The 120744-nt window shown below is 46.7% G+C and overlaps 7 protein-coding genes, 1 long non-coding RNA gene and 1 other non-coding gene across 11 annotated transcripts; 5 read left to right on the top strand and 4 right to left on the bottom strand.

Moving 5' to 3' along the window:
* Positions 1 to 11474: 11474 nt before the first annotated feature.
* On the bottom strand, positions 11475 to 13286 carry LOC111256702. The gene is made up of 2 exons (XR_002676926.1): positions 12841 to 13286; positions 11475 to 12768 (listed from the first exon to the last, which is right to left on the bottom strand). It is a non-coding gene; the product is annotated as an uncharacterized LOC111256702 (long non-coding RNA).
* Positions 13287 to 15585: 2299 nt separating this feature from the next.
* Positions 15586 to 16980, bottom strand: LOC101769918 (GDSL esterase/lipase At5g45910). Its single transcript, XM_004952824.3, has one exon. The coding sequence runs from the start codon at positions 16957 to 16959 to the stop codon at positions 15733 to 15735; it is 1227 nt and encodes a 408-aa protein (XP_004952881.1). The 5' UTR covers positions 16960 to 16980; the 3' UTR covers positions 15586 to 15732.
* A 26830-nt stretch (positions 16981 to 43810) lies between these two features.
* Positions 43811 to 45205, bottom strand: LOC101769512 (GDSL esterase/lipase At5g45910-like). The gene has a single exon (XM_004952823.3). It carries the CDS (start codon positions 45182 to 45184, stop codon positions 43958 to 43960), a length of 1227 nt encoding a protein of 408 aa, XP_004952880.1. The 5' UTR covers positions 45185 to 45205; the 3' UTR covers positions 43811 to 43957.
* A 274-nt stretch (positions 45206 to 45479) lies between these two features.
* Positions 45480 to 50490, top strand: LOC101768166 (transcription termination factor MTEF1, chloroplastic). 3 transcript variants are annotated; one of them, XM_022826411.1, is made up of 4 exons: positions 45480 to 46796; positions 48399 to 48753; positions 48858 to 49758; positions 49894 to 50490. In XM_022826411.1, exon 1 carries the CDS (start codon positions 45587 to 45589, stop codon positions 46418 to 46420), a length of 834 nt encoding a protein of 277 aa, XP_022682146.1. In that variant the 5' UTR covers positions 45480 to 45586; the 3' UTR covers positions 46421 to 46796; positions 48399 to 48753; positions 48858 to 49758; positions 49894 to 50490. The 3 variants fall into 3 exon arrangements, with proteins under 3 accessions (XP_022682146.1, XP_012704321.1, XP_022682144.1); XM_012848867.2 differs by having other exon boundaries at positions 48858 to 49816; XM_022826409.1 differs by having other exon boundaries at positions 48342 to 48753; positions 48858 to 49816.
* LOC101769109 (beta-1,3-galactosyltransferase GALT1) lies at positions 47162 to 50227 on the bottom strand. Its single transcript, XM_004952822.4, has 7 exons — positions 49501 to 50227; positions 49211 to 49425; positions 48855 to 49133; positions 48634 to 48762; positions 48370 to 48549; positions 48055 to 48162; positions 47162 to 47607 (listed from the first exon to the last, which is right to left on the bottom strand). The coding sequence occupies exons 1-7, from the start codon at positions 50225 to 50227 to the stop codon at positions 47395 to 47397; spliced, it is 1851 nt and encodes a 616-aa protein (XP_004952879.1). The 3' UTR covers positions 47162 to 47394.
* A 22650-nt stretch (positions 50491 to 73140) lies between the features above and the next one.
* Positions 73141 to 73614, top strand: LOC106804248. Its single transcript, XM_014804978.1, has one exon. The coding sequence runs from the start codon at positions 73141 to 73143 to the stop codon at positions 73612 to 73614; it is 474 nt and encodes a 157-aa protein (XP_014660464.1).
* A 9886-nt stretch (positions 73615 to 83500) lies between these two features.
* LOC101767233 lies at positions 83501 to 87259 on the top strand. Its single transcript, XM_004952819.3, has 8 exons — positions 83501 to 83649; positions 83911 to 84161; positions 84842 to 84913; positions 85365 to 85429; positions 85577 to 85736; positions 86038 to 86118; positions 86204 to 86293; positions 86732 to 87259. Exons 2-8 carry the CDS (start codon positions 83973 to 83975, stop codon positions 86852 to 86854), a joined length of 780 nt encoding a protein of 259 aa, XP_004952876.1. The 5' UTR covers positions 83501 to 83649; positions 83911 to 83972; the 3' UTR covers positions 86855 to 87259.
* Positions 87260 to 88040: 781 nt separating this feature from the next.
* TRNAL-CAG lies at positions 88041 to 88121 on the top strand. The gene has a single exon. It is a non-coding gene; the product is annotated as a tRNA-Leu (tRNA).
* Positions 88122 to 101303: 13182 nt separating this feature from the next.
* Positions 101304 to 103174, top strand: LOC101759520 (leucine-rich repeat receptor-like serine/threonine/tyrosine-protein kinase SOBIR1). Its single transcript, XM_004954965.2, has one exon. The coding sequence runs from the start codon at positions 101442 to 101444 to the stop codon at positions 102957 to 102959; it is 1518 nt and encodes a 505-aa protein (XP_004955022.2). The 5' UTR covers positions 101304 to 101441; the 3' UTR covers positions 102960 to 103174.
* Positions 103175 to 120744: the final 17570 nt, after the last annotated feature.

Genomic DNA, 120744 nt, shown 5'->3' with positions numbered 1-120744 from the left:
TGGTCATGCCCGATCTCTCCAGCTATCACCATTAGGCCAGCCGGCTCCCCTCTAAGCGTCAACTGAACTGAGATATTTGCTATTCTTATTTGAAAATTAGAAGGTGCGCTTGGTTTTGGCTGTCGCCACAGAATTCACACAAAATGAAGATAGTCACCGTCTTCAAATTCAGGAAAAACTAGGTAAAACAGTTCTAACTAGTTATATGAGGCATTGGAGATTCAACGACCAAAGGGGAAAAGGGAAGGCATTAGGCTTTCCTCCTCCTAGATTTCGAATTTGGTTATGTTCATATTTGAAAAAAAGTAAAAAAAAGTGAGACATGATCTTTTTTAAAAGTGAGACATGATTTTGGAAAAAAGGAAAAAAAGTGAGACATGATTTGAAAAAGGTGGGAGGATAGTGTCAACTATATACTCCGTGAATGCAAAAACGAGGCTAGAGCCTGGCTCGTCAGTGAATGGGCGTTTCCCACGAGGCTATGGGCTGTATCACGTGGTGCAGCCGAGCGCGCGGTGCGGAAAAACAGATCGACTGATGGTTGGGCGCAGGTAACCAATCATGGGTTGCATCCGGGTGCACCTAGTCTGGCTATCTGGTGCACGTGAGCAAATAAAAGTTGGTTGCATCATGGCCATCACATGCTTACATGCGGTGGTGCGAGCCAGGCTACGGTGATACGAAACCAATCACACCCTGAATGCGTGTGGACGTACACGACATCTTATCTTTAGAAGTTACGTGACATCGTTGTATCATTTCCAAATTTCAACTTCAAAGCTCCTCTTCGTTTACTATTCTGAAATGTGAGTGGTGCTATACGCTTGTTGACAAAAATCAGACGTTTTGCTGGTCGGTGTGCGAAGCCGATTTCTTTGTCCACAGCCACACGATCGAATGAGACATAAGTATATATGCCCGTTCTTTCTTCCTCCTACCACATCTTTGGTCATGCCCCTCTCGATCTCTCCAGCTATCACCGTTAGGCCAGTTGGCTTCCCCTCTACGCGTCAACGGAGATATTTGCTACTCCCTCTGTCCTAAATTACTATTCGTTTTGACTTTTCTAGATACATCACTTCTACGCGTCAGCGGAGATATTTGCTACTCCCTCTGTCCTAAATTACTATTCGTTTTGACTTTTCTAGATACATCACTTTTTGCTATGTATCTAGATATAAGTGTATGTATATGTGTGTATATGTATGTGTGTGTAGGGTGGGCCTACACTGCTGGGGAAAGCGCCTTCAATACCGGGTCCAAACCCCCCTTAGTACCGGTTGTGCAACCGGTATTGCTAAGTCCGTACTAAAGGGGTCCTTTAGTACCGGTTCAAATAACTAATATTAAAGGAGGTCCTAAATTGGCTGCCATGTCGCGCGTGGCCAAGGCCAATTTAGTACTGGTTGGTCTCCCCAACCGGTACTAAATTCTTTTTTCTTTTCTTTCTCCCATACCATTTTCTTTTCTGTTTCTTTATTCTATATTAGTATTTCGTATTTGTTTCCTTTACGTATACTAGTTCTAATATACAATATACATAAAGTTGTATTTGATCTCTAATTTTACATTTGAAATAATATTATACATAGACATATTGTGCATACACATATATGAATAATATTACATTACATCAACTCTCCAAGTTCAACATTTTGGATCAACTATTCTGAACCCGAGTCTTGACGGTGATGCAGATTTAATCCATCATTATAGAACTCTCCCGCTGGATTTACTACCTCATCCAGAAAAAAATCCACTGAGTTGTTCTTGAATTGCCCTGATTTTTTCTGTTCCGAGGAGTTCTTCCTTCATGTGCATAATCTGTGTCATTAGCAAAGGCTATTATATTAGATCAATGGATCTGCACAATTAGAATTAATTTATTGTTAAGAAATTTGTATATGTACTCTGATTATGAAATATTTGTTGTGTTCAAGGAAGTGACACGAGATGTGCAAATTCAATTCATACCGGGAATTCAGAGTGGATATGAAGTTGCTCCTTGAATTCACTTGAGTGATGTTGACGGAAGCGAGCCCATGCTCTGTTAAGCATGTCTATGAGGTCAGTGTATTGATTTCTTGGTCTCCTCAGAGAGTCCAGGATATAGACCATGCTTCAATCAACCACAATAATAAGGAGTATCCAGTGGAAGCTGTACACATATGCATAGTGAAAAGCTATTTACTCTTATTTTTAACTGCTAGTTCGAAAAATAAAAGAGATAGGAAACACACTCACTTGAATTTGTACGGCATACTTTTGTAGGAATCAATGTGCTCATGAAAGGCAAACTCCCATGGAATTACTCCTTTGCCTCGGCAACATCCAGCGTGTTCTGGATTACCTAGTGTCATAGTCAGCTCATCCTTCTCTCGATCAGGCACGAAAGATCCTTCGACCGTAGCCTTTATTAACTCAACAAGCCTCGTAGCCGCTTCTCTTAATTCTTAGCCGAACACAAATGATCCATCTTCGGGATTGAGCGTGCCAACATGAGTATAATACCAATGCTTTGCTCACTCCGGCCATTCGAGAGTCGTCGGTACTATTCTCTTAGCAATTATGTCAACTTTCATCCTCTGCCATTTGATGATCCCCTTCTTGTAACCTCCTGGCCCAAGATGATGACAGTATTGCTTCCGATGAGCATTGTTGGTGTTGGTTTTAGTTGCCTTATCGCTCTTTTGCGACTGCTTGATCTGCACAAATAAATCACAGTGATCTCTTAACTTCGGGTGCTTCGTGAAATTTGGTGTAAGGCCTTTCTTTACGTAGTCTTTGTTATGGTTCTTCTTGTATGTCTGAAAAGCAATTGCACCCTTCCGAAAACCCCAATCTTTTACTTTTTCTTTATCTACACCTTCGAACGTGGAGTTTTCTTTTATCTGCTCCCATAACATTTCCTTCTCTCACTCGGGGACTGTACTTATGGGGACCGTGCTTGTGGGGACCACACTCTCATTGATTTTAGGGCTTTTCTAATTCTGAAAGCTTATGGGGATGTTATCCCTAACAAGAAACCCCACTCGATTCACCAATTTGGTCTTAGTATTGTATGGAGCAGTTGGTTCACCCTCTTCATTAAGTTACATGATGATGATATAGCCCTCTAACTTCTTCTTCGGGCCTCGTTTCTGTTTAGGCCTGCTCGATCCAGATGGCTGAAAAAATGAAAGAACTATTAATTCCAATAATCTTGATAAGTAGAGAATTCAAATCATGTATAATAATTGCTATACCTCGCCTCATTGTCCATCATTGCCTCCCTAGCAGTTGGTTGCTCCTCATTGCCATCACCAAACATGTTGAGGTAGATGTCAGCTTGGCTGTGATCGACCTCTTCATTTGGTGGATCGTTCGTGCGATCTTGAGCAATCAAGTCCATTAGGTATTCCTCGTCCAATCAGGCCTGCATGTCCTCTGATCGTGCCATTGTAACTAAAATAATATAAAAAGAATTATTCTAAGAATGACTATAAGTTGTACAAATTGTCAAACAATAAATGACTAACAAAATGAGACACTTATACAATTTCTTACAATAAATGACTACACCAATATTTACTGTGAATTACTGGTAAATGAAAAATAAGAGAATTAACCACTTATACAATTTTTTTCAATAAATGACTACAATAATATTTACTGTGAATTGCTAGTAAATGACACAAAAAAAGAATTAAACACTTATACAGTTTGTTACAATAAATGACTACAACCATATTTATTGTGAATTGCTAGTAAATGACAACAACAAAAGAGTTAAACACTTATACAATTTGTTACAATAAATGACTGCAACAATTATTATTTACTGTGAATTACTAGTAAATGACAAAAAAGAATAACTAAATAAAACTTATACATTTTGTAATAATAATTGACTACGAAATGAATGACTAATATTTATACATTTTGTAACACTATAAAAATTAACACGATTTCAAAAATAATTTGGTAATTTCTAAAAGTATCAAAGTAATTCTCTAGTATTTCTAGACATTTCTAACAATTAACATGATTTTCTAACATGGTATGTTGTACAAATAGGATTTCTAGCTAATTCAAGAATTTTTCTATATTTTCTAGCTAATTCAACATGCTAATTCAACATTTCTAGAAATAAAAAAGAGAAAACAAAAAATATAACATCAGCAGGCCGCGGGCTTACGTCAGCGAAGAAGACGGAGCCCACGGCCGGCCGGTTGCGCTTTGTGGAGGACGGGTCGGGGGCGGCACCGGTGGTGTCGGGGCGGCGGAGTGGGGGAGGCGCCGGCGGCCGGGTCGGGGGCGGCGCCGGTGTCGAGGAGGCCAGCCGGCAGCGCGTCGATGGGGAGGAAGCTGGCGTGGAGTGGAGGAGGCGGTACTGGCACGGTGGAGGAGGGGCGGCGGCGGTGGAGGAGGGGCGACGGAGTGGGGGAGGTGCCGGCGGCCGGGTCGGGGGTGTCGCTGGTGTCGGGTGGGAGGTCGGCGGTGGCAGAGTGGAGGTGGCACCGGTATGGTGGAGGAGGCCGGGGTGGTGGCAGTCGAGGAGGGGTTGGCGCCGATCGAGGAGGGGTGGCACCGGCATGGAGGATGGGCGGCACTGGCGTAGGGGTTGGGCGCTGGCGACGGTGGCGACGAGGGCGATGGGGGGGCATGCGGCATGGAGGAGGGGCGGCGGCGGAGGATCCAGTGAGGAAGGGGACAATGATCGCGGCTAAGTGTTGGGGAGGAAGGGGATGGGGTTTTTATCCCCCTTAGTACCGAACCTCACCCCCACCCGGTACTAATGCCCTTTAGTAACAGGTCGTGGTTACCACCACTACTAAAGGCCACCCCACCCGATACTAAAGGTGGTCGCCGTGCGTGAAACGAAAACGCATCCCTTCCACTGTTTCAGTTCCCGCCAAGACAAATATTTTATTTCCTTTCTTTTAAAATTGCTATTATATTTATTTATTGCATAGTAAATCAAATAACGTTCATAAAATTACAAAAAGAAGTTTGTTATCTTGATGTTGATTAGATCTACATAATAAAAATATTAGATGCAATTAAATATCAAACATAGTAAAATTAGTAATATTAAGTTAGTAATAGGTTGTAAATTATCATAATACTTATGTTAACTTAAAAATTAAAAAAATATTTAGACCATGCAAAAATCTAAAAAAATAGTGCCTGTAGTGTTATTAACGTGTTTACTATAGCTAAGTCATGTACTTCTTTAATTGTATCTAAATTTATTCTTTAATATTTAATGGTGCTAAAAAATGAAAATAATTAATATTTTAACCATGCAAAAATTAGTTCTTGTTTAATAACTCCATAGAATATTATTACATTACTTTGTCATTGACCACAAAACTTTATGAGTTGACCACAATACATTACATATCATTACAATGCGTTGTTACATTAATTTGTCACTTCACCACAAAACACAGCATAATGGTTTTAATACATTACACGTCATCATCTAATGGAACGTTAATAACCTTCCTCTTGACGAACGTCCCTTGGTTGTGATCGCGGCGTATGTATGGAGCGTCCTCTTTGGCTAATAGGATGCTTGGGTCAACCTCGACCGAAGATGTAGGAAGATCATCAAACTGATCATAATCTTCTGAAATGTCAGTTTTGTCCTCAACTCCAATGAATTTTTTTCCCTAGAAGAACTTTGTGGCGCTCATCTGACTTATTAGCACCCTTCTGTTTTGGTTTGCTTGACATGTCCTTCATATAGAAAACTTGAATCACATCATTGGCTAGGACGAATAGGGTTTTCAAAAGTCCATAGTCGAGTTCCCATATTTCCTCAATGACACTATAATATCTGTCTTTTTTTCCATTGTTGTCTATTGCATCTATACAGACACCACTATTTTGGTTTGTGCTCTTTTGGTCATGTAAAATGTGTACCCATTTATTTCGTATCCTTGGAATGTCGATACTGAGATATAGACCCTATACTAGTTGCTCTTCAATCATGTCATCACTCATCAGTTGTCGCCGTAATCAAGAGGCGAAAGTATCAATGTCATGATGTGTAATCCATGCATCAGTCTTCCCCTGGTTTGAGGACCGTACAATGGTCTTGTGCTCCTCCAAGTATGGAGCCACCAGGGATGATTGTTGCAGGACCATGAAGTGTGCTTTACGAGATGTACTCTCATCGATGTCCATCTGAGCTTTCCTCCCTAGTGTGCCCTTTCCCTTGAGTCTCCCCTCAAGACGTGATATAGGGACTCCAATCGAATTCAGGTCGTCAATAAAGTCAACACAAAACTCAGTGACCTCCTGTGTTCCATATCCCTTTGCGATGCTTCCTTCTGGATGGGCATGATTACGAACATACTTTTTTAGAACTGCCATGAACCTCTCGAAAGGGAATATATTATATTGAAATACATGACCGAGAATAAAAATCTTTTCAACAAGGTGGACTAGAAGGTGGTTCATGATATTAAAGAAGGAAGATGGAAAGACCATCTCAAAGTTGATAAGGCATTGCACCACGTCATTCTGCAGCTTTAGTAGATTGTTTGGATGGATTGCCTTTTGAGAAATCATGTTGAGGAATGCACATAGCTTCACAATTGCCATTCTCACATTCTTTGATAGAATACCCCTCAGTGCAATAGGCAGCAATTATGTCATTAGGACGTGGCAGTCATGGGCCTTTAGATTTATAAATTTCTTCTCTTTAATATTTATTATTCCATGTATATTAGAGGAGTAGCCTGATGGGACCTTGATACTATTCAAGCAGCTTTCCTTCTCATTATTGCTGAGAGTGTAACTGGTAGGATGGAAGTAAGGACCATCATCTCTCTTTTCTGGATGTAGGCCATCTCGTTATTTCATACGTTTTAGGTCCCGACGTGTTTTAATTAAATCTTTTACCTTTCCACATGTACCCAGGAAGCCAAGCACGTTCATCCAAAGATTTTTCATTAGGTGCATCATATCGATTGCACTATGGACCTCAAGGACTTCCTAATAAGGTAGCTCCCAAAATATAGACTTTTTCTTCCACATGGGTGCATGTCCATCCTCGTCGTTCAGAACAGGTTGGTTACAAGAGTCCTTACCAAAGACTACCCTTACATCCTTTATCATAGAAAATACACGTTTACCATTACGGTGAACGGGTTTAGTACATTTTTCTTCCTCCCCTTCAAAATATTTCCCTTTCTTTCTTAATGGGTGCTTAGCAGGAAGAAATTAACGATGTCCCGTATACATGACCTTCCTACAGTGTTTCAAATACATGCTGCAAGTATCATCTAAACAATGCGTGCATGCTCGATATCCCTTGTTTATCTGTCCGGATAGATTACCAAGCGTCGGCTAATCATTGATGGTCATGAACAACAATACTTATAGATTAAAACTCTCTTTTTTGTTCTCATCCCACACACGTACACCTTTTTCCTTCCATAACAGTAAAAGTTCATCAACCAACGGTCTTAGGTAAACATCAATATCGTTGTCAGGTTGTTTTGGGCCTTGGATAATTACTAGCATCATAATGAACTTCCGCTTCATGCACATCCAGGGCGGAAGGTTGAACATACATAAGGTCACAAGCCAAATGCTATGACTACTACTGAACTCACCGAATGGATTGAATCCATTTGTACTTAAACCAAACCGTATGCTCCTTGCATCCTTTTCAAACTCGAAAAATTCTCTGTCAACTGTTCTCCACTGGAACCCATCAGTGGGGTGTCTGATCATTTCATCTTTCTTACGTTCATCTTTGTGCCAACGCATCAACTTTGCATGCGCCTTATTTCTGAACAATCGCTTCAAGCGCGGTACCACAGGGAAATACCAAAGTACCTTCGTAGGAACTTTCTTCTTGCTAGCCTGCCCCACAACATCACCCGAGTCATCTTGCCTGATCTTATAACACAGCGCTTCGCACATAGGACAAGCCTTCAATTTCTCGTATTCCTCACCACGATAGAGGATACAGTCATTAGGATATGCATGTAGCTCTTGTATCTCCAAACCCAGAGGGCAAACAACCTTTTTAGCTTCGTACGTTGAGGATGGCAATTTGTTCCCCTTGGGAAGCATGTTCTTTGTGATTTTCATTAACTCATCAAAATCCTTGCTAGAAACTCCATTTTTTTCTTTCCATTGCAGCATTTCCAATGTGGTGCCCAACTTTTTGTGCCCCTGTTTACAATCTGGGTATAATAATTTTTATGATCATCTAACATACGCTCTAACTTCTTTGATTCCTTCACATTCTCGCAGTCTTCCTTTGCATCTCACAACACCTGACCTAGATCATCGGTAAGACCTTCTTCTGCAACCATCTATTCTTCAGCCTCGCCCATTGCAGCATCCACAAAGGCACCTCCTTGAGTCCAGTCAGGAATGTAGTTATCATTTTCTTCATCATCATCATCATCATCATCATCCATTATAACTCCTCTTTCCTCGTGCTTGTTCCAAACGAAATAGTTAGCATGAATCCAAAACTGTATATGTGGGCGTGAATAGTCTTTCTGGATGAGTAATCCTTCTTTTTTTTTGCAAATTCAGCATGGATAATAAATGAAACTGGACGGTGGCTTGTTGGATTATACCAAATCGAGAAAACCACGCAATCCATTAATGTACTCCATAGAGCGTTTGTCCACTCCGTACATCCATTGCTGATCTATCTACAAAGTATTACCGAACCAAAGATATTCTGATCATCCATAGAATTATACATGAAATATAACAAATATGATACAAATTTCATAAAACTCAAATATTTCTGAAAGTTTAGATAGAAATACACAAAATTTAAATTTCAGAGCCAAACAACATGATACATTATGACAAACTCAAATGTCGCTGAATGTTTAGATAGAAATACACAAATTTAAAGTTCAGACCCAAACAACATGATACACTATGACAAACTCAAATGTTGCTAAAAATTTAAATAGAAATTTACAAATTTAAATTTCAGACCTAAATAACATGATACACTACGAGAAACCAGTAACTGAGTACTATCTAGGAGGACTTTAAACATCCTTGGGCGGCGAAGATGAAGGTTTAGCTGACCCAACCTCATCCTATGGTTTATTTATGCCTCCTGCGACGGTAGTACTCAGTGGACCTAAAACCCCGGGGATTAGCAGTGGAGCATAACGATCAACAAAAGGAGGTTCTTGACCCGCTGCAACAGCATCTTCATGACATCTTTCCAAATAATGAAGCATTGCTCTCTCCTACATGCTCATTTTCTTCGGCTTACCATGAGGACCAACTATGGTTTTCCCCTTACCACGAGAGAAACGATGATCGTCCCTACCATCGCTACTACCTCCAGTAGCAGTAGCCATATCTATGTACCACAATTTATTTTACCCATGTTTGCAAATGACTAAACTATGAACAAATTATATTTTTTCCCCACAATTTATTTAGCTCAAATATAACATATAAATGAAAATTTTCTCCATTATAGCTTTTTTCTAAAAATGACTAATTACATACCTCTATTTCATCTTATTATCTCTATGTACCACAATTTATCTCGCTTATATTTGCAAATGACTAAAATATGAACAAATTATATTTGTAAAGGACTAAACTATAGAATGATTCCTCTAACCTCATATCAATTTCTTTGACTAATACAAAACAGCATCAAAAAAATGTAGCTTATTCTAAAAATTACATATATGAGCTCTAAATAACACATGCATATAAATGAAAAATTTCTCGGTTGTACCTTATTCTAAAAATCACAAATTATTCTAGCTCTAAAGTATAAAAAACTTAGTATACTAACCATGTATCAAGGGAGGATGAAGTTTCTAACTGGAGCACCTCCCTATTTCGCCATGAATAGATGAAGCCCGAGCTGGAGGAAATGGCTCAGGCAGGAGGAAGAAGGCACATGATTTCACCCACCGATAGTGATGGGTGATCTTTAGTATTATTTGGAGCCCCCAATCGGTACTAAAGAGAGTCACGGGAGGCTCCTGAGGAACTAGCTGTTAGATCCGGTACTAATACTTACATTAGTACCGGGTCAAAAACCAACCGGTACTAAGCCTCAGGACGAATGTTAGTTTTACAGCGGTGCTATTTGGCACGCTACGCGCTGAACATTATTTAGCGCGCCGGCGGCGCTCGTCACCGGAGGCCGGCAGGTGGCTGCAACCGTAAAAACACGGTGGATTGGTTCCTGCAACCGTAAAATCGAATCCCAGGCTGCTGATACGCTGATTTTAATAGTCAGCTCATCAATCCCTACAACTGTAATCCACCGATCCACGAGTGAATTGATTTTACTGGCCATTGTCGTAATACGCTGATTTAGTCTTCAAAAGAGTATTTTTGCGTCGGCTTGTACTAGTAATACTAGATGGAGAAGAAATGCATTGTACTGTACGAGTAATTATAAGCTTAGAGGAGTAATATGAAGTCTTCAAAAGAGTATTTTCTGAAGAACATAGCTCTGCATCGTCTTAGAGGAGTAAGGAATAATTTTGCATATTAGAGTAGTACTTTTCAATGAGAGGAGTGATTTATTTTAAAAGAAGTAATTGTTAGTACTAATCCTACGAGAGTGATTTTAAATGTTACGAGTTTTTTTAATTTGACTAATTACTTCTTTACTTGGAAGAAAATACTCCTTGCTCACATGGCTTATTACTTCAGCGAGAGAGATTTCAGGGCGTGTAGGACTGCATGCATGTAAAATGAAAGATTTCAGGGAGCTGTTAATAACACTTGCATGCATGCAGCAAGAGAGAGGGAGAGAGAGATCCTAGGAAGCATGCTACGCACGCATGAATGACAGGAATTCAAATTTCAAACTGCGTGCATATGCTAGATATGAATTCTAAGAATGTCCGCATTGACGATACGAGTGATCTAAGGTAGCATGGAAGATTCTTTTTTTCTTCTCACAAATTGCATGCAGCCAGGAAACACGTAGCACATATTAATGCAGAGACACCCAGATATTAGACTTAGGATTCCATAGAAAACTTCAGGTTAGCCGTGTTTGTGAGAATATTACTTCTGGGGTATTAAAAAATTATTTCTCAATGCCGCATGCCAACTAGAAATATTGTTATTGCTTCAGCCATGAGAAATATTACTCATTTGACTATAAGTTATTAGTTGCGAAAACATTACTGCTCATTTGTGATTTGCAATTTCACGGCAGGATCCTGCATACTAGTAGTTGTGGTCGCTGCGTATACGCGTGTTCATTTTTCTTTTACTTCATGGACTTTTATGCATACGGGTTCAAAGTTTAGTACATCTTTGTGATGGTTTGGCATCTTTATTGTTCAAAAAAGTAATTTGAAAACATAAAGAAGTAATTTCCACAATGACTTTAAAGAAGTAATTTTAAAAATTTAGAGCAGTGTTTTTGTAAAGACTTGATATGGTAATAATCTTTAAACTTCACAATTGTGCATCAAACAAGAAGTAATATCCGTTATATGTAACCGTAAATATGACAGATTCATTAGAAGGCCACCAAAACAAGAAGCAATTATTTGGTATACAAAAATTTTGTTGACTATATTTTGCAAGTTTAGTAAACTTGTACTGCAAACATGAAGATCACCAATGGGAAGCATCATCTAGCTAAATCGTGCTTGCGTTCCATCAAACAGAAGCCTATGGTATGTTCTTTTCTGAATGCTAGGTGGCCACGGTTGGTGGTGGGAATGAACGACGATGCCGGCCTCCAACTAATCCCTTTGATTGGTGCAAAGCACCATAACCATCCACTATATGATGCCGCCATACAGCACCACCATGCCCGCAGCACCACCACCTGAAATAAGTATACAACAAGCACAAGTGCACATGGAACATATTGCACATAGAAGCAAACTCTAATTGGAACGGAATTGAAAACAAATATCTGAATGTCTTTGGGAGTATATACTCATCGCTAAGCAGTATTATACTCCTCTTTTCTGAATTGTAGTATATTTACTGAATTTTATGAATAACACTATGGCACTATGTACTGCTCAATGAAAATTCATTATGATACAAGAAATAACCCACTAACAGATTTGTATACAATGGCATCATATATTGATTTGTATGGCATGAGCCGATCAGCACGCCGGATGCCAGAATTAAGTAGCTTGCTACAATTTTTTTTTAAAAAAAATCAGATCCCTTACCCATATCCTGCTAAAGATCAAACCCTGGAAATAATTCCAGTACAATTAGAATATGCCTATACTTTAACATGCATCTCAAAGGGATGTATTAGTACATCAAAATTACTAAATTCTAATTGGTTTCAGTTAAATTCCATTTGAATATGACAGATAATTTCAGAGTCATGTGGACTTGCCTTGGCCGATGGCAGGCCGGCAGCATGAAGTAGAGAACTAGGCACCTATCACTGGCCAGCACAACGAGGCACAGCATGTGCCTTGCTCGTCTACTTGGTGCAGATTCATGTCGGTTGACATGCATATCTGAAAACAAATCGCAAGAGAACATAACCGTAAATCTGTGGAAGGAACAGACCGAGCACAACTAGAAAGAAAAGGCACGCATCAGATGAACACACATCTAATAAAGAAAATACATATATTAGAAGTAATTTCTTGCCTGGCTAGATGTTTCTTTAGGGGAATTTCATCGAACAGGTTGCCTACACGCCGCTGGTGAGACATGCGCCACTAGACTGCACAGGTATATGTGCGCGAGGGGAGAGACATCAGTAAGGAGGACGGGCTCCAGCCGCTCTCCGCAGATCAGAAATATCTATTGATTGGATCAAAATAATTTAGCACAGCTCCGGAAGTCACCACTCAGTGCTGGAGGGTTAGGCTTCACCTTCGGCCGAAGCGGAAAAAGCGACGGGGAAGGGGCCGTGTTAGTGGTGAAGGGGGCGCGTCGCGCGCTGCCGCCTCCATGGCTTCGCAGCAGCAGCATCGCCGTGTCCGTGTGGGGGATCAGGGCACTTGCCGCTCCCCACCAAAACCTTCAAATCCAGAGCTCGTCGTTGATTTCGATAGGAGAGGACGAGCTGCGCAGGCGCTTCCTCTTGAGGGGGGGCGTCGCCGTCACCTGGTGGATCCGGATCCGCCGCCGCCAGTTGACCACAATCGCCCGCTCGGATCCGCCGCCGTGGAGCGCCCCACCCCGTGCCGTGCTTGGGGAAGAGGTGCCTCGGGGTGCGGGCCGCCATGAATGCCTATGGCCGTGCCGCCATCGCCGGGATACGGAAACGTGGGTGTGAAGGTGCCATTTGATTTTACACATCGGTAGACCGGGAAGGAGTTTTTATTGCGCGAGTTTTTACGGTTATCTCTACCTAATATTAAACTGCCTTCACTCCTCGATCCTCGGGATATCTAGGTACCGACATGAACACAGCTGCCACGTGCATTGCGATCTACAGAAGAAGACTGTCGTCTATCTATCCGAAATGAATCCACATGCTCTCCCGAGCTACTCCGACTCCAGAGACCAGGCGCCATACGTCAAGCAACAACGAAACCCCACAAACGTTTAAACCCTAGATCCCGTAGCTGCACCATCCCAACCTAGATCTCCTCTCCATCACCCCAAAAATGAGTTGCCCACATCCTTCTCTCCCATCTGGTGTTGTCCGCACAGCCAGCGGCGACCGAATATTGGATTCCGGTTCCGACGAAAATTCAGCGACGAGCCATGACGGAATGGGCGGTGGCATTTACGCAGAGACAGCGTTAGCCTTGCTCCACCAATACAGCAATGGGCTGGCCCCGTGCCAGCAGCAAAGCAGCAAGCAGGCAGCTGGACCCGACCGGATGTGCTTGGTGGGCTGCCGGGCCATGCATGCGTTGACAATTCGTAGCCGGCTGCTAGGCCATGCATGCGTTGACAATTCGTAGTAGGTCTCAGCAGCACGCCTGACGCTTTTGGCATCGCTGGTGTTAGTAGCAAGTTTTTATAACAATGGTAGATGGGTTTATATTATATAAAAAATATATAGATATGCCTAAAGCTTATATAACAGTGGTACCTAGCTGCACGTGCGACAATTGATGACTTGTGCGTCTAGAGAACAAAATAGCTTCATACAAACCAGCAAAGCTGTTCTAAGCCATGAAAGCCATTTTTTGTTCATAGCTGTTAGCAAGTGGTCCGCGTAACTTGAAACAAATTAATGATCCGCTAATATTTAAAGAACACTTCTTTTATTCGGTTATAATGGTCTTCATGAGGCCGGAACCATAAAGAATTAATAATTATTCCCAAATTACAATATTCTAAAATAAAAAATAATACGGGCAATTACCTTTTAGTTATTCAAAATGTTCAAAAATATACATATTGGGATACACTTCTACAAAATAAAATTTAACGCTGCACATACAAATTTACATTGTGATAATATATTCATCTTTTTTTGACTAAATACACATAAAATATTCTTTACGGTCGCGGGGATTTTAGGTGGCTTGCCAGACGGGTGGCGCTCCGCCGGTGCGTTGAATACTCCGCGGTTCAGATTTGAAAAAAGGGAAAAAGTGAGACATGCCTTTTTATTTTATACGCTCTACAAAAAAGAATGCAAACAAGGCAGCCTTTGCAAACGGAAAAGGTGAAAGGGCAGTGTCAACTGCATCCTTTGTGGGGTGCTAGAAAATGTAGATCATGTGTTTTTTCAGTGTGACATTGCTAAATTCATATGGACATGCTTCAAGGAAGCACTTTTTTGGGACCAAATACCTCAAAATATGCAGGATTTTTTTGAGGGTTGGATCCCTCTGGGGTGCAGCAACTATACCTTTAAGCCTTTTATCTTTGGCTCTTTGCTATAATAGCTTGGGTGCTTTGGACCACAAGAAGCAGAATGGTGATCGAAAAGAAATTACCTAAGTCAACTAATGAAGTTGTTGTTTAAACTCTCCTCTCACTTGCAGAAATGGGGTGTGCTCTTGAGGGCGTCTGACAGGGAATTGCTTAAGTCAACTAATGCCGTGTTTTCAGTAACGTGGGCGAAGATGAGGACTTGGATGAAGGAGTTCCAGAAATGGCAAGATGACCGGAGGCACGAGGATGGTTTCTCGTAGTTTCCCGCAAGTCTTTTATTTTCCTGGGTGTTTAGTTCTGCTGCCTCGCTGGCTTTGGCTTGTCTAAAACTGGCTCTGTTCTGTTTGTTTTCGAACTGTGTAAGCCGGCAACCTCGGCAGCGTGCGTATGGTCTTTGTATCTAAGCAGCCAGGGATTATCCATTATCGGAGGAAAAATTGAAATGAGAAAATTCAAACAAAATAAAAGAAATAAATAAGCAGTAGGCTACCTTGGACCACTCAAGGCCTTTTGGACCGAGCAGCTGACAAAATTGCTAATGTAGCTGGAACGGTGGTGCAACGGCGCGGCAATGGAGAGAAGGGCTCCAAGTTATGGAACAAAGTTTTGTAATATGATTATATGAAGTTGATTTCATTGCAATTGATTTTAATCGTAAGATTTTGTAGCGTATAAATTTACTGGCGACCAAAATATGCCCTGCAACAGCACATATGGAGGAAAGGAGATGCACTCGTGTAACCAGTGAAGCAAATGTGAGAAATTACATGCTTCTTGAGCTGGCGAGTCAACTGAATATACACAGGTTGCTTTTAACTTTATTATTTACAACAGAAAACAAAGGTGGAAGACTAACTAAGTGAAAAGTATACAAAATTCGAAACACCAACAACAGTGGATCTAACGAAGGACTCCTGCCGATCTTCAGGAACGCTGGAACTCTACAGGCGCCGGGGATGCGAATCCCTTGTGGTAGAGCAAGTCGGTCATGACCCTGTACGCATGCTGCGTCAGGTGCACCCCGTCCCAGCTGATGCGCTCGTCGGGCCTCGCGCACACCGACGCGCCCGGCGCGCCGCACATCCGGTCCATGTCGACGTTGTACTTGCCGCCGCCGGCGCCGCAGCACGCCTTGGTCACCGCCCCCTCGTCGAACCCCGTCTTGCCGGCGTCCCGCAGCATCCGCACGTACGCGTAGAAGTAGTCGGCGTAGGCGATCGTCGCTGCCGGGTAGGACCTGCGCAGCTCCCGGATGCCCTGCTGCAGCAGCACGTTGTGCATCTGGGAGAAGAGGTTGAGCGCCGCGAGGCAGCCGTTGGCGTCGTAGGCCGCCGGGTCCGTCTCGTTCGCCGCGGACATGTAGCTCGGCACGCACCCCAGCGGGAAGTTGCCCGGGATCACCACCCGCGTCGCGCCCATGTCGAGGAGCTCCCTGGCCGCGCCCGTCACGGACCGCACCACGTCCGGGACCAGCGCCAGCGCCTCGACCACGCCGGTCGCGACGCGGCCGAAGTTGTAGAGGTTGTGCGCGCCGCCGGCCGCTGGCTTGTTCGCCGCGAAGGCGTAGTTGTAGTCGTTGCCGCCGATCTCACCGACCATGACCAGCGAGCGGGCCAGCCTCTCGCGGACCTCCTGCGGGGACCGGGTGGTGGCGCTCATGAGGTCCTTGAACCGCTGCAGCTGGACGGCGAGGGAGCTGTTGGTGTGGGGTACGGAGACCCCTCTCGTCGCGAGCGCCGCCGCGTCGAGGGCCGTGGCGCCGGCGACGGCGAAGTTGGCGCCGTGCGTGAAGTCGTCGGCGCCCTTGTCGAGGTATGGGTTGAGCAGCGGCAGGCCAAGGTCCTTGGCGAGGAAGTCTATCATGAGGTACCCGTCGGAGCACCGCCCCGTGGCGCCGCCGATGGCGGAGCCGTAAGGGAGGCTCGTGGTGTGCTGCAGCACGCCGGTGGCGCCGCCTTCGCGGAGAAGGTTCCCGGTGTCCGACAGGGAGTCGCCGAAGTTGTAGATGGCCGTGATGCCGTCCACCGCCGCCTTCGCACTCGCCGCCGACTTGGCTGTAGTGTGTTGCGGCGCTGGCCTTGCGTGGCACGGGCCGGCGACGAGGAGGAGCGCCACTAACACGGAGAGCAGGATGCGAGCCACAGTCGTCATGTCTGGAAGTCTGGAACACAGCGTTCGTTTTGGCCTGTGGAGAAGTTGGAGGCCACCAGGCGCCTTTTATTGAGCGCGCCGGGAGCCGCTTCGCGAGCAGCTCGGAGTCGGACATGGCGAAACGCGAGGGAAGAGCATGTCCGAGTCGGAGTGTCGGAGACCGACGGCAAGCGGAGTTGACCACGCAGGCCGAGTCAGCCTCCTGCCACGTCTCCCCCTGCACGAATCATCCAGCCTTCAAATTTCCAGATCACTCAATCAGGACCGTCCATCGCACGAATGGACGGCTCTCGGGCCACAGAGTTTGTTCCTCCTCTCGCAGTGGTACAACGAATAGACTGTTTCGTAGCCAGGACACGTGGCGGATTACTATTGCCGAGCAGTTTATTTCCCGTTCATGCGGACTGGAGGGAGCGAGCCGATGGATGCGAGATGAGCGCTAGCCAGCGAGCCACCCGGTAACTGAAATACGGCTTGTGCGGGAGCTAGCCAGCTAGCCGATGGACTCGGTTAAAAAAAAAAGAGAAACGCCAATCGAACGTATCGGCAAACAGATCCGATTTTCCTTTCCACTCAGAGGTGCCGCGCCGCCGCCACCTCCCGCTGGGCACTGCTGCCCAAGCCGCCGGCGCTCCACCTCCACCGCCGGCGGGGGGTTTACCGTGCGGTTCCCATGTGGAATCGAGCCAGCATCGCCGAGCCGCTGTGTACTGAAGCCGTGCGCGGTGATTGATTACAGTATTTATTGTAGTTATTGCAGCGACATGAATCGAGCGCTACATTACCGGAGCAAATGGCGAGCGTTGCATGAGAGACATCAAAAGAGAGAATTGATTGGCTGCGACTCCCTTTCCTGCGCCAGGTTGCTCCATGGTGCTGCACATTCGGACGCCATGGCTGACGTAACTCCATCTGCTACAAGGGATGTGCTCCTTGGTGTGCAGAACGAACAATCGCCGGAATCGAGACCGGTGAGATGTTCGGCTCCGCCAACAATGCTGATAACTCAGGGCAATGCATCAACGATCGTTCCAACCATGTTGCAATGCCAAGCGTCGGTGATGACTCCTCTCCAACATGTGCCACCGGGGACCATGGCAACGCCCGATCCGGAGAGGACGTACTTTCATGTGAGTATGGGCAGATCATAGCTAAATTGTTAAATTAAATGATCCATGATCCGTGTTGGTCAGGTTCTCGATAGGTTCACATTGTTGGACATGATCAGAACAACTTTCTCTAATAGAAGTGAATTAACAATTGCTTAGCAATTATCGATCGATTTACCAAAATATTAAAGGTGACTACTAAAACCGAATGCGTACAGATCAATAAACCGAATGGGTAAAATGTCATCTTATGATCTGGTTGTTACAGTGTTTACAGAGTATATGAAATTGCATCAATAAAATTACCTTCCGAGTTGAGTGTTACATGCTTACAGAGTACAAAAAATTACCTCAGTAAAATGTCATCGTCCTATCTGAGATCATGCTTACATATCAGCAAGTTGAAATTGTGTGTTCTGCTCTGGTTTACACATTTTGTTGATTTTGCCTATATTGTTCAGCTTTATTGATCTTTACTGTGATTTCTCTGAATCTGTTGTAACTTCAGTTGCGCAGTGACAGGCCCAGTTTCATGGATAGTTTGACGTCAATTCTCTTGTCTGTTCAGCGATACGTTCAGTTTTAGAAATATGTGTTTCCTTTACCAGGATCCCTTGTTGCTAGACACAATTGTGCCAAACGAGGAACTACGTTTTGACAGCACAGATGAAGCCAAAGAATTTTACAAATTCTATGCGGGCAAAGCAGGGTTTGATGTGCGTATAAGACTGTACTGGAGATGTCATGCAACAAACAAGGACATTGGGATTACTACAACCCTGTTGAGGAGAGGGTACGTGAGAAAATGTCAATGAGGTGTGAATGCAAGGCTTTTATGAAGATTAAATGGAACCAGAAGAAGGACTATTGGTTCTTTGAGAGGATAATATTGGAGCACAATCATCCATTACATCCCTCACCGACTGTAACACAGTTCTTGAGGATACAAAAGGATAAGGACCCTTTAGTCATGGGTATTGTTGATCAGATGCATAGGTGTGACGCTTCTCACAACACTACAGTAAATCTGCTGGCAGAATTATATGGTGGTCGGCAAAACTTCACGTTCACTGAAATGGATTGAGAAATAGGTAATGTCTTCAGATGTACTATTGTTGATGTTATGGTTGAATACATGGAAATAGTTATAATTTAGTTGATGTATGTGTTCATGGTTGCAGGAAAGCTGCAACTGCCAGGGAGAAGAGGGAAAATGATATACCAAAGTTGCTTGAGTTCTTCAGGGAGATGAAGGTCCAGAATAAGTATTTCTACTACGAGCTGCAGGTAGACAGTGGAAATGTGATCAAGAATGTGTTCTGGAGTCATGCAAGCCAGCGTGCGGAATATAGAGATTTTGGAGATGTGGTTACATTTGACACCACATACAAGACAAACATGTATAGCATGCCTTTAGCCACGTTTGTTGGGTGAAACCATCAACTGCAGAACGTCGTCTTTGGGCAAGCACTGTTGTAGGATGAGCAAGCTAACACATTTGAGTGGTTGTTTGGGGCATTCAAAAACTATATGTCCGGAAGTCGGGACCCAAGGTGTATACTTACAGGTGAGGAATGTTTATACATGTATGTCTTGAGTGATAGATCACTTAAATTATTTTGGTAACCTTGTCACCTTTACCACATCAAGATAGTTCAATGGCAGCAGCGATCAAAAAGGTGTTCAATCAAACACAGCACAGGTTGTGTCGTTGGCACATGCTAAGGAAGTATAAAGTAGAGCTGAAAAAACTGTACTAGATTTATGATGGTCTGAAGATAAAGCTCCTCACCGTAATCAATCACTCACTTACGCCTACAGAGTTTGAGTCTGCATGGAATGAGTTGGTGGATGAGTACGGCATATGGGAGGATGATACTATTTAGGGACTTTGGGAGAGTAGGAAATTGTGGGTTGCTGCTTATTTGAAGCCCTTTTCCTGTGGCAGGATGACCTCTACACAGAGAAGTGAAAGCGTAAATAAGATGATCAAGGGGAGTGGCTTCATAGGACATATAATATGCATGAGTAAATTTGCACGCAGGATGCTGGACTTCATTCAACACACAAATCACACCGTGGGTGGGGAAACCTATTGGTCTCAGGTATTAATGACAGTGGATTGTTGTTTATGAAGAAGTTTTAAGATATCATTTACTGGGGCTTACTGTTTTATGTGGTTGACCATTAAACAGGCTGGTAACTTGCGGTTATCGTTGCAGCCCTTCAATGGCCATATTAGCAGAGTGTACACACGAGCCGTATACAAAAAATACAGCGAAACTTATATTTATTGTACTGCTTTCCGTATTGATCCTTATCCTAACGAGGTTTATGTTTACCTGGTGATGCACACGGATCAATCATGCCAATATGCTTGGTTTCAACATTCATTTAGAGTGGAGGCAGATGTACGATCTGGTAGATATACATGCGAGTGCAAGACATGGGAGCATACATTGGTGATCATGTATACCTCCGAGTCTCCTTGGCCAAAGGAGTGCAAGGGTTTGGGGTAATGGGGAAATTGGCTCCCCGTTACATTGACCCTTATGAGATTGTGGAAATATGCGGACCCGTTACTTACCGGATCCAACTACCCAAACAGCTCTCAGCTATTCACGACGTCTTCCATATCTCTCAACTGAAGAAATATGTCCGAGTCCCGACAGAAATGTTGGAGCAAGAGCAACTTGAAATCGAACCCGAGTTATCCTATGCGGAATATCCTGCCAAAGTCCTCGATCGTAAGGAGAGGTACACCTGACGGCAAGTTATAAAGATGTACAAGATTCAGTGGAGTAACCACATGGAAGACGAAGCGACATGGGAAACAGAGGAATACCTGAATAAGCACTTCCGAGGTTTTCTTTTCATCCAAGGAGGTAAGACCCACAAACCCCACTAGTTGTCCTTACACTCGAATCTTGGGGCGAGATTCTTTTTAAGGGGGGTAGGCTGTAACAACCTGGGTGCTTAAATGGTGTTTTAATCGTAAGAGAAAGTCCTTTGTGCTTAAAGAAGAGCTTTGGCAACTTTTAGGCAAATTCTAAGCTTTGGGGCTCTCTATTTAGAGGTTTCCAATGTCATCTTGAGCTGAGCCCTATACCAAAGTTTTTGAGCTTTGGGACCTTAACAACTTTGCTTTAAGGAGCAAGTTTGAAATCCGCCGTGAAAGCCTTCAAATCCAGGTCAACGTTCCCTAGTTTGGTCAACTCAACCTCCTTTAACCATTCCAACTAAGTCGGGAGATCAGCCCATCCTGGCGCCTTAGGGCGGGTTTATCTTTTGAAAGTTAAACAGAACATCAGGAAGTCCTTTTGTAAAAGTTGGAGAACAAAGTTCCTACAACAACCTTGCTAATTGGACCTTGGTCCAATTCACCTCCGAAGCTTCCCAAATCTGCAGCTCAAATCAGCTCAGAACCCTGAATGCCGTTTTTCCCTAAGTCCCAGAAACCGGCGTTCCTCCAAACTTTGGAGCTTTGAATATCCACATCCACTGCGTTTTTGAACTCGATCAAATTATAAGAGTTGGACCTTGGTCTGTGTACTACAACTCTTGTAAAGGGAGTCAATGTGGCTCAGTTTGAAAATCGGGAGATCCAGAGGCTGGAAGATGGGCTCGGCAAAGGATCTCGTGGATTCGTCGGCCAGACAGTGCCAAAGCGTGCGTGCGCCGCACTCCAGAGCGCTGCCGCCACGTGGCGTGCCCTCGCTGGCGAGCGCTGCCTCGCCCAGTCGCCGGCCATGACAAGATGGGTCGACGCGCCTCGCTCCCCAGTCGCGCACGACGATGACCCGCGGTCCTCCACTCTGTCGCGTCTCATCTCGCCCGAGGCCTCGCCGGCCGCGCCAGGCGCACTGCCCGCAGCTCCGCCGTTGCCCCGGCCACTCTGCGACCAAAGACCGGCCGCTGCCGCGCCGGTACCGCCTCGCCTCCCGTGCGCATCTGCCCCACCAGGATCCCCGGCCGCGCGCCCCAACACCTTTCGGCCCTCCTGTCACACCTCAGTTGCACTGCCTGCGCGCGCCCCCCACGACGCTACCGTCTCCGCCAACCGCCGCGCAGGCAGTGACAGCTCTTTCCCCCACCTCGCTAGTAGCGTGCCCCGACAGAGCCGCTAGTCCCGTGCATGCTCGCGTCACACCACTCGCCCTGTCACCTCGCCTGCAGCACCCTCGCCTGCAGTGCCCTTCCCTCCCTCCTGTCCGCCAATGCCGCCGTCGCCATCGATAGCCGCGACAGCAAGCGCTCGCCCTTCTCCGGCTCACCGGCGCATGCCTTCGCCCAGTAACCAGCGTGACGCGACCCCACGCTCACGCAGACCTAGCAGATCTGCGTGCCCAGCAAACCCACTTTGCCCCCAGCCCCAAATCCTTGCTGCCCAACCAGAGCAAGATTGCGTCCGAGCTCGCCAATGGAGGCGCCGACCAATCGCCGCTGCGACAGAGCACTTCTTTCTTCCTCGATCTTACTCTCTCACCCGCTCAAGCTTGTTTCCTTCCTCCGAGCACTTCCGCGCATCTATAAAAGGGTACCGAAGCCTCTTACCGGAGTTCCCTTCGCCGCCACCACCTTGCCGCACTACCTGCTCTGTTCTTCTCCATCGCACTCGCCGCCGCACACTCCTCTGCTTCACGCTCAAGCGCCGCCGCCTGAACTCTCAATGGAGCTCCCCCTTCCGCCCAACACCGCACCTTGCCGACCCCATCAACCACTTCGCCATCCTTTCGCGCAGCTCTAGAGCTTGCTTGTTGTCCACTAGAAGCACCACCGCCGCCGAAACGCTACCAGTTCCCGCGACGCCGACCCGAGCCGCCGTCGTTCCCCGTTCCGCCTCGGCTTGTTTCTTCTCGACCTTGAAACCTCGTCAGTAGGACCGGAGGTGAGCTGCCGACCCCTTTCCAGCTCTTCCCGACCCTGAATCATCCACGGAAGCGACCGGATCCTGTCCGCCTCGCCCGACTCGCCCGACCCTGTCCGCCTCGCCCGAGTGTTGTCCGCCTCGCCCGAGGGCTCGGTTGTGTCTTTTTCTTTTGACCGAGGGTATCTGTGTAAAATTCCGAGGACTTCTCTGTGTTAAATCTGAGGATCCTGGTGCAGTTATTCTTTAAGTCTAAGGGTCAGATCATAAGTTTTTCCCGATCCGACTCTTTTAACTTGTTCTAAATCAACAGAAACTTGGAAGTACATAGTAAAATCGAGGAAAAATCAGAAAAATGTGAAATCACTTGGGTTGGAATCCTCATTTCGAGTAGAATCCAATAAAGTGGGTTTCGCACCTTTCCTGTAGTTTTGCTACAGTTTTTGGTTTAAATCTTTGCATGTTGTTGAATCACCGTCTAAGTGTCTTACCCTTGCATTGCATTTCGTGTAGAGCTGAACCTCGCCGACGGCACCTACGAGCTTCACCCGGCGCCGGAAGACGAAGCCGTAGCTGAGCCGTCGCCTGCAGGAGTCGAGCCCGTGCACACCGAGGACCAGTTTGCTACCGCCCCGCTTGAAGGCAAGCCTCGGAGCATAACCCAGTTTTTCTAAACTTGTGCATGCCTTCTGTTGTTATGTGTGTGCATTTACGTTCCAGGAGTTGATTGAAACCGTAGATGCAAGACTTAGTTTCCCTTTGATCTGAACACTAGTATGATAGGCCGAGTAGCTGCTTTGCTTAAATAGGACTCTGTAAAAGTCAAGTGATTTCCTATCACTCGCGAGTTATAGGAATTTCTTGCTTCTTTTTGCTACAACTATAAGGACGATGGACGGGGCCGGGCTCTGTGAACTATTTTGGTGGTCGGTGGATTGCCCTGCCTGTCTACATGAAATTGGATTAAGGTCAAAAAGTGATGGTGTTCGTGATCAAGTGTTTGAAAGTACTAATCTCATACCTAGTATCGGATGGGGAAGCCTAGTACCTGATTGAACCGGCATGTGGCTTATACCCCTGCTATCCTTGGAACGTAGTTCCCATGGTGCAAGTATGGTCACAGTATGGTAGAGACCAGGATTGTGGAGCATTGCATGCCAAAGGCGGTTTGGACCTAACACGCGCCTGGAAATTGATGGGGACGGCTGACAAGTGAAGCGACCCTTCGTGGTTCGTGGATGTCGTGAGATTAGGTTCACCATGCATGGCTAAGAAATTCGAATCGATTCGTCTGCCTCTCACAGTTTGGGACTACTTGATCGCTATGCTACACTGAGTAAGAATGGAAGATGATGGTAATCTAAATTTGTTACTTGTTTAATTGCTTGGAAACCATTGCTTGTTTCATATAGCTGCTAACTTAGATTGGTAAATGAACGTAGAACTTGTGGCTAAAATATTGAAAGTAAGGATCTACTATAGTCGCTTTTGGCAAAACAAACCCCTCAGCTAAAAAACCTTGCATGTCTAGAAGTTGGTGGATTAGAACCACCCGTCGGTTAAGTCTTGTTGAGTATAGTTGCTCAGCCTTGCTTGTGGCACATCTTTCATGTGATGTTGAAGCCCCTGAGTTTGCTGCTAGTGGCACTTGGCCTCCCCAGCTTCCTCCTGGGTGGACGGTCGAGTGGGAGCCCTCCTCGGACGGCGAGGACGGGACTCATTGATGTCATGATCAGCCTCATCGTGCAACTTTTTTGTATTTTGGCCCTTTTCGCAAAAAAATCTCACAAATAGGCCCCTGGCGAAACCAATTCCGAAAATGGACCCTTAGCTTGGCGCCATGGCTGGCGCCAAGGTATCCTGGCGCCAAGGTCCCCCCACCGCGCCTCCGACGTGGCGCTGGCCCGCTAACGTGGCGGCGAGGCTTGGCGCCAAGATCTACGGCGCCAAGCCTCGGCGCCAAGATCTATGGCGCCAAGGCTTGGTGCCACCGTCGCTGGCGCCAAGGCTTGGCGCCACCGTCGCTGGCGCCAAGCCTTGGCGCCATAAATCTTCGCGCCCAGGCTTGGCGCCAGCCTCCCTGGCGCCAAGCCTTTTACCATAACGGCGCTCCTTCCTTTTGCGCAGTTTGATTTTGCATCTCCCATGCTCAACAACTCGCGCCGGCCCGCTCCCTAGTCCGCCGCCGCCGCCGTAGGCGCCCTCGCCGCCCTTCGGCCGCCCCGCCCGGCTCGCCCGACCGACGCCCCGCCGCGGCCCGCCCGACGTGCCCCGCCCGGGGATCCGCGCGCCGCCCCGCCCGGCTTCCCGGCGCCCCGCCGCGCGCCGCCCCGGCCCGCCCCGCCCGGCGCTAGGAGGCAGCCCGCCGCCCGCCGCCCCGGCCGCCCCGCCCGGAGGCCCGCCGCGCGCCGCCCAGAGCCACCCGGCCCGAGCCGCGCCTCACCGACCTGCCGATGCCCCCCGGCCGGGCTCCAGCGCCCGCCGTGGCCTGAGGCCGGCCGCCCCCTGTCCTGTGCCCGCTCCCGGCCGATCGAAGGTAATTAGTTGTAGTATAATGTAGATAGATAGGTTTAGATAAAATAGTAATATTCATAAATTAGAATAGTTAGGTAAAATTTAGATAGATAGGTAGAATTGTTAGATAAAATAGGTAGATAGATAAGTTGACAGATAGATAGAATTGTTAGATATGAAAACTAATAGCATAGTAAACTAGTTATTACGATATTTAGTTAAGTAGTTGTATAGTTAAGTACGTATGTACATATTAGGTGACATAGTTAGTTAGTATATGTGACATAGTTAGTTAGTTGTATTTAGTAGTTAGTAGTCAATTGATATTATCTGATTTCATACTAGGCTTAGAATGTTTAATTTATTATGGACTAAATGAATTGTGCGTCGTTATATTGATATACTAGATGGAGAACGTAGTGAGCATATATCACGGAGGCACCGTGGAAAGGGATGAATATGGATGTGTTAAGGCCCTGTTTGGCACGGCTCCACTCCTAAACTCCAGCAACTCCATCAAAAAATTCAGCCAAACACCCCAACTCCAAAACTTCATGGAGTTGCCAACTCCATGGAGCTGTAGTGCAAATGGAGGTGGAGTTTTGGAGCACCTCTTTTGCTGCTCCAGAAACCTCTCTTTTGAACCTTCTCGTGGAGTTGGTGGGTAATTACCCACCAATGCCACTGGTTACACAAAAAAACGTTTCATTCTATTCTCCCTTCTATTCTCCCGAGCCCCACTCGCCACCAGAGCCCTGCCCGTCACCGCCCGTCGCCGCCCGTCGCCGCGCCCGTCGCCCGTCGCCGCCCGCCGCCGCGCCCGTCGCCTGTCGCCCGCCGCCGCGCCCGTCGCCCGTCGCCGTCGCCCGCCGCCTGTCGCCCGCCGCCGCCCGTCGCCGCGCCCGCCGCCGCCCGCCGCCTGTCGCCCGCCGCCGCCCGCTGCCGCGCCCGTCGCCCGTCGCCGCCTGCCACCGCCCACCGCCCATCGCCCGTCGCCACCCGCCGCCCGTCGCCTGTCGTCGCCCGCCACCACCCACCCAGCCGCCTGTCGTCGCCCGTCGCCGCGCGCCGCCCGTCGTCGCCCGTCGCCGCCTGTCGTCGCCCGTCGCCGCCTGTCGTCGCCCGTCGCCACCCGCCGCCATCCGCCGCCCCGTCGCTACCCACCCTGCCGCCCGTGGAGGGTCTCCTGTGTGCGGCACAGTGCAGTGGAAAAAGGGGAAGAAGAAGATGGGATAGAGAGGATGACAAGTGGGGCCTTAATTGGGGGGCAACAATGGCAATCCACACTGAAATCGATCTTTTTTGGAGCTGAGAGCACCCATCTAGCCAAGCACCTCATTTTTGTTCTGGAGTTTTGGAGCGGAGCTGGCTCCATGTGGAGTTTCGAAGTGGATCAGCTCCACCCGGAGTTGGAGCCATGCCAAACAGGGCCTAAGTTTGTTGGCATGCAGTGCGAGGTTGTCATATTTGATGAGAAACCCTCGTTTAGTGAGTTGCTTGCAAGGGCCCGGGAGGAGTTACATTGTCACGAAGATGATGAAATCACAGTCGAGGGCATACTTCACCTAGGTTCCCCTCTCAACATTCAAAGGAAGATGGTCCCAATTCGGTGTGCAGGCCAGTGGGAAAAATATGTGAGGACGGTTATGAATGGTCATTCCCCAAGTGTTGAAGTGGTTGTTCGTCGGGTGGGAGTTGATCCAAATCCTCGTCGGTTTTCCCGACCAATGGGTCAACGGGCACACTTCGATCCTCCCGTCCCAAAACCTGTTATGGACGTGGATGTTGCACCTACTATTCCCGATGCTGAATCTGCCCCTAATGAAGTAGTTGGACATGGTTGTCGGATTGTTGATGATGTGGCGGACTCTCCTAATGAGTTCCTTTTCACTCAGAATGATCCGAGTAAGTGTCTTACCGGTTTCTATTGTTGAGAGATAATCCATTCGTTCCATCAACTTATTCTTTACTTATATTTGTACTTGATGGCGCAGGAGATATTCCAGAAAATGTGGATGTGCCTCTAGTTGATGCGCAAGTGCAATATGGAGATGGATTGTGTGGCTCTAATAGTGTTGAAATTTTGAATGATGAAGATGCATACGAGATGGGAGTGGATCTTGATTCTGATGATGATCGTCCTGTTGGAGAGATGACAGAGAGTGATATTGAGATGTTCAGGCGTATCTTCCCTGGACGTCGTGATCCGATAGTTCACGAGTTTAGTGACCTGACTCTTTCCGATCAGGCGTTTGCAGAAGGACGTGATGATGAGCTCCTAGAAGCTCCTGAAGCTGGTCCTAGTATGGTTATTGAGGAGGGTAGGGTATTTAAGGACCTTCCCACATTGAAGAGATGGTTGCAAGCTTTTGCGGTGATACGGAAGAGACCGTACAAAGTGTTGCATTCATATGCGGAGTGCCGTTACACAGTTGTGTGTGACAAGGAACGGTGCCCATGGAGGGTTTGTGCAAGAAATCAAAATATCACCGGGAAGTGGAAGATCACAAAATTTGTCGGTCCACACAATTGTGCTGACCATGAGCTTACAGTGAGACATCCGCAGCTAACATCTACCCTCATTGTGAAGCGGTTGATGGGAATATTGAAGGAACAACCCAACATGAAAGTGAGGACAATTATCAGAACTGTTGAGGAGATTTATGGAGGTTATGTGATAACTTATGGTAAAGCTTGGAGGGCTAAGCAGCGAGCATGGAGGATGATTTATGGGGATTGGGAGTCTGGGTACGAGCAGCTGCCAGTGCTTTTTAATGCAATTAAAGCGGTGAATCCAGGCATGCATTATGAGTACATCCCAAAGCCAAATGCTTGAAAGGATGGGAGGCAAATATTCGGGCGTGCGTTCTGGTGCTTCCCTCAGTCTGTGGAAGCCTTTAGGCACTGTCGTCCTGTTTTCTCTATTGATGGTACGTTTTTGATTGGCAAATACAGGGGCACACTTCTTATAGCCATATCTTGTGACGCGAACAATATGTTGGTTCCTTTGACATTTGCATTGGTTGAGAAGGAGAACAATGACAGTTGGGGATGGTTCTTAAGACTAGTCCGAATACATGTGGTTGGTCCTGGTAGGGAGGTTGGCGTCATATCTGATAGGCATCAGGGCATACTTCATGCTGTGCAAGAGCAGATAGAGGGTTATGCACCTTTGCATCATCGTTGGTGCACTCGGCACCTTGCGGAGAATCTTCTTCGGAAGGATGGTGTGAAGGATAATTTTGATCTGTTTCAAGTTGCAGCACGTCAGCTTGAGGACTATTACTTTCAGCGCAAATTGGAGCAGGTAAGGATCGCAACAAATGCAGAAGGTAGACAATGGCTCGCTGGTTTGATGAGAGATTTAGATAAGTGGACTAGAGCTCACGACGCCGGTGGTTGGAGGTACGAGTTTCAGTGCAGTAACATGTCCGAGTCATTCAATAAGTTGTTATTGGGGATACGTGGTATGCCTGTGAACGCAATCGTTGAATTCACCTTCTACAGGCTTGTTGCGTGGTTCAATGAAAGACACGCAAAAGCAGAAGCGTTGCAGATTGCTGGGGAGAGATGGGCTGAAAAACCAAAGAGACATCCATCATTGCAAATGAAAGGGCTTCCACACATGAGGTGCAATGTTTTGATCTCGGCTCAGGGACTTATCAGGTCGAGCATAAGGGCGGTACAACGTCCGACGGCGAGATCCGAGAGTCGAGGATACATGTGGTAGTCCTCCGAGATTTCAAGTGCACTTGTGGTAGGCCAAGGCAGTACCACTTCGTATGTTCTCATTTGGTGGCAGCAGCTAGGCATCGCAATTTTGATATCGAGAGCATGATACCTCATGAGTTCAGCGTAGACACCCTTGTGCAGACATGGAGCCCCCGCTTCGTGCCTTTCCGAGATCCTAGAGAGTGGCCTCCATATGATGGGCCAAAATATGTTGCGGATCCTGCATACCGTTGGAACAAACGTGGAACAAGGAAGCGGACGAGGCATAACATGACTATGGACCAGTTATCCGGGAGAACGAGGCGTGGTAGAGCAACACCATTTCTTGCTGATCCAGAACAGACCGAGTGCGGCAAGTGCAGTAGATTGGGTCATAATTCACGCACTTGCCGTTGGCAGATTAGTGAGGTGCGACTAGTAGCTTTTTTTGTTACTTCATATGTGTTTTATTCATACAGGTTTTGTTTCTACATCTCTAACTTCATGATTTATTGTTTACTAATCTTATTTGTTTTTGCCTTTTTTGTAGGATGGCGCACTTCCACCTTCTAGACCCGGCGTACGACCAGACCCACCGAGGTCGTCTCATAGCGGCAGGGTAGGTAATAATCTACAATTCATGATTCAAGCTTTGCAAGCATCCACATCTTGTGTCCCGAGATTATGTCTGACTCGGTTTGTTTGCATGCAGGTCCTTCCACTCCTTCGTTCTAGAGCTCATGATGGGTTTTTGGCGCTGCAGTACGACGACCGCTACACTCCTTTGCTAGAGATGGCTGGCCTAGATGTCATCTCGTATCAGGTTTGTCGTGGGATGCCCAAGTTCAACTCAGCGGCTATAACTACGTTGGTTGACAGGTACTATTACCTTCGTTCATATTCATTTTATTATGTCTTTACATGTTAACAAATAATAATCCGGCAAAATGTAGGTGGCGGCCTGAGACTCACAGCTTTCACCTGCCATTCGGAGAGATGACAGTGACCCTACACGACTGTCAGAAGATGTTGGGTCTGTCGATTTGGGGCCAGGCAGTCACTGGACCGTGCGTCTCAGAGGGTTGGAGAGCACGAGTCGCAGCCTTCCTTGGGCGAGAGGTTGAGGAGCAGGGGACTCGCACATCTGGAGTGCTAATCTCGTGGCTGCAGGAACACTTCAGCCAGTGCCCCCAGGACGCGGATATTGAGACAGTTGGGCACTACTGCAGGGTGTGGATACTACACCTGTTTGCCTGCATTCTTTTCCCAGACGCTACAGGTGACACTGCGTCTTGGATGTGGATCCACTGCCTCACGGACTGGCACCAGGCGGGTCTTTACAGCTGGGGATCAGCTGTGCTGTGCTTTCTATACCGGCAGCTGTGCGAGGCGTGCCGTCGGACTACAGGCTCCCCGTCAGTTGGTGGCTGTGTCTACCTATTGCAATTATGGATGTGGTCCCGTCTTCCTGTTGGTCGTCCCGAGATTATGCCGCGTCGACCGTGGTTCCCAGGTGAGACGCCGAGACGGCAGCCAACATGGGCATATATTTGGGATCAGGTTAAGGTTAGCCATACGAGGTTGGACCGCGCGTACCTGGATTACATCAACGAGATAGACGCGCTCACGGCTCATAGTGTAAGTGGATTTTTTTTTAACATGCTTTGTAATCTTTTAGTATAACAACTAACGTTTTTGATTGACATTTTGCAGGTAAATTGGCAGCCTTACGACGGAGACGACCCACTTCCTTTTCCCCTTAGCTTCATGTGTGGGCCGGACGATGATCTTTATAGGATGGTGTGCCCTCTCATTTGCTTCTATGCTGTCGAGTACCACCTGCCACATCGAGTAGCACGTCAATTTGGGATGAGGCAGATTTGGCCACCACCGGCGACCTCGACTAGTGTGGAGTTACACAAGTAAGTCTTTTCCTATTTCATATATTTCAATACTATTAACTAAATTTTGGCTAACAGTAACATGTAACGTGATGTGCAGCGTGGATCGAAAGAAGAAACGGAAGGTCTCTGAGTGGGCCGCGTTCCACCAGGCGTACATTCAGGAATGGGACCAATTCGGGGACAATATGGACGAGAACGACGAGCCGCACACAAACAGTGCATACAGGCAATACCAGAGTTGGTACCAAGGTGCGACGCGTCACAGGCTGAGGGCAGCGTGGATGGAAGATGACTACACCGATATCCACTCATCCGATGATGAAGACACGGTGTACGATCAGAGTACTCGTGCTGGAAGGCAGGTGGAGGCAGGACCAATCCTGGATAGGATGGTAAGACAATTGCTTCATTTTTCTATGTTCTATGTTAAGTTACTTAGAGATTTAGTTAGTTAGATAAGGACTTAGTGATCATCTGACTTAATCATTTAGTCATTTAGTGACTTAGTGTGTAAGTAAGTTAATGACTAAATCATTTATTACTTTAGTGACTTAGTCATTTGTTGCAGGGGCGTACCCTCCAAAGCTCGGTTAGAGATATAGAGCATTTCCGTCCTAGAGTTAGGGACCCCGAGACGTGGAGCTTCCTAGAGGTAAGTCTCAAATTATTCTTTCTAATACTTTATTAATACGTTACATTCTTCTTTCGTGTAACTTGTTTTTACTACTGCAGCGACTGTCAAATCGGCTTCGCCGTGCCGCTGCTCGTTGTGGTTGTAGGACTGCCACAACGCGAGACGTGCACGTTCCATCCCTACGCGAAGGAGGCATCGGTACGTCTAGCCAAGGCCCCTCAGGTTCGAAATCAATTGCATCCGAGGAAGACGACGACGACAACGATGACGACGACGATGAGCAGAGGGCCGAGGAGCTTGGCCCGTCTCAGCTCCAGGAGGCTCCCTTGACTCAGCCTACACAGGTTGTAGGGGGCACTAGACTACGTCGTCCACGTTCTCCTTACACTCCAGGCACCGACGCCCTTGGTCACAAGGGTAAGGGTAAGACTAGGAGGCAGTGACGGTTCTTATTGCGAACTTTGTATCATATGGACTATTTGTATATATGGACTTTCATTCTCAACTATTGTGGATTCTATTATGAATGTGTCATATCCTTGTGTCATATGCTTCTATGCTTGTATGTTTGTATTTATGTTCACTATTCATCTCGTAATTTTGTATGGATTGCATCAAAAAGTAGGGGAAATTCTGCCAGAATTTCGCTAACAAGTACCATTTTTATTTTCTACGGATATTTCAGTAGACTACGACTCGAAATGCATTACATCACAAAATGAACATATGTCGTCTACAAATTGCGTGTCGATACTTAAAGTGCATTATTACATGACAACATAATAAAAGTCTCACAGTAGAAAATATTGTTCATAAATAAAGCATAGAACTAGAACCTAAATATGGCTACTGAGTGCAACGAGGCCACTTTCCCTTCCTTAAGGCATCGGGATTCTCCTCAACCACTGCTTTCGCTCGGCGTGCCCACTCAAGCTTCTTCTCTCTCTCCTCCCTGTTCGCAGCAACCCGCCTCCTTTCCTCCTCTTCCTTGTGCTCCTTTTCCGCAGCCTCCTCTATGAGCCTCTTCTCGTACACCTCCTTCCTCTCTGCATCCCAGCGCATCATATACTCCAAAAACTCCTTGTCTTCAGGATTGATCTCAGTGTCGATCCACTGCTCAAAATCACATAGCGGTGGAGGGGTCTACAACAAATGAAATTGTTATAAAACAAAAAAATTATGGACAATAATTATAAGACAACAACAATTACTTACCAACATGTTAATGCGGCGCTGACGAAGTGTATGTTCAAACGCAAAGTTGGAACACATCCAATACCTCTGCCTATACGTGGCATGTTCTTCGGACTTGGCTACCTTGCAAGGATCGCCGCAAAAGCACATCGGCACTGGAACACCACTAGGCAGAGGCAATGGATCGAACGCATTTCCGGTCTTCTTTGCGCCATAACTACAATTTAGTTTATTTCGTTCTATGAATCAAACGCACTTAACAATAAACCTACAATTAAGGTTTTATCATTTGATCCACAACAATGACTATATAACATAACTACGTGCGCTGAGATTACCTTAGTTTCTTAGCTTTTCCACGCCTCGGCATCCTACATTTGCATGAAACTCTAAGTTCAAAAATGCAAGAAATATATAGCGAATCGATGTGAAAAAAAGGTACGAGGGAGAGAGGATACCTTGCTCTTCAGGATCCACGGATCAAATGAAAGTTTCCTAAGCTACAATGTCGATTCGTAGTCTAGGGCGAAGTAGGGAGAGTAAAGACCCGAGAGAGTGGAGAAGAATGAGGAGGAACTCTCGGGCAGGAAGAAGGGGGCGGTATATAAGGTATTAAGGCTTGGCGCCCGGGAGGCTGGCGCCAAGCCTCGGCGCCACGTCAGCGGGCCGGCGCCATGTCGGAGGCGCGGTGGGGGGACCTTGGCGCCAGGATGCCTGGCACCAAGACGTTATACCTTGGTGCCAGCCATCCTGGCGCCAAGCTAAGGGTCCATTTTTGGAATTGGTTTCGCCAGGGGCCTATTTGTGAGATTTTTTCGCGAAAAGGGCCAAAATACAAAAAAGTCGGCCTCATCGTGTCGTCCGACTTCGACGCTAGCTTCCGTTTGCTTATTTCCGCTGCTTAAGAACTCTGCAAGCTATGTTTACATTTCGAACCTGAGGTTGTAATAAATTAGTGTACTTGTTTAATTTTGGATGATCTATTGTATTCTCTGGAACCACTCACCTTCGTGTGAGCTTTGCTTTCTCGGTTCTGTGTAGTGGTTTATCGGATGAAATCCAACGGACTGCCGAGTTAACTTGATTAAAGCATATGATCGCGTGTCAGGCGACTTAATTGTGCTTTAGCTAAGTTAATTAGGGCGGTTCCGCCACAATATAGCTCAATGCTTTCTTAGCTTTGGCATCAAAATTTCCCAATGCTACCATTGCCAGCGTGTTCCTAGATCGGCTACCAATCTGATCAACTAATTCATGCAATTCTGCTTGCATGCTGGGGAATGTGTTGACAACGGTTCAATGGGTGGGGGAATATTTGGAGATGGGTGCTGAGGCACATGGTAGCAAGTATTGATGCTGTTCCTAAGCTGCCTAGAGCAAATGAAATAGTGGAAGCATTAATACAGGTCAGAAATGGCAGAGAATAATTAACATAATAACAGTGACCAAAATTCAATACCGGTAACAGGCCAAATGTAGACTTCCCTTGTTGGTCTTTGGTCCTATCGGCACTAATTAATTTCTTTATCACATTTTGATCAAAGTACTTTGCACGAGGAGTCTTGGTATGCACAATCTAGTCTTTGCATTGTAGGTTGTCCAAATACAGTATCCGCAAATAATATTGAACAACATAGGTAAATGGGTGTGCACCAATAAATTTTAGTAATTAATTTACTGAAGTCACTGCATGTATATAGATGAAAGAAATGTATACTCACAATCAATAATATTGAACATCTGATTTTTTCACTTTGTCCACCTACCAAGTAACTGTAACATCTCGTATGTCATTCACAACTGCCTTGCACCAGTTAAAACCCGACAAGCGAGATAGATCCTTGGTAAGGTAAACATCCTTGCATCTGATGTTATTATCAGTTCTTGGGAAAAGCAGTTTGCTGCAAGCAATGATAAAGAAAAATCTTATAGCCATGTCATCATCAATGAGGGTAGTCCCCAGCTCATGATCATCCTTCAATATCTTTTGGAAATGTGATCAAGAATGTGTTCTGGAGTCATGCAAGCCAGCGTGCGGAATATAGAGATTTTGGAGATGTGGTTACATTCGACACCACATATAAGACAAACACGTATAGCATGCCTATAGCCATGTTTGTTGGGTTAAACCATCAACTGCAGAACGTTGTCTTCGGGCAAGCACTATTGCAGGATGAGCAAGCTAACACATTTGAGTGGTTGTTTGGGGCATTCAAAAATTGTATGTCCGGATGTCGGGACCCAAGGTGTATACTTACAGGTGAGGAATGTTTATAAATGTATGTCTTGAGTGATAGATCACCTAAATTATTTTTGGTAACTTTGTCACCTTTATTATGGTACAGATCAAGATAGTTCAATGGCGGCAGCGATCAAGAAGGTGTTCAATCAAACACAGCACAGGTTGTGTCGTTGGCACATGCTAAGGAATATAAAACAGAGCTGAAAAAACTGTACAAGATTCATGATGGTTTGAAGCTAAAGCTCCTCACCGTAATCAATCACCCACTTACGCCTACAGAGTTTGAGTTTGCATGGAATGAGTTGGTGGATGAGTATGGCATACGGGAGGATGATACTATTAAGGGACTTTGGGAGACTAGGAAATTGTGGGTTGCTGCTTATTTGAAGCCCTTGTACTGTGGTAGGATGACCTCTACACAGAGAAGTGAAAGCGTAAATAAAACGATCAAGGGGAGTGGCTTCACAGGACATATGACATGCATGAGTAAATTTGCACGTAGGATGCTGGACTTCATTCAACACACAAATCACACGGCGGGTAGGGAAACCCATTGGTCTCAGGTATTAATGATAGTGGATTGTTGTTTATGAAGAAGTTTTAAGATATCGTTTATTGGGGCTTACTGTTTTATGTGGTTATCCATTAAATAGGCTGGTAACTTGTGGTTGACGTTGCAGCCCTTTGATGGCCATCTTAGCAGAGTGTACACACGAGCTGTATACAAAAAATACAACGAAACTTTTATTTATAGTACTGCTTTCCGTATTGATCCTCATCCTAACAAGGTTTATGTTTACCTAGTGACGCACACGGATCAGTCATGGCAATATGCTTGGTTTCAACATTCATTTAGAGTGGAGGCAGATGTACGATCCGGTAGATATACATGCGAGTGCAAGACATGGGAGCATATAGGTAAATGTTTGCAATTTGAAAAAGTTTCCTTTCAGCATGCCAAAGTATATTGTGGTTTGGTGAAAAAGTAGTACTGATTATGTTCAATTTGATTGTTCCAAGCTTGTTCTGCCCCCATCTTATTAAAGTCTTCACGTACCTTAAGGTTGACAATATACCTGCTGAGTACATAATGAAAAGGTACACGACGGGAGTAAAAACGATGGTAACGTGTGACAAGCACAACATTTTGACTTCGGTACCAAGGTGCGATAGCGAACAGTACAAAACAAAGAAGCTAGTAGAAATCGCGATGGCCATGGTGAGGGCAAGCCGCAAAACAAGTCTTGGGTTCGAGAAAGGCTGTGAGCAGCTGTCTGCATTAGTTGAGTGGGGTGAAAGTATTGCAAGACGTACAGGAGCATCACGTGTGGAGGATCATACAGAAGAACAGAGTGATGTGATCCATCAAATTGGAGGTGAACGTACGGCTAGTTGGGCTGAACAAGATGTGCACATTGGAAGTATAGATGAACCTCTTGCTCCAGCAATTGAAATTGCGCTCGAAATTTTAGAGTGTGCACCAAGGGAGGCAAGAACAAAGGGGAGGAAGCGTGGAGGGAAACAGGTTGTTAATGACCATGCAAGTTTTAGTAAGGTAAAGGGCAACAGACATGTGGATATTGCAGATCTTTGGGACATTATAGTACGGGGTGTGATGTGAACCCAGATAACGTCAATAAGAAACGACGTGCAAGTGGGAGTTTGCGGGGCAAGATGGGATGGAAGAGGGGGAGACCACCCACGAAAAGGCAGCTGGAGGATGATTTTGATGAGGTTGCATGAGTTGTGTATACTGTATGGCTGTGTTTGGAACAGATTAATAATATCATGTAATGTTTATTGAATAGATGAAATAAATGGGTTACTGCTTGAACCGCTTATATTTATTTGCATTCTCATCATCAGTATTTGATTTAGATGGGTCCTTAGCTTCTAAACTGCTTATATCCTTGCATTCTGACAATTGCTTATGGTTATTGACATAATCAAAGATGGTAAATGAATGTACAGAAGTTACTAATGAACAAGTATACAAACATGAAACATGATTGAGGACTCGTATTTATTTACTAGTAAATAGTCCGACATAGTCTCTTAGATAGTCTCTTACATAGACTCAGTAGTTACTATAAGTCATCTAGAATCTTAAGTATACAGTAAAAAGTCTGGGTTCCATTTGCAGCTGATATAACAAGTTTCACACATAATCATTGATACAACAATGACTGCATGCACTCGTACAAGAATTTACTATGTGTACTTGAAGGCTCTGGTGACCGTTGTAACAACTTTATTTGAATGACAAGGCACGAGAGAGTGCCTACTTTATAGGGAGGTTTCATAAATGACTGCTCTCTTGCAATCACATCACAAGTGCCGCACCCGTGGCCTCCTCTCTGATTCGTTGAGAACTTAGGCCATGTTTAGTTACTCCCAACTCCCAACTTTGACACTATGCAAAAAGAAGATTCCCCATCACATCAAACTTGCGGTACATGCATGGAGTACTAAATGTAGATGAAATTAAAAACTAATTGCACAGTTTTGTTGTACTTTGCGAGACGAATCTTTTGAGCCTAATTAGTCAATATTTGGACAATAATTCACAAATACAAACGAAACGCTACAGTGTGCTACAGTGCTGTAACAGTAATTTAGCACCCCAAATTCGCCAAACTAAACACGGCCTTAGTTATAAGGAAACAGCCAGGAGTTCCTTGTGTCAGAAGATTTGGCATCCCGTTGTTTCTACATTTCCAAAACGATGAGCAAGATTATTACTCCAGACAGGGACCGAGCTTCGACCGCAACTTGTGTATGTGCAGGTAACCGGGCAGGGGGTTCTGGATGGTAGCGATTAGGTTTCATATTCTGAATATGCGCAGAAGTAGAAAAAATGTATTAGCAGAGCCAAACCATGAGAACAAAAAGGAACACATGGTCATTGTTCCGAAGAAAAAGGTTATTTCAAAGATTGTAAATGAATGTACAAAAGTTACTGATGAACAAGTATATAAGCATGAAACATGTTAGAAGCCCGTGTGCGCATTTGTTAGAACTAGCTTACTAATGTAAGCTTATAATAACACCCTTGTTATGTTGCTTTGACAATTAAAAAAGAATGTTTTAGCTCAACTTTTCAGAAGTTAGTACCGATGAGTAACCATCTACTACTGGCAGACCTGTATATGTGCCGTACCAAGAACCTATCTGATTAGAACTCAAGGAATTGTTGTTCGTTGATGACTCTCCTGAAAGTATGATCTGTGTCATCCTAATCTGGAAGCTGGTTTATTTATTCCATCTAATAAAGAGCAGGTACCAGGATCACATGCGACGCCTGTGTGCTTCTAGACCAGCAGGGAGCTTCTTGATCTCGTTGATTTCGTGGTAGAGGCCGTAGAATAGGAGCTGGGACCTATACTACCGAATGTGTTCTGGCATTGCATAGAGAAATGGTAAGCAGGACTATTGTAGATGGAATAATAATTACAAACATTAAGTTTTGGTAAAAATGATTAGGCTTACTGTGAGGATTGGAACATGGAAAGAGTCGTTGTTCCATAGCTCCATGAATTGATGGCATAGAATCCACAGTCATTGTCGTATGTATGCATACATACGTCAATGATAGGACGTTTGAATCTAGTAAATTGCTTCATTTCAAAATCTGTTGCCAACTAGAAAAAAAGATTAAGGCGTTGAATAATTTGGTCACCCAGGACTTGGTGGTAATCTATGTGGTCATCTGGGCTAGAATCAAGTAAATCAATGCGGTCATGTATGAAGTTGATGCAGTAGATGCTATAGTGCTCCTCCTCCAAAATCGGCAAAAGGAACTAGACATGACAGAAGTAAATTGAAGTGAGGAAACTGTAAGTTCAAAATCATTTGGTAGCCTTTTTTTAAGTACATTGAAGTGCGGTAGTCGGGAGTAGATAGTACTGACTAGTTTCACTTTGGTTGGGTCAAGATCTCCAATATCTCGCTGTAACACAGCTAGTGCCTGATGTGATTCCCACTGAGAGAAGTCTTCATCTTCCTCAATATTGACATATTCCTAGATGTGTAATATACTGGCATTAGACGGTGTAAAATTTTTTGTTGAATTGTGTAGTGAATGAATTAGGTAGGTGCTCACCCCAAGCTCTTGAGATAAGAAGACCCTGTACCCACCACCATCAGCCATGTGGCATTCATCACAGCTCATGTAGGCAATGAAGTATGATATGAATTGGGTGGCAAGCATCTCGCCATCAAGGAAAGACTAATATATCTGATCCACTGAAGTCTCTCAAGCCGGTGCAGATGAAAATATCACTGGTATGCAAATAAATGACTCATAAGTGTGTGTGCATGCAGCATTGGATCTTCGAGAGGAGGTTATGAACAATACCTTTTGCACTTCATGTTAGTGTGGAACTTTTTCCTAACAGCATGTGCTGTTAACTGTGGAGCTTTCGCTCTTTGTGGATCACCTTTAAAAAAGGACACATACCTGGCTGGTCATTTTGAAAGCCGCTGTAGCCTCGGAGCAATGGCTGGATGATGGATAAACTCATCTTGTGTGCAAGGCTGTAAAAGAATAGGGCCAAGTGCATCATCTGTGTTGGTTCCGGCTTGTATATTTTCCTCATGTCCTATTTTTTTTAGGAAAAAGAGTATTATATTTTGTATTGTGGACACAAGTATGATTGCAGGAAAGAATGTAACATGTACAGTTGCACAACATAATATATCTGTTAGGGCTTAACATAATTTATCTATCAAAACTTCCAAACTATTTGCTGGTAAATGAATATGAGTCATCTAAGAGATAGTAAAATCGTCCAGACTATTTACTGTATAGTAAAATGAATATGACTTACCAGTAACTATTGAGGCTATCTCACAGACTATTTATTGGTAAATAAATATGAGTCACCTGAGAGATAGTAAATACTTGTAGGAGTGACGGCTAGCTAGCTTAAAGAAAATGTAGTAGGTGTTGTGTGTGTCTATATATATATATATATATATATATATATATATATATATATATATATATATATATATATATATATATATATATATATATATATATATATATATATATATATATATATATATATATATGTATGTATGTATGTATAATTCAGGTCATATTTTTTGTTGCCCGTAACTCAGCAGATGGAAGAAGCACTGAGCAATGCCGGCCTGTTCGGATGGAATATAATAAATCAGCTGGAAATGGTGCATGCAGTTACTGTCCGAAACTTATTATGTCAGCTGGAAAAAAAGAATGTTTTAGCTCAACTTAGCATTGTTCAGACTAGTTACTGGTAAGTAAATATGAGGCATGTAAGAGATAGCAAATTAGTATAGGAGTGCATGCAGTTACTGTTGTATCAGTGATTATGTGTGAAGCTTGTTATATCCGCTGGAAATGGAACTCAGACTATTTACTGTATTATTAAGATTCTAGATGACGTACTATTGAGGCTATGTAAGAGACTATCTAAGAGATCTATGTAAGAGAGTATCTAAGAGACTATGTCGAACTATTTACTGGTAAATAAATATGAATCATCTAAGAGATAGTAAAACATTCTAGATGCCTTCCAGACTACCTAAGGGAATATGTCAAAACTTTGTACTAGGAGTAGTAAAAAGTTACAGTAACTTTACTATATTATTGAGGCAGTTGTATTAAAATGGAAATGAGTAGTGAGGTTGCATAGTAAAATGCAGAAGCAACTATTGAAGTGGTAAATTCACTGTTTTTTCAGGGAGTAGTAAAATTCTACAGTAACTTTACTGTTTGAGTGAGCCTGGTAATTTACTACAAGAACGAGTAATTTAAAGTAAGATTGATGTATCATTCGGAAAACGGCACTTACTATCTGGAGAGGCTGTGGCAGTGTTTCCTTTAGCCGCAACAGGAGGCACAACATGATCAATCGTCACATCTTTGTGAAGCTGCACATGAATAATGAAAAGTGTGTGTAAGAGGGCTCACAGCAGGTAGTAAAGAAAAAGTAGCGATTTGTATTGAAAGCAGAATTTGTAACTTGAGTACAGACGGGTGAATGTTCGACATCCATTTCCTTTTGAAGGTCAGCATTTTCCTAAGGGGGATGGGATGAGTTACAAGGTTAGCATTTTGATCGATAAATGTTGGGATGGTAATCGAGTATTCAGGTTTAGTGAATTGCATTGGGCAATGCATTGGATCTTGGTAAAACTTGTTCTTGAGTCCTGTTTTGTTGCAATTCAACATGTGCAACCTGGTGTTTAGATTTGAAAAAAGGGAAAAAGTGAGACATGCCTTTTTATTCTGAATCCCTTGAACTTGTCTAGTTTGGTGCCTAGCCGCAGAGCTAAATCCTTGGCAGATTGGTGGAGAAGGTCATGGAAGAAAATTCATAAACAGTATCGAAAGGGATTTAATTCCCTTGTCATTCTGGGATCATGGACCCTCTGGAAACATCGCAATGCTTGTGTCTTTGATGGTTCTGCTCCAAATCTTCGTAGAGCTCTTCAGGCCTTCATAGATGAAGCACATTTGTGGCAGGTAGCTCGAGCCAAGGGGCTTGCTGGCCTGCATCTAGAAAGGGTGGTGATCTAGAGTTTAAAACAGGGGTCTAGTCCGGTCAGGTCCTTGTGTGCTTTTTGTTGTTACGAAAAAGTAGCGCCTATGATTTACATCCCTCATCCTGGTTCAAGGTGGGGTGATGCCCTGTAATTTGAACCTTTATTCTCTCTTAATCAAAGATACGCAGCTCTCCTGCGTGTTCGATATTAAGTCCTATTTTGTTGCAATTCAACATGTGCAACCTGGTGTTCAGATTTGAAAAAAGGGAAAAAGTGAGACATGCCTTTTTATTTTATACGCTCTACAAAACAGGCTGCAAACAAGGCATCCTTTGCAAACGGAAAAGGTGAAAGGGCAGTGTCAACTGCATCCTTTGTGGGGCGCTAGAAAATGTAGATCATGTGTTTTTCCGGTGTGTCATTGCTAAATTCTTGTGGACATGCTTCAAGGAAGCACTTGTTTGGGACCAAATACCTCAAAATATGCAGGATTTTTTTGAGGGTTGGATCCCTCTGGGGTGCAGCAACTATGCCTTTAAGCCTTTTATCTTTGGCTCTTTGCTATAATAGCTTGGGTGTTTTGGACCACAAGAAGCAGAATGGTGATTGAAAAGAAATTACCTAAGTCAACTAATGAAGTTGCTGTTTAAACTCTCCTCTCACTTGCAGAAATGGGGTGTGCTCTTGAGAGCGTCTGACAGGGAATTGCTTAAGTCAAATGCCGCGTTTTCAGTAATATGGGCGAAGATGAGGACTTGGATGGAGGAGTTCCAGAAATGGCAAGATGACTGGAGGCACGAGGATGATTTCTCGTAGTTGTAGCGAAAACTTTCCTACCAGGCGTCTTTTGTTTTTCTGGGTGTTTAGTTCTGCTGCCTCACTAGCTTTGGCTTGTCTTAAACTGGCTCTGTTCTGTTTGTTTTCGAACTCTGTAAACCGGCAACCTTGGCAGCGTGCGTGTGGTCTTTGTATCTAAGCAGCCAGGGATTATCCATTATCGGAGGAAAACTTGAAATGAGAAAATTCATACAAAATAAAAGAAATAAATAAGCAGTGGGTTACCTTGGGCCACTCAAGACCTTTTGGACCAAGCAGCCGACAAAATTGCTAATGTAGCCGGAACGGTGGTGCAACAGCCCAGCCCAACGGCATTTGAGAGAAGGGCTCCAAGTTGTGGAACAAAGTGGTCTAATATGATTATATGAAGTTGATTTATACTTACAGGTGAGGAATGTTTATAAATGTATGTCTTGAGTGATAGATCACTTAAATTATTTTTGGTAACTTTGTCACCTTTATTGTGGTACAGATCAAGATAGTTCAATGGCGGCAGCGATCAAGAAGGTGTTCAATCAAACACAGCACAGGTTGTGTCGTTGGCACATGCTAAGGAAGTATAAAACAGAGCTGAAAAAACTGTACAAGATTCATGATGGTTTGAAGCTAAAGCTCCTCACAGTAATCAATCACCCACTTACGCCTACAGAGTTTGAATTTGCATGGAATGAGTTGGTGGATGAGTATGGCATATGGGAGGATGATACTATTAAGGGACTTTGGGAGACTAGGAAATTGTGGGTTGCTGCTTATTTGAAGCCCTTGTACTGTGGTAGGATGACCTCTACACAGAGAAGTGAAAGCATAAATAAGATGATCAAGGGGAGTGGCTTCACAGGACATATGACATGCATGAGTAAATTTGCACGTAGGATGCTGGACTTCATTCAGCACACAAATCACACCCGCCGGAAACCTATTGGTCTCAGGTATTAATGATAGTGGATTGTTGTTTATGAAGAAGTTTTAAGATATCGTTTATCGGGGCTTACTGTTTTATGTGGTTATCCATTAAATAGGCTGGTAACTTGTGGTTGACGTTGCAGCCTTTGATGGCCCTTTGTGGTTGACGGTGGTGCAACAAAGTTGTCCAACGGCATTTGAGAGAAGGGCTCCAAGTTGTGGAACAAAGTGGTCTAATATGATTATATGAAGTTGATTTCATTGTAATTGATTTTAATCGTAAGGTTTTGTAGCGCATAAATTTACTGGCGACCAAAATATGCCCTGCAACAGCACATATGGAGGAAAGGAGATGCACTCGTGTAACCAGTGAAGCAAATGTGAGAAATTACATGCTTCTTGAGCTGGCGAGTCAACTGAATATACACAGGTTGCTTTTAACTTTATTATTTACAACAGAAAACAAAGGTGGAAGACTAACTAAGTGAAAAGTATACAAAATTCGAAACACCAACAACAGTGGATCTAACGAAGGACTCCTGCCGATCTTCAGGAACGCTGGAACTCTACAGGCGCCGGGGATGCGAATCCCTTGTGGTAGAGCAAGTCGGTCATGACCCTGTACGCATGCTGCGTCAGGTGCACCCCGTCCCAGCTGATGCGCTCGTCGGGCCTCGCGCACACCGACGCGCCCGGCGCGCCGCACATCCGGTCCATGTCGACGTTGTACTTGCCGCCGCCGGCGCCGCAGCACGCCTTGGTCACCGCCCCCTCGTCGAACCCCGTCTTGCCGGCGTCCCGCAGCATCCGCACGTACGCGTAGAAGTAGTCGGCGTAGGCGATCGTCGCTGCCGGGTAGGACCTGCGCAGCTCCCGGATGCCCTGCTGCAGCAGCACGTTGTGCATCTGGGAGAAGAGGTTGAGCGCCGCGAGGCAGCCGTTGGCGTCGTAGGCCGCCGGGTCCGCCTCGTTCGCCGCGGACATGTAGCTCGGCACGCACCCCAGCGGGAAGTTGCCCGGGATCACCACCCGCGTCGCGCCCATGTCGAGGAGCTCCCTGGCCGCGCCCGTCACGGACCGCACCACGTCCGGGACCAGCGCCAGCGCCTCGACCACGCCGGTCGCGACGCGGCCGAAGTTGTAGAGGTTGTGCGCGCCGCCGGCCGCTGGCTTGTTCGCCGCGAAGGCGTAGTTGTAGTCGTTGCCGCCGATCTCGCCGACCATGACCAGCGAGCGGGCCAGCCTCTCGCGGACCTCCTGCGGGGACCGGGTGGTGGCGCTCATGAGGTCCTTGAACCGCTGCAGCTGGACGGCGAGGGAGCTGTTGGTGTGGGGTACGGAGACCCCTCTCGTCGCGAGCGCCGCCGCGTCAAGGGCCGTGGCGCCGGCGACGGCGAAGTTGGCGCCGTGCGTGAAGTCGTCGGCGCCCTTGTCGAGGTACGGGTTGAGCAGCGGCAGGCCGAGGTCCTTGGCGAGGAAGTCTATCATGAGGTACCCGTCGGAGCACCGCCCCGTGGCGCCGCCGATGGCGGAGCCGTAAGGGAGGCTCGTGGTGTGATGCAGCACGCCGGTGGCGCCGCCTTCGCGGAGAAGGTTCCCGGTGTCCGACAGGGAGTCGCCGAAGTTGTAGATGGCCGTGATGCCGTCCACCGCCGCCTTCGCACTCGCCGCCGACTTGGCTGTAGTGTGTTGCGGCGCTGGCCTTGCGTGGCACGGGCCGGCGACGAGGAGGAGCGCCACTAACACGGAGAGCAGGATGCGAGCCACAGTCGTCATGTCTGGAAGTCTGGAACACAGCGTTCGTTTTGGCCTGTGGAGAAGTTGGAGGCCACCAGGCGCCTTTTATTGAGCGCGCCGGGAGCCGCTTCGCGAGCAGCTCGGAGTCGGACATGGCGAAACGCGAGGGAAGAGCATGTCCGAGTCGGAGTGTCGGAGACCGACGGCAAGCGGAGTTGACCACGCAGGCCGAGTCAGCCTCCTGCCACGTCTCCCCCTGCACGAATCATCCAGCCTTCAAATTTCCAGAGCACTCAATCAGTACCGTCCATCGCACGAATGGATGGCTCTCCGGCCACAGAGTTCGTTCCTCCCCTCGCAGTGGTACAACGACGCTGTGGATAACGCACCGCAGCCGTCGGTCTTCCTCCACCGAAACCCCAGCCAAACTCCGCCACCGCCATGCTCGCCCGCACGCGCCTCCCGCCACCCGCCCCCTCTCCCCACGTCGCCACCGGCGGCGGCGGCCGCGGCGTGGAGTTCCGCCGCAAGCTCCACTTCCTCTCGTCCGAGCTCCACCTGGACCCGTTCCCGCTCCTCGCCGCCAACCCCGCGCTCCGCTCGGCGCCGCTGCCGCTCCTCCGCGACTCCCTCCGCCTCCTCGCATCCCACGGCCTCTCCGCCCGCGACGCTGCGCGCGTCTTCTCCGCGTTCCCGTCCCTCCTCACCTCCCCGCCCGGCGAGCCCCTCCGCTTCCTCTCCGCCGACGCGCCGCTCCCGCCGCCGCTCCTCCGCGCCGCGGTGGTCCGGTCCCCGCGCCTCCTCGCCGCGTCCGTGCCCGACACGCTCCACCCCGCCCTCCTCTTCCTCCGCCGCCGCGTCGCGCTCCTCCGGGAGCCGCTCCCGCTCGCCGCCGCGCTGCTCCTGGCGTTCTCCGTCGAGCGCACCCTCCTCCCCAAGCTCCTCTTCCTCCGTGATGCCACTGGGCTCCCCGACCCCGCCGTCTGCGCGGTTCTCAGGCGTGCGCCAGCCATCCTCTCCTACGGGATAGAGACCAACCTCACGCCTAAGCTGCAGTTCCTCGCTGAGCGCATGGGGAGGGACCCTGCTGCGGAGCTAGCCGAGTTCCCGCACTACTTTGCATTCAGTTTGGAGGGGAGGATCAGGCCGAGGCACGAGGCGTTGAGGGATAGAGGCATCAAAATGTCGCTCAAGGATATGCTTACAAGCAACGATGACGAGTTCAGGGAGCGGCTGATCAATGCGACGTTGTCCGACACCAAGGCGAGATTGTGAGCTTGCATTCAGAAGCACTGTGTGCTTGATAACTGTAATGTATGAAAGGCAGTGCTTTCAGTTCGGCTTCAGTTAAACAAGATTACCACCCACAAACATCACCAAGACACAAATGGCACCAGCAACAATTTGGGGCATAGACTATGTTTCACATGTCATTTCAAGCTCAGCCTTAACTGTAAGGCTGATTGAAGTTCTCCAGGAGATAGGCATGGAAATGTCGCCTGATTGAATGGCTCAACGGATAATCACTTGTACAGTATCATACATGCAGCAAAGTTTCCTCCACTTGCCGTGGTGGAAGAATGGGCTTGATGCATGAGTTGTTGGAGAACAAAGGGCAGTGATGAACAGCCATGGATCTCCATGAACATAGGTGCGCGGTAACCATCTGGTTGAGTTTTGCAATAGCACTTTTGCTTCTTTTTTTTTTCCTTTTTGGTGCTATTGCTTTAGGAGAGGCATAATACTGTTTGTTGTTATGAAAAAGGGGTTTCCACTGGATCCTGTAAATGCAACTGTTGCATGATTTAATTTTGGAATACTTGATTATGCCTGTCAGAAATTCTAACCTGGCTAAAGTTCTCAATTGTTACGGTTAATCAGTGTCTCTGATCTCTCAAAGCCTCAGAAAGACTGTCACGCTTTATCATTGTAGTTTGGTGGTAAAATATGCCCTCAGACTGCAAGTAGTTTTTACACCTTGAGTTTTCATGTACTATACCATTAGAAGTGACAGAATAGAACAATTGAAATTCTCCCAATTTTTAGCACCCTAAAAAAGATGCTCTGGAACGAGGGTAAGCTGAGATGAGGCGAACTAGCTTCATCTGTGTAATTCACTGAATTCATAATTTACAATAGTGTTGGACACCAGAAAATGAGGAGGATGTTAAGACTTCTTTGTCGTCATTAAAAAAATAGTGAGTGACCTGATAAGTAGATCAGACCAAAGCATCAAAATTCCTTCTCTATTAGTCAGTATTGCAGCATCCTGCTCGATGTGTCCTTAGGAGCTTCTCCCACAGGCACAGCATATCTCTTGGTTCTTGGTAGTGAGCAACAATGTACCCATCATTGCAGCCTTCAGCGTTAATTCTTGTGTCTGTTTCATATCTGACTGGTAATCCATCCTTCTTCAGATCATTGACCCATATGCCCATTGCTACGTCTTCTAGTTTGAACATCTGCAAAGAATCATTTGGGTGTGGATAGTATATGATTTAGCCCCAGAACACATCAGACAACAAGAAGTAGGCATTAAGTAGAGTTGAAATAATCTGATATTGCAGGACTAGAAGCTGGAGCGAATTGGCACTTGCTGTGATATTCAAGCAGAATATTTTGTGAACAGCAAGCTGAAATGTGGGCAGCTTGTCTGAACTTAACCAGGCTTCTCTGTTTATGTTTGCTTTTCTGAACCGGGTTACTTTGAATCACTTGTTTATAAGCTTATAATTTGAGTTGCTCTTACGTAAGGTAGCTTTTGTTTAGTAGAGATAGTACAGCTCATTCTGGTATGCAAAGAAGTATGCCTTCAGATGGTTTGTTTTGTTGCTTGAGGGATGTATAAGCTAAATTTCCCATATAGTATGTATAAGTCACATGTTATGTTTGCACTTGAATAGACATACCTTTAAATGTCTTGCTTTATACCAAGTGTTGATTTTCCTTGCAATGTCTTGGGAGACCACATATCCTGGTCCATGAGCCCAAGGTGGGTATTTCTCTTCAGGCCATTCCTGCAAAACACATCAGAAATGTTGGCATTTACATTTACATCAGAAGTGTTTCTGTTACAACGGCAGTATGTTTCATCAAATCAACCTGCATAAATGCCCTAGGGCAACTAAATTATTTCACTGAGTCTGAACTTAACATTGAAATGGATTACAATAATTGTTTTTATTTTACTTTTCAGGGAGGAGCATTTTATGTGAATAATTTACCTTTTGGCTTATGTACCATTTGCTTTCAGGATTTCTGTGGGGACCTGAGTAAGAATTTATGCGACCATAAAGTAGCCCGTTGCTAACATTAAGCTGCTTTATTGTGGATTGGATCTCATCTACACGGACAAAAGCATCGTCATCTGTTTTCATCACATACTTGGCTGATACAGCAGTGGTCTGATCAAACAAATCACAGTTAAGCACAATGAAACACGAGAAGCAGGGAATGGAGAAGTTTAACTTAATGATGATAGTGTTTACCCCATAGATGCATATTGCTAGTGTCTTCCATGTTATCAGGCTGTAGTAATCAACAAAGGGCAACACCTGGATGTCACCATATGTGCGTGCCTCATTCCAGAGTTCCTCGTTTACCATGAGGTTTGTATGCTTTATAAAACAAAATGAGAAAGAATCTTAGTATGGTAGATAACTCTTGTTAGTTTACTGTATATTAAACTTATTTTTTGTGTGTGTCTCACCAGGCCAACAAAAAAACGTACTGCTACTGCTCCTTGGCGCACTGCATCATATTGCATCCATGTTCTTCTAATTGCCATCCTACGCTTGAAGTTGTTTGCTGTTGAAAAGATGCCAATCAGAAGGTCGACATCTTTGCCATCTGGAATAGGTGGTGACTTCAGCATTTCAACATTAGAGTTCTCCAAGTCTTCTGATGTGGGCAAGCCGCTTGCAATCGCACTTACAAGTTTAAAATCACCAGAAATTATCACTTCAGTAATAAACCAAGGTTCCAACCCCTAAAAACAGAAGCACCAGTTAGTTAGGATTGGTCTTATATCAGTTTTTTTTTATGATCCACATGCAAGAAAGTTACCGCTCTATATGCAAATGAAGTGATGTGTTTTCCATCTACTGTCATATGGATCCCCTCCGATCCTACACGGAGGGTTGCAATAGCAAGGTATCCCTGTTTAAATGGAAAATATGTGCTTGGTTCTCTATGTTTCTTGGCAGCTGCATGATGTTTTGAGTTCATTATGTCCCTGTCTTCTCTGCCCACCATTGCATTACATCTCTTCAAGTCGTCCACTGTAGAAGATGTTGCATCAGTAGTGTGCAAGGATATTAGCTCTTGTATGCAAGAGATAAGTAAGTTTGAAGTACCTTCAGTTGCATTGTGAGAGTTAGTGCTGGGGCAGCGTTCCTCAACTCCCCAGCCATTGTTCCCAGTGAAGGTATTCTGCACTATGACTGGATCTTTAGTAATTTTATCACCATTTAAATGGACATTGTACTGCAGTACAATAGGATTTTCAGATTCCCCTGGAAGTGCTGTCCCGACAAGATCAATCCAAAAGTTACCAGAGAGGACTCCAGGAGTGCCTATAAGAGTGATCGAAGAACCTACAATCAGCCCACAAGGTACTTCAATGGTGAAAGAATCGGTCTCCAACTTGGAAGCGTCCATTCTGCGAATTGAGTATGGGCAGAGCCTCTCTTTTTCTCTGTGCTGGGATTTTGCATTGTGAACTGATGTTGTCAAGTTTTCCCATGCAGTTCTCCCATCGTTGATCGCCTCGCTTGCATGAGGAAGGCCATTGGTGATGTTGGTTAGTTGCTTCATCTGATTCCATGTGTCTAGCCACTGAAACACTTCAGGAGAGATGTTCCCAAAATCCAAGCTATTTGAAGTTGAAGCATTTGCTGCTGCTGCTTCTGGAGTGGTTTCTTGTGCAGCCACTGGGCTGTTGAACCATTCGAGGGGGTTTGTGTGGAGGATTTGATACTGAGATATCCCTGAAGTTGGGCTGTTCACTATCAAATACCGCACAATCACCAGAGAGAAGAATGTAATCGAAACTGTAGTGGCGAGCTTATTTGTCATCCACATCTTTGGTTGCCTTTTCTCTGCTGCTGTGGCGATCACAGTCACACCATACCTTGGCTTCAATGGGATATTAGGAGCCCTCTACTCTTTATCCTCCCCTTCTGGTCAAGGTACAGGCCGGATAGCACGTGCCAGTGCACTAGATGTTATTCCTCCAGTTTGATCAATTTTCCTGTTACGGAATTCAAGTGTACTATTATAAGTCAACTTTTCAGAGCACACCAAGAACAGAAAATACGAATTCAGCTAAGTTCGCTCTCTCTCTATCATTATTCAGTTGAAATCTGAGCACATGGACTGGGTATGGTTACGGACTGAAAGCAAAAGGAAGTTGCCGGCCGTCTCTACGGTTGACCATATCAAATTCAAAACCAGTGGCATGTGCCCATTGTTCAGAAGTGGTACTAGTCTGTAGCTATGAAAGATACAAGAATGCAACACCTGGAAAGGCCAAGTGTACGCCGTGCAGGACCAGGCGCCCCCAGTCAAGTCCTGCGATCGTCGCCGGTTCTTGCAGTCTCTTCCATCAAACGCGTGGGCGGCAATCCTGACTTTTGTCTCTAGTCAGAAAATGTACAGGACGATTATTCTCAGGCAACGATATTTGTTGATATGTTTTCCTTTGTGGAAAACCTGACCAAACTATAATATTTTCTTCGTTTATTATATCTAAAAGAAAGCTAAAAAAACAAAAACTGAAAGACTATCAACGGTTCAATTAGCCCAAAGATCACCACAAGAGTTTGATCACTCTGGAAAACATAATTCGTGGGGTAACTACCATGCAAGTATGTCGTGTCGAGCAACCGCTCCGTTTTCGTAGTTTGGAAAAAAAAAAGGAGCAACTGCTTCTTCTTGATCATGGGATGGCACTAGCTTGAACGAATCCAAATCAGCGCAAGAAGGCAAGAATTGCACCGGACATGGTCCATGGATCGAACATGCTTAGAGAGAGAGAGAGAGAGAGAGAGAGAGAGAGAGAGAGAGAGAGAGAGAGAGAGAGAGAGAGAGAGAGAGAGATGCTTGTAATTACCTGGTACTTGTATCCTCAGTTATGGAGACGAGTGATCACTGATCGCAGGGAGATAGACGAGAGGAAGGAAGAGGAGGAGACGAGGGAGGCGTAGGCGGCACCGCGGCAGAGCCTAGAGCATATGCCGCATGCCTCCGGGCTCCGGCCGGCCGAGGGGCAACGGGCGAGAAATACTAGAGCGAGCGAACAAGTGGTCTGGTGCAACCGGCCGGCCGGCCGCGCGCAGGCAGGCAGTCAGGGCTTGACAAATGACATCGTCCTTATACGCTACTAGCACTAATAAGAAGATTAACGCGCGGTGATTATCACGGCTTCGCTGTAGCAGAAGACAGTGATTGAACGCAAATAAGAAGGCTGCTTTAGTCGTTCAGTAGAAGCCGCAAACGCGGAACAGAGAACTTACCGCGGTTTCAAATGAAGACACTGCACACGACCAGTTGTTATGATGATAGGAATTCGGAAGTCCAAAATGCTTGCTCCAAATTAACCCCTAACAATAGCAGTGCGTGTCAGTAGGTCAAATGCAGCCCCAAACTTGTATAAATCAACGTAACTTTAATTTTTTTATTCAGCAAGCACGTGTATATCAATGTTTAACTTAAGTTGCTTGAGTGCATAGCTGCTCTTTGAACCACATGTCAATAGGGCACCTAACTATTTATTATTGTTTGGCTAAAACTAGTTAAAATTACATGGAATTGATTGTAACAGTGATATGAAGTTATGGTGCTGTCTGAGTGGCTAAAAAATTACAGGACTAATTTTTTTTTTGACGGATCACCGGGGGACGAAGAGTCCCACCTGAATTATATTACCACATATGTCGGCAAGCCGGCCATGGTACAACATTTGTGCGGTTACAGTGGCTTCAAGAGCTAGGATGGAAGTAGAAGGGGACGGGGTAGATACAACACCAGAGTACAACAGAGGAACGGGAGGAACACAACTTGCAGACAATTCAAAGACAAAACATGTCACAACCGAAAGACAACCATTGATCACCGATTTGCACCTCCACCGAACAACGTACTTGCCGGTTACACTGTGACCGTTGCACCTTGCCCCACCCCTCGTAGCTACGCCATCCCGCTGCTGCCCTCCATCTGAGTGACCGCGCAGCAGGAAGGGGACTTAGAGCGGCGAAAGGACGCGCAAGCCAAAGCTTACCGGAAAATGAAGACCTCCCTTGGAGCTGACGGTGCCACCTCCAGCACATCCGAGCTCCACGTACCACCATTCAACGCCGCTCAAGGGGAGGAATCCTTGAGGGGGAATAGCAGAAGCAGTGGATACACCACCCGACATTTGATTTTCTGACACCATCAACAAAGAGAGCATCGACGAAATAGAGGCCCCAGGAGAGGATGCTCACCGAATCACGCCGGCGGCAAACAGCCAATGACAGCCTCGCCAACGAACAGTAAGGAGGAGGAAGGTATAAGAACACCAAGCAGAACGAACCAGCTTTGCGGCATGGCGGACGACAGTAGTTCGGGATGGGTGATCTCGTCATCACCTCCAAGGAGGACCACGGCGCCTGAGGGCGTTGTTGGTGACGGCACCGGCCAAAGCGGGGCTAGGATTTATCCTGACCGAACCATCCCAACCGGCGTCACTCCAACCAGCGCAAGCGCGGCCATACCAACATGTGGGCGGGAACGCCTCGAAACAACACCTCCATGGAGGAAACGGCACCTGTAGGTGTCGCTGTTGTCGGCACCGGCATAACGCCGGGCTAGGATTTCTCCCGGCGAGTTCCCGACCCATCGGCGCAGCGCAGGCACTGAGAATGACGGGGAGCCTTCGCTTCCCTTGAAGAGAAGCTGGGGAGCACGGCTTGAAAGAGCGGCAGGACGCCGACCCCTCGCACCGTCGGGCACCTCGAGAGCGGCGCTGAGGCCGTGGGGGCTCTTGGCCAAGTGCTGGTTGCACAGCCACGTCTCCACCGGCCGGGCGAGCTCGTGCCCCGCCGCAGCCAGTCGAGCTCGACCCCGCCACCGCCGGCCTTGCGAGCTCGAGCCCTGCCACCGCCGACCCGGGGCACGGGCACGACCAGCCCCACGCCGAAACCAAGCACCGTGGATGCACCGAGTCCGGGTGCCATGCTCGGGCATGGCTGCTCTCGCACCCGAACGGGGAACAGGAGACCCACCACCGCCGGCAGTCACGTCTCCGTCCCGTCGCCGGCACCCCAGATCCGGTAGAGTAGGGACCGGATCTGGCCTAGGAGACCCTGGATCCGCTGCCTTGGCCGGCCGCCATTGCCATGGGCGCTACTGGAGCTCCAAGCCCAACACAGTGAGAAAGAGAACATGGGGAAGGGGGAGGAGATGTGGTGCGAGGGGACCGGCTTCGGCGCCGTCGCGGGCCGCCGCCGCCGCTCGACAGGCTGCGGCGGCGGCGGCCGGAGGGGGTCGCCGGCGGGGGCTTCCGTGGGGCGGTGGAGTCGCCCCTCCCGTCGCCCAGGGAGGCGACACGGAGCTACTGGGCAGCACTTCTACAGGACTAATAATTTACTAGAGTCAAGTCAAAAACCATAAAAAAAAGAGAAAAATAAAAGAATGAGAGAATGAAAACACCAATGCGCATTTGGGACAAAATGAGAAGTGAAGCCCAAGAACGAGAACAGGCCATCAACCAAAAACGAGGAATAAAAAAACAAAAGCACATGTCAGCAAACCACATTTGATTAGAACGTCTAACAAAATCAGATCATGCACGGCTGTACGCTGTCCACGGCGTACATGCACGATATACGGCTAACCTGAAGCAGAGCAGGCCAGCAGAACTATGGATTGCATTAAACGTAGCATCGATGCTCGAGACCTTCATGGATGAGCTCGAAAAGATTGGAAACCTCCTTTCCTCGTCCTGATTTCTCGGACAATCAAGCCCTATGGCTCTATTGCTTCTTTCATGGATGCTCTTGACGACATTGGCGCGATCGCTGGCCATTCTAAATCCTATGGAGAAGATTACTTGCTAGTGCCATCCCTTCACTACACGCCAGCAGAGCTTCCAATATCTCCGACTCTCCCTCGGTGACAGAAGCTTTTAAGAAGTCACCTGTCGTATCGGCCACATCCGCTACCACGCCATGGCTCGAATTTTCTGAGACAGCCGCGTCAACGTTGATCTTAGCCACTCCCAATGGAGGTGGGATCCAACTCAGGACACTTGCCCTTCCGCGCTCCTTCTCCTGCCGGTAAATTGATCATACTTCGTCCATTTCATGAAAAATGTAATTCTATATTTCCATAAATGTATCTGGACATATCTTTTATAGTACGGAGTGAGTAAATCAAAAGCAAGTTGGCCATAAATATTTGGAAGAAGTTCATTTTTAATTATTCAACTGTCACCTCAGTTTGGTCCAACCATCGAACCACAAAATAAAATAAGGAATCATTAACCACCCAACTATCAAAATCGTTCATATTTGGCTATTTGGTGGTTTTGCTAGATAGTTTTGGTGACGTGGATGCCACGTGGCGATGGACCCACCACTCAGCACCTCTCTCCTCTCCCTCTATTTCTTCTCTCCTCTCTCTTTCTCGCTCAAATCGTCACCGGTTGCCCAGCTCTTCGCCGCTGCAAGCTGCCCACCCCAGTGCCTCCCACGAGTCAGCCTCCCCTGCGCCCGGTCTCTCTCTCTCTCTCTCTCTCTCTCTCTCTCTCTCTCTCTCTCTCTCTCTCGCTCGCTCGCTCGCTCCACGTCGGATCCCCTCCACAAGGGGGGGTGCGCCCCCGCTCCTCTCCACCTTCTACCGCCGCTGCCACGCGCCGTACTCCGGCTCTACTCCTCCCATCGCTGAAAAGGTGGCGGCAAGGGGTGAGGCGGATCTTGGGAGGCAGGCTCTGGTGCCACTGGGACGACAGTGGGGGCGGCGGTGGCGGTACGGTGGTTGAGATCGGCGACGGCACGGGGGCGGGCGCTGACTTTTTGCCGAGCTTGTCCGGCTTGTCAGGGCCGGCCTCGTGTAGGAGCAGTAGGCTCAAAGACAGCTCGGGCTCCAGCTCCGGTGGCTTGGGTGCGCTGCGTCCCTGAAAGCGCCTGCTGCTTTCATAGCCGGAGAAGATCCCACCACCTCCGCACCAGGGTCTTAGGCTTCTCACTGCCAGCAACAGCCACGCTCCTCGCCGCCACCTCGGAAGCGCGGCCGCGAAGGGGCTGGTGTGACACGAGGCGGGAGCGCAAGGGGGGTGAGGTCGCGATAGCGTCCCGGTGTGCCAAAGCGGCGACGGCAACGCACGGGGGCACAACCCCCAGCCTCTAGCAGCAGTAGGCAGGAGAGAGGATAGAGGGGGAAGGAAGGGACAAAGAGGAGAGAGAAGAGAAAATGAGCTGACATGTGGGGCCTACTGCCATGTGTCAGCCATGTCAGCAAAACCACCCATCAGAACCATCGAATGTCCAAATATGAACGGTTTTGATAGTTGGGTGGTCAATGATTCCTGGTTTTGCGGTTCGATGGTCGAAACTAAACTGAGGCGATAGTTGGATGGTCAAAAATGAACTTTTTTCTAAATATTTTCATGAAGTTGTGAGTAGACATTGGATTTTGGTAAGAATTCTCCATAATTGCTTTCCTTCTGCCAAATCGCCCATAATGTCACAACACTCCCTGCCTGTCAGATCATCGTGCTATAGTTGGGCGGGCCTGGTGGCTCTTGTCGATGTTTAGACCCGGCAACCTACCGAGGGAGGTGCCCGATGTAGTGTTTTGGTTGGTGGGCTTGTCAAGATCAGGAACTCGAAGTTAAACGTAGACACACAATTTAGATAGGTTCGGGCCACTGAATAGCATAATACCCTATGTCATGTGTGTTGGTTATATTGAATTGCTTTAAAGGGGGTCCATGCCTCACCTTATATACACGGGGGTAGCATTACAGATCGGTTGGTTACAAGATTAGTAGTTGGATACAACTAGAGAAGTCATACTCACAACGAGTACTTCCCTAATCCCCGACTAGTTCCTATCTTTCCATATAGATCATGTTGTCCTACGCCATGGTCTCCATGTCAGATGCATCTCGGTGTCCAGCCCCATATTTGGGACTGTCCAAACCTTCTAGTAGGCCCATAGATGTATGTACGACAAGCCCCCGAGTACTTTTTAGTCGAGTGCAGTAGTTCCGAGTACTTTTGTTGACCTTCTCCGACTACTTTTGGTGCTCTTCAAGTATTTCATCTAGTTGAATCTTCAAAAGGTGCTCGAAGACTGCCATGAGGTTAGAATGTGCTCAAGCTTTGATTATCTTGAACTTGTGATATTCAACCTTTGAATATTATATGGAATTGCAATGAAAGTTGCACTCCATATGGAGTAGCCCCCGAGCCTTAGGTTGAATCGAACAATTAGGTTGAGGGTTAATCTATAATTTGCAACTTTTTTCCCTTAAAATCCAGAGAAAAACTTTTTTATCGATGGACACGTGGCACACAGCCCCCAAACCTTTAGCCGACTAGTTTGGTGGCTATAAGGGTCAAACATTAGTCAACGTGACCATCTCTTGAAATAATCTTAAATCCTCCTTGGAAATAAGTAACCATCAATTAGATCTCCTAATTTCTAGGAATCCCTAATCCAAATAGATCCACTACCTAGTTTTTACTGTACTTTTGTTATAAATAACGGAGGAAGTTAACCCTTCCATTTTATCCTTGCCATTTGCCCTTTCAACTTCCGCACTATAGCCCTAGCGCCGCCGCCACTGCCCTATCTCCAAGCGCTACCACCGCCATCCCTCCCCATCTCAAGCCCTCGAGCGTGTGCGAGAGAAAACACTTGTGATATAAGGATGGAGAAGAAAGCCTCTGGATGCAAGACTGTCGAGGGTGAGAAGAGGAAGAAGACTGGCAAGAAAATGAGATTCAGTTGCTGGCACCCAAGTATTGCAGGACCGACCAAACCGCTCCACCTAATGTCGTATGCGCCTGGAAATCATCGAAAACCACCAAAGAAGACATCAAGGCTCTTGTCACCGTGAAGCTATTGCAAGAGCAATGCTTCATCACTGGAGATTTGCCTTTGGAGATGCTCACCCGTTGGAGTCATATCCAAATGAGATGGTAATCTTCCCTCACTTCATCGAGCGAGGTCTTGGATTGCCGACCTGCGATTTCTTCCAGGGCTTCTTGATTATTACAAGTTGGATTTAGTCCATCTGAATCCCAATGTCATCTTCCACACTGCTACCTTTGTGCATTTCTATGAAGCTTTTCCGGGGAACAGGCCCCATTTTTAGTTATTTCGGAAGTTTTTCCGTGTGAAGCCGCAACCCTCAAAGGAGCACACACTTTTGGTCGGAGGAGCTAGAATTCAGATGCGAGAGACAATGAGTAGCCAGTATCTGGACTACGAATTGATTGATTCCAATGTGGGGTGGAAGGAAAAATGGTGCTACATCGTCAACTATGATCTAAAACTACCCAAATTGACAAGCCACCGCCCTTCCTAGAATAACCGGTGGCTTGATGAACCAAAGCATGGAGATTGCCTCCAAATTCCCGAGCTCATTGATAGGATTTCCATGTTAAAGTAAGAAGGGCTCACTAGAATTAGAGTAGCATTCAGTTTCATGAAGCGTCGCATCCAATCTCTGCAGCAGCGATGCCACTATGGCTATGAGCACACTGGTCTTGATGATCCATCCAGGTTTTCCCCAGATGATATCAGCATAGATGAAGTCATGGTCAGTGGTCAGGCTGAAGTGAATGTTCAAGAACATGGGCAGGATCGGAACTATTGTACGGGAATTCAGCGCTGCACGCCCCCCAAAGCCTGTAAGTACCCGTGGCTGTAGGCCCCGAGTACTAATTTTGGCGATTATTGCTCTGCTAATCTGTCCTTTTTGTGCAGGAAGATGTGGATCTATATTTTTTTCACACCTCCACCTCCTGAGTTCGAAGACATCTGTGACGCTGCTCCTCGCGTGTTTACGCGCAAAGTTATGAGAGGCGATGATCAAGAGGAGGATGTAGTCGAGTCCTCCAACGGCACTAGTTCTGATGCTGTGGAGCGATATGAAGTCAGGGCCTGACTGTCTACTAAGGCTGGATCTTCCTTCGGAATGAAGAAACGCTCTACAACAGAGGAATTTGAAGCTACAATCCCACCACCGCCAAAGAAAAAGTGGACCGTCATTGCAAAACTGGCCGTGAAGAAGTCTGTTTCTGCAAATGGTGTTCCTCCCAAGATAATTACCTATGAGGAAGGATAAGATCTGAACTATTATGTACTCCCAAGGGATGTTTCCAACATCACCACCGTGTCTACTCAAGATGACGCTAGTGGTTTGCAGATACTCGAGATGGCGACGAATGCTGAAAAGGCAGAGGCTTTGGCTGCGCAAGACAAGTCGCTATTCATCGAAGAAGAAATAGTTGTTGATGACGATCCATAACCTTGTGTTGTCGATGACAACTCGTCTGGACATGTAGTGGACCTTGCTAGTGCAAGAACAACTCAAACAGCAGAGGTGGTAACTAAGGCTGGCTAGGATCTATTTACAACCGTGCAGGCCGCGCCAAAAGTACCATCTCCAGCCAACAAATCTCTGTGTCTGACAGGTGAGCCAACACTGAAGTTGAGGAGATCTACAAGGTAGGTCCTTCTGCCCCTTTGAGTACTTATCGTAACTCGTAATTGTGTTTCTGTTTGCTGAAATCTTGTCTGTACAGGAAATCTTTGGATGTAGATCTATCAAGGCCTAGCTCTGGATCCGCAACTGATGGCGATGGCCACTCAGCTTAGAATGTCGCCCCAGCCCAGCCAGTCCTCCAGCCTCAAGAGCAACATGTAGATCGTCCACCCCGAAGGCTACATCTGTTGTAGCAGCCCTTATGCGGGAGGTGTTGTCGACCACAACTGATATGGTGATGCCAGCCCCTGAGCTACAAGTACCCGAGGAGGTGGCAACTACCTCTGGCATTATGGCTACTCCTATAGCCCCTGAGCTAGAAGTATAAATTGAGGCGGCCACAACTTTGGGGACGATGGCCGCACAGATGTCCCTGAAGCTGGCGTGGACCCTTCGGCATCTAGGAGGATTCGTTTGGAAGATATACAACTCAATGATGACCCTCTGCTACGGCCAGAGATGGTGGCCCCAATGATGGAGACGCACCGTCATTTAGACGTGTATCCGGAGGTGGGTAATGCCTTGTCTTCTCTTGTCAAGCCAAATGAATTTTCAAAATGCACCCGAGTACAGATTTCAGTTGTGTAGGATATAATCCAGCGTTCCTGTCGCAAGTCTGAAATGTTGGAGGGGTACGGGGATACGGTGCTCCATGCCGAAGCGCTGGAAAGAGAGCTTGCCAAGGAAAAATTATACTCTTCCCTCTTGTATATGAAATTTGATGGAGCCGTCCCTATTTAGGATCAAGCCCTGTGCCAATCAAGGCTATCTTGGAGCTATCACCAGTCTCAAGGTCAATATGGCTTTGACGTCGACTTCACTTACCGGCTTGACCTTGGTTGCTCCCGACTTCTTTTATGGAATTTCGGGCACCAAGGGGGACAATTTCTTGGATGCAACGAAGACTTGCATCATCGAGTTGGGTAGTTGGGTAGTCGCTGCTAGCTCCACCGCTTCTGTGTCATAGTCGTACGACCTCTTCAAGTCTTCGCATAGGGAGAGTACTCCCTTAGGTCCGACATCTTGAGTATTAAGTACACATAATGCGAGATGACCATGAATTTGGCCAATGTTGATCTTCCGAGGATAGCGTGGTATGATGTCTCGAAGTCCTCCACCTCGAACCGGATGTACTCTGTCCGGTAGTGTTCTTTGATCCCGAAAGTAACTGGCAAAACCACCTGTCCGATGGCCACAGCCGTGTTGCCTGGGACGATCCCATAGAACGGATAGTTTGTTGAGGTAAGCATATCAGTGACGTCGAGGCCCATCTTCTTTAGCATCTTGGCAAACAGGACATTGAGGCCACTTCCACCGTCAATGAGTACTTTAGTGAGTCTAGAGCCTATGACCACCGGGTCTAGGACGAGAGGATATCGCCCTCGGTCTGAGAAACTAGTCCACTGATCCATCCTGGAGAAGATAATTGGCACCTCGGACCATTTAAGGAACATGGGCGCCACGACTTGATGGACATTATCACTCGTAGAGTGAGCTTCTAGGATCACTTAATAGCACCGAAGATGGCGTTGACTGTGTTGGCCGAGTTTTGGAACTTGCCATCGGCACTATCGTCTTCGTCTTCCTTGGCTTTGCCTTTGTCTTTGGTGCTTGATGGTTCCGATGTGTCCTTCATGGCTCTGCGCAGGCTAAAACAGTCCTACACGGAGTGCTTGTGGTATGGGTGCCATGGGCACTGCTTCTGCAGGAGTTTGTTGAATGAAAGCCTGTCGGTGTTCTTGTTACTGCTGCTCCTGGGCGGGCGCTGTAGTGTCACGACTGTATTGTCTGGCTTGCGCTTGGGCGGGCGCTCGCTGTCGGGTGCGGTTACGTATCACTTAAGGCCACAAATCAGCACATGTCGCCTCAAGGAAGGTGGTCCACGCGTTTAGTAGCAGGCGGCCCACCCGATCGTAGCAGCCCAACCAAGAGATCGCACACATAGCAGCCAACCAGAGTGCATATAGGAGTAGGGATTCCATGAAAAGTTGTTGTACACATGCAACAACAGTGCTTAGTCTATGGAGAGAGAATTGCTTGCATGTGGTTGCTGATGTCATTGCACATGCAAAAAAGTTTCAAACTAAAAAAATTATAAATCTCAAACGAAGCATTCGAATTAAATTTTTATTGCACAGTTGTGTTTTTGGAATGAGATTTTCAAAATAAGACCCCGCTTAACGGTATTTGGATGAATTTTATTTTTTACCATTTTTTAATCAGGTTGGAAATTTTTCCTAAGATATTTACATCTGGATAGATTATATGAACTCAAGGAACAAAATATTTGTACTATCTAACAAATTGCGTGAACTCACATAAATAAAATGTATACACTTGAAACAAATTATATGAACTCATGGAACAAAAAATCATATTCCGAGAACAAGTTATATGAACTCACTGAACAAACTATAGAAACTCATAGAATAATTATTTATACACATAGAACAAAATATATGAACTTATGGAACAAAATAGTTTTAATCATCGAAAAAATTATAGAAACTTATAAAACAAATATGTGTACCCCTAGATTATATAAACTCATAGAGCACAGATTTAAATACCAAGAGCAAATTTTATAAACTTAACAAAATAACCGTACTCATCGAACACATTATACAAACTCATGCAAAAAGACTTGTACACCTGTAATAAATATATCATCGATATAGAACAAATATTATAATCTATAAAAAATTAAATAGAAATCATAAAATATTATAATCCATTAAAATATACTAAGCAATAACATTATCCAGTAAATTATTTTAAAATATAATTTTAAATTTACCGCTAAAGAAATTAATGTATAAAAAATATACACATGGTCATAAACATACAAAAGAGAAGCAGTAAAAAAAATAAAGGAATGTAGAAAGGAAATAAAATCAATGAGAAACAAATAGATAAACTATGTACAAGAAGGAATATATAGAAGAGAATCTAAATTTCAATAGAAAAATAAAATAGGAATTAAGCTAATAAAAAGGTAAACAAAATAAAAAGAGAGAAAAAGAAATAAAAAATGAGATAAATGGGTGTAACCGGATAATGATAAAGAAAAGAAAAGAAGAAGAGAGAAGAAGATTGGAAAGGAAAAGAGAACATGGAAAAAGGAGAAGGGGATGGAAGTAAATAAATAAAAGAGAATAAAGAAAACATAAAATAAAAAGAATAGAGAAAGAAAAATAAAATAAAGAGACAAGAAAAGGAAAACGAAAACAAAGAAAAACGAAAACGGAAAGGGAAAAAAGGGAAAAAGAAACCTTAGTTATTAAAAAGTTCCGTAGTCCAAAAAACTGTTCGAATCTTGTCACCTGCACTAATTTTGTTGAATTTACTTCGTATTGGGCCGGTCGAGGGAAAAAAAAGGCGGCTAAATCAGTTGGGCCGCGGGGCCGTACCGGGCCGGTGGAGGAAAAAAGAAGGCGAGGCGTGGGAAAAATCGACGGGCCGAGCGGGACGAACTTCGGTTGGAAAAAAAGCTGAAATCAGTCGGGCCGGACGGAAACCGTCAACAACGGCGGACGCTACGTGGGCCACGACGCTACTTGGGCCGAAAATCCCGCGAAAGCCCACGACCGCACCGTAGAAGGTGACAGGATGCGAAACTACAGCATATGCGATACATGGCCTCCACGCTCGAGCGTCTCGCACGCGTGATAGTCGTCGTTGATAGTGCACATCTTTATGGGTCTCACGCACGCCGCGGATGGTCTTTCATTTCCTTTTTTTTTCCGCTGTGTTATAGTGTGTAGCGCATCGTGCGGCCCGCTGAGAAAAGAAAGAAAAGAAGTCAAAAGGCAGGTGTGTGTATTGTTGGCCGGCAGTCGGGCCCACCGCAGGCGGCCTTCGCTGGAGCCCATCTAGCGCGGCTAACGGCCGTTAAATAAATAGCGTCGATCAGTAGGTGGAAGGTAGGTCTCGCAAAGTCCAAGGACCGAACTGGTCTCTCCAAAATCTAATTGGTCATTGCTTTCAAAAAAAAAATCTAATTGGTCATTCGGGGGAAATTTTCTAATTGGTCTTAGCTTAAAAAAATTGATTGGACTTCGATATGATTGCGCTGTCAACCGATCCTCAGTCTATTCGGTCGCGCATCATTTTCTTGGAGTACTTAATCCCGGTTGCTCAAGTGAGCTCTCGAGAGTGGCTATTGTTTATCCCATTGCTTTTTTTTAACCAATAAATGCTTTTGTATAAAGATCTTACGAAAATATCCACGATCATTACAAAGATAGAAGTAGAGAAGCTACAACACATTCGCTTCCTAACAACCATAACGACTACGAGATGCCTTCTTCCTACCATCGCAACTATTCTCGTAAAGTAACATACTCTCTTCATCTTTTGGATTGAAGGTGGCAGCTAAATCTCAAAATAGTCCAGCATCCTCGTGTGAACAGAAGACTGAAACAAAGAGGATAAGGACATATCCGGTTCGATGTGTTAGAAAGTTGCTGAGCCCAAGCAATAGTCCCAAATATCCAATTTTTGGGCGCGTTCGGTTATCTTTGCAAGCTTGCTTAGCCTTGCCAAGCGAGGCGAGTGAAACCTTGCTCGGTTAGGCTAGCAAAAACCACTCTCCCGCAGTAGCAAGGTGAAAGCTTGCTAGCACATGCCCGATGCAACCTTGCCTACATTACCAAACATGTAGCTCTTATTGTTATCCTCGTTGAGCAAGGCTACACAGTAGCTGGCAAAGGTTCCGAGGGATAAAGGTACTCACAGGTCCTCACTGATCAAGATACTGACCAGCCTGACAAGTGGGTCCTGCCCAACCATGACGTGCGGGGCAAGACATGAAGTTCCATGAAGCACAAGCTTGGCCAAGCTTGGAGGCTGGACGAACCGCTTCAGCTCGGATATCACAGGATACACATTGTAAACCGACACGGATTGATTTTCTTTTAACAAAAAAATAGGATTGGATCCTATCCGCTTATAACCCTAGGTCGTCAGCTTATATAAGGCGGTCAGGGGTGCCCCTCGAGGGCACATGAACTCTTCGCATCTGTGATCAGCAATACAATCCACTAGAACACATGATGTAGGGTATTAACTCCGGAGGCCCGAACTTGTCTAGACCTTGCGCCCCTATGTTACCATTCGAGTTCTTGGTCCTACGATCTCCCCCACCTATAAATATAGCACATGGGTAAACCCATGGTAGACTGCCGGTCACTAAATCGGACAGTTGCCGCACCAGGTAGGGGTGATCGTAAGATCCTCCCTAGTAAGCTCGATGGCATCCTGCCCCGATGTCAAATTACCCGAGGGCATGAAGGACTTCCTTGCCAATCCAATCCAGCTCCGCTTCGGGAGCATGTCGATGGACTCCGACTCCACCGCCTCAATTGCCAACTCGGCGTCCACCACCAGCTCGGCCTCTGTCGAATCTGCATCGGCAATGCAAGGTCTCCACCCAAGGATCATCTCTCCGATCGTCCAGCAGGTCAGTGACCTTTCTCTCATGAAGAGGGTCCCGCACATCCTCCAGCAACCCGCTTACCCACGCCCTTCGATATAATCACGGGGCTAGATCGCATCAGCAGCACCATCGCTGAATGCATCAACCTCTCTGAGTCAGCCTTACACTCTGGGAGGTCGAGCTAGGGCCCTTCTCATGCTCCTTTTGGCCTCAAGAACTTGGCTGTTGTATTTTCCGAAAAACTCGCGCAGTCGTTCCTGATCCAATCTGATGACCCACCCGAACCCACCTAGTTTCCGGACTGCGGAAAGTTTTAGGTCCCTCACTTCACCTTAACTCCAAACTCCTACGACGAGGGCGAAGATGAAAGCTTCACCCTACCAGATCGGGAAGTCTTCGTCTCCAATAATGAACCTCCACAAGATGGCAAAACTTCCTCCTAAGAGGAAGGCCACAACACTAGGAACCGCGATCGTGCGGTCCGGCGCCAGCAGGAATGAGCCGAGCAAGCTTGTCAGCCACCTGCTGCTCCCGCAGCGGCCGGTACACCACCCATCCCGCCATCAGAACCAAACAGCGATGACAATGTCCACTAAGGCGATGCTGGAGGTCGGTGCAAGCGCCCTAACCCCATGCGGGCGCGCAACCTCCAGAACGACTTCGAGCAAAACAGCCACGACGTCTTCGCCACACCCCAGGCCAACCTAGGGGTTGTTTTCGCCGACCTAGAGAACCTCCCGGACTCGGAGCAACTACAACGAATCTGGGCACGCATCCGTGTCACTAACGCCTAGATCGAGGAAAGGGCCCAGGCCCTAGTAAGCTCAATAAGCCGGTCGTCACACTCCAAATTCACATCTACCCGGCACTTTTAAAACCGATCTACTCAGAGTAGATCCGATCGTAGCCGAGCTGATCACGGTCGCTGCATGGGAGGCTGGCTGGAACCTATTCAAGAGGAGGAGGTGGAGTAGTCCCAAAGAAACAACCACCACCCCGACGACGAGGATTGCCGACCAGATAACCACCACCGTGAAAACTGTCACCGCGCCGGAAGAGGAGACGACAAACGCCGCGGCCGGCCTGGTTGGCAACCTGACCGCGACCTCCGCGACAATCTCCATGACTGTCGCGACCTCCGTGGTGAGCTCAACAACTGCCACCAGGAGCGGAATGAGGCGGAGCTCCGCCAGTGCACCCAGTACGACCGCAACTTCGGCGCTCCAGGGGTCGGCAACCAGCCAGACCGCGACGCGGAGCAGGAGGCATGCAACCGCCAGGATGAGGAGCTATGCCACCACAATGAGTACGGACGTCTCTATGGCTTTCCTGACAATGCCTACAACCCACCCCAGCATGACAATGGCGCATGCCCCAGGGTCCTGCTGGTATATTACCGTCTCATGGAGGACAACGACATGGACATCGACGGGTTTGCTGCGTTAACCCCTCGCCTTAGGGTTGTCCAGTGGCCACCCACCTTCAAGCCAGCCATCAACGAGAAGTACAATGGTCGCTGTGACCCGAAGATCTAGCTGAAGACATATAGCACCGCGATCAAGGCTGCGCACGGCACCTACGACTAGATTGTCGCCTACTTCCCAGTGGTGATAGGAAGCGCAGCTCTCCTATGGTTGGAAGGTCTCCCACGAGGCTGCATCGACACATGGGGCTAGCTCGCCAGGGCCTTCACCCAGAACTATCAGGCTACATACGCCCGATCTAGAAGCACGCAAGACCTCGGCCAAGTCCGCCAATGGAAGATCGAAACTCTCCACAAGTATGTCAACTGCTTCTTTGACAACCGCAATAGGCTGGCCGACGTTGAAGACCGTGATGTCATCTAGTACTTCCGCACCGGCCTCAAGAATAGATCGATGTTCCGCACCATTTTTCAGGTTGATCCAAAGACGGTCAGACACAAGATGCAAATCATCAACCTTCACGCTGACACAGATGAGGCCGAGCACGTCCAATTCCAGGATGGCAAGCATCGCCACAACGATGACGATGAACTGCCGACCCATCAAGACCACCAGCGCCAACCGAGGTTGGAGCCTTCCCAACCTTGGAAGAGGGCCCCTGAGGTCCTCACCGCTGAAGCCGACCCTACAAGACAAACAACCTTCCTCCAGGAGGAGTTCGATGATACTCTAGACGCTCCATGCCCCGTCTACAACGACACACGCCACAATCTCTGAGATTGCTCGATCCTGAAGAAAGAACTCGGTGCTCCAGTAGAATACAAGCGGCCACGCCAGGACGACCGCCACGACAACTGTCGCAACAACGGCCACCGCGATGACCGCAACAACAATCGCCGTCGCGACAACGGCTGCCGCGACGACCGCGACGATCAACGCAGAGAAGAGCGCCGTGACCAGCGCAACCCTGACGCCAACCAGGGCATCGAAAACGACAACGGTGAGTTCTAGCACGCTGAGTGAGAGAGCAACATCATCATCGGTGGCCCTAAAGTTTTCTACAGCAGGCGCAAGCACAAGCTACAGAAGAGGGAAGTGCACTTCGTCTCTGTTTCACCAGTCCAGTACTTGCGTTGGTCGGAGATGCCCATAACCTTCTCCAGGGAAGATCACTAGGTGCACATCCCAAACCCGGGGTCCTACCCGCTCATGGTGTGTCCTACCATAGACAGTGTCCTCCTCTCTAAGGTGTTGATCGATGGTGGCAGTGGCCTCAACATCATCTTCATCGAGACCCTGAAGCGCATGGACTTCAACTTTGAGCGACTCCTTTCTTGCGAAGATCTATTCTATGGCATCGTACCCGAAAAAGGATCCTATCCTATTGGAAGAGTCGTCCTGCCAGTCACGTCCGGTACCCTCAAAAACTACCGCACCGAGCACCTCACCTTTGAGGTAGCCAACTTCAAGACATCTTACCATGCCATCTTCGGTAGGCTAATGCTGGCAAGGTTCATGGTGATTCCCAACCACACCTACCTCATCCTCAAGATGCCAAGCTCCAAACAACATCCTTTCTATCTTCGACGATGTTGAGACATCCTACAAGTGTGACACGGAAGCCGTGCAGCTTGCCGAGACCTTGGAGTACTCAGCCAATGCCACCATGATGCTCGCCGAGTCTAAGAAGGTGGACCAGAAATAGCTGATGATCCTAGAGGCGGACCTGACACCCCTAGCCCTGCAGCTTGACCCACAAGTCAAGAAGATCAACCTTGGCTTGGAAGACCCCTCCAAGACGACCCTCGTCGGGGCCGGCCTCTCCCTCAAATAGGAAGATACGCTCACCAGCTTCCTCTGGGACAACTCAGACATATTCGCGTGGAAACTATCCGATATGTCTGGCGCCCCGTGGGAGCCGGCTGAGCACTCCTTGGAGTTGAGCAGGACAGCAAGGCCGATCAAGCAGAAGCTTTGCTGTTTCGCTCAAGATCGTAAGGAGGCCATTAAGGTAGAAATAAATAAGCTCTTAGCTGCCGGTTTCATCCGTGAATGTAAGCACCACGACTGGTTAGCAAACCCAGTCCTTGTAAAAAAGAAAACTGGTGAATGGAGAATGCGTATCGACTACACCGATCTCAACAGGCACTACCCTAAGGACCCCTTCCCTCTTCCTCGCATCGACCAGGTCATGGACTCCACGGCCGGTTGCACCTTGCTGTGTGAAGCGTCCCATATAATTAGAGACTAAATGTGATACAAATATCAGTCCCAGGAGGCTGATAACACATTTATCCAACAGATGATTCATAAACCATACAACTCCCAAGGGAGTGGGCGCGAAAGCCACGCCGAAACAATAAGTAAATAAATAACAGCAGCGAGCCAAGTTACTGTTAAGAGACAGCACTCGGGACTACACGGCAGCGGAAGCATTCTGCAAAGGCCAACACCACAGGCAGCGTTGGGTGCGGAAGCGACCTCCTACTCGAAATCCTCGGTGACAAAGTCCGGGTCTTCCTCTGAAGCAACAAAATAAGGGTGAGTACAAAAACTACTCAACAAGTTCAACCCCATCCACGGAGGGGGATACAATCAAGAATATGCACAAGATATATCAAGGATAAGGCTAAGGTTTATTTGCAATAAAGCTAGATTTTAACACATGCAAGGGTTCATTTTCAAAAGAGTTTTCACAAAGCATTTCTTTTAGTAACTGAATCATTAAGTGGGGTTGATCCTACACAAAGGATCCAAGTTTTAATGCTACCGGACTCCCCGTCCGCAGTAGCTCACGGCACAACTGCCGGACACTTCCGAAATCCAACACACGCCACAAAAAATCATCCATCTCCAAGCACTAGTTATGTGACCAAGTCGTAACTCGTCCAATGCCGTGGACACGGCTACCTGGATAGGTTTTAACTCTGCAGAGGTTGTACACTTTTTCCACAAGTAGGGTACCGCAGCATGATCACCTTAGTGTTGGTGCAGATCCTAACAAAGACATTACCCACCTTAGCTAAGCCTGACTAGCCAACACGGAAGCAACCAAGGGGTTAATGACCTACCAACGAGGTCTTAACCGGGATCTAAGTTCACACAGTTCTTATTCCTTCTCCATGGTCTCCCGTTGCTCGCTAGGTCTCCTGATGACTAACAGATTAGCTAGTGGGATTTATGCTAAGCCGTTGCCGCATACAACGGTCGAGTGGTTGCACGATAGTTGGGTTAGGCAAGATGACACATCAACTCGGTCCTTAATTTGTGATAAGATGGATATCTCCCAACCTAGCTCAACCACAAAGGTACGAGCCCAACTTATTGGCATTTCACACAAGAAACACCCATCCATCTAATCTGAGCATGTCTTTCCTTCATTTCCGGAAACCAATTTTCCCTTTTAAAAACACTCACACATTTATTCTTTGATGAAACATATTGTAGTCATGATTGAATTCAGTAACAAGGTCCTAAGCATTCTAGCAGTAATTATCATCCAAACAGAGCAAGTCATATTTAGAGATAATTATAGGACAATCAAGGAATAATCATAACAATCAAGGGGTGGCTATCCAACCATGTTTCAAAGGTAAAACAATATGCAATTTATAAAATAGGACAATAGGTTGTGTTTGAAAAACTAGGATAAATATGCATCAAAGGGTGAGATTAGACTTGCCGTTCTCAAAGCCTTCCGGGAGTTCTTGCTCACGGTGCTGGTCTTCGGGCTCGGGCTCGTGGTCAAACTCCTCCTCATGCTCCTCCTCGGGTTCTCCACGATCTACGGCACACACAATCGGGCAAACAATAAATAAAATTGGGCACACAATAAATAAAAGAAAATTAAAGCTTTACCCGTTGAGCTCGAACAGAGAACGCGAATGGAAAATAGCAGGAATGAGTATTTTCATGAAATTTGGAGATGACTCGGTGGAAGTATTGGAGGATGCCGTGGTCGAATTTGGGATTAATTGGAGGAAGTTTGGCGCATCAAATGACAAGATAACCGTGTATTAGGGGCTTAAAATAAGGTTTAGGACTAAACTGCGAGAACCAGGGACCTATTCATGAATATTTCTGGAAGGTGGAAGGGCATATTCGTGAGATAACTTTGAGAGAGGTGGGAGGGCTGGTTCATGAATAGAAAGAAGTAGGGGGTTAGATCGAAATTGGGGGGAATTTTGCCTTCTTCTTTGGTGAGGGGAGAGGAGGGGGAACCGGTGGGGGGCCGGCCGGCCTAGCTCACCGGCGGCGAGGCAGGGCAGCGGGGGAGGCAGAGGAGGGTGTGGGGGACCTATTTTGGCCCTCACCTTCGGCGGATGGTGACGGGAGAGGGGGCGCCGGCGGTGGACAAGGAGGTGGCTTTGGCAGAACTCCGGCGAGGACGGACGGCGGTTGGGGCGTCGCGTAGGGGAGCAGAGAGAGGGCGGCGAGCTCGGAGTGGAGGGAGGCCAGGCCTTGGGCAGCTTTTATAGCCGGCGGGAGGGGGCGGGGCGACGGCAGGCGGCGTTAATGGCGGCCACGATTCCCGGCCGGTGGCGTGGTGGAGTGGAGCTCCACGTGGAGGGTGTGGCGGGGCTGGGCTCGGGCGGCGAGGGGCACAGGGCGCTCAGGGTGGTGGCCGGCATGGAGAAGGACGTGGAGGTGAGCGGCAACCAGCGCGTGGTGTGCGTAGCAGGGGCGTCGGGGCGAGCGGCGTGCGGGCCCGGGGGTCGGCGGGCGCGGGACGAGCGGCTGGGACGCGGGTGGGCTAGGGAGAGGGGCCAGGGTGGCCAGGCGCTAGGCGCCAGGAGGAAAGGAGGCGGAGGAAGAAAGAAGAAGAAAGAAGGAAGAAGGAAGAAAGAGAAGGAAGAAAACGAAAGAAAGAAAAGAGGAAAACGAAGAAGGGGAAAAAGAAAAGAGAAAAGAGAGGGAGAATCGGTGAAAAATGTGGAAAATGGTCGGGCACGCGTGACGGATTTTGACGGGCACACGTGACGGATTTTGACAGGCACACAGTGAAATTTGCGGAGGAAGTAAAGGTAGTTGCCGGCGTTGGGTGCCGGGACGGCGAAGTCGCCGGGAAGGAAAGGATTTTAGGGAGCTCAACGATCAAAAGATTATGAAGACGAATTTTTAGCGGATGATTTGAGTTAGTAAATTTTACGGATGTTACACTATGCTTTCTTGATTTCTACTCAGGCTATAACCAGATCGCCGTCAACCTTGCTGACCAAGATAGGACTGCATTCATAACGCCCTATGGCATCTATGCTACAACACTATGACCTTTGGGTTAAAAAATACCGGCACCACCTACCACAAGGCAATTCAAGGTTGCCTCAAGAAACAACTCGGGAAAAACGTAGAGGCCTATATTGATGATGTGGTCATCAAGACCAAAGATGAAAAGAACTTCATCACCGGCCTTGCCCAAATCTTCGACAGCCTCCGAGCCTATCGATGGAAACTCAACCTGAGAAAATGCGTCTTCGTTGTCTTGTCCGAAAAGCTCCTGAGATTCATGGTCCGCCAATGCGGCATCGAAGCAAACCCTGTCAAAGTGGATGCCATCAGGAACATGGTGTAGCCAGCCGGCAAGAAGCACGTCATGAATCTCACAGGCATGATGGCAGCCCTTAGCCATTTCATCAGCAAGCTCGGTGAAAAGGGACTTCCTTTTTTCAAGCTGCTCAAGAAGGTGGACAAGTTCGAGTGGGATGACGAGGCCGCAAGGCCCTCGAGGAACTCAAAACATTCCTCTCCACCCCTCCCATCTTGATGGCCCCGGCTGACCAAGAAACGCTGCAGCTGTACATTTCTGCGACAACACATGTTGTGAGCACGGTGCTAGTTGTAGAATGCGAAGAACCCAACCACACCCACATGGTGCAACGGGTGGTCTATTATGTCAGCGAGGTCCTAAGTGACTCCAAGATCTGTTACGCGTAGGTCCAAACATTGCTCTATGCAATCCTGATCACTTCTCGTAAACTGTGTCACTACTTCCAATCGCACAAGATCTGATTGGCCTCCTCCTACCCAATTGGCAAAATCCTACACAACAAGCATGTCCACGGCCGAGTCATCAAATGGTCCATGAAACTCAGGGAATTCGACATTGACTTCTGCCCACGTCATGCAATCAAGTCCTAGATCCTAGCTGACTTTGTCGCTGAATGGACTGAGATTCAAGAGCCACCCTCCCTGGAGCACTAGATGATGTACTTTGACGGTGCCCTCAACCTTGAAGGAGCCGGCGCTGGGTTCCTCTTCATATCCCCAAAAGGCAAGCAGCTCAAGTATGTCCTTGAGATCCACTACAAGGCTACCAACAATGACGCTGAGTACAAGGCCCTCATACACGGCGACTCCAAGGTTGTCATCGAGCAGGTCAACAAATCCTGGGAGTTCATCAAGGAAACCATGGACGCATACTGCACTGAGGTCCGCAAACTCGAGGCTCACTTCGACGGCCTTGAATTCCATCATATCCCCAGGGCACACAACGTTGCCACCAACATCCTGTCCAAGCTCGGCTCGAAGCGCGTCTAATTCCCGGTCGGCATTTTTGTCTAGAACATGAGAAAACCCTCAATAAAGATCCTGGACCCAGACCAAGCTAACAGAAACGCCCAACCTTAGACCGACCCAGCGTCCGCTGATGTCCTGATGATCGAGGCGGAAGAAGACTAGCGAGTACCCTTCATTGCATTCATTACCGACAACATGTCCCCTGAGGACAAAGCTGAGCACGAAAAACTCGCACGATGCAGCACCAACTACGTTGTGATCAGCAAGGAATTGTACAGGAAGGCCGCATCTACCGGCATCCTAATGAAGTGCATCCTCCGCAACGAAGGCCTCAGACTCCTCCATGAAATCCACTCGGGTTTGTGCGGGAACCATGCCGCCTCGGGTAGTCTGGTCGGGAAAGCATTCCGCTCAAGCTTTTGCTGGCCAACCGCTATCGCCGATGCAAAAGAGCTTGTCCAAAGGTACAAAGGATGCCAGTTCTTCTCCAAGCAGCAGCACCTCCTAGCCCAAGCTCTACGGACCATCCCCCACCTGACCCTTCACATGCTGGGGGTTGGATATGGTCAGCCCCTTCAAGACCGCTCCGGGCGGATACACTCACATCTTTGTGGCAGTTGACAAATTCACCAAGTGGATCGAGTTCAAGGCTGTCACCAGCACAGCGTCAGCTAAAGCAGCTCAGTTTGTTGAAGAACTATCCCATCACTTTGGGGTCCCCAATAGGATCATCACTGACCTGGGCAAGCAATTCACAGGATCCGACTTCTGGGATTTTTGCCAGGACAACCTAATCGATGTGTACTACTCCTCAGTAGCTCACCCACACTGCAACGGCCAAGTCGAACGTGCGAATAGGATGGTCCTCCAGTCCCTCAAGTCTCACATCTTTGATGATGTCTCCAAATATGCCACCAGATGGCTCCACGAGTTACCCCATGTCATTTGGCATCTCCAAACCCAAAAGAGTCAGGCTACTGGCTATACTCCCTTCTTCTTGGAATACGGCTCCGAGGTTGTGTTGTCAACAGACGTGGCATTCGGCACTTCGCGGATCCAATACTATGAGGAGGGTGAAGCAGAAAAGAGTCGGCAGGTTGACATCGACAGCTTGGAAGAGCACCTCGTGGCGATCCTCATCCAGCATCCGCGGCACGAGCAGCAGATCCGACACTACCATGACACGAACGTCCAGGAACGCTCATTCAATGTCGGCAACCTCATGCTTCGTTGGATCCAGTCCACCAAAGACATGCACAAGCTGTCGGCCCCTGGGAGGGTCCCTTCATCGTCAAAAAAACTCATCCAACCTGGCACATACCGACTGCAGTAGGTGGGCGGCTCAGGCATCCCCAACCCATGGAACATCCAGCACCTGCGACGCTTCTACCCTTAGGACATTAAAGCTATGTACTCTTTATACCTTTCACATTGAATAAATAAAACCCCAAAGGTTCTTTGCGTACCTACGACCTTCTTGCTTTCTTACCCGAGCTCTTCCTCAAGCTCGGGGGCTGTCCTACCTGATCGACAGACCATACCCTCACCGTTACGCTCGGGGGCTTTCCCCGTTACGCGTTGACCTTCAGGTCTCACCTCTCCTCCTACCCCTTTCATGGTAGTATGACTAACTCATGCAGACGGCGTCCTAGCTCGCGAAACCCAGACAACCCTTGCGTTCGCCCCTTCTACAAGTTCGAGATCTGCTCTCAATAGAGTGTTGGCCAGGCAAGGCTGGGTGCTTAGCGGCTATAGGCCTAAGCTGCACGATGTCCTGTCGTATACACCAAAGGAGGGATGAAGCCTTTCTATTCGCATAAGTTAATCGACTAGTTTACTTGTGTCATGACACAAATTGATACATATCATAGTTTTTTTCATTACAGGTCCAGCTCTTTGACTACATCCTCCGCAGCCTATTGATATTGGTCGACCAACTCTGGAAGGTTATTAGGTTCGAAGTCCTTGGCAACCCCTGCCCCGATTCGCTCCACAATCAGCTGGGGGAAATGCTTCTTCAGAAGCACAATGACGTTCTTAGCGCACTCCATGGTGGTCTCCTTCATCAGGGCCTTTAGCCGACCGGGGGCACTCCTGAGATGGTCCAGCAGTGGTGTCGGCTCGGTAGGGTTGGCCTTGGGATGGACCATGTCCATCATGTAGCCTGTGGCCGACCGCAGGTTCTCCATCTCTACCTCCAACCTTGCAATGACCACCTGATCATGCTGAAGACTATGCATTGCTGCAATCAAGTACCGATCCATGTCCTTGCGCAAGCCAACCTCATAGGCAAGTTTTTGTGACACGGCATACTCACGGTGCATGACAATGTCATGATCTTGCTGCAGTCGGGCATTGGTAGCCTCGCACTCCTTGAGGTCTGTCTTGAGGCTCTCCTCCTTCTTCTGGGCATCTGCAAAATTACCAAGATTCAAGAACAGGAACTGACCTCATCTACCCAAACTAGAATCCTCACAAGGGTCGAAGCTGAATCGTTCAACATGGCGCTGAGATCGCCATGGACCTCCTTGGTTATTTGTCTCTGGTCAGCGAGCTCCCAATCCCTTTGTTGGAGCTGCTCCGTCGCATCCTCCTTGGCCCTTTTGAGCTCGACCTCCAGGCGCTCGGCTTTGAGGGGATACTCTTCGGCACGGTGAACGGCATCCGCCCTCTTATGCGCACGCTCCGCCAAGTTCTGTACAAAAGTCGCTCCAACAATTTAAAGAAAGAATACAAGAATGAAGATCAACACCAAATTAAGTCGACAACTTACATATAAAACCTCCGCGACCTTAGCAGAAGCTTGCTTTAGGTCGGCAAGATCCTTCTTGTTGTCAGCAATGTCTTGTGCCAAGGCCATCCCGAAGAAATCAAGGGTGGTAGGTTCATCCTCCTTGTGGGCATCGACATCGGCATCGCAGCCAAGCCGCCTCAATGTCAACTGGCACTTCCCTAGGGGTCTCCTCCATCTACACTTCGATGCTGGCATACGCGGCCCCGGTTGCGGAAGTGGTGGTGTCCCCGGAAGCATCTTGGCGCGGTGGAGTCCTTTGCTCGAGCCTCTCAGGCTCCACCACCAGGCTGCTCCCACATCCGGCCTGAGTAGAAGACGCAGATGTAGCCCCTAGGGTCGTATCAGGAATCTGACCTTCTACTTGGGTCCTGTCACCAGCATCCTGTAGGTTTGGCTCATCCTCCGTGTCACCACCTTCCTGCTCGGTCGACACATCACAAAGATACAGTAAAGCAGTGTACAAACAAACTTTCAACAATAAACAACATTACGACATACTCATAGTGTGCTTTTCTTCGCTCGAAACTTGGGGCAAAGAGGCGCTGGCAGCGGCAGGGCTGGCTCCTTCTACCTTCCCCCGTGGATCTCTGCCTTTAGCCGCTCCTTGAGCTTCTCCACATCGGCAGTGGTCATCTCAAGGAGCTCGGCTTTCTTCTTCTTCACGGCTGGCCTAGGCGACTTGGAGTCATCACTTAATACCCTAGATGAGGCTTCCACAGGAGAGGTGGTTGCCATAGACGGCGCCTTGGGCTTAGTGGCCCCTCTCTTCTTCTGCTTCCCCTTCTCCACCTCTAGCGCCTTGGATTCCACCACCTTGTGCGTATCTTGGCGTGTCTGCCGCCCAACAGGAGCAGTGCTCCTAGCCTCCGTCCCGCTGCCTTGGATCGGTACGTCCTCGTTGTAGACATCGATAGAAGAGTCCGACTCCTAGTCGAGGGCAGCAGGCGGCTGGTCAATCTTGATGGCAGGGCAGACCTTGGGTTGTTGTGGCTCGGCACCTCTGGGAAGCGGTGCCGGACAGGAGAACTCAAATTCCCAGCTCTAGCTGATAAACAAGATTATGTAGCGAAGGCACAAAGCAAAAACAGGAAAGTCAAATGATGAAACTAAGCACTTACCGGGTCGGCCAGCCTCTTGAGGGAACAGGCTTTGGGGCAGCGTTTGTTCTTGATAACGCTGCAAAAGAACTCAAACACCCTACCGGCGACCTCTCCTCAGGTAACCTTCCGTTGTACCTCCCGGGTCGGATCCAACTGACCCTAGTACTCGTTCGCCAAGTGAACCCTATCCTTGATAGGCTGCATCAACCTCCGGCAAAAATTGATGCTCACAACCCCTGCTATGAGCCCACGCACCTTCAGGTCGGCGATCTTCTTCAACAACTGCTTCACCTGGATCATGTCTTCAGAGGTCGGCTGGTTCAACCACTCCGGCCTTGTCATGGGTGCAAACCCGAGATGGGGTGGTAGCTCGGGTTTCTGGTTGGCGATGATGAACCAATCCTTGTGCCACCCCTTGTTTGTGTCCTTTAGTAACATATCAAAATATTCGGCGACCCTCTTTGGCCACTGCGAAAATCCACAGCCGCCAATTATCCTTGTTTTCCCTTTCATCGTCACCACTTTCAGTTGATACAAGTAGCGCCAGAGATTGAAACGGGAAGGAATGCCGAGGAAAGCTTCACAGAAGTGGATAAACACGGCGATGTCCAGAATAGAGTTAGGGTTTAGATGCACTAACTCAATCTTGTAGTAGTTGAGCAACCCACAGAAGAAATCTTTAGTCCGGATCCCGAATCCCTGCTTGAAGAACGCTGCGAAGACGATGGCCTTAGTCTTATCCTTGCTGGGGAACTTCTAGCCCGCGATCGCCTTCCAGTCTAGGAGAGCCTTGGGTCCAAGTAGGCTGTAGACGACTAGAGCTTGGATCCGTTCCACAGTCATCACAGACTTCACCCAGTAGGTGGACGAGTCTGGTGTCTGCTCCACCGCCATCTCTTCGGTTTCGATTCCTTGAGACGCAGATCGGATGTAGGCGAGGCTCTTGGTTCACATACGGCAGAGAATGGCGGTGCGGCGGTGGTGGCTACAACTTCTGGGCGAGAGGCGGTGGATGCGGTTCAAGGGTGTGGCAGCGCGACCTAGGGCTCTCAGGTGCAGCGGCAATGATGTTGGTGGCGGTGGCATTTGGGGGCGAGAGGAATGGAAATGAAAAGGAAACCGTGCCCCTTCGGTTTTGAAGGAGTTGACGGCATAAAGCTAGCGACAGAATCCGCGGGTCCCCCATTACGTCACACGCGGTGGACGGAATTCGCGGGTTTTCCATTAAGTCTCACGGCGTGCCTCCTTGGCTCAGCCAGTCCTCGCGATCGGGGGCTGGGTGCCTATTTCAAGTCGGCGTGCCTCCTGGGTTCTGCCAGTCCTCGTGCTCAGGGCTGGGCGCCTATTTCAAGTCAGCGTGCCTCCTTAGCTCCGTCAGTCCTCACGCTCGAGGGTTGGGCACCTATTTCTAGTTGGCATGCCTCCTGGGCTCCGCCAGTCTTCACGCTCGGGGGTTGGGCACCTATTTCAAGTTGGCATGCCTCCTCGGCTCCACTAGTCCTCGCGCTTAGGGGTTGGGCGCCTATTTCAGGTCGGCGTGCCTTCACGGCTCCGCCAGTCCTCGCGCTCGAGGGCTGGGCACCTATATCAGGTCAGCGAGCCTCCTTAGCTCTGCCAGTCCTTGCACTCGGGGGCCTTGGCGCCTATATGAGGTTGGCGATCCTCCTTGGCTCTGCTAGTCCTCGCACTTGGGGGCTGGGCGCCTATATCAGGTCGGCATGCCTTCTTAGCTCTGCCAGTCCTCACGCTCGGGGGTTAGGCGCCTATTTCACGTTGGCGTGCCTCCTCGACTCCGCCAGACCCCGCGCTCGGGGGTTGGATGCCTATTTCAAGTCAGCGTGCCTCCTGGGCTCTATCAGTCATCACGCTTGGGAGCTGGGCGCCTATTTCAGGTTGGTGTGCCCCTTTGGCTCTGCCAGTCCTTGCACTCGAGCACTGGGCACCATATTTTGAAACCTCACAATACAACTACTGCATGAATTTTTGACCATTGGACCGTTACATTAATCGCTTCAATTCTCGGGGGCTACTCCATATGGAGTACGTCTTGTGACGCCCTCCATGGGCTTCCCTTCGATCTACAAGATGCTAAGCATCCTGGAGCTCGGCAGTCGCATAACCACACGCATTTGGTCATACGCATGTGGAAGCTTCAATTTTTCTTTCTTCTTTTGGAGCACCGCACAACCTCTCCGCCCCAATGACGAAACCGCAACTTCAGCCGAGTACATTGCAAGCTTCGGTGTGCATCCATCAGCTCCTGTTTGACTCCACATTGCTCAAGGGCTTGAGGGATAAGGGTACCCATGGGTCCCCACCGATTAGGATACTAGCCGGCCTGACAAGTGGGCCCTGCCTGACCATGGTGTGTGGGGCAAGGCGTGAAGTTCCATGAAGCACAAGCTTGGAGCCCGGGCAAACCGATTCACCCCGGATATCACGGGATACACATTGTAAACCGACTCAGATTGATCTCCTTGTAACAACCAACTAGGATTAGATCCTATCCGCTTGTAACCCTAGGTCGTCAGCTTATATAAGGCGGTCAGCGGCGCTTGTTGGTATAATTAACGAATGCGAATAAATTCGCAAGCGCACGGATACCGTTGTAACTTTCACCTCAGTGTATTCCAAGGCTATTGAATCCAAGTGAACATGTGTGTACTAACTCCTAGTTAGTCGGTCCAAGGACACACTAAGATAGGTGGTGAGGGTAGAGAGGATTCCTAAGGATAGCTCTATAGGTGAGTTAAAGGTCGATCTCTTGGTTAAAGAACTCGCTTCGGGCACCGGCTTACCCTGAATTAGTCAGGCGCCTCCGGCCAATGGCTCTACGCTATATCGGAACGTGGAGGATTGCAAAGGACCAATAGGGTTGTCACCACCTACGGCCTACTTCTAGCAACTCGTGGGACATAAGGCAAATGAAGGATACCCTTAGCCTAGACACCACGTCTATGCTACTAATTACTACTGCAATCTAGCTATGTCTAATGTCCCATAAAAAAATGTACAACACTCCATATAAATACGGAGCGACGAACCCGCGAGTAAGAGAACTGATCTCACTCAACTATACAAACTACTAGTGTATACTATAGACATACATGAGAGCACTCAAGCCTATACTATGATAGCAAGGGTAAATGACTAGCATATGAGTATATAAACCAAGCATATAAACATAGTAAGGGAATAAGACTACTCATGCAACCAAGTATAACACTATAAAAAGGAATCACAAATACTAGCTTACTATACTCCAAAGGAAGCCAGCATTTGTAGAGGTACAAGCTAGAAGGAGAGTCCCGACACCCCGGCACTCCTCCTAAACACCCCTCACTCTCTCTGTATTTTAAGCACTAGCTAGGCAGCGCTCTGCCTTTGCAATGAGGCTCTAACTATACTCTTGAGTAGTGTTTCTCCAAATGGTGGTGTGTCCTTAAATGAGACCCCTCCCCTCATATTTATAGGCACTTGGGGTCAGTTCCCGAGGGGAATATTCAGAGAATCTTCCCTAACTGCCATAGCAAGGTCGGTATTTGGCGACACGTGGCGGTTGGAGGTGAGCGAGACCACCATAGGTTCAGCCGAACCCGTTCGGCCGAACCCTGGTGACCGCCTGTGGCAACCGCCTTTGGCTGGGTGGCTACCAGGTGGGTCCTCACTTGGGTATGGGGTGTTTTGCGGTGAATCTTGTCGGTTAACTCCCGTTTGTGGGCCCTTCAACCCGTGTGCTTGCTCCTGAGTGTGTTTCCTTGCTCTTTAAGGTATGTTTTCTCCCTTAATGGACCTGCATACAAATATTCATCAACACTTGTGGAATTCGTTAGTAATAACTCCTACCACTACTGTTGATGCTCGTCTTTTATATGTTTATGAAGGAGTTGACGGTCTAGATTTGGTAATTAAGAGCCATCAATAGCGCCCCCTGAGGGCACGTGAACTCTTCACACCTATGATTAGCAATACAACCCACCAGAACACATGACGTAGGGTATTACTCTCTGGAGGCTCGAACCTGTCTAATTGTGTGCCCCTATATTACCATTCGAGTTCTTGGTCTTATGATCTCCCCCGCCTATAAATCTACCACCTGGGTAATCTCCTGGTGGACTGCCGGTCACTAAATCCGATAGGTTCCAAACAGCCCCTTAGGGTGTATTTGGTTCTAGGGACAGGATAGGACGATCCCATTTTTATTAGTGTTTGGTTGGGAGCCACGCAGGATGAGTTCGTCCCTCCTAGGGAATATTTTGCCCAGATGCAGGATGACCCGTCTGCCCAAATCGAGCGAACGGGCTCGTCCTCGATCGATGATGTTGTCGTCTTGTCTAACGCGCGTGAGTGCGTGATGCGCATGAGGAGCAGGAGAGTCGCCGGCCGGGGAGCCTGACCTGAGGGATGGGTGGATGGTGCCGGCGAGCCTGCAGTCACGACCGCCGGTCGGGGAGCTCGACTCGGGGGCGGCGCCGCCAAGCCCGCGGGGCGCGGCCATGGCCTCCACGCGGGGGAGCTCGACCACGGGGGGCGGCGCCGGTGAGCCCGCAGGCCACGGCCATGGCTTCCGCGGGGCTGCTTCATGCGTGGCTTGAGGGCACGAACAGGGAGAGGCGGAGGAGAAGATAGCGGTAACGTACGGCAAGCGAGAGACGGATGCCGGGGGAAGAAGGATAAGGCCCGTGAGGGATGAAAAAAAAAGAAAAATATTGAATAGAGAATGACAAGTGGGATCCACTTTTTAGATGATAGGTAGGATCCATTTACTATGGCTAACGGTGTTAAAATCATCATTCATCCCATTCCCTTGATCCCCCGTACCAAACAAAGAACTGGGACGGACTCGTCCCTCTCAACCAAACATAAAATAGGATCATCCCATCCTAAAAAACGGGATCAGCACCTTATCTCCAAGCCAAACGCACCCTAGTCTCTATAGTCAGGTTGGTCGCCTAGATTATGACTGTGTCCAAACAGATCCTAGAAATACCTTGCAAATGAAAAAACAAACAAACTTATAATTGAGATAATCACATGTGCATATTTTTTTTTGGCTAATTCCTTTTTCGGTGGTAGATGATATAAGGAGCGTTTTGGATCCCTTGCTGGAGTCCGCCTAGCCTTGGTGGGTAAGAAGTTAGAACAGTGCATGATGTTTGGATCCTTTGCTAGCTGCCTCGATGCTTGTGAAACCGAGCTTTTTTCTTGCTTCCTTGGGCGAGCCAATCTCTGGCTCTTTTGGGATGGCAAGCCTAGTCTTACTAGGCGAGGCAAGGTGAACAAGGCATGCAAAGAAATCAAATGCATCGACAATGAAGTGCAAGCGTACACTGTAGTTTTACACTCCATTAACTCCAGGTTTGGATCCCTTGCTGGAGTTCGCCTAGCCTTGATGGCCAAGAAGTTAGAACAGTGCATGATGTTTGGATCCTTTGCGAGCTGCCTCAATGCTTGTGAAAAGCAAGCTTTTCCCTTGCTTCCTTGGGTGAGCCTAGCCTTATTGTGTGAGGCGAGGTAAGCAAGGCAGACAAAGAAACCAAACATGCTTAACATCCGTCGGTCCAATCTCTCATAGGTGCCCACAGGGATAGGTCAGGAGTTTGTACTCGTATAAGTAAGTGTGCGTATATGCATTCACATGCGTGCTTGTTCGTCCATGTATGTAAATGCCTATGTATATATTTTTTTAGAAAAACAAACTTTTATCGTTAAATAATATTATATAAGGTTGTCGAAAAAAAATCTCAACAATTAACAAACTCTCACCATAACTTTAGATAAAAGAAAAATTATAAACAAATGGGATGATTCCGAGCGAGATCAACAAAGGAACGTGCCTAAAAACATAGGCGGACTAACTTATTCAATACTACAAGCAAACTACAAAGAGGTGTGCATAGCAAACTCATGTTTAACGCTCGAGTGATTTCTTAGCTGTGACAAATGAATGGATTATCAGCTATTGTAGGAGATAATAAATCGTTGAATCCACGGTGCCTAATGTCCACGCATAAATCACCACACACAGCATCAACTTTTTGCTAACTCAAGCTTTTTTTTTTGAACCACGCAGCAGTCACCACTCACCACGTTCTTTAATGGTGCGTTTGGTTTCAAGGACGAAGTGGGACGGGACGGGACGATCCCACTTCATCCCGCATTTGGTTGGAGGACAGGTGGGACGGGGACATCCCTAGAAGAGAATATTCTCTCTATATGCGGGATACCCCCATCCCTCCAAAACGAGCGGACGGGGGCGTCCCACTTCATCTCCGTCAACGCCGTTTCTTCGCGGGCGCGGTCGGAGCTCCCGCGGCCAGGGCGGGCGCGGCAAGATGCGGCCGCGGCCGGAGCTCCCGCGGATGGGGCCGTGGCCGAAGATCCGGCGGGTGAAGGCGGGTGCGGCCGGAGCTCCCGCGGCCGGAGCTCCCACGGGCGGAGACGGGCGCGGCCGGGGCTCCCGCAGGCGGAGGCGGGCGCGGCCGGGGCGGACGCCGGCGGACGCAGGCGCTGCCGGGGCGGACGCGGGCGGAGGCGGGCGTGGCCGGGGCGGACGGGGGCGCGGCCGGGACGGATGGGGCGGACGCCGGCGGAGGCGGGCGCGGTCGGGGCGGATATGGTCGGAGACGGGCGCGCCTGGGAGGATCAGGAGGCGATGGGGTGGAGCAGGGGTGGCGCGGGCGTGCCAGGGGCGGCGGCGGGGTGGATCAGGGGGCGGACGCGGGCGTGACCCAGGGGCAGTGGAGGCGAGCAGGGGCGGCGCCGCGGGTGGAGCAGGGAGGCCAGCGTGGCGTAGGGAGGAGGAAGAAGACGTTGTTAGTATAACGAGTGGGGCCCACAAACGGTGTCTAACGGAAGGAGAAAACGGTGCTCATCCCGTCTGTTGCAATCTCTCCAACCAAACAAAAAATTAGGACGAACCCATCCCATTCAACCAAACATGAAATGGGATCATCCTATCCCAGAAAACTGGGACAGGACCGTCCCGTCCTACATTGTCTCCCATCCAAACGCACCCTAACAGACTCTCACATCGCCGGACGGGGTACATTTGCTGTGGGCAGTTAGCAAATACCACCCCATTGTCCATCTGGAATCTATTAATGGATTCTGGATAATGTCCAAGCGGACGCGAATCCGAAATGCCCGTTTTCCACAGATACGCCAACGATCTACACCGTGCCACTGTCACGTGGGTCCCGTTTCCTTGGGAGCCACAGGTCAGCTAGCTTAATTCGCACGACGGCAGGTGCTTTTGGGCTTAATCACAACTTCACAAGAGAAAACGACGTCCAGCGGCGAGCTGACGGCTCCGTCACGGCGAACGGTCACGCGGCGAACGATAAAAACGCCGGGAGGCCACTCGCGGGACGAACGCGAAGGAAGGGGAAAACAAGGGAAAAAAGCCTTTTTTGTTTCGAGATATTTCGGAAGAGGAGTGCGTGCCTCGCAGGCTCGCAGCTCATTCGCCGAGGTAAAGGGCCCCTGCCTTTCTTCCCCATTTCCCTCTCTAGTCGCCGGAAATCGTTTACAGCCTTGCGTTTCATGGGGTTCCCCGAGGCGAGGGCTTCGATTCGACCCAGGAATCGCCCAAATCCGCTTGGATTTGACCTCGGCTCGCCCAAATTTCTAGGGTTTTAGCGTCAGATTTCTCCCCTTTCAATCTACTTGACTTTTGTGGTGAATTCGGCTACTTTTGTTCATTCCGAGGGCTCGTTTTGTACTTTTATTGCAGGGCGCGAGATCCTCTAGAGTTTTGAGCATTTTGCTGTCAATTTCCGTGGGTGATTTGCGCGTATGGGGGATCATGTCGCGGTGGATGTCGGGGAGCTCGTGGCGTCCCGAGCCGGCGAGGCAGCGGGGTTGGTGCCCGGCGGCAAGGAGGAAGCTGAGGCGCTGATTGGGATGGTGGAGTGCCGCATTTGCCAGGAGGAGGACCTGGCCAAGAACCTAGAGAGCCCCTGCGCGTGCAGCGGTAGCCTCAAGGTGCTTGCTCCCTTATTTGTCTTCAAGCGAGAAATTCTGGTTCCATTACATGTTGCTTATGATGTTTGCCTTTGATTCGTGCTATTATTACTCATAGATAATAAATTCTTAAACTGTAATGTGTATGGATTTCAAGCATCAGCTAACCAAAATACAACATTGAGACTTAGTCCTGAACCTTCGTTGGGACAATTAGCATGGTAGTTGGAGCACATGCTGTTTGGTGCTTCATCTGCTATTTATAAGTTGTTACTTTAGATGTTGTGCCTTTTCAGATATATGGACATATTATATGGCTCTTCAGTGCCTGATCTATAATTTTGTTTTGCTGCTGTGGCTCTTGATATTTTCATGAAAAAAGGAGTTCCATAGTATGAGCAGATAAGATCATGCTTGGTTTAATCATCATTGTTGCTTAAAGAGTTGGGCATCCTTTTCCCTTGCCGTCACCTACTTTCTGCAAGCTTAACAGACAAGTCACATGGCTTTGTATGTTGTGTGGGTTGCCGTCAACTGAAGACTTGAGTCATTGTCATTGTTTGCAAGTGGTCTAATTGCTTATGAGAATCTGCCTTGGCATTTTATATGTGCAAACCAATACAAAAATGTGTTTGCTATTTCCAGTGCAAATGAATGCATTTAGTTTGCTAAATTTTTTTATATCACATTTCTTTCCACAGTATGCCCACAGGGAATGTGTGCAACGTTGGTGCAATGAGAAAGGAGACATAACCTGTGAAATCTGCCATCAGGTAAACAGTTATTTCTACTTCAGCCACACCTCCATGTGTAGCAAAATGGAAGCTAATTCATGTCCTACTTTGTTATTCTTGTATTGAGACTCAAATCACTGGCCTTTCTTCCCTTCTGTTTTCTTTGGATGCATAACAATTCTTTTGGTCGCCCCTAGTCTTCTTGCATGGTATTATTATCTTTTAAGCTACTGTTTAAACATAGGAATTTTCAAGTACTAGGGCTTACCATAAGCAAAAGAGAATCATGCGCCTGCATGATAACTGAAGCTAAACTTCGTTTAGTTCACTGGATTTTGGATCATAATGATTCCACAAATTTTAAGCCTTTTAACTCAAGTTCTCCGCCGTATGTTTGCCTTTGAAGAACCATTCATATATTTCCTTGCTGATTTGACTGTAAACTTTGTTGCTGTAAATCAGATTATGAGTTTTATTCTCTGTTGTTCAGTCGTACAAGCCTGGTTACACTGCTCCACCCCAGGTGCATCATGATGAAACTACCATAGAGATAAGGTTTGTTATGTTCATTCGTGAGGCTAATCGTTTTCCCTTCCATCCTGGTGTTTTACGTGAATTATATTTCTGCATGATTAAACTGTTTTTATACATCATAAAGTTCCTTTTATTTCTCATGTGTGTTTATTTCCTTAATTTTTTTAGTGGTGGAGATTGGACCATCTCTGGCAACCATTTGGATTTACATGATCCTAGAATCTTGGCAATGGCTGCTGCTCAACACCGTTTACTTGAAGATGAGTATGATGAATATACTGCAACAAACAACAATGCTGCTGCATTTTGCCGCTCTATATTTCTGATTGTAAGTGCTGTAGTTTCTATTCTAGAAAGCGGACTCTTTTAACCTCTAATATTTGAAGTCATAATATCCATAGAAAGATCAACATCTTTTCAATTCAATTTACTCTGCACCTGAACTTACCTTTTCACCTCAAACAACAATTAGAGCTCATGCTGCTTATTTCTTTCTGAAAGTTACTTCTTAGCTCATTGCGTCTTTGCACTATTACTATAGGTCAAATATAATTTTACTTTCTTTTCCTTCTTTCCAATTTTACCATGTAATATTAAGTGATATCTATCTGTCCTCACTGTCTATCCAGTTGATGGCTCTGCTGCTCCTGAGGCATACACTGACCATTACTAATAGTGATGACGAAGATGATGCATCTGCTATCTTCTCGGTTAGTGATTAATGCACTGTTATGTCTCCTGTGAATTTTTTTTCCTCTGTCACTGCAAATTTAACTGGCTGTTAATCTTGGACAGCTATTTCTTCTGAGAGCTGCTGGATTTTTGCTGCCATGCTACATTATGGCTTGGGCTATTAGTATCATGCAGCGTCAAAGACAGAGACAGGTTGGCCTAATGAAAATGTTTTTGTCTTTCTTGTGTATTTAGTTTGGAGGAAGAAGATTTCCACAATTATTCATACCTAGCATAATATGAGCAATATATCTACAGAGTCAAGCAACATAAGATTATTTCTTCTTTTGTTTGCACATATCCTTGTTTGGACTTCTTAGACAAGCAACTTGGGATAGCCGAATTTGTCCTTTCTGGTCCAACATGAGGTTACTATGTCTGGAAATTAGACCATTCCTTGTCTGGTTCAAATTTCTGTAGTTCAGTACGCATCGATTCAGCAGGTTGGACTGCCACAGTTTTTATTCTAATTGTCATACCAATTAAGAACAAAGAATTTTTGTCATGTTTAGTAAGCATGTTCTATTTGGGTGTATCTCCATTCTGTTAATATATGTATTAACAGTTCATGTTTTTCATTCGATACATCAGGAAGAAGCAATGCTATTACCAACGGAAGTGGCAATCATTCTGCACCGGAATGGAAGAACAATGCAATTTGCAGTAGCACCACCAGAATCTCCGACCTCCCCTCAGCCTGAACCAAACCAATAGAACAATCAGCAGCAGGCCCGTCTTGTGAGTGCATTGTGCATACCAGATGCTTCTCAGCATCTGTGTGGTTCAAGGTGCGAGCACATTCTGCAAGCCTGTTGCCTTGGCAACCTTGAATGGCCATGATGCAGCAAAAATGTTGTGTCCTTCGGATTGTGTTGACTTCACAGCTGAGACTCAATGCTTCTTTGACAGGCTCTCAGCATCTTCTGTACATAAAGAGATTTCTTTAATAAGTGAATATAAGTTGAATCAACACAAAGTTTGAGTTTCTGCAATGGGACTTACGTTCATACCAGCTGCCAAGTAGCTTCTCTTGTATAACAAATTAGACGCTACAGTTGTGCTGTAATTTTGGATGCCCGTCTACTGAATATTGTATCGCTGTATGCATGCTAGAGATTATCATACTTCCCATGGGGTCCAAAGGATTCTAAAAAAAACCCATGATATCAAGTGTAGATGATGCCCTTAAAAAGGAAAACAAATTCGTGCTGCATAAGGGTAAGTTCGGTTAGGGGTGAAGTTGAATGCTGCGGGATGGAATCAGCTTGAATGGAACCGAATAAAATGTGCTCTCCTGTGCTTGTATCGGATCACTCGCACAATTTGTTGCACGAATCCGTTCAGTATCTTGAGTTAACACTCATTGTATGGATGAAGTGGTTCTATGCTTATTTTCGTTCTCCACGAGCTCTTCTACACAGTAATGTACCAAGCACTTGCGAGAACTGAAAAGGGAACAACTAGGCAAGAGTTTCCTAAAAAAAAACAACTAGGCAAAAAGAATTCAGATCCAAAAACAAGAAAGAAAAGAAGAAATTTTAGATTATCCAACCAACACACATGGATGAGGGTACAAATTACAATCACTATCATCCCATTGCATATTCGCATCTGTTGCATTCTAGTTCCACCTTTTTCCACCAACGAAACAGAAACACGGTCTGATTGTGGCCCCACGTGACCCCAAAAAACCCCTCATTGAAGCTGTCCCACCTGCCGTTCCCTTCTTCATTGTTCACCAAACATTTTGCATTTTTTATCAAAATAAAATATTCCGTAACTATTACAAATTTACAACACTGCAGTGAAAAACCCTAGTCCTTTTTGTCTTTGGATGCTTAGAGTGCGTATTCACTATGTATGAAATAAATATATTTTATGTAAGTTCCAGTACAATAACGTCAAGATGGCCGAGTTGGTCTAAGGCGCCAGTTTCAGGTACTGGTCCGAAAGGGCATGGGTTCGAATCCCATTCTTGACAATGAATTTTTTTTCTTCTTTTGTTCACTCTGAAAACTGTGAGCTGTGAGTTGCTTCAGGCTTCAGAGGGTGCGTGAGTGCGTCAAGCTGTGAGCTTCTATTTGAAGCTTCTTGTCGGGTGTAACTAACTTATAACATCCTAACGACAAGAAAACAATCTTACCCTTTGCGCAATGATATGTTTTTGTTTGACGAGTTGAGCAACAAGAATCTTAGCAAAAAAAAGAAGATAAGAAATGACAAAATGTGTCGCATACACAAAAACTCTTGATGCAATGCTGCTTTCTGGTCCTAGTGATCAACTTCAGGGTTCAGACAGACAAAAAAAAACACATCTTTTATTCGAGTTACATTACATCTTGCCTCGGATTGCCACAACCTTGGCACTCTCTCTCCCCCCTAGCAAAGCATCTCTGTACAATTTATCTCTATAGCTGAATCTTTCGATCTCTTAGACATCTCAGTGATCTCACTGAACAACTCGGACCCAGGGAAAAAAAGAAGAAAGTACCGAAGGAAGCCAAACCAAACCTCTCTTGTTTCTTGGGCACCGGAGCGCTCAGCATTTGTTGTGTATCGGGTCAGATCCTCTTCTGACCCGGCGCTTGCTCATCCTGTCGGGATCGAACACGGCCGACGGGGTGGAGCCGGCCCCGGCCGCCGCTGCGCGCTTCTTCTCCGGCGTATCAGATCTTGCGGATGGCAAGACGTCTGGACTGCTGCTTGGCGCCGGAACGCCGAGGCTTCGAACGGCAAGAACCTCTTGCGTTGCAGAGGCCAGGAGAACAAGCACGACGACCATGGCCAGTCGATGGCAATGGGCATCCATTCTCATTCCTCTCTTCCCACTCCTAATCTAGTTGTAGAAGAATGTGGCACAATCTGAACTTGGACGAGAACTAAAGAATGAAGAGTGGAGGCTCAGGAACTAGGTCCTGTTGCTTGTGTCTGCAGATATAGGGGTTCTTGGTAAGATCTTGGTCCAAAAGCATAAAGCTCAAAGAGATTGGTGCCGACTTGTGGCTTTATGCCATCATGGCCATATGTAACCCAATCTTGCAATTGCCACTGTGGCAAGTATGCTCCAATCCGATGAGGGCACTCTGCAAATCAAAGGCTGATCATGAAGATTCTTGTGCCGAATCATGAAGAATTTTATATTCTGTTGGGATTGGAGAGGAAACCCTCCAAAACCAAACTAAATGCTAATATACAGCCAGCGCGATGCTTTATGGTCCATCGGCAGGTATCATCTTCGTGTGATGTGTATGCTTCGGAAGCTTCTTTTTCAAGCGACGGGAATCAGCACGCTTCTCCATGCAAAAACTGCACAAGAGAACACATCTTGTGGTGCTTTATACGAGTTGTTTCTTGTGCCGGACCCTGTTGCTTTATGCTCTTTTCTTCTTTAAATCATTCTTGGCTTGTTCCGGCCTGTCTCCTTTTTGCTGTGGATTTAGTGGGTCCCAAGGCAAGGCAGCCCCGTTCAAAGATCCAAAGAGCAGCCACGAACAAAAGAGCCACCGGAAGCAACTTTCCCTCATCTGTCAGTTTGTTCAAAACTTGGATGATCCGATCCCTTCATTTGTTTAGGTTGAAGCATATTTAAAAGTGAGTACTTCCCTGAGCAGTACCTCGTGTTCTTCTCCGACAGCCGCGCATACCACCACGTCCTCAACCACCGCGGCTCCGCAACTGTGGACGAGTGTTCAACTTCGAGCCGTGGAACAAGCGTCGGAACGCGGTGGAGAGCAAGCTGAAGTTCAGGACCAGGCTGCGCATCGAGGGCATGCCGGTGCATGCCTGGTTAGAGGAGGTGGTGACCCAAGTCATCGGGCAGCACTGCGTCATCCACTACATCGAGGAGGCCGCACGCCGTCAGGAGCGCACCAGGACCTATGACCTTTGGGCATGGTCCTCCAACCCCAGCAAGATACCGAAGAAGGTGCTGCTCACCATCGCTGACCCCAACAGAGAGCAACCGGCCACCGACATCCTGCGGCACCTCGCCGAGCTCAACCACGACCCACCGGAGGACTTCAAGGGAGCTTACGACTACAAGCTGCACATCCACCTGGATGTGGTGGAGGACCTCTCCTTCCTCTGGGGGAGAGGCGGAGGAGATGGACCGCAGAACAGGAAGCCGAGGCATGAGTTCTTGTGGAAATACGGAGCCACAAACTCCTTGGGTGAGCGGCGCAGCGGCTAGAACCACGACAACATAGGCAGTCGCGACTACTATCCCTGCAGGGATAGAGATGACCACGACGACAACTACCATCGCGGCACACGGCACCACCGCAGTCTCTCTGCCTAGGGAAGGGCGACAAGATGTCGGAGAGCAGTGGAAGACTGTTATAGCACCAAACCTCCACCATGGTGGTAACCAGGGACACTCTGGTTACTGCAATAGAGCCATGGATGCTTCACCAGGCTGGACATCCAGGGAGTGTCCAGGAATGTCCTGGCACAAGAAGAACAAGGGAGGCAAGAGGGTCTCCTTTGCCAACCCACTGGAGCAGATTTTGGGTGAGTCGAAACAAGTTGCCTTGGAATTCAGTTGTTTTTCCCTCAACCAGCTTGTGTGCCTCCATCGTTGTCGGATCAGAGAAGTGAGTGGGTTGATCCCATGAGGGAAGAGACACTCATTCCTCAATCTTTTACAGGCTACCCATCCAAGGAGAGCCGCATCCTGAGCATGCTGAACTCTGCGGTGGGATGGACTCCAATTGCTTCACCAGGCAGAGCTACTGCAGAAGAAGTGGAGCCAGAAGAGGGAGAGCTGCCTGAACCAGGGGAAGACAATGTGCATTTGCCAAGCAGCCTCACCGCGCTACCGTAGGTCTGTCATGGAATTGCCCCTGAGATCCGTCCAGTTGACATTTGTATTAGGAAGAATTTAGTGTTGGAAGAGCTAGAAACACAAGCACCTCACAAACAACTGCCTGTAGAAGTGTAGAGAAGGACGAGTCATTTTCTAGCAACACAATTTGCAATGAAACTGTTTTGCCTAGCACACCACCACATATACAACATAGTGGCACTTTTGCACCCATGAGAACCTTAATCAAGCTAATGTTGACTTCAACACTAGTGCTGAGAGGAACAATAATGGTCTGAACATCAGTAGCAATGAGGACAACAACAGCACTAACACCGACAATGAAAATTTTAATGATTTGGCAGCGTTTATTGATTTTATAGTTTGCAAACCAAATCCACCTCTCCTGAACACACCCCCAAGAACCAATCTTATACAAGCTGTTGAGGCCCAGTCTGAACCAGGCACAACACAGAGGAAAAGCAACAGATTAGCTAACAAAGCCAAGATTAATCCAGGAAAAGATAGCATCCGGTTAGCTAAAATTGTGCTCAGCAACAAACTTGGTGAGTTATCCCGTAAGGTAAAAGGGAAGACTAATCCTGATTTTAATCATCTGGTGCAGCACCTTCCAAAGCCACTGAATGGTCTGAATATGGAGGCAATTAGGATGCTGGTGGAGAAAGGGAACTAGCCCAAGAACAAGAAGAAAGCCAAGGTCAATCCTGCGCCGTGCGGTGAGATGGAGGCCCAGAGGGCCTAGAAGGAGGCCCACTACTGGTTGGGCCTGTTCGTCTGTTTTTAGTCGTTTTTAATTCAGTCATGTTAGGAAGACTTCCGAACTAGAACTTGAACTCATTTGAGTCTGTAATTTGTAATGAGCCGGCAATTTGATCTTGTGGCTTAAGCGGTGCTTTGTCATGGCCCAAAGGCCCAGCACCGACGTCCATGAAGTTTGCCAAACTATCCTCATCGCAACGCCCCTGAGAGAATGCACGTCTCTAGGGACCAGTAGTCTTTGCATCTGGCTATAGAGCCCAGCCTATTAATCTGCAAGTGGTCTTTCGTTGTGTTTTCAGATCAAGTTGTTAGAAAAATCTCCATGTCGCAAAAAGAACTATAATATGTTGTGTTGGAATGTTGACTTAACGCGGTATCTAGTCGTGCCAGTGTACGCAATGCAGTGCACTCTTCAGGAGCAATGATAGTTTGCCTTCAGGAAACAAAAAAATTGCACAGTGAAAAACAAGGCTTGTAGCGGACACCTTAGGGAAAAATTTTGTGAAAAACTTTGCGGCTCTACGAGCAGCACGCACAAAAGGAGGCATACTCCTAGTAGCGGTAGAAAATCACTTCAACTTACAAGTCGTCTCTACCACCAAGTACACAATAACAACAACAATCACCATGAAAGCGGAAGATAAAACCTGGACACTCACAGGTGCCTACGACCCTCAAAATGATCACGATGATCTGATTTTCCTTGACGAACTGAAGAGTCTGAAAGACCAAGTGCTACCAGAATGGCTCATAGTTGGAGATTTTAACCTCATATACAAGGTGGAGGACAAGAGCAATAATAGGCTTAACAGAAACTTGATGCGCCGGTTTAAAGAGGCCCTCGACGAGACATAGTTGATGGAAATTGACTTGCGCGGAAGAAGGTTCACATGGAGCAACGAGCAGGACAACCTAACTTTTACTAGGATCGATAAATTCTTTGGCTCATCGGAATGACACCTCCTCTTCCCAAACTTGGATTTACAAGCTCTATCAATGATGGGGTCGGATCATTGTCCCCTACTCCTAATAGGCAACGTAACGAGGAAAAATTATGTAGGCTTTTGTTTTGAGTCTTATTGGGTGACCATGCCTGGTTTTCCTAAGGTCACTCAGGCAGTATGGAGCCAACTAGTAAATACACAAGATCCTATACTATGCATGCACATAAAACTCATCCGCACGGCCAAAGCACTCAAACTTTGAAAGCGACAAAACCTGGGCAACCTGACCCTCCGTTTGGTGATAGTTAATGAGGTGCTGCTCTTCCTTGACACAGCCCAGGAACAAAGAGCACTCATGCCAGATGAGTTAGAAATCCGTAAATACCTAAAGGCAAAATCAGTAGGCCTAGCAACAATCCAGAGAGCATGAGCGAGACAGCACTCTAGACTGACATGGATCCGCAAAGGGGACGCATGCACACGTTTGTTTATATTACATGCTAACAACAGAAAGCGAAATTATACATCCCGTCCCTAGCAACAGCCAATGGCCCAATGATCAACCATCAACAGAAGGAAGAAGCAATATTTGAACACTTTGTTGAGTTGCTAGGAAAGATGTAGGAAAGATCCCTCTACTTAAATTGGAGGAATCTAGAGTACCAACAACACGATAGTGAGCTAGAAGAACCTTTTGAGACGGAAGAAATTAAACAAGTTTTCATGCACATGCCGGCCGAAAAAGCCCCCAACCCTAATGGTTTTATTGGGCTCTTCTTCAAGAAATGTTGGGCAATAATCGGTAGCGATCTAATTGTGGCCTTGCAAGCCTTTCACTCCCTTAGAACTAGACACATGGACATAATTAATGAAGCTAATATCATCTTACTGCCCAAGAAAGACGGAGCAAACAGTGTGATGGACTTCAGGCCAATTAGCCTCATCAACAGCCTAGCAAAAATCATAACCAAAGTACTAGTGGACAGACTAGCGTCACGACCGACAGACTAGCGCCACGACTAAATGAGTTGGTCTCCGGATGCCAAAATGCCTTCATTAAAAACAGGTGTATCCATGACAACTTCATATACGTACAAAGTGTAATCAAGGCTTTGCGCAATGCAAAAAGACCGACACTCTTTGTGAAACTAGACATTTCAAAAGCTTTCGACTCAATTAGCTGGGTGTTCCTGCTAGAGACCCTGCAAGCACTAGGCTTCGGCCAAAAATGGAGAGATTGGATCTCAACCTTACTTGCCACATCATCTTCCAGAGTATTGCTCAATGGAATCCTAGGGAGAACATTCAAGCATGCGAGAAGCCTTCGCCAAGGCGATCCACTGTCACCTATGTTGTTCATTCTTGCTATTGACCTACTCCACAAAATAATTAAAATAGAAGTGAATAAGAACATTCTGAAACCGATCCTTCTAAGAGCAGCAAAACTACGGTGCTCCCTCTATGCAGATGACGTGGCAATCTTTGCCAACCCAGAAAGAACGGAATTGCGCCACCTTGGCCAACTACTACAGGTTTTTGTCCAATGCTCCGGCCTCAAGGTTAACATGGATAAATTGAGATCTTCCCCCAATCGCTGTACAGATGAACTCATCATGGATGCATTAGTGGACTTCCCTAGGAAGCTATCATCATTCCCCGGCAAATACCTAGGTTTACCTCTCCACACTCGCAAGCTAAGAAGGGTGGACATCTAGCCCCTCATCGACAAGGTCGGCAGTCAACTCCCTGGCTGGAAAGGGAAGATGCTATCATCGGTCGGGCGAGAGACATTAGTAAAAAGCGTTCTAACGTCACAACCAATATACCGCCTCACAGTATTCTCAGTGCAAAAATGGCTTATCAAGCAAATCGACTACCTACGATGAAGTTTCTTATGGAAAGGGGAGGAAGTGGAAAAGGTTAACGGAGGGCACTGTCTAGTCGACTGGCCAACGGTGTGCACACCAAAGGAGCTAGGAGGATTAGGGATTCTAGACCTCGAGCACCTTGCAAGAGCTCTCCAAATGCAATGGTGCTTGTTCAGGTGGAAGCACAATGACTGGCCATGGGTAGGGATGGAAATTCCGAGCGACAAAAATGACATGGACCTTTTCTACACCTCAATGGTAGTGATAGTGGGCAATAGGAAAAAGGCAAATTTTTGGCACTCTACATGGCTCAACGGACACTCACCAAGAAATTTGGCACCCCTTCTCTTCTAGCGGTCCAAAAGGAAAAACTTTTTAGTGTACAGAGCCCTACAAGACAACTACTGGATTGATCAAATCCAACCGCTCACTTCAGGAAAGGAGATTAGAGAATACGTGTGTTTATGGGAGGAAATCCACCTGCGGCAAAGCAACCCTGAGGCCAAGGACGAGATTTTTTGGCAATGGATAAGTGACGGAGAATATACGATAAAAAGTGCTTATCGTATTAAATTCCAAGGTCGCATGAAAAAGCGGAGTATTACACCAATTTGGAAAGTCAAGGCAAAACCTAAATGCGGATCTTTGCCTGGATTTTACTACACCGAAAGATTCTAACATCCGATAATTTGCTGTGATGGGGCTGGCCTAACAACCATCAGTGCAAATTGTGACCTACACATCTTTGTAAAGACTATTCTTATACCGCAGCAGGCTGGGACCGCCTCAGGGTGTGGCTTAATCTGCAGCACTTGCCGCCAACCAACGTGACACCTTTACTCCATAGATGGTGGAAGAATTGTAGGGCCTTGATCGACAAACGAAACCGAGCAATACTCGATGGTCTCATAATCTACTTTTGGTGGAATATTTGGAATGAGCGCAACAGACGGATGTTTAACCATGAAGCCAGAGCAGTTGACAGCAGTTGACGACACAGCCTACCTAATCAAGGAAGATGCCCTACAATTCCAACTAGCCTTACACACTGTGCCCCCCTCCTCCGACGATTTTTCCGTAGAAAGTTGTTAGTTTTCAGTAGTCAGTAGATCAGTAGTCAGATGCTTTTGTACAGTCATTTTTTGTTTTTCTTTCTTTCTGTTTTTGTTTTGATCTTTTGTTTGCTAATAAAAAATTGGCAAATCTTTTGCCGTCCGCTCAAAAAAAATGCCTTACACGGAGAATAAGCATGATTCGGAAATAGTGTTAGTATATGCTCCGGTGGACTCTTTTAGAAAATCCGCACGAATGTTAAAGCAATCAAGTTATTAATTTCAATTAATTCATCCTGGGTCTTGTTTGGGCCCGGCCGTGCCCATACCTAGACCAAAGTCCAGCCCAGCATCTCCCCCGCCACGCCCCTCCCTCCTACAAACACCTGCAACGCCGCTTTGGCCCACTTCGATTCGCCGTGCCGTCCATGGAGTGTGAACTCCGCAACGATCAGATCCGACGAGGTACATGGTCGATTGGTGTGTGAGTCTGGTGATCCCGCAAGAAGGTGCATGGAGGGTGAGGTCGGCGGCACCAACGTCCCCCGTGCGTACCGGGCAGCTCGTAGTCGGCCTGGTGATGTCGAGTGGACAAGGACACCGGCGACTTGCCGCCAACCACGAGCGTGTGGATGCCCCGAAGGAGCATGCATGTACCGGCTGTCAACGTCGCCAACATTGTGCCTCGGGTCGACCTGCGTGCCGTACACGAGCAGTCCAGTCCCCATGACGCGATTGGGTCTCTGATGTGCAAATTTGGTGTTTTTGTTGCACTGCCCTGAGTCGATGAAGTTATGAGAATTGTGATATGTTTGTGTTAGGAATTTGATCCTAGTCGATCGTCCTGTTTTTACTTTATGTAGCTCAATCAATTGGAAAGAATTATTTCCTGGTTTAGAGTTCTGGCATACGGAGTATGTTGGTTAGGGACTCAGGTGGTTCTATGAAATCTGAATAATAAAGTGCAGAGGTAATTTAATCTTGAATGATAAAATGATCACCTTGCTCTATTGGTAACTACCTACTAGGAAGGTCAGCCCTCAGCCACTGAAATGCCTCCTTGCTCTATTTTCATTACGGCATCAGTACCCTGATTGTTTCTTCTGACAATAACAACGCCTGAACTCCTGAAGACGAGAACGAATAGTGGGAGTTTCAGCAGTGACAATAGTTTATCGCAAAAACTACATCGAGACGGTGGCGGAGCCAGGATTTGAAAGTTGGGTATTCCCAACCTTCGAAATATTCATCCAACGATAAAAAGTTGGAGAAGTCTACTGTAGTATGACCTAAAGTACGGACGGTTGATAATAAGATGTAAAAACTAATTAAGCCATTTGAGGCTCATTTATTGCTTGCTAACAAGCTGCAGGCGTTTCGTGTCTTTTTCAGTTCTCTCACATACTACTATACTACTACTTTTTGAATCATACCGGCGCTTTTTCATTGGACAAAGCTACGATCTACATAAAAATTGAACACATAGACATGTATGCACCATGTATAGAATAACATTATACTAAATAACAACAAATTAGAGGTGCACAAAGTTTCTCAACGGGCAACACATTTCCGGCCTCCCGCTCGTTGGTCGCTGCTGCCTGCTCCTAGGGTGCTAGAATGCTAGCCGCAGTCTTGGAGCTTGCTACTCATGTGACGTGCTCTGCTCTCCGAGCTCCAGCTTTGAGTCGCATCCGGCGTGCTGCTTACGGGCTCACAAGTCTCGTCTGCTTGCCCGAGCCATTTCCCTGCCGCCTAGGAAAGAGAGAACACGCCGGAGTAGGAGGCTAGACGGACCGTGCCCCACGACCGGTGACTTGGAGTCGACAAACTGGAGATCAGTCGAGCGTGCTGGGCATCAAGTCTGGACTGATTTGGCTGAAGCCTCGTAGGCCTAACGTTTTTGCAGCTGCTTGGCCCCTAGATAGGCTTGTTACTGATATATAAATGGTCCAGCTAGAAGTATACGCTATACATGATATATAATCAGTTTGTTTGCACAAGTGTTGGGTATTCCCACGAATACCAGGGGTGGCTCCGCCCCTGCATCGAGAGGCCTCTCCATTTAAGGCTAACGGGAGACCCCATCTGTTTGGATACTCTATGTTAAAGTTTAATAAGTATTAAAATTTTAACACTCTCAAATGGAGTGCTAAAGTTTAACACGTTAGGGTGTTTGGATGGTGTGTTAAACTTTAACATCTTTGGTGGGAAAATGACTCCATTGCCCCCTCATTTATGGCCGGCGGAGAGAGAGGGAGGAGAGAGTAGGGGGCAATGGTGGGAAAAAGTGGAGAGGGGGACCATTTTTAACAAGTTTAACAACTTTTAACACCCCCTTGAGGTGTTTATGAAATTGGGGATGTTAAACTTTAACACATCTCTTTTAACACATGTGTTTGGGAGGCAATGTGATAAAAAGATGTGGCGGCGCGGGGTTCCCCGAGGCAGTGCAGGAATGGCTCGATGGAGAGCCGCCACCGCCGTCCGCTTGGGTACGTGCGTGCTGAAGAGAAATGTTTCGATCGACGCTCGGATAGGATCCAACTACAAGGTTAGTCTCAATTTACAGTTTCATTGCACAGTTACAAAGACTGAAAACTTGGTAACTGTACCAGTTGAATGTTATGGGGCTCTTTCATCTGATAAAACTTCCCCTTATAATGATCTTGCCAAGTCAACAATTTTGCTGATGTGGCAACAAATTTAATGCATGAAACTTATATGAAACTCCCATTGAGATTGGCCTTAGTGGGCATGAGTTGGGCTCCATATGGGCACGAGCATAGCCTAGCCCAAACATGGCCCAAAACAAAATTAATTATATTATTAATCTGATTGCTTTAACATTCGTGCGGTTTTCTCAAAGGGACTACAGGAGCAAAACTTGACAGTGTTAAGAGAATATAGCTGTATAGTCTTGGTGACGGAGTTGCGGGCGAATCCAATTGTATTACCATGTGTGTCCTTAATTAGTCCATGCATGAAACAAAGTGTAAAATTTCTAATGTGACAAATGCTTAATTGATCTTCAAACATTCACGAAAAGACCCTTTTGTATGAGACATTTGTGCCGGCCAATATAATACCCTAGGGTGATTCAAAGTTCTTTTGCAAATCCATGGATAAAAAGTTCATTTTACTCCCCTCACATATTTACTTTGTCCGCTTAATTTCCTAATAAAATTATCACTATATATTATCCTACCTTTGCATGATCAAGTTCACACATAATATTTGGTAAAAAAAGGTTCATATTATTACGTGAAAAGGTACTGCTAAATCTACATATCCCACTTAATTACCTTGCGGCTACTGTGTGTACTTTGAATGACCTCCAATCTATCTGAGTTGAATGTTTGGTTCGGTTGTTGGGGTGGCAAAGCTGGCTGCTTTACTAGCTTAGCAAGCCCATGCGTGAACATATTTTCATATTTGGGCTTAGTTCTATTTAGAGAGCGTGTCCGACAGTTAAAATTTTACACTTTTGCCTCTTTGGGCGCACCATGTTGACAATTGAAATTTTGTGGGAAAACTGGTAGCATTTTTACACCACCAAAATCATAAATTTTCAGGACCGGAGAGAAAAAACCCACCCCCAGTAGCAAGTAAAGTTAGGCGGCTCCCTTGACATGGAGCACAAGGGAGAGGAGCATACGTTCGTCCGTAAATATGATCAAAAACTTGGTCCTTGCCTAGAAAGCAAAATGCATCGTGCCAGGCTGCCAGCCATCGCAGGCATACACGCAAAAGTATATACCACCAAACGCTCAAGTTCACAGCCAAATGTGGTCTACATCTGTGGTAATGGTGGTTCTAGTGAGTAGGAAAGGAACCGACAAACATGTTCTTCACGTAAACTGCACTGTTGGACTCGTCAAACGGCTGCGAGCCTGCAACGGGGCAACGGGCAATGCAAGACGAGGACAATGAAACCAAGTCGTTGATGCATAGTCTCCGGTGCATAGCCAAACCCCACATTTTTTCCACGCTCGCCGTGGTTCTTGACTTGCAACTTGCAAGTAGTCAAGTCGTCTCCAGCAGAACGACCACTTCCCTCTGCCTGAATAAACGATCACTTCCCTAATTACTAATCAAAATTGTTACGTGTACTGGTTACGAGGCCAATTCATCACCCCTCACGTTCAAACAATGCAGCGCTCTATTTATTATTTTAATCTAGCATATTTTTATCTATTTGATTTGACTCATACATATTTTGCTCGGTATGTTTGGTTTGAAGATGATGTGGAACAGGATGGTCTATCCCTGTTTTTTTATGGAACGATCTCATTTCGTGTTTGGTCGAGAAGGATAGTCCATCCCCGTTCTTTGTTTGCTGGGATTAAGAGAACGAGATGGATGACGATTTTAACAACGTTAGTTACAGCAGGTGGACTCCCCTGTCGTCTAAAAGTGAACCCCACTTGTAAGCCACCAAATTCAGCTGATGTTAGTTACCTTAGTGTTGTTCTGGTGTATCTATCCTCCCATGCGCTTGTAATTGTCGTCTGGGTGGTTAACAAGCTGCTGGAAATGCATGGTAGATGCTGGTTTTGACCTTGAAGATGTTGAGAATGTTTGCATACAAGAAACAGTCAAAGAGGAGAAGGGAAGAAACATTCTCTGTCCAATATTTTTTTTCATTCTCTGTCCAATTTTTTTTTCTCAGGGACATTATCTTCTTCCTCCTCCCGTCCTCCACCCCGCCTCCCAACCGTTCCTGCCCCGCGCCGCCCGCAGAAGGACGGGCTCCCCGCGCGGAGGCCACGGCCACGAGCTAGCTCGCCTGCGCCGCCCTAGAGACGGGCTCCCCGGCCGGCGGCCGTGGCCGCGAGCTCGCCCGCGCCATCCTGCGGGACGGGATCCCCCACCCTCTCTCGGGACGGGCTCTGCCGGCGGCGGCTTTGCCTGCGGGCTCGTCTGTGCCGTCCCCCACCCTCCTCTCAGGCTCCACCGTACCGGCGGCGGCCTTGCCCGCAGGCTCACCGTGCCGCCCCTCCCACCCTCTCTTGGGGACAGGCTCCGCCGCAGACGGCCTTGCCAGCGGGCTTGCCCGTGCCGCCCCCAGGACGGCCATGGCGGAGCTCGAGAAGCTCCCTCCTCATCGAGCCCGCCGGTCGCCGAAGGTCCCGAAGCCCGTGGCCATGGAGGAACTGGAGCCCCCGCCGGAGTTTCCCTTGGCCCTTGCCCACGCCGTTCTTCATTCCCTGGAGGTCGAGCTCCCTCGACCGGCGCCGCCAACTTGCAAACGGAGGGAGGCGAAGTTCGGTTGGACGGGGGTATCCCAGGAGCCTTTCGTCCCGTTCTATCTGTCTCCAACCTAAACGTGGGATAAAGTAAGAGCAACCTATTTCATCTCGCTTTGTCTCTGGAAGCACACGAACCTTTAGACAAATATTGCATTCCGATTTAATAATTTTTCTTGAATATTTTTTCCACTTGAATATTTTTTAGCTGACATTGTAGTATTCTTTTGCTGAAACAATTCTCTTTTAGCGGAATAATTTATTGTAAACTTGAAAAGCATTTTTCTTGTAGACCTAGGACACTATTTCACTCAATAAAAAATATTCTAGCATCATGAAGATAAATGCCATCCTAATTTACTTAAATGTTTAAGAATTATATTTAATGGCGCAATTGAAATATATTTTAAATGCTCGTTTTAGCCATTATTATCTTCTTGGTAATTTATTAAAAACTTTTTAAACAAAGACCCACCAGTGAAGGCATGGGCGCGCATAGAACGAAGTCCAACGACCAGTTTGGTTGTACACTAGTCGCCCCGTTTAAACGCACCGGTGCATCGATGCGTTTAATTTCCACCACTCGCGCCACCGTTAAGTACCCACCATGTCGTCCACTCTTCCTACGCCGCTTGCACACACACATAGAAGCCTCCAAACCGAGCCGGCCATGGCGTCAGCGGCGAGCACGCCGGGCAAGTCTCTCCTCGTCCTCGCCTCCGTTGTCACGGTGCTCCTCGTGCTCATCTCCGCCGTGGAGTCCTACGACGGCGGCCATGCTGTCACGCACTCGGCCGTGGCGCGCCGCTCCCGCCTGGGGACCCGGCACGCGTGCCACCGCCGGACCATGACGCCACACCGTTACGTCCTCGCAGAGAAGAGCAACACCACCGGCGGATCCAAGAACAACAGCTCGCCGGCGACGTCCAAGGCCACCTCGCCGATGCCGGCGCCTCTAGCCGAGCCGAGCAAGCACCACCGCAGCCACCACAAGCACCGTGTCCGCAACTGGATCGTCGGCTTCGTTGTGGGTTCCCTGGCCGTCGTTGTATCGGGGTTGGTGCTGTTCCGGCTGGGGATGAACTGCATCCGCGGGCAGTGCATGGCGCGGCCACGGATGACCATCTTCACCCCGAAGCTGATCAGGCATGCGGATCACCTGGCGTTCCTGGAGGAGGAGGACGGGGTGGCGTCGCTGGAAATGATCGGGCGAGGCGGGTGCGGCGAGGTGTTCAGGGCGCAGCTCCCCGTGGAGCGGGAATGGGAGGAGCCCCGGTTCATTGCCATCAAGAAAATCGAGAAGCACGGCGGCGGCGACGCGCCGAACGATCTGAGCGGCGTTGAGAGCCGGCAGCTGCGCAGATGGTCGCGGCAGGTCCAGTCGGAGATCCGCACGGTGGGGCACATCCGGCACCGCAACCTGCTGCCGCTGGCGGCGCACGTGCCGCGGCCGGACTGCCACTACCTGGTCTACGAGTACATGAAGCGCGGCAGCCTGCACGACGCGCTCAAGGCCGGCGGCATCGCGGGGTTGCCGTGGCCGGCACGGATCCACGTGGCGCTCGGCATCGCCACGGGCCTGGAGTACCTGCACTTCTCGCACCGCCCGCAGATCCTCCACCGCGACCTGAAGCCCGCGAACATCCTCCTCGACGACGACCTGGAGCCCCGCATCGCGGACTTTGGCTTGGCCAAGTTAATGCCGGACGCGCACACGCACGTGACGGCGTCAAACCTCGCCGGCACGTGGGGGTACATCGCGCCGGAGTACCACCAAACGCTCAGGTTCACGGCCAAGTGCGATGTGTACAGCTTTGGGGTGATCCTGGCGGAGCTGGCCACGGGGAAGCCTCCCTCGGACCAGTTCTTCATTCAGATGGACGAGGTGGTCGGGCTGGTGAAGTGGCTGCGGCGCGTGATGATGGCTGAGGAGCACGAGCAGGCCATTGACCCAGCCATCGCCGGCGCCGGGCACGACGAGCAGATAGTGCTGGCGCTGCGCATCGCCGTGTTATGCACCGCTGATGATCCGAAGGAGAGGCCAAGCGCCAAGGACGTTCGGTGCATGCTGTCGCAGATCAAGATTAAGGAACTAGTCAAAATTAGTAGCCCCAAGTCGTCATAGCTCCTCAGCTTCCCTGCTAGGATACGGTGTTTGGGTCACGCTCAGATAACGGGTCGCGGGGGTTTCGGTGGTGGGATCGTTGATTGCGTACTTTGTTTGGCTGCACTATCACTAGAGGTATTTAGTTCAGGATAAAAAACTGTATTTAAATCTGAACACTATAGTTCCAACTAGATATATTCATTCTATATTATATTGGTGGCATAAATAATGTGGTGGAGTATGGATAAAATGGTATTTTCGTGGATGTTTGAAGATAAAATTGGCATGGTTGTTAAGCATTAAGGCGAGACGTGGCGACACACCACCCTCTTATCGCCTAGGCACTTGAGGTGAGGTGGTAAGGCGGGCAAGACAGACGCCATACTCACAAATACATCAAAGAAAAAAAAAGAAAAAATAAGTCTACTAATGAACCATAACCACAACAATAGATGAGCCCACTAGTAGTCTATAAAAGTCCAAATCAAGACAAAAGCCCTTTCCCTCCCACCTCACGTAGCCTTCTCTCCCGAGTCTTCTCTCTGCGCTGCCTCTCCCATCCCCGAACATCACCACCCCGCAGAAGTAGCGATGAGAGGACAAGCACACCACCCCCAAGCACCTCCGTAGACCATGAATCAACCTCTTCCTCTTACTAAAACGGAGCCCCACTGCTACCCCCTCCTAGACTGCAACCACAACTGAGCAAAGGCATATCTGCGCCAGCGATTGCTCTACCATAGTTCATCAGCTTGCTCTTCCTTTTCTTCTCCATGCCCCTTCCCCCCTCCCTCTTTTAACTAGGCATCGGGGACGCCTTGCCTCCAGCGAGCACCTCATCGCCTAGGTGACTCCTTACGAACCATAAAAATTGGTCATTCATTACATTAGAAGTGTTACACTTGTTTCATACATGGACTAAGGATATACACGCAAACACAATTTTGGTTCACCTGCTCCCAAGACTAGGAAACTTTTCAAAAAAAAGAAAAGATTAGGGGAAACTTTCATGTTACTAGTAAAATGCACGTGTGGCACACACGTGTTAAAATAATTGTAACTATTTCGATTATGAAGCTTAAAAATACACTATAAGAATACAAAATGATAAAGTATAGATCAAGTATATAAAAAATTAATTGAAAACTTAGAGTTTTGCTTTGTATTTTGTGAAGCTTGCGCACGAGCCTAGATGACGATTCAGATAAACACACATAGAAATCGATACACATCGGATCTCAGCATCTTTCTCACTTATACTTTCTCAACAAACATCACTTTACATATTGCTGACTTCTGCTATCTATAAATTAGCGGTCTTGACTTAGAATAGTGGTCACACCCTCGAATAAAAAAATTGTCACAGAACATAGGAGAAGGTAACGGGCATTGCAATTTGCTGAGGTCCAATAGCACACAATCACCCAATGCAACTGAAATTCCCTGAACGGGGTACAGTAGTGTGCAGAGATGCTCCATTCGATACGCCCATCCAGTTGGATTTTTCCTGCAGATTTTTAACTTCCATTAGTTTAGACGATCATATGCATATGCACAAACATTGGAAAGTAATAATAAATACATCATACCATTAACATTCTAGACTATGCTTCCATTAATACGTCCTGGTATACAATGTTCTTAGTTCTCTTCCCGGTAGGATCAGCATATATGTTAGGTTTGGCCAAAACACATGTAGTATTGATCTCAATGACATTCGAGCATGATCTTTTTCTTGTGCAAGTATTATTTCTATGAAACCAATCAAGTTTGGCTGCTATCATCCAGACTAAAGTCATTGGATTTATCCTTCCGATCTAATCGTGTGATAACAGATTGGTTGGTACCAATATGCAGTCTATTATATGCACCCGATTCGCCGGTGTTGGCTACTTCACAGGCTCTTCCCAACTCCATAGATGGTGTTGCACATGATACTTGAATATATGATAATTACCAACCAATCTAATTACCGAAAACACATTATTACCTGGAGCAGATTGGTCGTCCGTAATGGTTCCCCCGCCCAAGGTCTTCCGACGGTGCAATTTTCCCTTAAATTTGCTCTCTTTGCCTCCTTCTGATCCTATGTCAAACTTGCATATTTTCTCTTGCCTTTTTGCCTTCGAACCTCGGCCGGGTCAACATTTTCAGAACCTTGCTTACCTACATTTATTGGTTACATCAAGATCCATAGACCCGAGACCATAAAAAACAGACGTGTCAAAAAATAAAGCACTCAAGTTCACCTCCACCAATTGTTTGATCTTCAGCTAATGCTAGAGAAACAGATTATAAACTGAGCCTCTTACGAGTTACGACCACGGCGAGACCCGCGGTTTGTTACGTTTGTGACATCACCAAGTGCAACTCGACAATTCATGAGCACTGAATATTGGGTGCTTCTTAAAGAACGCTACAATAAACTGGCAATGGACGATTCATGAGCACACTAATTGTTATTGATTAAGCAATATAAAAATGATAATTGCATCAGGACAGAATACTAGATGCTTTATAAAAAAAACACTACAATAAACGTGCAAAAGATGAACGACCCATTGGAATCATAAGCACACTGCTATACCGATGAAGGGCGATCATTCATGATTGACGCTGTATGAAAATTAGCTCCAGGTTTATGCATTAAAAATTTATGTACGGAAGGAATAGGCTGACCAGAGAAATGCCGACGCCGTTCCAGCCTTCCAGGGAGAAGAAATCTAGCGGTAGTAAGAGGATCGCCTAGCTAGTTCGAACTGGGACGATCCATCCAGGCGGCACCCACTATTGAAAACTGAGCATTCGTCCCCGAGACTTAGTACCGGTTGCATTTTGACTCGGTACTAATATGAGCATTAGTAGTCCCTGAGGAGACCCGCGTGACCCCCTTTAGTACCGGGTGGGGGGCTCCACGTGGTACTAAAGGTCACCCTCTCCACCCACCTGGTACTAAAGGCTCTAAGGCACATTAGTGGGTGGTGCTCCACCTGGTACTAAAGGTGACCTTTAGTACTGGGTGGAACTCCTACCGGTACTAAAAGCTCCCGTCCCGCTCCACCCGACCACCTTATCTCTCTCTCCCCCTCCTCCGCCGGCCACCTTATCCACCCGCTCCTCCCCCTCCTCTATATCTCTCTCCTCTCTCTCTCTCTCTCATTCTCTCACAGCACCCTCACTTCTCTCCTCCTCTGCCTCCCCTCCCCTCCCCCCCTCCGCTCGCCCCTCACCAGCAATGAAGAGCAGCGGCGGGGCGAGGTGAGGCGGTAGCGGCGACAGCGGGTGGCGATAGCGGCAGCGAGCGAAGATGGAGGGCGGGGCGGGCGGGCGGGCGGGGGCAGCAGCTGCGGGAGGGAGAGGGTAGCGGGAGGGCGGGAGCCGGCGGAGGGGGCGGCAGGATCAGCGGGAGGGGGCTCGCGGGGGCCGCGGGGGGCCGGGGCTGGTGGGAGGGCGGGAGGGCTGGTGGGGGATTTTATTTTTTTATTTTTTAATACCCCTTTAGTACCGGTTATTTCAACTGGTACTAAAGAGCCCCCTTTAGTACCGAATTAGTAGTACTAGTTGTGAAACCGGTACTAAAGGAGGGTTCCCAACCGATACAGAAGGCTATTTCCAAATGACGTTGAGCACCGGTCGCACACAGCAGTAGCATCATGGCACAGTGATGACGAGGCCACCAGTGACTTGCAGCATGTGGCGAAGAATGTCTGGATGAACAACTCAAATTAGCAATGTGAATATGATCTCCCTGATTGCGAATTTGTGACGAAAGACGGATGCCAGAAAACTTACATGACTGCATGCGATGCGTCACAGCGAGCCAGGATGGCGATCGATCGAGACGATGAACTCCATAGAAGAGGATATCCCAAGAGTGTGACGGGAAAATCTTACATGTGATGCGATACGATGAGGAAGGTGCCAGTTGAACCAACCACTACGCTAGAAAGCCTTTGTACTGCTGGCTAGAATAGGTTTGTGCTGGAGGGTATTCGCACCCACTTGAGCCAGCACAAATGCTGCATGTGCTGGCGAGTGCTCGCCCGCCAACACAGACCGCTCTCTGCTGGTGGGTGATGTTAGCCACCCGCCATCATAGATGCTTTCTGTGTTGACGATGTGGTTACATCACCCGCCAGCACAGATGGTTTCTGTGCTGGCGGGTGAATATGTATTTTCTCATTCAATATATTATTTCCCGTGAGTTATTTATAATTTTAATTTCCCTCCAATTTTTAGTCATCAAATTGAAATATGTATCTCCAACCACATAACAACAAACTTAAACAATAAATAATTCACATTATTAAAAACTGCATCGTACATAATATATAATTCACATTATTAAAAATCCAACATTTGGAATAGAGCTATTCTTTGCCACACTAATATTAAAACTACTATGCCCATCTACGAAGATTTGTGCACTCATCTGCCATCAATACGCCATCTTTATCAAAGAATACTCCATCCTCATGACAAATCTCACGTAGGATGAACCTCGCCATGTCCATACAAATGTTGTCAATTTGTTTGTCTTCGATCTTGCTATAGTTACTGTCGATGGTAGGCATCTGTAGGTTTATAGTAAATGAAGATTAGACTGTATTACAATAAGAAAGTTAGCACATGGCAGTGTATAAGAGACTTACGTCTTCAGGGTTCATCCGGTACCTCCCATTGTTTCTGATGAACTCGCACACATAATATCCGCATAGCACAGAGCCGGGAGGTTGCTTGTGGCACTGCAAACAAATAGAAAAATAATGGGTTGTTATTAATGACAAGTCTACACTATATTGAAAAAACTAAGTTTTTATGTTCTTACGAATCTATGATATATTATTTTAATAGCTTTCATCCTTTTTGGATTCTAAACCCCGCCTTTTAGTATGTAAAGCTTGTATGCACTTTGAGGATATAAAGACACGAGTTAGTAATACAACTTAGGTGCATAGAATATAAACATGCATTTAATTACTTCCAAGGAATGTCTTACTTTTGTATAGTGCCTATGAAATCCTTGTACCTATCTCTATGATAGCTGGCTGAGTCAAGGACCATTACTTCTCCTAGCTTGGGTAAAATAATGATGCAAATCCAATGGTTTCTACATTATATTAAAATAATTTATATTATAGATAGCATTAAATAGCACCTAGTTTATATGTAGTAATTAAAACTAGCTTCCTCAAAACCGTAAGGAGCCATGATACAATCCTTGTCAGCCTTTTTCTTCATTACTTTTACAATGTATACAGACACTTTGTGCATTTCTTCTCTGTGGGCTTTTTATTTTTATAGCATCTTTCTCCGCTTGTGTCTCTACTACTTCTATTTGTGCTTTGATCATTTCCGTCATTTTGAGCTTGTGCTCTGGCTTGCTTATTCGTGCTAGGTCAAGGTACGCTACCTTGAACCTGTCGTGCATCAATTCTTCCTCTCTACATTGCATCCTACAGAATAGGTTGCTTAGGTACTTGAAATAAAATACGCATATATTTAAAACTCATGTATACGGTACATGTGGACTTACAAGCACCATACGGAAATGAGATTCATGTCGCGGTGTTGTAGACGGTAAAGCTTGTGCAAATGCTCGGAATCGATCACAATCTGGTACGGGAGAACACCAAGAAAAACCTTAGTTGGGACATGCGTTGTGATTGCACGAATGCCTTGCTTCATTGCATTCATGATCCATCCATGCAGCTTATTCAGTTCCCATGGACCCTCCAGCAGATCCCACCGGTACAAGAATAGTTTGCCATACTCATAATCCATTGGAACAACATCTGACACAAAGAAATTGAGATTTTGATCCTTTTCCTTTCGCCGAGAGGCACTGCGAGTTATAGTTTTTTCACCAGAAGATGAAGCATTCTTCTTCAATACGTTTAAAAACTTGTCGATGTCTGCTGATGGAGCCTTTTCATATATGCTGACCATACGAGGTACCCTTGGCCTCTTGGGAGGTGGAGATGCCAGCAAAGGTGATGTTGGATCATTAACTTCTAAATCATCTACCCGTCCATTGCCTTCTAGTGCTGATGTCCCATTGTCCTCATTGAGAGCTTGTCAGACAAGTGATAGCAATGGTTGCTCATCCTCATTGTTAGCTCCCTGCACATGTGACAGCGTCGGCTGCTCCATGTCAACATTTGAATCTGGAAGGGGTAGTTTTTAGCTCGGCCATGAGGTTTCTAGCGATGCATTCAGAACAATATCTTGGCAATGCCATAGTATGTACTAGCTCATCGCATCACCGAGAATCTCAATCCCCTCATCAGTAGGGATGTCTATCTCATATGACTCATCCAACACCATAACAACTTGCACCCAGGCGTATTTTGGCAGGGGTGCCTTTGGGAACACATGACCTGTTACTGCCATGCCGGTTGCAACCTCTCGAATCATATTTTGTTTCCTTCCATAAGATATAACCAATCTACGTGGTGTATCCACTTGTATGTCATCAATGGATACCTCACGTTTGCAATGGAGCCAGCACTACTCGGAACAATGAATCCTGTCTGGGCAAGTAGCATGGTTGGTTCTGCCTATCGTTGACCATTGGATACTGTCGGGTCAGCCATTGTTTGGCTCCTCGCATGGTTGGCCAAGAACTCTAAGAACTCCTGCTTGGCGATTTATCTCATCTTCTCTTCAAGGTTTTTCTTATAACGGTCGTGCTTCCTGTAGCTTGCTTGGTCGTTGGGGAATGCTTTACCCTAAGGCAATGTTGATGACATCCATCAAACACGCCCAGAGTGCTCCGTTGTTCCAATCGCGGCGGTTAGTTGATCTTTCTCCCTGTCAGGCCTGAAAAACCCTTCTTTTGCGCCTCGACGCTCAACGAATCGTTTCAACCTCTCGTAAATTAGCTCTGTTGAGGGGTGTTTGAATTTAATCTTGTTGTCGGGTGTTACAATCGGAATTCGAGGGGTGTTTGAATTTAATCTTGTTGTTGGGTGTTACAATCGGAATTCGAGCTAGTACCCAATTCCTGTTGCGTTCATCCAAGCTTGCAAACTTATCCAATAAACCAGCCCTCCTCCGTTCTTGTTCCTCTCTCCTCCATTTAGCGATCTTGGCAGTGTACCCTCCCGCACCCAAGTGATGGGGGTTCTCGACGGCTTTCATAGCCTTCGCGATATTTTCTTTGCTCAGGGCTTTTGCTTCAGGCGTGTTCTTCTATTGTTTGAACTCTTCCCACATTTCTGGAGAAATCTTACCGAAGTCATCCCTAGCATTCTTGCCTTTGTACATATTCTTTATTAAGAGTAGACCTCCAATTTCTAAAACATCTCCCAAGGAGGCCCTCAGCAAAGTTTCTAGCAAATTTCTCTTGACCTCCAGGAAAAGTGAACCTTTCTTTCACTGTGTCCCACAATACATCCGTTGTAGTGGTATGCACTTTCTTCCGATTACTAGTTATAATCCAGGTCTGCAATTTATCCCTAACAATAGCTCCACATATGTTCCAAAACCTAGCAGATATCCCCTCAGGTAATATGGGCTCACCTTTGGCGCCAAGCTCTTCTATTATGAGACTACCTTTTTCAGGGATCTGGTTTTGGCTTCGTTGCCCACGTTTCATTTTAGATTACTACTAGAAGCAGTAGTAGCCGAAGGTTGTGGTGCAAAGGTAAGTACCTCCTCTTCATGCAGAGTAGATGTTCTACAACATCGTGGCGGGGAATGCACCGGGTATTGGTCATCGTTCTATAGAGAAAACAATAGTTGGAGTTTATCATCTTTATGTGAATAACAAACATATCACTAGCTAGTATATGAATGTGCATGCAGGTGCCAGATGATCCGCGGTTGGATCATATTCAGGGTCATCTTCATCTGGACGCCTGCGAGAACTAGGTGAGCTTGGTTCGTACTAAGGTGGAGTAGAATACGATCCACAATCATCGTCAGAATCCTCATCTTCCTCCTTCGAGGATTCAACATCACGTCTGGGTTGTTGTTCTCCTCCATGTTGCAATGGAGAGTTCACTAATTTGCTGGCATCTGGTTCCACAATATTGTCATTGTTCTCATTGTTTTCATTGTTCTCGTTGTTGTCCATCGCTCTTATTATGCAAATTGTGAATGCAGGATTTAATAAATAATTTAAAGTCTATTATCATTCATATAAAAAAATATAGTTAACAATATTCTAATTTCTACCGGAATCCCTATCATATCAATATTTTAATTTATACCACAATGTCTACTGTATCAAAAAACAAAGTAAAAATTTGTTCCGAAATTGAGAAAACAATAGTTGATCATCGCTCTATAGAGAAAACAAAAGTTTGGAGTTTATGCCATTCAAGAAAAAGATATCACTAGTATATATATGTATGTACATGTGGGGATTGTTCCTATCAAAACATATAGTTGACAATATTCTACTTTCTAAAAAAACTTGTTAACAACATTTACAGCACAATTGCAATACAAATTGTATCATATGCAATTTCATATTTATTATCGTATTTACAATGCAATTACAATACTTTTACCACTAATGGAATAAAAATTAAATTCCAATAGAATTTACTTGGAAAAATGAATTTGCAATGCACTAATGAATTTACTTGAAAAAAATGGGAAAAAAACTTCTACCGGCGCATGGGAGAAGGTGCGCGGCGGAGGAGCCGGGGCCGGCGACATTCAGAATCAGGGTGGGAGGAGGCTGACTACGCTTGGCAGGAGTAGAGGAGGCGAGGCTGGCGAAGGGAGGCGCAGCAGCGCTCGGGAATGGGAGGGGCCGCCGGGGTTGGAGATGAAGGGGCGCGGCGGGACGGCAGCGCTTGTGGGGATGGAGGCGTGGCTAGCTGCGGCATAGGCAAAGGGTCTGGCGGCGCTCCGGTGCAGCGGAGGGGCTAGGGTCAGCGGTGCTCGGAGACAAGGCAGGAGGGGACCGACGGTGCTCGGAGACGGGCCAACACCCCTCGGTGGGAGCGGAGGAGGTGGGACCGGCGGAGGGAGGTGCGGCGGTGCTAGGAGATTGGCCAGCGCAGCTTAGTGGGAGTGGAGGGGCGGGTCTGGCGGAGGAAGGCACAGCGGCGCTCGGAGATGGGACGGGAGAGGGCCGCTGGCGGTGGACAAACAGTGGCGCGCGCGAAAATTCCGATGCGAAATTTTGGCAGCCTGTCGGCGTGTTGAGATTTCGCACCGGGACTTGGGAAAAATTTCGCCGCGCCGAGCCTTATAGTGGAGGCCCTCCATGCTGGCGGGCCGTATTACCGCCCACCAGCATAGAGGAGCTGTGCTGGCAGTGTGTAATACTGCCTGCCAGCACAGATTTTTCACCAAATCTCAAACAAGTTTAAATAATTGCTAAATGATTTCAAAAATATTTGAATTTTTAAACTTGAACATAAATATTTTATAGTGTATGTAAAAATCATATTTTGATAAATAACAGAAATGTTTTGACTAGTCAGTGCACAAGTCACTATAGGTTGAAACTTCTCTTGAGTTATATGGTTGTTATGACTTGGATATCCATTTTGGAAGGAGGTACAATTATACTATCTCAAAATTGTGTTATTTATTTGTATCCATGTTGGGGTAGAATTATCATGATTGTTTGGACACATTTACAATTTATAACAACTTATTTAAGTGTAATAATGTAACCTGCTACCACATTTGGCCTAAAGCTAAGCCATTTTGTCCAAAATTAACATAGATAAAAATTCCAACACAAATTTTATCCAATTCCTCATACTAATTGTATCTCAATGTCCACTACACATAATCACCATATAACTCATAAGGTGTTTCAACCTATAGTGACATGTGAACTAACTACTCAAAACATTTATGTTATGTATGAAAATATAATTTTTACATGCACTATAAAACATTTATTTTTAGGTGTAGAAGTTTCAAACATTTTTGAACTCATTTATCAAGTATTTAAAATATTTAAAATTTGGTAACAAAAGTCTTTGCTGACGGGTGATTAATGACACCCGGCAGCACATAGGAGCTGTGCTGGCAGGCTTCACTGGCGCCCATTAGCACAAAGGGTCTGTGCTAGCGGGCATCATTAGCACCCGCCATCACAGAGGCCTCCACAGTAAGACCCGAGAGGCCTCAAAAATTTCTAAGTCCTCACGGAGAACTACAAGCACACGCCGTCAGGCTGCCCAATTTTCGCCCTGCCATTGAGCCTCGCCGACGCCATCGCGGCCTCCCCGAGAACCCCCGCGAGCCCCTCCCCGTCCGCCGTTGTGCCTCTCAGACGCCGCCGCTCCACCTCCCCAACTTGTCGTGGCCTCCCCGAGCGCCGCCGCCGTGGTCCCTCCTTCCCGTCTGCAACGTGCCGCCACCGGGCCGCCTCCTCAACGACTTCGCCGTGGCCTTCCCGACTCCACCGCCTCCTCCCTGACTCCTTCTCCGTCCTCCCCGACTCCACCACCTCCTTCCCGAGCCCCGGCCAGTTTTTTTTTTCATTTTTTCCATTTTGTTCAAGTAAATTAATTAAGAAGAATTGCGACCTTTTTCCATTTTGATTCCATGCAATTACGTGATAAAAAATATGTTATGATTAGTTTGTATGTAGATCACACTATATTTTTTAGATAGGGATCGTGTTAGAAATTAAAAATTGTTACCATTTTCCATTTTTATTCCATGCAATTGCAATATCATAATAAAAATGTTATGATTAGTTATAATAATGTTCATGAGATCTAAACCAACAATTGTAAATTTCTTCCATTATTTTGGATAATCTTTTATTTTGAGCATTTCATAAATTAATCAATTTTCAGCGTAATTATCATTGAAGTTGATGTTCATGGAACCATCTACATCTTATTACAATTTTATTTGGATAGTTTGGGCTAACTATGGCAAGTGGAATTTCTTTTCCCCATGGAGGTGGCATGGGACAATACATATTCGAGGACTTTCCCGCTAGTCATCCAGGACTTCACTTCCCTAATGGCGCCATTGACTTGTCAATAGGCGATTGAAGGAGCAGATCAGTTCCCAACATAGTAATATTCTTTACTTCTTTTAATTGATTTTTTTACTACATTTGAATAAATTCTAAATTTACTTACATACAATGTAGCTTATCAACCCTATTAGAAGGCTCAAAGGTGTTGTCGAAGCTATAGGTGGTACTTCTCCTGTAGTGCAAACCGATGTTGTTGCTGAACCTCATTTCAAAAGAGTACATCTCTCTTTTCAAGTACCTGTTCGAGATACAGATTTCACCTCGATGTCACGAGGAGAGTCCATCCCGATGGTTTCAATTGTCACATGGGATCAAATAGCACCAGATAGGGTAACTTTTGAGAGAACCATCGTGGAGGCTTGCCTAGAGCAGCTTAAGGATCATGGGTACTTTGTGCCACACTTGTCATATTTTTGAATAAAGCAGCTCAAGGAGGGAGCAGGCAATGTGATTGTGACTACCGAGAGGCTTTGTCGGCTTAATCAACATAATGTAGTATGGAACATTCTTTTATCATTCTTTTAACATTAGTTAGGTTATATCTTTTAGCTTTCATCATGTTATTATCATCTTTTAGGATATATTTGGTACTACCATTGTGGAAGTGAGCTTTGTGTGATTCTGGATCAAGTCTTGGATGTGTTTGATTTGACTTACATGGGTGGAAACCTGATGTTCACCAGAGATTGGAAGTTCCAAGCTCATCTCACTTTTTATAGGCCACATCAGTTAACATCTCTATTGTTCAAGATTTATAGTAGTGTATGTGATCGTCCATGTGAAGCGAAGGAGAGTACATTCATCTGTACTCTAACTTATTTTGATGAAGTTCTAGGCTGGATGATTGGAGACCTTAACTATATTCCATATCTAAGGAAGCGAGCCGGAGTATGAAATATCTAACATGCATGGTTGTACCCCTACCCTTTTTCTTATGGATTTGAACTTGTTCTCTCTAGGACCTTTAAGTACTTATGTACGAACTTGCACTATTATCAGAACTGGTTATATTGTATTGTGGCATGGATGTACCCCTACCCTTTTCTTATGCTGGCAGTCAGTTACAAGATAATAAAGTCTAATCCATATTGATAAAGTCTTACAAGATAATTAATAAGTCTTACACCATAACTAATAAGAAATGTTAATTTATCCTTTAATGATTCTTTCTTCATAGTCACTACGTAACCATGGCTTCAGGGATTTATCAATGTTTGCTTCAACATGCTTGATTCTTTGTTCATGGTCTTTGAACACGTCCAATTCCTCATATTGATTGTAATCCTCAATGTCCACTACACCTTCAACTCCAAGGATCCTTTGTTTTCCAGAGACGGCAATGTGCTTCTTTGCATTCATAGGGTCAGTTATGTAGAATACCTGTGCGATACACTCAGCGAGTACCCATGGGTCATCTTTGTAACCTACATTGGCTAGGTCTACAAGTGTCAACCCATAATTGTCATCTCTAATGCCATTCGGGTGTTTGACCCATTGGCACCGAAAGACGGGGATCCGAATATTCTCTCCATAGTCAAGTTCCCATATTTCCTCTATGAAACCGTAGTAAGTTATGTTCTATTCGGATGTATCAATCGCTTCTATACGAACACCACTATTTTGGTACGCCACGCTTTTGCAATCCTTTACGGTGGTATAAAATGTGTATCCATTAATTTCATATGCTTGCCATGAGGTGACATTGCTTGATGGGCTAGATGCCAACCTAGTCAATGTCACTTCATCTATGGAATTTCCTTCAAATAGCTGCATTTGGTCCTTCAACCATGATGGGAAATGACACTTTTGCTCTTTGATCTCCGAGCGACCATTACTTTGTCCACGGACCTCATTTAGGTGTTGCTCGATGAAGGGCTCCACTATTGCGAGCTGTTGTAGACCGATTGAATGTGCTTTCTCCAATTGCTGGTTGTCCTTGTCGATGAATCTTTTCATTCCAATGGTACCTCTCCCGAACAATTTGCCCTCCTGTCGAGATTCCGGTAAACCAATAGCTCTCTTATCTTTTATGTAATCTATGCAGCAATCAATACTCTCTTCTGTATGGTAGATCTTAATCATGCTGCCCTCTGGAAAGATCTTGTTTCTCATGTATCCATTGAGAGTCGACATGAACCGTTCGTATGTCCACATCTAATGGAAGTACATAGGCCCTAGTACAATTATTTGTTGGACCATGTGGAGCATGAGATGCTCCATGATATCGAAAAGGATGGAGGGAAGCACATCTCGAGCTGCCCTGAGTTTCCGACACAAACAGTTGAAGCCTAGCCAACTCGACACAATTGCCTAGACATCATCTAATGGATCGTTACTAACCCTCCTCTTGACGAACGTCCCTTGGTTGTGATCACGGCGTAAGTATGGAGCGTCCTCTTTGGCTAACAGGATGCTTGGGTCAACCTCGACTGAAAATGGAGGAAGATCATCGAACTGATCATAATCTTCTGAAATGTCAGTCTTGTCCTAAACTCCAACAATTTTTCTTTTCCCTGGAATAACTATGTGGCTCTTTGGCTGATCATCTGACTTATTAGCACCCTTCCTTATTGGTTTGCTTGCCATGTCCTTCATGTAGAACACTTGAGTCACGTCATTGGCTAGGATGAATGGTTTGTCTCTGTATCCAATCTTGTTAAGGTCCACTATTATCATCACATAGTTGTTTGTCGTTACGGCTCCTTCAATAAGTTTCACCCATTGGCACCAAAACAGAGGGATTTTCAAAAGTTCATAGTCAAGTTCCCATATCTCCTTAATGACACCATAGTATCTGTCTTTTTTTCATTGTTGTCTATTGCATCGATACGGACACCACTATTTTGGTTTGTGCTCTTTTGATCTTGAGCTCTGGTGTAAAATGTGTACCCATTTATCTCGTATCTTTGGAATGTCAATACTGAAATAGATGGACCCCTAGCCAACCATGTTAGTTGTTGTTCAATCATGTTATCACCCATCAATCGCCGCCACAACCAAGAGGCGAAAGTGTCAATGTGATGACGTGTAATCTAGACCTCAATCTTCCCTTATCCTCCTCCGTACATGGAGTGACCAGGGATGATTGCTGCGGGACCGTGAAGTGTGCTTTACGAAATGTATCCTCATCAATGTCCATCCGAGCTTTCGTCCCTAGTGTGCACTTTCCCTTCAGTCTCCCCTCATAGCATGATACAAGGATTCCAATCGAACTCAGGTCGTCCATAAAGTCAACACAAAACTCAATGACCTCCTCTGCTCCTATCCCTTTGCAATGCTTCCTTCCAGACTGGCACGGTTACAAACATACTTCTTCAGAATTGCCATAAACCACTCAAAATGGAACATATTGTGTAGAAATAAAGGACCGAGGATAAAAATCTCTTCAACAAGGTGGACTAGAAGGTGGGTCATGATATTAAAGAAGGTAGGAAGACCATCTCAAAGCTGACAAGGCATTGCACCACGTCATTCTGCAGCTTTAGTAGATTGTTTGGATGGATTGCCTTCTGAGAAATCATGTTGAGGAATGCACATAGCTTCATGATTGTTATTCTCACATTCTCTGGAACAATACCCCTCAGTGCAACAGGCAGCAATTGTGTCATCAGAACATGGTAGTCATGGGTCTTTAGATTTATGAATTTCTTCTTTTTTAAAATTTATTAATGCCTTTATATTCAAGGAGTAGCCCGATGGGACCTTGATATTATTAAGCACTCAAACATGCTTTCCTTCTCTTCCTTGCTAAGAGTGTAACTAAAAGGATGCAAGTAATGCCCATTATCTCTCTTTTCTGGATGTAGGGCATCTCGTTGTTTCATACATTTCAGGTCCCGACATGCTTCAATTGTATCTTTTGCCTTTCCATATGTACCCAGGAAGCAAGCACATTCATGCAAAGATTTTTTATCAAGTGCATCACATCAATTGCATTACGGACCTGAAGGACTTCCCAATAATATAGCTTCCAAAATATAGACTTCTTCTTCCACATGGGTGCATGTCCGTCCTCATCGTTCGGAACAGGTTGGCTACCAGAGCCCTTGCTAAAGACTACCCTCACATCTTTTATCATAGAAAATACACGTTTAGCGTTACAGTGAATGGGCTTAGTACGTTTTTGTTCCTCCCCTTCAAAATGTTTCCCTTTCTTTCTTAGAGGGTGCTTAGCAGGAAGAAAAAATCGATGATGGCCCGTATACACAACCTTCTTATAATGCTTCAAATACATGATGCAAGTATCATCTAAATAGTGCGTGCAAGCTCGGAATCCCTTGTTTGACTGTCTAGACAAATTACCAAGCACCGACCAATCATTGATGGTTACGAACAACAATGCTCGTAAATTAAAAGTCTCCTTTTTGTCCTCATCCCACACACGTTCACCTTCTTCCTTCCATAGCAGTAGAAGTTCATCAACCAACGGTCTTAGGTAAACATCAATGTCGTTGCCAGGTTGTTTTGGACCTTGGATAATTATCGGCGTCATACTGAACTTCCGCTTCATGCACAACCATGACGGAAGGTTGAACATACATAAGGTCACAGGCCAAGTGCTATGATCATTATTGAACTCTTCGAATAGATTCAATCCATCTGTACTTAAACCAAACCGTATGTTCCTTGCATCATTTTCAAACTCGGGAAATTCTCTATCAACTGTTCTCCACTGGGACCCATCAGCGGGGTGTCTGATCATTTCATCTTGCTTACATTCTTCTTTGTGCCAACGCATCAATTTTGCATGTGCCTTGTTTAAACGCTTCAACCATGGTACTATAGGAAAATATCACATTACCTTCGCAGGAACTTTCTTCTTGATGGCCTCCCCCTCAACATCACTGGGGTCATCTCGCCTAATCTTATAACGCAGCGCTTTGCACACAGGACAAGCCTCCAATTTCTCGTATTCCTTGCCCCGATAGAGGATACAATCATTAGGACATGCATGTATCTTTTGTACCTCCAAAACAAGAGGCCAAACAACCTTTTTTGCTTCGTACGTTGAGGATGGCAATTCGTTTCTCTCGGGAAGCATGTTCTTTATGATTTTCATTAACTCAAATAAACCCTTGTCAGAAACTCCATTTTTACCTTCCATTGCAGCATTTCCAGTGTGGTACCCAACTTTTTGTGCCCTTATTTGCAATCTAGGTACAATAATTTCTTATGATCATCTAACATACACTCGTATAGTTTTGACTCCTTCACATTCTCACAGTCTTCCTTGCATCTCGCACCGCCTGACCTAGATCATCGAGAGGACCTTCTGCCTCGCCCATCTCCTCTTCAGCATCGCCTATTGGAGCATCTGCAAAAGCACTTCCTTGAATACACTCAGGAATGTTGTAATCTTCTTCTTCATCATCATCCATCATAACTCCTCTTTCCCCATGCTTGGTCCAAACAAAATAGTTAGGCATAAATCCAGAACGGTATATGTGGGCGTGAATAGTCTTTCTGGATGAGTAATCCTTCTTATTTTTGCAATTCCTGCATGGACAACAAATGAAACCGGATGGCGGTTTGTTGGATTTTACCTGATCAAGAAAATCACACAACCCATTAATGTACTCCATGGAACGTTTGTCTGCGTTGTACATCCATTGCCGATCCATCTACAAAATATTACACATGGATTGATTTTTGAAGTATAAGCAAATGAATTGAAATACTTAATCTAATTTTTCTAAGTATATACACATGGATTGGTTTTTGAAGTATAAGCATATGAATTGAAATAGTTAATCTAATTTTTCTAAGGATATACACATGGATTGGTTTTTGAACTATAAGCATATGAATTAAAATACTTATTCTAATTTTTCTAAGCATATACACATGGATTAGTTTTTGAACTATAAGCATATGAATTAAATACTTAATCTAATTTTTCTAAGCATATACACATGGATTGGTTTTTGAAGTATAAGTATATGAATTCAAATACTTAATCTAATTTTTCAAAGTATATATACACTTGAATGAGTGAAATCCCCAAGAAATTGTCACAAATCCGGCAGCACCTCCCCTATGGTGCCATGGATAGAGTGAAGCTCGAGCTATGGTTAATTATTTTTCTATTTCTGCAGTATATGAATTAGTTGGAAATTGTAGTAAAAATGTTGAATTAGCTATAGAATATTGAAAAATTCTTGAATTAGAAAGAAATGAACATTATTTCCTACAATTTGATAACGTAATTGCTGAAATAACCGATACAAGTACCATTAAACTCAAATGTTGCTGAAAGTTTAGATAGAAATACACAAATTATCTCTATGTACCACAATTTATCTCGCTCACATTTGCCATAATTTATTTATCTCATGTTGGAAAAGTACTAAACTATTAAATTATTCTTCTAACCTCATATCAATTTCTTTCACTAGTACGGATCATAGCATTCAAAAATTTGTAGTTTATTCTACAAATCACAAATATGAGCTCTAAATAACACATTCATATAAATGAAAATTTTTCCCATTGTACCTTAGTTTTAAAAATCACAAATTACTCTAGCTCTAAAGTATAAAACTTAGTATACTAACCATGTATCAAGGGAGGATGAAGTTTCTAACCTTTAGAACACTTGAATGGGTGAAATCCTCAATAAATGGTCACAAATCCGGCAAAACCTCCCCCTATTTCGCCATGGATAGGGTGAAGCTCGAGCTAGAAGAAGAAGGAGGGTATTTATGAAAAGAAAATTAGTATCGATTGTTGCCCCCAACCGGTACTAGAGGGGGGTGCCACACTAGTACCGGGTTGGGGCTGCAACTGGTACTAGAGGGTACCCCTTTAGTAACGGTTGTTGCCAGCAAC

Source organism: Setaria italica, chromosome I, assembly GCF_000263155.2.
Source record: "Setaria italica strain Yugu1 chromosome I, Setaria_italica_v2.0, whole genome shotgun sequence".
NCBI classification, from domain to species: Eukaryota; Viridiplantae; Streptophyta; class Magnoliopsida; order Poales; family Poaceae; genus Setaria; species Setaria italica.
Note: the sequence above shows the minus strand (reverse complement) of the source record. Positions and strands in the feature narration are given on the sequence as shown.

Excerpts from the sequence above, each read along its gene's own strand:
- LOC101769918 (XM_004952824.3), bottom strand. The coding sequence starts at position 16,959 with ATGACGACTGTGGCTCGCATCCTGCTCTCCGTGTTAGTGGCGCTCCTC.
- LOC101769512 (XM_004952823.3), bottom strand. The coding sequence starts at position 45,184 with ATGACGACTGTGGCTCGCATCCTGCTCTCCGTGTTAGTGGCGCTCCTC.
- LOC101768166 (XM_022826411.1), top strand. The coding sequence starts at position 45,587 with ATGCTCGCCCGCACGCGCCTCCCGCCACCCGCCCCCTCTCCCCACGTC.
- LOC101769109 (XM_004952822.4), bottom strand. The coding sequence starts at position 50,227 with ATGTGGATGACAAATAAGCTCGCCACTACAGTTTCGATTACATTCTTC. Across the intron at positions 49,426-49,500 it reads CTCTCACAATGCAACTGAAG|TGGACGACTTGAAGAGATGT; the intron begins GTACTTCAAACT and ends CATCTTCTACAG. Across the intron at positions 48,163-48,369 it reads AATGGTACATAAGCCAAAAG|GAATGGCCTGAAGAGAAATA; the intron begins GTAAATTATTCA and ends TGTGTTTTGCAG.
- LOC106804248 (XM_014804978.1), top strand. The coding sequence starts at position 73,141 with ATGGTCCTCCAGTCCCTCAAGTCTCACATCTTTGATGATGTCTCCAAA.
- LOC101767233 (XM_004952819.3), top strand. The coding sequence starts at position 83,973 with ATGGGGGATCATGTCGCGGTGGATGTCGGGGAGCTCGTGGCGTCCCGA. Across the intron at positions 85,430-85,576 it reads GAAACTACCATAGAGATAAG|TGGTGGAGATTGGACCATCT; the intron begins GTTTGTTATGTT and ends TAATTTTTTTAG. Across the intron at positions 86,294-86,731 it reads AGCGTCAAAGACAGAGACAG|GAAGAAGCAATGCTATTACC; the intron begins GTTGGCCTAATG and ends TCGATACATCAG.
- LOC101759520 (XM_004954965.2), top strand. The coding sequence starts at position 101,442 with ATGTCGTCCACTCTTCCTACGCCGCTTGCACACACACATAGAAGCCTC.